This window comes from Neofelis nebulosa, chromosome 1 (assembly GCF_028018385.1).
Source record: "Neofelis nebulosa isolate mNeoNeb1 chromosome 1, mNeoNeb1.pri, whole genome shotgun sequence".
Taxonomy (NCBI): domain Eukaryota; kingdom Metazoa; phylum Chordata; class Mammalia; order Carnivora; family Felidae; genus Neofelis; species Neofelis nebulosa.
The window spans coordinates 128,254,459-128,398,637 of record NC_080782.1 but is presented as its reverse complement, the minus strand read 5'-3'; the positions used below and the strand labels follow the sequence as shown (position 1 = coordinate 128,398,637).

The following is a 144,179-nucleotide window of genomic DNA, read 5'->3' as shown; positions in this document are numbered from 1 at the left end:
CCGTCTGCCCTCAGACAGATGGGAAGAGTCAGGCGTGGGATAGGGTCTAGCTCACCTATGGCCTGACTTCAGTTCCCTCAGCTTAAGAGGCTTCCTGGGTGCAGTCTGTCAGAAGCCAAGCTTGTGACAGGTAAGGGTGAACTTGGAAGTGCCCACTGGGCCCTCTGGGGGATAGCTGTCCCCTAGCCTGGAGGGCTGTGCCTACTGCACAGTGCTGGGAACAGGACGGAGGAAGCCTTGGAAGGCAGGGCCATGTGGGAAGTCCCTGCTCACACCCCAAGAAGCCGAATAACAAGCCAGGCACTTCCTGCCATGGAGAATGGAGGAGGAGGCAAGGCAGAGGAGCCAGCTGAGGCACAAGAGGTAAGGGAGGAGGTCTGGGAGCTGGGAGCTCTTGCCTAGGGTGGAGAGCAGGAAGCTGGGTCTGGTAGGATGAGCAGGAGTTGGAGGGTAGCCCCAAGTCATGGAGAGCATTGCTCCTAGGCAGAAGATCCTAGTGGTCTTTGGGAGTTAAAATCCTGGCTCTGCTCTTTGTGGCCTTGAACAGCATGACCTCTCTGTGCCTTCTCTTATCCCTGGGGATAATGATAGTACATGTGGTGTGTGGTTGTTTTGAAGATCAGAAAAATTAACACAGATAGAAAGCTAGGTCTGTACCCAGTAAGCTGTGGGGTGACTGGGCTGTGGGCTGCTATTACTTTCCCAGCTGAAAAACACGAGTACCCACAACGTTGGGGCGAAGGTAGAGGAAGGGGGCCGGCTTCTTGGCCTGGGAGTGGGTAGGCCACCCTTGTCTTCCTGGCCTGGCTTCCTGGCCACCTTCTCTCTTACATGGGTCTTCCCAGTACGTCATGTCCATGCTGCCGGAGAACATTTCCTGGGACTGGTAGTGTTGCTCCAACCTGATTAAGAATTGAAGCTTGTAGAGAACACAGTCCCAGACAGTGGAGAGCCTTGCACACTTTTTGTTTTAAGAGAAAGAGCATGTAAGTGGGGGAGAGCAGCAGAAGGAAAGAGAGAGAGAGAGAGAGAGAGAGAGAGAGAATGAATGTCAAGCAGGCCCCATGCTCATCACAGAGCCTTAATCCCACAACCCTAGGATCATGACCTGAGCCGAAATGAAGAGTTGGACGCTCAACCAACTGAGCCACCCAGGCACCCCTGCATCATTTGTTGATTGGTCTTCATCCTCCCCATGAAAGGCCCTGGGAGGACGAACCAGCCCTTGGTTTTGACCTCAAAGAGCTCATAGTCAAGACAGCAGACATTCATTCATTCCTGAATTCACTCAGCTACCACTTCCTTAGCACCTACTTTGTGCCAGGGACCTTTCTAGACACTGAGAACCCTGTAGGAAACAGGACAGTCAGCTTCTGCCTACATGCCAGACTGGTGGCTTGCATTTCCAGAGTGGCCTCAAGATGCATGGGATCTGCAGTGGCCAACCTGATTCTTAGTCCCTACTCTGTGGCAGGCACTGGGAGTCAAATAGTAGATGATATGGCTGAGTGGTTAGCACCTGGGTCTCCGGGGTCAGAGAGCCTGGGTTTATATCTGAGCTCTGCCATTTCCTGCTCTGAGACACTACACAATGGACTTGACCTCTTTGTACCTATTCTTTGTCTGTAAAATGAGGATACTAACGAAACCTTCCTCAAAAGGTTATGAAAAATGAGATGGTGTATGAGAAGTGCTCAGCCTTCAGCACCCTAGCAGTACTTACAGAATGTCCACCTGTCAGGACCACTGTCGTTCTTGCCCTCTCCTTGCCTGTAGGTGCTCAGAGCAGACCCTGGAAGGACTCTCCTCTCCTTCTAGTTTATTACAGGATTTGACATCAAGTAGTATTCAAAAAATAAGGTGCATAATTCTGGTTCCAAGTTAACTGAGTTGGTCAGAAAAAAACACAGATAACCGAATGGAAAGATAGTTGAAGACTTGAGCAAGCAGCCCACGGAAAAGAAAACAGGTACAGCTTTGAAGCAAATGGGAAGAAGCCCAGCCTTAGCTATATTTTTTAAAATGTCTATTAACACAGCCAGATGCATTTTTCACTTTGCAGACTGGTGAAGGCTTGCACATTTTCTGGTATCTTTTGTTGCACAGGGTGTGGCCAAGAGGCATAGTCCCACATGGTGGAGAGTAGGAGCTAGCGTTAAGACCTGTGGAGGAAAGTTTGGCAATGGTTTTAAAAATGTACCATCCTCAGGGCGCCTGGGTGGCTCAGTCGGTTAAGCGTCTGACTCTTGGTTTCAGCTCAGGTCATGATCTCACAGTTCATGGCTTTAAGTCCATGCTCAGCACAGGGCCTGCTTGGAATTCTTTCTCTCCCCCCCCCCCCCCCGCTCCGCTCTGCCCCTCCGCTGCTTTCTTGTTTTCTCTCTCTCTCACTCTCTCTCTCTCAAAATAAATAAATAAGTATTTAAAGAATGCACCATTTCTCTGATTTAGCAATCCCACATGCAAGATTTTATCTTATGGGTATGTCCATAAGTAAATGCAGTGGTATGCATTTGAGGACATTTGTTACATCCCTGTTTATCCCAGAGAAAAAACAGAGCTAGAAACATCCCCCGATAAAAGACTGGTTAAGGTACATCTGTGTAATGGAATACCCACAGCTGTTTAGAGGGCCTATTCTGTATTTTGGAGATCATCATACATCGCCAAGAGGCACATTAAGTAAGTTAACAGAACAAGGAAAGTTCCTAGCAATATGCACAGAGTGCTCTCATTTGGGTAAAATAAATAAAAGGTATGTGGCAATAAGTATGTTTATGTGTATAGAAGCATACCCTAAGAAATGCCTAACAAACTTCTCACAGTGACTTGATTTTCTTTAGATATAGGTCCCTAGGAGTTTGAGAAGAGAGGGAGACTGTTCATCCTACCTTTTCTTTTATTATGTTTATTTATTTATTTTAAGAGAGAGAGAGAGAGAGAGTGCGAGCGCATGTGCAAGAGAGGGAGAGACTCTCAACCAGGCTCCATCCCCAGCAGAGAGACCTACATGGGGCTCTATCCCGTGAAACTCAACGTCATGACCTGAGCCAAAATCAAGAGCCAGACACTTAAGTCACGGAGCCACCCAGGCACCCTCACGTACCTTTTCATACTGTCAGCATTTTTAAATTATTTGCATGAGTTACTTTTATAATTTTAAAGAGAAAAAAACCATTGAAGCTTCTCATTTGTAGTTAAAAGATGAAACCTTGTTTCAAGTTGTGTGTGTGTGTGTGTGTGTGTGTGTGTGTGTGTGTGTTGGGACTGATAAAATGTTTTCCTTTGAAATCCTCCTAACTGTCCAAGAAGTTGCTTTCCAGCATAGTCACCCTTGTAAATGGTTCAAGCATAAACCAGGGTCCTGCTTTGCTTTGATTAAAGTGAACTGAAAGCTTGGAGACTAGATCAAATTTAGGTGGGCTGGGAGCCCTTTCCTGCCCAAGCGCTTTAAGAATTGGTAATCCAGTCCCGTGTCCTTGTCTCCTCTGTAGAAACAGAATACAGAAGCCCACAGGGCAAGTCCTGGGATTCTCAGGGCTCCCTTGGAGCCAACCTTACCATGTGCTGATTTGCAGATGTTCTTCAGGAGAGTACACAGGCAGGTGGTCCTGGGTGGCTATGACTCAAGTGATCCTCTATTGAGTTAGCAAGCCTGTGCATTTCCTGCGAAGGCCATCAGGGCAGCTTTTATGTGTGTGGAATTTGGGGCATAATCTCTGCTCTCTCTGTCCCTGGATCCTTGGTAGCTCCTATCATGAAGGAGTCAGACAGGTGGGGGCCTTTGGAAGAAGCGGCAGGCACAGCCCACAGGTGGTCTCTATAATAACCCTTCAGGAGTCACAACACCCCTATCTTTTTCTTCCTCTTCCTCCTCCTTTTTTTCCATTTAGAACCTTTTATTAGTTTTTGTTTTAAGTTTAATTTTATTTTAAAGAAATATTCATTTATTTTGAGAGAGAGAATGCACATGCATGAGGGTGCCAGTGGGGGAGGGGCAGAGAGAGAGTGAGAGAGAGAATCCCAAGCAGGCCCCATGCTTTCAGTGCAGAGCCCAACACAGGGCTCAGTCGCACAAACTCTGAGATCCTGACCTGACCTGAGCTGAAATCAAGTGTCAGATCTTCAAGCAGCTGAGCCACCCAGGTGTCCCTTAAATTTAATTTTAAAATAAATGTTGCATTTGCCCGTAGTTTAGGGAGTCAAGTAGTTCTAGAAAGAAGGCTTGTTGCAAGCGTATGCACACACACACCCATCCTGAACTTTTCCTTCTCCTGCCTTTTCTACTTCCCAGAGGCAACTACCTCTCATAATTTAGCTGATTCTTTTGATATTTACCTCTATATTTGTAAATAATGTGTTTATATTTATGCTCCTGGGATTTTTCAGTTTTGGGATTGTCTATTGACTTCTCATTATGGAAGATGAGGATTCTATTCTTTTTCATCACTACCCACGTCTTATCTCCTATCATTACAAAATAGCTGTAGCATAATTTTATTAGATCATTATTCAGTGATTAAAATATTTTGACCCTGAAAACAGAATTCATGGCTGAACTGTGCTGCCTCGTACTTTCTTGATGAACATTTCCTCTCTGGAGTTGATTATCTTTTTTTCTTCTCTGTCCAGTGTTTTATTATCCGTCACTAATTCAACAGCATACTGCCCTCCAGTTGAATAAAATTAGTCTCAAAGTTGTTTTCACAATGCCTGTTCTATTAATTCCTTTTCTTGAGGAAAGATCTCCCAGAACCTTCTGAGCTGGGTTGGGAGCTTTCTAGGTCTCTCTGCAGCTTTTGTTTGGGGTTTCTTCACTCTGATCTTGGTGATCCCGCTAGTGTTCTTTTCTGTTGGATCTTCTGTTTCCTGGATCCTGGATCCTCCTCTTTGCTCATTTTGGTGGAGCACATTTTTTCCCCATTTACCTACAAAGAAGTGAACAGTCATTTTGGTGTGACCTTAAACGTCTGAAAATGCCTTTATTCTCTCCTCATACTTAATTGATGGTTTGGCTAAGTATAGAATTCTAGGTTAGAAATAATTTTCTCTAAGAACTTTGATGGTCTTAATGCCACTATCTACAAATGTCCATTGTTGCTAAGAAGACCATTATATGAAATCAATCTTTCTCTCCCTCCCTTCTCCAGGCACTTTCTTTTGTTCTTCTTGTTTAGAAATTTCACTATGCAGCTCCTTGGTGTGGATATATTTTTACTCATTGTGTAGATTGCTTAGTGAATTTTCTTTGTTTTGAAATTCATATCTTTCAATTCTGGTTATTATTTGTAATCCCCCCCCCCCTTTTTATGTTCTACCTCACCAACCCCTCCTCAGAACAAGTATTGTTTCAATATTGGACCCCCTGAACTCTTTCCCCAATATTCTTATTTTTCCTCCTTTTTTCTGTCTTTTTGTCTTCTTTGTCGTTTCTTGAACTTTGTCTTTAAAGGTTTTTTTTTGCATTTTTTTTCTGCCATCATTTTTTAAAAAATTGCCAAAGGTTCTTTTTCATTGTTTTCTAAACACTCCATTTTAAGAAAACATCTTGTTCTTGATTCACAGATGTAATATCTTCTCTGAGAATATTATAGTTACTGAAAGTTTTCTCCTTGTTCCATATGTGGTTTGGCCTCTGTATTTCATATTATCATTTCTATACATTTCCTGGTGATTCTTGATTGCTTATATTTACAAGTAGAGGTAACTAAAAAGCTGATTTGAAAGTTCTAGATGCTTAAGTGGGCTATTTAAACTATGAATTTAGTGTAGCAGAAATCTACCTGTGCTGCTTTCATAAGAAATTGTCACTGTTGTCATCTTTTGGACTTTTCTCTTGCATTAATCTGATTACTTAAAGAAATTGTCCTCAGTCTCCTGCCTGGAGGATATATTTCTAGCTACCAGCATTCTGTGAGCTTAGGGGGAGAAGCAAGCTGTTTCTCGTTCACTATATGTATCACTAGTCTGCTCAGGCTATCATAAGAAAACACCACAGACTGGGTGGCTTACACAGCAGAAATTACTTTTCTTACAGTTGTGGAAGCTGAAGATCCAAGGTCAAGGTACCAGGAGGGCTGGTTTATGGTGAGTCCTCTCTCTTAGTCTTTCAGAAGACCACCTTCTTCTTCTCCTTACCCAGTCTTCCTTGTGTATATGGAGAAAGTGGACACTCCGGTGTTTCCTCTTCCTCTCTTGGGAACACCAGACCTGTTGGATTAAGGACCCACCTTATGACCTCATTTATTCTTAATTACCTGCCTATGGCCCTGTCTCTAAATACAGTCACATTAGGGGTCGGGGCTTCAACATGTAAATTTGAGGGGGACACAATTCACTTCATAACGTTTTGCAGAATCTCAATATTTCTGTTTTCATTCTGATACTGTCGCCTTCAGCTATGCTTTGTGATCTTGAGACTGTTTCACCCTTTTTGGAAGGATTCTTTTTCTTTAAATGATCTGCTGGAGTGGTGATGAGGCTGTCACCTGGCTACCTAAAATGAAGATGGGCATCTGAAAGCTTGGAAGGTTCTTAAACAGATTATAAACCAGTCCCCCTTTTTAAAATTGTACATTCATCCTCACTTCTAGAAATAATGTGATTTTTGGTTTTCATTACTGTTGACTTAGGACTATGTTTTTTGGATCTGCTGAATTGGTTAACCCCTTATCCAGATCTCAAAATATTCTCTCCTGTTTTCTTTGTCCTTGAGGATTATAACATAAAACATCTTTTTGTTGTCAATTAGTGGTGTTTCTGGAGACACTAGAGGTAAGTGTATGTTTGGTTAATTCTCTGTCTTTAACTGCACATCATATGTCTCCTTTCCTCAGGTGGATGCCCATCTGATGAGTTAGACTCATTCCATCTCTCCCTCCAATCCAGCTTTTCCATAGAAAATCTCCATTGTGTCCACATACGTTTGATTTTGATGCATTAATTGATTCTTGAGGACTGATAGTCTGACATCACTTGACTGAAACATAGGTTGTGCCTTCTGGGCTTATCACAAATACACAAATCTTTTTAATAAACTTAGAAAATGATTTGTGCTTTGAATTGAACAAAACCTCCACATTTTCCTGAGCACCATTTCCTTACATTTTAAAACTTGATATATTTTCAGGGGAATCCAATCCATATGTGGTTGGGTTTTTTGTTTTGTGTTCTTTTTCTTTTAATACATCATAATATTTCTTCATAAAGCTCTGCTTAAGTCAACATTCTTTATTAGCTTTTTTCTTAAGCCTTTTTCATTAGCTTTTATTTAGAGCCATTTTTTTTTTCAAAATTTCCCAACCACAACTGAACTCCCAAAGATCTGAGTCTCATTTGAAATGTTGACTTTTGTTGTGTTCTAATTAGGACAGACCAGTGTTTTCTAAAATCTCGTAGGCTTTGTCTGTGTTGCCCAGATGAGCAAATCTACATCCAGAACCCATTCCACAAAGCATCTTACTACACGTTACTGTAGCCCAGAAGAAAGCACCTACCTGCAGCATACCTCTTGCTGTGGTCATCTGCTCTGCCATTGCGTAGATGAGAGTAGAAAGAGATATGCCCCTGCCTTGGGGAGCTCACATCTAGTTGGAAAGACTAGGAAAGAAGGAGAGGCTGTATCATTTCTTCATACCCACTATGTGCCTGGTAATGGACTAGGCACTTTGCCATTATTGTCCTATCTAACCTAAGGATAGAGACATGTATTTCATCAAAGCCTTCATAGTAAGCCTTCAGGGTAGATATAATTGTTATCCCCATTTACAGAATAAAGGTACCAAGACTCAAAAGTTACTTAATTTGACCAAGATGGCACAACTAATAAGCAGTTGAGAACCTGGTTTACAGTGTGGGCAGGATTCCACCATAGGGACAGCAGGGAAAGGATTAGGTATGTGGCCTAGAGTGAGTATTCACTAATGATGTGGAATTGATGTAATGGAGCCAATGATACATTGGCCGATACAGAGGGACAGAGTGTAAGATGGAGAGAAGATATGTGAAGGCTGCCACCATCAGGGAAGATGTGCTAGGGGGACTGTTAACCTGTATCTGTCTCTGTGTGCACTTCTGCCATGTCCATCCAAGTCACTGATGTCTGTTTCCCGGATACCATCAGGGCCTGCCAGCTGCTCTCTGCACTTTCCTTCTTGCTCTGTTACTGTCCATTCTCCACACGGCAGCCAGAACGATCCTTTTTTAATTCAAGGTAAGATTTACCTACGGTGAAATGCACATAATTCAAGTGTGTAAACCGATGACATTTTGACAAATGTATACTCTTGCGTAACCAACACCACAGTCAAAACATAGAGTATTTTCATCACCCCAGAAAGTTCCCTTATGTCCCCTTGGGGTCATTCTGACCTCTGATAGGCAACTATTCTTATTACTATAACCATAGATTAGTGTTGCATGTTCTTGAGTTTCATATAAATGAAATCACACAGTGTATACTCATTTGTGTCTGGTTTCTTTCACTCAGCGTAATGTTTTATGATTTACCCAAGCTGCCGTGTGCATTAGTAGTTCACTTTTTAAATTGTTGAATAGCGTTTCCACTGTATAAAAATAGCATGGCTTATTTATTAATTTTCTTGTTGAAGGAGCTGTTGGGTTGTTAGAGTTTGGGGCTAGTATAAATGAAACCATTACAAACATTCTAATACAAGAGATTTTGTGGATATACATTTTTATTCTTTTGGGTGAGCAAAAAGAGTGCCACTGGTCATAGATAAATATATTTTTAACATTTTAAGAAAATGTCAAAACTTTTCAAAGTTGTTTCACCATTTTACACTGCCACCAGCAACATATGTGGGTTCTGTCTGTGTCTTTCCCACTGGACGTTAGAACAGGTGAAGACGAGGAAGGCTGACAACATCTAACATTGAAGGGGCAAGGGAGCTGGGATAATTTGATATTGATATGGGGGAATACAAAGCTTAACCCTATTATCTATTTCAAATTAATATTTGGAAATAAGGTGTGAGGTAGGAGTCAAGGTTCATTTTCCTTCCTACTGTTATCGAGTTGTTCTAGCTTTATTATTATTATTATTATTAATCATCATCATCTGGTACTATTTGAAGAAAGACTTTCCTTTTTCACTTGAACTGCCTTGACTCTTTTGTCAAAAGTCATCTATGTGAGAGTGTATTTCTGGGTTATCCATTCTGTTCCATTGGTATATTTGATGATCTTTATGCCACTGCTATGCTATCTTAATCTTTAAAAATTGTTATTGAAGTGTAATTGACATAATATTATATTAGTTTCAGGTATACAATATAGTGATCTGACATTTGTATGTATTGCAAAATGATCACAGTAAGTCCAGTTATGTTAACTCATCACTGTACTTAGTTACCATTTCCTTTTCTCATGGTGGGACCTTTCAAGATCCACTCTCCCAGTTACTTAGAAATAGGCAGTACAGGATTAGGAGCTGTAGTCACCATGCTGTCCATTACATCCCCATGACTTACTCATTTTCTAACTAGAAATTTGTACCTTCTGGCCACCTTCACCCATTTCACCCTCCCGACTCCCTTAACCTCAGGCAACCACCAGTTTGTTCTATCAGGTTTTTCTTTGTTTTGTTTTTTTGTTTGTTTGCTTTGTGTTTTTGTTTTAGATTCTACATATAAGTGAGATCATATGGTATTTGTCTTTCTTAGCCTGACTTATTTTTTATTTAAGACTTCTTTAATTTCTCTCCTATCTTGTAGTCTTCAGTGTAGAGGTCTTACTTATCTTTTATTAAATTTATTCCTAAGTATTTTGTGTTTTATGATGCAACCGTAAATGGTATTGTGTTTTATTTATTTATTTATTTATTTATTTATTTATTTATTTATTATTTATGGCACAAGTGAGGGAGGGGCAGAGAGGAGAGAGGAAGAGAGAGAGAGACAGAGAGAGAAGTAGGGCTCAAGCTCACCCAAAATGGGGCTTGAGCTCACCCGGAGTGGGACTCATGCTCATCAGGGAATGAGCTCACCCAATGGGGGGCTCGAGCTCTCCTGATGTGGCACTTGAACTCTCAAACCGTGAGATCAGGACCTGAGCAAGGTCAGATGCTTAACCGACTGAGCTGCCCAGGCACCCTGGTATTGTGTTGTAATTGTTTTGCATTTTGACTTTTATTCTGTGACTTTGCAAAATTCCCCTACTAGTTCTAGTAGTGTGGTTTTGGGGGTGAGGGGTATATATTTTTTCATAATTTGCCACATAGACAATTCTATATCAGAAGAGAGACTGTTCTATTTTTTTTCTGACTGATCTCTATGGCCTATTTGTTGGTTTAGTTATTTCTTTAGCTTCATGCCTTGAAAAGCTCTCCAGTACAGTGCTGAATGGAGCTAGTAAGAGTGTATATCCTTTGCTTGTTCTCTATCTTAGGGAAGAAAGCTTTCAATAATTCACTATTAAATGTAATATTTTTTTTTGCTGTCATTTTTTCATAGGTGCCTTTGTAGTTGACAGGCTCTAAGATGGCCTCCAAAGACTCCCACCTCCTTTTATTTATACCCTTGTGCAGTCTCCATTCCTCGAGTATGCACTGGGCTTATTGACTTGTTCTAATGAATAGACAGTGCAGAAGTGAGGAGATGTCACTTTAAAGTTTAGGTCTTAAAAAAAACTGCTTTTCTTCTTGGGGTTCATTCTCTCTTGCTAGTTTGCCCTGAGGGAAGCCACATGCCATGCTGTGAGCTGCCCAGTGGAGAGGCCCGTATGGAAAAGGACCGAGGGCTCTCTCCAGCCAGCAGTTACTGAAGAAATGAGGTCCTGTTTCCAACAGCCCGTGAGGAATTGAATCCTCTCAGCAGCCATGTGAGTGCCCTTGAAAGTCTCTTCTCTTCCAGCAGCATCTTATGGGATTTTCAGAGCAGACTGAAGCCCAACTGGCAGAGGGACAGAGGCTACTCTTCCGAGAGCTCTTGAGGTGCTCTGTTAAGCCACACCCAGATTCCTGACCCCAGAAACTGTGAAATAACAAATGTTTGTTTTTCCCTCTCATTCCTGATTTACTAAGAATTTTCATCGTGGATTGGCACTGAATACTGTCAGATTCTTTTTTGCACCTGTTGAGGTTGTTATATAGTTTTTATCCTTTTTTTCTGGTAAGGTGGTGAATTACATTGCTTTTCAAAGAAGCCCCACGTGGTTGTAATGTATTGTCCTTATTATATATTATTGGATTCAATTTGCTAATATTTTATTTAGGATTTTTGTATCTATGTGGGATATACTGGTCTGTGGTTTTGTTTTTCTTTTTGAAATAAAATTCACAATTTTAAAGTTAATGTACAATTCGGCAGGTTTTAGTAATTTCACAGGATGTGTATACATCACTACTGTCTAATTTCGTAATGTTTTTATCACCCCAGAAAGAACCCCTGAACCGATTAGCACATACTCCCCCCTTCAGCCCTTCTCCAAGCCCCTTGCAACCACGAATCAACTTTTGTCTCTGTGAGTCTGCCTATTCTGGACATTGCTTATAAATGAAATCATACCATACGTGGCCCTTTGTGTCTGACTTCTTTTATTTAGCATGGCATCATTAAGATTCATACATGTTGCAGCCTGTGAGAGTACTTCATTCCTTTTTATGGCTGAATAACATTTTCCAGTTTGGGCTGTTAGGAATAATGCCGCTTTGAACATGTGTACACGTTTTGATGTGGACATATATTTTCAGTGCTCCTGGAGATACACCTGAGAGTAGAATTTCCGGGTCATCTGGTTAAGTCTGTGTTTAAGTTTTTGAAGAACTGCCAAGCCCTTTCCCACAGTTTCCCCCATTTTAAATTCCCACCAGAAATGTATTCCAGTTTTTCCACAGCCTCACCAACACTTCTTATTCTCGTCTTGTTGATTATAGCCATCTTCGTGTGCATATCATGCCACCTCATTGTGGTTTTGATTTGCGTTTCTCCAACGGATAATGATGTTGAACAACTTTTCATGTGCTTATTGCCATTTGATGATCTTCTCTGGAGAACTGTCCACTCAGCTCCTTTGTCCATTTTTTGAAAAATGGGGTTGTCTTTTTATTATTAGGGTGTAATGGTTCTTTACAGGTTGTAGATACAAGTCCCTTATCAGATACATTAGTTGCGAAAATTTCCTCACATTCTTGTGGGTTGTCTTTCTACTTTCTTGCTGGTGTCCTTTGGAGAATAGACCTTTTGTTTTGTTTATTTTTAAGACAGAGACAGAGCATGAGTGGGGATGGGGCAGAGAGAGAGGGAGACACAGAATCTGAAGCAGGCTCCAGGCTCTGAGCTGTGAGGTGCCCTAAACTCACAAACTGTGAGATCATGACCTGAGCCGAAGTCGGATGCTTAACCAACTGAGCCACCCAGATGCCCCTAGAGAATAGACCTTCTTAATTTTGATGCCTAGTTTATTTTTTTCATGTGTTTCTGTTAAGTCATATCTGCAAAACCATTGCCTTATACAGGGTCATGAAGATTTATGTCTAAGTTTTCTTCTAAAGACTTTACAGTTTTTGCTCTTCCATTTAGGTCTTTGAACGATTTAAAGTTTGTTTGTTTATTTATTTATTTATTAAAGTTATGTTGAGAGAGAAATAGACAACAAGTGGGGGAGGGGCACGGAGAGAGGGCGACAGAATCCCAAGCAGCACTCTGTACTGTCAGTGCAGAGCCCCATGTGGGGCTCGATCCCACCAACCCTGTGAGATCATGACCTGAGCCAAAGTCAGGAGTCAGACTCTTAACTGACTGAGCCACCCAGGTGCCCCTCTTTGATCCATTTCAAGTTAATTTTTATATATAATCTAAAATAAGGATCGACAGTCATTCTTTTGCCTGTAGATCTCCTATTTTCCCAGCATCATTTGTTGAAAAGACTGCTCTTTCTTCCATTGACTTGTCTTACCACCTCTTGTCAAAAATCAGTTGGCCATAGATGTTTGGGTTTTGTTTTTATGGAATCTCGGTTCCATTTCATTGGTATGTATGTTTATCCCCCAGGCCGCACCACAGTTTCTTGATTACTGTAGCTTTGTAGTAAGTTTTAAAAATGGGAAGTGGGAGTCTTCCAACTTTGTTATTCTTGTTCCAGTTTGTTTTGGCTGTTTTTAGTTTCTTGAGTTTTTTTTTTTTTTTTTTTTTTTTTTTTTTTTAATTTTTTTTCAACGTTTTTTATTTATTTTTGGGACAGAGAGAGACAGAGCATGAACGGGGGAGGGGCAGAGAGAGAGGGAGACACAGAATCGGAAACAGGCTCCAGGCTCCGAGCCATCAGCCCAGAGCCTGACGCGGGGCTCGAACTCACGGACCGCGAGATCGTGACCTGGCTGAAGTCGGACGCTTAACCGACTGCGCCACCCAGGCGCCCCAGTTTCTTGAGTTTTTATATGAATTTTAAGATTAACTTATCAATTTCCACAAAAAGGCATCTGGAAGTTTTATAGGGATATGTTCAATCTGTAGATTAATTTAGGGAGTGTTGCCATTTTAACAGTCTTAAGTCTTCTGACTCATAAATAAAGACGACTTTCCATTTATTTAGCTCTTCTTTAATTTCTTTCAACAATGTTTTGTAGTTTGTAATTTTCCTGTATTGGCCTGTTTTTTGTATGAGGGTAATGCTGACTTCAGAGTGTTAGTTGGAAACCATTCCCTCCTTTTCTGATTTCTGAAAGACTAGTGTAGCGTTTCCTTATGTGTTTCTTTTAACTCACCTTTAGAGCCATCCAGTCCCGAAATCTTGAGAATATTTTAAATTACGAATTCATTGTTTTTAAAGGATAAAAGGAACTATGTACCAAAATAGTCAATTTTACTGTGTACTGTTAGAAAAGAAAAGAGAGCTTTTCAGATTTTTTATTTCTTTTTGAGGCAGTCCTGGAAATTAGCATCTTTCAAGAAACTTCTCCATTTCTTTTTAATTGACAAATGTATTTGCCCGTTTATTATAAAGTTCTCATTATCGTTTTAGTGTCTGTAGAATCTGTAGTGAGACTCTCTGCCCTTTAAATGTACTGTTTAGAATTAAATTTTTATTTTGTAATTAAATGTAATCATAGATACGATTGGATTTGGTTTAAGTGTACTGTCATGCAATATTTATTTTTCTGTTTGTTTCTGCTGTTTTAATACATTTTAAAAAAACATTTTCCCCTGTTTTTCTAGAGTAACTGAGTTTCTTGATGATTGCATTTTAACTCCACTAATGGCTTATTAGGTTCACCTTCATTTTACTGTGTTTTTTTACTTTTATTTTTAGTGGTTGCTTTACGTTTTAACATCTTTAACTTGTCACAGTCTATCTTTAAGTAATTTTATGCCACTTGATTTACAATGTGAGAACTTTACAATAGCATAGTTGTATTTACCCCGTCATATCCCTTGTGCTATTTTATTTATTTATAAAATTTTTTTAAATGTTTATTTATTTTTGAGAGAGAGCAAGAGAAAGAGAGAGAGAGCGCGCGCAGGCGAGTAAGAGTGCACAAGCAGGGGAGGGAGGCAGAAAGAGGGAGACAGAGGATCCAAAGAAGGCTCCACACTGACAGCACAGAGCCTGAGGTGGGTCTCAAACCCACGAACACAGAATCATGACCTGAGCTGAAGTCAGTCACTCATCCGACTGAGCCACCAGGCACCCCACCTTGTGCTGTTTTAAAATTAAATCTTGGATCCTGAGAAACTCAACAGAAACCCATGGAGGAGGGGAAGGAAAAAAAAAAAAAAAGAGGTTAGAGTGGGAGAGAGCCAAAGCATAAGAGACTCTTAAAAACTGAGAACAAACTGAGGGTTGATGGGGGTGGGAGGGAGGGGAGGGTGGGTGATGGGTATTGAGGAGGGCACCTTTTGGGATGAGCACTGGGTGTTGTATGGAAACCAATTTGACAATAAATTTCATATATTGAAAAAAAAATAAAATTAAATTAAATCTTACTTCTACATAAGCCATAATGCCATGTATGTATGTATATTCATTTGCATAACAAAATATCTCTTAAAGGAAATTTTGAAACTTTTTATTTTGTAATAACTTGAGACTTAAATAAAAGTTAAGAAATTCACAGAGTTCATATATACCCTTCACCTGGCTTACCCTAATGTTAACTAGCATCTTGTATAGCCCTGGTACAGTTACTAAAAGTAAGGAATTAGTACTGATACAAACTGTTAACTAGACTTCATTCAGATTTCACCAGTATTTCTACAAATGTCATTTTTCTGTTCCAGGAGCCAATCCAAATTCCTTCATTGTACCTAATTATCACCCTCTCCTTAATCTCTACCAATCTGTGGCAGTTTCTTATCTTTATTTATCTTTGATATTCTTGATACTTTTGAAGTTATTTCATGGAATGTCCCTCAATCTGGACCTCATGTTTTTTCATGATTAGGTTGAGGTTGTGCATTTTTGGCAATGATGTTATCAGGGGGCATATGATGTCGATACATCTGATTACTGGTAGGGTTAACATTGATTGCCTAGTTCAGGCAGTGTCTGCCAGGACTCGCTACTGACAGGTACTTTTTTTCTTAACAAATATCTTAGAAGAAATACTCTGAGACGAGGGGCGCCTGGGTGGCTCAGTCGGTTAAGAATCTGACTTCAGCTCAGGACATGATCTCACAGTTTGTGGGTTCAGGCCCCACCTCGGGCTCTGTGCTGGCAGCTCAGAGCCTGGAGCCTGCTTCAGATTCTGTCTCCCCCTCTCTCGCTCTGTCCCTCGCCACTCACACTCTGTCTCTCTCTCAAAAATAAATAAACATCAGAAAAATTTTTAAATATTAAAAAAAATACTCTGAGACTCTACTAATATCCCATCTCTTCTCAAACTTTCTCTCACTAATTTTAGCACCCATGAGTGGATCTTGTCTGTAGCACAATTACTGTGATGTTCTAATGGTGATTTTCTATTTCCCTTATTCCTTCTGTCTGTATTAATTGGAATCCTTCTGTAAGGAAGAGCTATTCCTTCCACCTCCCTCTCCCTCTCCCGACCCTCATTATTTCTCTTTCTCTTTTTCTTTCTCTCAGTGTTGACCCACATATATTAATTTTATGCTATAGGTTACTCTCTCACATGGCGTCTTGGGACTCAAATTGCCCCAGCGTCGCCATTGGGAACTCTTAGAGGTTGATTCATGAACCCTTTTCACATGTCCTCATCCTTTTTTGAGCTCTTCACTTTCTGGCACCCACGGGGCTCCACGCCTCCTCTTGCGTTTCCTCTGCCCCAGCTTTGGCTTTAACCTGCGTACCCAAGGAGGCCTGGTGGTGGCGGTGGGGGTGGTTTTGTTTCGTTTTTGTTTTCTAATGGGAGAATAGGATTTAGAAGCTGAGATCTGGGCAGTAAATATAGTTGTTGCTACTGGGATGTCATTGTTTCTATTAGTTTAGTACCCCAGCTTAGATGTGTGTATACTAATATTAATAATACTAATCCATGGATATACTCATTCACATTTACTTTTATCCCTGTCTCAATATATTTTAAAAACCGTTACTTCAGGGGCGTCTGGGTGTCTCAGAAGGTTAAACATTGGACTCTTGATGTCGGCTCGGGTCATGATCCCATGGTTTGTGAGTTCAAGCCCCACCTCAGGCTCTGTGCTGACAGCCTGGAGCCTGCTTGGGATTCTGTCTCTCCCTTTGTCTGTCCTTCCCCCACTCCCTCTCACAAAATAAATAAATAAACCTAAAAAAAAACCCCACTATTAGTTCATATTGATATTTCTGGTATTGATCCTCGTATCTGCCCCAGAACCACTGTTCCTTCTGACCCTCCTCATTTACTTATTTGTAACTACCTTTTCAGATTGTTAGAAACCTGGTTTTTATTATTTGCAATATATCTATTTATTTATTCAACTCTAGCATACATGTAAAGTTGCTTGAAAATTCCTAACCCATATCTCTGTGAGAAGCAAGTTTACTAACTACACCATCATATTTGACTGCATTTTTTTTTCTCTTTAACTGTAGAGTCTCTCTCAAAATAGAGTTTTTGACAGTTACTTAGGTTAGTTCTTTTCTTCCCTACCCTGAAGGGTGTGCTTATACTGTTCTTTGTAATACACTTAGGATACATTTGTGTTCCATCTGGGGTTCTTAACACATCCCTGTTGATTTTATTTTATATAAATTTACATGCAGTGAATTTGCTCTTGGTCATGTATAGTTCTAAGAATTCTGACAGATGCATAGTCATGACTGCATCACCAGAGTCCTGAAGCAAAATGGCTCTGTAACCCCCCAAATTCTCTTGTGCTTCCCTTTTCATCAGCCTTTCCCCACCCTCTGTTCTTGGCAACCACTGATTTATTGTTTCTTTGTCTTTCTCAAAATGTCGTAAAAATGGAATCAGAAAGGGGCGCCTGGGTGGCTCAGTTGGTCAAGCGTCCAACTTCGGCTCAGGTCATGATCTCACAGTCCGTGGGTTCGAGCCCCACGTCGGGCTCTGTGCTGACAGCCCAACGCCTGCTTCAGATTCTGTGTCTCCCTCTCTCTGGTCATCCTCTTCCCACTTTCTCATAAGTAAATAAAACGTTTAAAAAAAATGGAATCAGACAATATGTAGCTTTTTAGGTCTGACTTCTTTCATTTAGCCAAATGTAGTTAAGATTCAACCAAGTCGTATGAATCATTAGTTCCTTTTTATTACTGAAGAGTATTCCCTGGTATAGTTGTCCCACTGCAGTGGCATTTATCCATTCACTGGTTAAAAAGCATCTGGGTTGTTTCCAGATTTAGGTGATTAGGAGTAAAGATGTTATATAAATGTACAGGGTTTTTGTGTGAACGTAAGTTCTTATTTCTCCTGGGTAATTAAGTAGGACTGAGAATTTTTGGTCATACAGTAGTTCTGTGTTGAAATCTATAAAAACCTGACAGATTGTTTTCAGCGGGAGCTATATCACTTTGCATTTCCACCAGGAAGGTATATGAGTTCCAGTTGTTTTACACCCTTGTCAGCAGTTGGTATTGTAATTTTAAAACATGTTGCACACTGGAGTAAGTATGTAATGATCTCATTGTGGTTTTAACTTGTATTTGCCTAATGACTAATAACATGGAACATCTTTTCGTATGCTTATTTGCCCTCTGTATATTTTTGATGAAGTGTCTGTTTAGATTTTTTGCCCATTTTTAATTAGATTGCTTGTTTTTTATTTCTTGTTGAGTTTTGAGGGTACTTTACATATTATGGAAACAAGCCCCTTATTAAATACATCTTTTCTTCTGTTGCATAGCTCATCTATTGCTTCTTGTATCAGTGTATTTCATGGAGCAAACATTTTTCACTTTGAAATTGAATTCATCGCTTTTCCTTTTATGGATTATACTTTTGGTGCAGCTAGACCATTTTGGGGAGAGTTAACATTTGAATAGTATTGAGTCTTCCAATCCATAAACACAGTGTATTTTTCCATTTACTTAGCTTTGATTTCTTTCATCAGGGTTTATAGTTTCATCTACAGATCCTGTATATACTATGCTATATTTACACTTAATTATTTCAGTTTTTGGTGATACTTGAAATAATACAACTTTATTAATGTTGAATTCCAATTGTTCATTGCTAACATAGAGCAGTACAATTGATTTTTGTATATTGACCATGTACCTTATGACCTTGTTAAACTAGTCGTAGGAGCGATTTTAAAGGTGTTTTTTAAAACTTGTCTATGTGGACAGCAATGCCATCTGCTAATAGAAACAGTTTCATTTCTTACTTTTCAATATGCATGCCCTTTATCTCTTTTTCTTGATGTACTGCACCTGCTAGGACTTTGAGTACGATGTTGAATAGAAGGGGTGAGACAAGACATCCTAGGCTTATTCCCAGTGTTAAAGAGGAAAATGTTCCATCTTTCACTGTGAAGTGGTTTATTAGTGGTTTGTTCTGTAGATGGCTTTAATTAGGTTAAGGAAATTTGCTGCTGTTACTCGTTAGATGAGTTTTTATTATGAGTGGATTTTGCACTTTGCCACGTCTTGGTTTTTGTTCTTTCATCAGCTCACACAGTGTATTACATTGCTTGACTTTCAGATGTGGATCCAGCCTCGCATTCCAGGGATAACCCCACTGGGTTGTGATGTATTATTCTTTTTATGCATTGCTGGATTTGACTTGATGGTATTCTGTTGAGGATTTTTGCATTTGTGGTCATCAGGGATATTGTTCTGTAGTTTCTTTCCTTATGATACGTTTCTCTGGTTTGGGTATTAGGGTTATGCTAGCCTCATAAAATAAGCTAATATTTTATCCTTTTCTCTTGTCTGTCAGACAATATCTTAGTTCAATTAACTGAATTTAATTTTAGTTTAACTTTGTTTTGGTCAGAAAACAAATTTTGTTTGATTTTGGTTTTCAAAAACAAATGAAGGCTTATTCTGTGGCTCATTAATATGCTCCATCTTGGTGAAATATTATGTGTACTTGGAAAGAATTTTTATTGTAATGTTTTTGAGAGGCATGTTCTCTGCATGCCAGTCTGGAGCTCTGTCATTAGGTGCAAAGACAGTTGGGATCACTATGTTTTCCTGATGAGCTGAGGCTTTTATCATTACATAGTCTTCCTCTTTATCCTTCGTACGTTTCCTTGTTCTAGAGTCTGCTTTGTGTGATATTAATATATCATTCCAGTTTTATTTGATTAGTGTTTATATATGTCTTTTTCATCCTTTTACTTTTAGCCTATGCATGTCTTTGCATTTAAGGTAGATTTCTTGAACGCAGCATACGGTGGGACTATTTTTTAAAGGTACAGTGTCACAATCTGTCTTTTTAAAAACATTTTTTAATGTTTATTTATTTTTGAGACAGAGAGAGACAGACAGACTGAGTACGAGCAGGGGAGGGGCAGAGAGAAAGGAAGACCCAGAATCTGAAGCCGGCTCCAGGCTCTGAGCTGTCAGCACAGAGTTCATCAAGGTGGTTGAACCCATGAACTGTGAGATCATGACCTGAGTCAAAGTCAGACGCTTAACTGACTGAGCCACCCAGGCACCCCTACAATCTGTCTTTTAATTGATGTTTTTGGACCATTTCATTCAATATAATTATTAATATTTACATTCAGGTAAACCATTTTATTGTTTTTCTATTTGTCTCCTCTCTCTTGGTTTTTGTTACCTTGTTTCATGCCTTTTTTGGATTAACTGATTATTTTTTTAGTATCCCATTTTCATTTATCTGTTGGCTTTTTGATGATATCTTTTTAGATATGTTTTTTTGTGGTTGCTCTAGAGGTTATACACCACAAACCCAACTTTTCAGTCTACTTAGAGTTAATGTTTTACTATTTCAAGTAAAATGTGGAAGATGACTTACAGCCATGCAGATTCTCCACAGCCCTTCTCTTTATGCTACAGTTGTTACGGGCATACATTCATTGGGCCTTTCTTTCAGGGTTCCGTTGATGGCCACATTTTCTTTCAACAACCATGTGTGTTTTTAAAAACCTAAAAGGAAAAAAATAGCCTATTTTACTTACCCATCCTGTTTCTCTTCTTTCACTCTTGAAGATCCAAGGGTCCTAACAGGATCATTGTCATTTAGGGTGGAACACTTTCTTGAGCATTTATTTTAGCACCATTCTGCTGGTGACGAATTCTCTTGGGTTCCTTCGTATGAGAATATCACTATTGTGCTTTCATTTCTGAAGGATATTTTCACTAGATAGAGAACTCTAGGTTGGTATTTCTTTTGTTTCAGCGTTTGTGTGGTGGTGTTTCACTCTCTTCTGACCCCCATGGTTGTGATACAATTTCAGTGATATTTCAACTAGTTGTTCCCTTATATATAATGTGTTGTGTTCTCTAGCCGCTTTCAAGAGTTTTGCTTTATCTTTGGTGGTTTTGCAGTTTGATTTTATAGTGCCAAGTGTGTTCCTTGCTTTTCCTATGCTTAGGCCTCCTGGCACACCTTGTTTTATTGTGTTTTGCTGCACTGCATGTCGCAGATACTGCATTTTTCACAAATGGGAGGTTTGTGGCAAACCTGCACTGAGCAAGTCTATGGGGGCCATTTTTGCAACAGCATTTGCTCACGCTGGGTCTCTGTGTCACATTTTGGTAATTCTCACAGTGTTTTAGACTTTTTCAGTATGAAATTTTTAGGGTTATTTGTGATCACTGATCTTTGATATCACTATTTTAATTGTTTCGGGGCTTCCTGAACTGAGTTCATAATAGACAATGAGCTTAACTGGTAAGTGTGTGTGTTCTGACTGCTCCAGCAACTGGCCATTACTCTGTCTCTCTGTTCTTGGGAGCACAGGCTGTGTATGGGAGTGTTCGTCATACTAGCTGGTTGACACCTGGGTAGTGTTATGCTGGGCATGTTGACTTGGCTGATTCATTGGTGTCATTCAGAAGCATGACATACTCACTTGGCTGTTCTGACACGGGGACGCTTTGACATGGTCTAAAGAAAAACATTTTAAAATGTATTAAAATTAGAGCTTATATTGTTTGTTTTATTGTCTAATGATGTGAGAAGTAGATATCCCTGACTTAACCCCCATCCCCAAAATACAACGGTCTAGAATGGAGGAGGCTCTGGGTTGTGGTTGGGGTGAGGAAGATGTGATAAATTTTTTTTAAACTTTTAATTTCTTCTCGATAGGCAGACATTAAGACTAGGATGATTTCTTTTTGGATGATGCATGAAAATACTCTACATCTTTCTGAGAGGCCATTCTTCACTGGGCATCCAAGGGGCAGGCCTGGGAGTCCAAGCCCCAGTGGGAACCAAGGCCAGGGTGGTCCCTGACCCATCAGAATGGAGGCTCCGCACTCTCAGAGCACTTGCTGTATCCCCGTTGCCCCAAAACACTTTGATTCCCATCTCCCTTGTGCCACCATGTCTGCAGCCTTTCCCCTTGTGGGCTTATCCAGAAGATCGCTTGGGTGTGGTGTATGAACACAGACTCTGTGCTTTTTCTTAAAACTGTTTTTTTGATATCACACGGTTTTGATTGCTCACTTTTGGCTTTCCTTGGAGCATATGCTGCCTTAGTAGAAACAGGAGCTCAAATCAGAAGGCTGTCTCAAATCCAAGCTTTACTAGTGGGAGAGGTTGTCTATGGAAAACATGAGCTTTCAGGTCACGTGGACAGGGGTTCAGCCTGGCTCTTACCACCTAATTGAGCAGGTCAACTTCTCTGAATCTCGGTGCTATGGACTAAATTGTGTCCCCTCAAACTCATATGTTTGAGCCCTAACCTCCATTGTGATTATATTTGAAGATGGGGCCTTAGAGAAGTAACTCGGTTTGGATGAGATGAGGGTGGGGCCCTCATGGTGGGATCAATGCTCTTGTATGAAAAGACACCAGAGAGCTTGCTCACGTGCTTGGTCACCACCCCCTCCCCTCAGCCCTGCCGTGTGAGGACACGGTGGTAAGGTAGTTTGCAAACCAGAGACAGGGTGCCACCACCCTGATCTTGGACTTTTCACAGCCTCTAGAACTGTGAGAAATTCAGCTGGTTGCTTAATACCATCAGGCTTTGGCATTTTGCTCTGGCATCCTGAGTGGACTAAAATGCTTGGTTTCCTGTCCTGTAAAACAGAGGTTATGATACTTTCTTTATAGACTTTAAAGAATTTGAACTAATTGTATATCCCTGAGTAGTAGCCTTCATATACCAGGCATCTCTTTCATTAATAGTACCACGGATATCAATATGCTAATTAGAAATAACAATAGTTTTCATTTTAGGGAATGGGATGTTCCTCTGGAATGAATGATGAGGATCAATACAAGTTTGCTTTCTTAGGCAACAAATTCTAAAACAAAATATGTTTCTGAACCAAATAACATCTATCACATACTTTCCTGCCTTCTTAAATGGTATCCTAAAGATAATACCTCATTGGTAAGGATCTGGTTTTCTCAAATCTGTTGCATGTATTTGTGTTTGGAATATTGGGCATTTTTCATGTGCTTATTTTCCATCTCTATAGCTTCTGTGATGAGCTTTCCAGATCTTTTACACATTTTAAAAATTGGGTGGTTTTCTTATTGTTGAGGTTTTTTAAAAAAATTTTTTTTAAGTTTACTTATTTATTTTGAGAGAGAAGCATCATGAGATGGGGGTGGGGGGGGGAGAGATAGAATCCCAAGCAGGCTCTTGCACTGTCAGCTCAGAGCCTGATGTGGGGTGTGAACACATGAAACTGTGAGATCATGACCCGAGCCAAAATTGAGAGTCGGATGCTTAAACGACTGAGCCATGCAGGTGCCCCTTTTATTGTTGAGTTTTAAGAGTTAACCCATTATGTGGGCTTTCTTTTTATTCTCTTAACTGTGTTTTTGGCAGAGCATAAGTTTTAAAGTTTATTAAATTTCACCCTATCACATTATCTTTACATGGACATGCTTTTGGTGTTGCATCTAAAGACTCATTGCCAAATCCGAACAGCTCTATACCTATAAAAGTAATTGAGTTTGCTTTTTAAAAACCTATACACAAGGAAAACTCCAGGCCCAGGTGGTTCCACTGGTGAATTCTATCAAACATTTAGGGAATACCTCATAGGAATTTTATACTGACTCCTTCAGAAAATACAGGAAGAAGAAATACTGCCCAGTTTGTTGATGAGGACAGCATGACCCTCATAACAGAACCTGACAAAAGAGTAAGTAAACTCTCGATCAATATCTTTCTCGAACGTGAGAACACATGAGACACATTAAGGAGACAAAAATCCTTCATATAACTGTATCAAAACAAATCCAGCAATATGACAAAGGATAATACATCATGACCAAGCTGTGTTTATTCTAGGAATGCAAAGTTGATTTAATATTTGAAAATCAATCAATATAAGCCACATAAACAGAGTAAAGGAGGAAAGCAGTGATTATCTTAAAGGCATAGAAAGCGCATTTGAGAAAATTTATCAGCCATCATTATAATAAAAATGCAGCCAATTAGAAAGAGAAGGGAATTCTTCAACCCATTAAAAGGCGTTTATAGAAAATCTACAATTTACTTCACGTCTGTTGCTGAAATAGGAAGCACTTTTCTCCCAAGATTAAAAATAAGATAGTGTCGTCCACTTTGGTCACTTCTATTCAGCGTTGACCTGGAGATCCTAGCTAATGCCAAACGTCAAGTAAAAGAAGTGAGGTATATGGATAGGGATGGAGGAATTAAAATTGTCCTCATTTGGGGGTAATATGATCAGATATGTAGAAAAATCCTAAGGAATCTATGAAAAAGTGACTAGAACTGAAAAGTGAATTTAGCAAATTCAGAGGCTACATGATCACTTTTGTAAAGGGATTGTAATCTGTTTTGTCTATATACTCGGAGCAAACAATTAGAAAATAAACTTCAAGAGAGAATTCCACTTGTAGTAGTTATTAAAAAAAAACCCATAAAATATGTAAGGGGAAATGTAATGGAATGTGTATAGAGCTCTACGCTGAAAACCACAAAACATTACTAAGGATATTTGAGGAGACTTAAATAAATTGAGAGAGGTGCCATATTCATGGATTGGAACATTCAGTATAGTTAAGATGTCCATCCTCCCCAACTAATGCAATTCATATCTGTCACGGTGAATTTTTTTGTAGAAATTAATAACTTGATTCTAAAATACATATGGAAATGCAAAGGTCCTACAACATCCAAAGTAATCTTGAACAAGAAAAACAATTCGGAGGGGCACCGGGTGGCTCATTCAGTTAAGCGTCAGCAGAAATTCAGATTTCTGCTTAGGTCATGATCTCATGGTTCATGCGTTCGAGCCTGTGTTGGGCTTCTCTCTCTCTCTCTCTCTCTCTCTCTCTCTGCCTCTCCGCAGCTGTCTCTGTCTCTTTCAAAATAAATAAACAAACAAACATTAAAAAATGGAAAAAAAAATTTGGAGAATTTAAACTGCCTGATTTTATTTAATTATTATTAATTTTTTTAATGTTTATTTATTTTTGAGTGAGAGACAGTGTGAACTGGAGAGGGGTAGAGAGAGAGGGAGTCACAGAATCCAAAGCAGGCTCCAGCCTCTGAGCTGTCAGCACAGAGCCCGACTTGGGATTTGAACTCATGAACTTCAAGTTCATGACCTAAGCTGAAGTTGGGTGCTTAACCGACTGAACCACCCAAGTGCCCCTAAACTAACTGATTTTAAAGCCTGCTCTAAAATTACAGCAATCTCTAGTATGAAGATCAGAAGACAAAAGTAGCAAAATCAATGATATCTATAAAAATTAAGTGGTACACAAAATTAAAAATGTGAAATATGATATTTTCATAAAACGCAGAGGTGGAGTCAAAATGTAGTGCTTTCAGATGTATTTGAATGTAAGGAACCATTAACTTAATGTAGACTGCTATTTACATAGGATGTTTTGTATGAACCTCATGGTAACTACAAACCTATAACAGACACACAAAAAATAGAAAGGAACCCACACATAACACTACAGAAATTCATCAAATCATGAGGGAAGAGACCAAGAGAAGAAGAAAGGAACAGGGAACAGGGAAGAACTACAGAAACAACAAGAAAACAGTGAACAAAATGGCAATGAGTAAATACTTATCAATAGTTACTTTAAATGTAAATGGACTAAATGCTCCAATCATAAGACAGGGTGACCTAAGGAATGAAAACAGAACAGAACCATTTTTTTTTTTTTTTTGCTATCTGTGAAAGACTCATTTCAGACCTAAAGACACAGACTGAGAATGAAGGGATGGAAAAAGATAATCCAAGCAAATGGAAGCAAAAGAAAAGCTGGGTTAGCAGTCCTTGTGTCAGACAGACAGACTTTAAAACAAAGACTAACAAGAGACAAGGAGGGCATTACATAATGATAAAAGAAGGGATCAATCCAACAAGAGAATACAACAGTTGTAAATATCTGTGCACCCAACATAGAAGCACCTGAATACATAAAGCAAATATTAACAGATGTAAAGGGAGAAGTTGACAGTAATACAATAATGGGCACTTTAACACCCCACTTATATCAGTGGATAGACCATCCAGGCAGAAAACCAAGAAGGAAACAGTGTCTTTGATTGACACATTAAATCAGATGGACTTAACAAACATATACAAAACATTCCATCCAAATATAGCCAAATACACATTTTTTCCAAGCACACATGCAGCATGTCCAGATCACATGATAGGGCACAGAACAAGTCTCAGTAAATTTAAGAAGATTGAAATCATGAAGCATCTTTTCCAATCACAGCAGTATGAAACTAGAAATGAATTACAAGGAGAAAATGGGGAAAAACACAAACACATAGAGGCTAAAAAACATGCCACTAAACAACCAGGGGGTTATCAAAGAAATCAAAGAGGAAATAAAAAAATAGCTGGAGACCAATGAAAACAGAAACATAATGGTTTAAAATCTTTGGTATACAGCAAAAACAATCCTAAGAGGGAAGTTTGTAACAACACAGGCCTACCTCAAGAAACAAGAAAAATCTCAAACAATCTAACCTTATACCCTTTAGATGTAGAAAAAAAGAACAAAGGTGAGAGCTAGTAGAAGGAAGGAAATAAATTAGAGACTTAAAAAATAATGGAAAAGATCAATGAAATTAGAGCTGATCCTACACTTACCATGGTGAGCACTGAGTAATGTAGAGAATTGTCAGATCACTATGTTGTACACCTGAAACCAATAAAACATTACATGTTAATTATGATTCAATTTAAAAAAGAAGAAGATGCTATAATTAAGAATTCTTCAAATATCACTTTCTTGTCCCTGAGGAATGCAGTGACATGTTCTTGTGTTCAAGTCAATGTGCAATATCTAGAAAAGATTATCATAGATTTTGCAGTCATTCTCAGACTAAAATATCCCAAGCATTGCATTAATATTTTGAGGAGACACAAGATGAACCATAACTGATTGACCATAAAACAAAGAAAAGAGCTCGTTCTTCATAAATAGAAACAAAATTGAAAAACCTTTTGCCACCCTCATCAAGAAAAAGAGCATACATACATACATACATACATAAATAAAATCAGAAATGAAAGAGGATATGTTACAACCAATACTACAGAAATACAAAAGATTGTAAGTGACTATTCCGAAAAAGTAGACACCAAGAAATTGGACAACTTAGAAGAAACGGATAAATTCCTGGAAACATGCAATCTTTCAAAACTGAATCAGGAAGAAATAGAAGGTCTCAACAGACCAGTTCCTAGTGATGAAATTGAATCACTGATCAAAAATCTCCCAGCAAACAAAAGTCCAGGACAGGATGGCTTCAGGTGAATTCTACCAAATAGAAAATCTAATCCTCGTCTTTCTCACACTGTTGCAAATGATGGAAGAGTAAGGAATCCAGATCAGTGACGGCTGAGTATTAAGGTTCAGGGCAGGGGATCCCACTGTACTGGGGCTCAGTGAGGGATAGAAATTTTGGGATAGACATGTTCTGTGTCTTTTTTTTTTTTTTAATTTTTTTTTTCAACGTTTTTTATTTATTTTTGGGACAGAGAGAGACAGAGCATGAACGGGGGAGGGGCAGAGAGAGAGGGAGACACAGAATCGGAAACAGGCTCCAGGCTCCGAGCCATCAGCCCAGAGCCTGACGCGGGGCTCGAACTCACGGACCGCGAGATCGTGACCTGGCTGAAGTCGGACGCTTAACCGACTGCGCCACCCAGGTGCCCCTGTGTCTTTATTTATTTATTTATTTATTTATTTATTTATTTATTTTTAATTTACATCCAAGTTAGTTAGCATATAGTGCAACAATGATTTCAGGGGTAGGTTCCTTAATGCCCCTTACCCATTTAGCCCATCCCCCCTCCCACAACCCCTCCAGTAACCCTCTGTTTGTTCTCCATATTTAAGAGTTCCTTCTGTTTTGTGCCCCCCCCCCCACCTTGTTTTTATATTATTTTTGCTTCCCTTCCCTTGTGTTCATTTGTTCTGTTTGACTTCTGGAATTTTTTTTAACTTTTTTTTTTTTTTTTTTTTTTTTAGAATTTATATTCAGGTTAGTTAGCATATAGTGCAACAATGATTTCAGGAGTAGATTCCTTAATGTCCCTTACCCCTTTAGCCCATCCCCTGTCCCACAACCCCTCTAGTAACCCTCTGTTTGTTCTCCATATTTAAGAGTCTCTTATGTTTTTGTCCCCTCCCTGTTTTTATATTATGTTTGCTTCCCTTCCCTTACGTTCATCTGTTTTGTATCTTAAAGTCCTCATATGAGTGAAGTCATATGATATTTGTCTTTCTCTGACTAATTTCACTTAGCGTAATACCCTCTAGTTCCATCCACGTAGTTGCAAATAGCAAGATGTCATTCTTTTTGATTGCTGAGTAATACTCCATTGTGTGTGTGTGTGTATCTATATCTATATATCTATATCTGTATCTTGATTGTGGTTGTGATTACATGACTATATATAATTACCAGAGTGAATCAAACTGTATCCTTAACATAGGTGAGTGTTACTGACTGTAAATTATACCTCGGTAAATCTGTAGATTAGGAAAATATTTTAAATATAAAAAAGCTGACACTTCCAAGTGCTAGTGAGGATATGGAGTAACTGTAATTGTCATATCCTGTTGAAGTGTTTAGCATTGTACAGTCTCTCTGGGAAATGGCTTGGCAGTTTCTTTTATTTAAAATTTTTTTTAATGTTTATTTTTGAGACAGAGGGAGACAGAGCGTGAGTGGGGGAGGGGCAGAGAGAGAGAGGGAGGCACAGAATCTGAAGCAGGCTCCAGGCTCTGAGCTGTCAGCACAGAGCCTGACTGGGGCTCGAACCCACCAACTGTGGGATCATGACCTGAGCCGAAGTCGGACGCTTAACTGACTGAGCCACCCAGGTGCCCCAATGTTTATTTTTGAGAGCACGAGCAGGGGAGGGGCAAAGAGAGAGGGAGACACAGAATCCAAAGCAGACTCCACGCTCTGAGCTGTCAGCACAGAGCCGTATGTGGGGCTCGAATCCACAAACCGTGAGATCATGACCTGAGCCGAAGTCAGATGCTCAGCTGACTGAGCCACCCAGGCACCCTCGCAGTTTCTTTTAAATTCACATTCCCACTTAACTGTCTTCCATTTCTAGGTATTTATGCAAGAGAAATGGGAAGATATGTCCACCTCAAGACTAGTAGTAGCAGTTTCATTCATAAGACAAGGAAGGCCTTACATAATGATAAAGGAAGGGATCAATCCAACAAGAGAATACAACAGTTATAAATATCTGTGCACCCAACACAGGAGCACGTAACTACATAAAGCACATATTACTAGCCATAAAGGGAGAAACTGAAAGAAACTAGAAAGAACCCAAATACTCATCAGTAAGTGAATGGATAAACAAATTATGGTACATTCGTACAATGATACAGTGAAATACTGCTTCAAAAGAAGAAACAACAAGTTGCTTACATACACGATATCGGAGTCTCAAACCCATTCTGCTAGAGTGACACAGAAGTACATCATATGTGATTCCATTTGCGTGAAGTTTTAGAACAAGCAAAATGATAGTGATTGAAGTCCCATTCATCATTGGCTGGGGTGAGGGTAACAGAGTGCCGAAGGGTACGGGGGGGTTTGTACCGTGCTGGTTACGTGTGTATGTGTGTGTCTATGTGTCAATGAGCAGCCACATACACAAAAGGGATGCATTTATTTCATGTAAATTATGTTTTAACAAAGTTAGAAAAAAAGATATCTACCAAGACCCTCAGTTGACCAGAAGTTTTACCAGGTTCCTAAAATCATTGCCTAATTTGGATATTCTCATTAAGATCCTGCAGCCTGACTGGAGGCATTCTTAGTTAAAAAAAGAAAAAAGGAGAAGAAGAAGAAGAAGAAGAAGAAGAAGAAGAAGAAGAAGAAGGAGGAGGAGGAGGAGGAGGAGGAGGAGGAGGAGGAGGAGGAGGAGGAGGAGAAGAAGGAGAAGAAAAGGAAGGAAAGAAAGAAAGAGAAAGAAATGTAAAAGCTCCTTCTTTAAAAAAGTCTAGTTGGAAGGTAAGGTCACACTCGTGAGGATTTTTCCTTACCACCATTTGACATGAATTTTGTACCTCTCCAGAGATGCTCTTTAACTTGTTTCTCAGCCCGGAGCAATTCTTGTAGGACAGGGAATTGCATTTTTAGTTCTAAGGACTCAGCATGCTTTCTGCAAAGACAAAGCTGTCCTTCTGATTTCTGGAAATATGACCAGGGGCTGGCTTTTCCAAGAGGGCCACTAAGTCCCTTGTTTATCTGTTCATATCTATTGCACACATAAGGAACTTGAGGCTATTTAGATAATTTCCATGGGAAAAAAACCCTTGTTATTTCAATTACCTAGTGATGGTCATTTAAAAACTGTATTTTATCTAGGTGATTGATCCACTGGCCCCCTCCGGGGGTGACATAGATCTGCTGTATTGGGAAGTGGACTCTGTTATTGGGGGCAGGGATACACTGGGCACAGGGTCAGTGCTTCACACACATCACCTTGTTTAATTTCACCCTCACGACGGGCGCCTCAGGGACCTGCCATCATCTCCACCCTTCACCTGTGGCTCAGGGTCACCTTGGGTGAGCGGTGCTGCTTGTCAATTGGGGAACAGGATTCAAGCCTGGGACCTTACCCCCAAGACCCCGATCCTTCTGCAACACCTCACTACAGAAAATAATTTATGATCCAAAGATGGTCAGGGAAACAGTCCCACTTTTATTTTCTCTGAAATGCCTTTTTGCTTCACGCTGCCCGCTATGAGTCCCTGGCATGTTCTGCATGTCAGTGGCTGAGGACCATGGCAAGGGACAGTCCACTGCCACATCACCATCCCGCAGCCGCCAGCACGGACCTGTCTCTGAAGTCCCTGGGAGCCTGACCCAAGCTGGTTCCCCCCTATTTCTGCAGAATGTGTGCCTCCCCACCTCTCAGCCCACCTGGAAGATCCCACAATTTTCTTGTGAAAAGACCAACTAAAAGTTCTCAGGGTTTCGAGAGCTTGTGTTACCCTCTCCTCTACCAAGCGCATTTTACACTGGATTGAATTTCTCCTCTTTATGCAGGAATTCAGCCCTGTGCACACGAATATCACCAGAGTCATAAATATTAAGAACGGATTTTTTCTTTCATTTTTCTCCTTCTGCCCCAGCGGCGGACAGGCGGCAGAACCAGGCAGGTCTGTAATTCTGCATGGGCCGTATGGGTTCTGTGGGCTCCCTGGGGGCAGGGTGCACCGGGCCGGGTGGTGCTGGCGTTACCAAGACAGGAGCAATGCTTTTGTGCGTGTTTGGAGGCTGGGGGAAGGTTCATGGCCAGGTCACTGCGCCAGCATTCTTTCCTCGGCCACGGTGGGCCCCAACGGGAGAAGCCCAGGCAGGGGGGCACAGGTCTCGGGAAGCCGAGCTACAGCTGCTGTGTTTGGTTTCCCTTTGGTCCCAGGGATTTAGATAAAAGGCCTGCTTTTATTGATTGGGGAGAATGGGGGAGGGAGGAGGCTGTAGAAGCCAGCCTTTGGCTTTTTGTTTTTCTAAGCAAACATTTATTGAGCATTTACTGTGTGCCAGGCATCATGCTAAATGCTTTTCATGCGTTATCGGTTTGAATCCATGTGACACCCTGCCGCTGGAGTCTCCTTTTGACTGAGGCGGAGACTGTAGCTCAGAAAGGTTAAGTAATCTGCCCAAGGTCACACAGCTTATAAATGGGGCAGAATGTGGGCCCAGGAGCCTTCTGTCAACGCACTATTACTGTGGTCCCCTCGCTGCTCTCCCCACCCCCACCATTGCCACCAGAGCGGTCTTTCTGGGACTCAGCCCTGGTCTGCAGTCATACTGGCTTCCCTTTTCCCCTGTGCAAATTCACACTGTGATTTGAGCTCCCCTTCTTCCCCCCCGGAGTCCCACTGAGCCGGGGCCTCTCCACCCTGTGCTTCTGTCCCTTACACCTTGCAGTCCTTCACAATACCTGAGCCCAGGCCTCCTGCCAGGCTCTCAGAAGCCCCTCCTGTAGGGATCCACTCCCTCCCTGCCAATCACATCTCCTGTCTCAGTGCCTTTGGGCCCCTGGCGTGCATGGTCTTGGTAAGATGGGGTTCTAGAGGTTAGGAGGTATATGTTTCTTTCTGCCCGACTGCCTGCATGGGGACCGGCACATGGTGGGTATTCTGCTAATGCTTGTGATACTAACTTGCATGGGAAAACTTAATTTTTGCCTCTCTCTCCTTAGCACCCAAGGTGTTTGATGGTCTTAGGACTCTTTCAGGCTCCTGCCCCAAGTGGCATGGCCCCCATCCCTAAGGCCTCAGTGGCCATTCCCTGCATAGGAATAAAGGTACAGGAAGAAATTGACCAGTTTTGGAGATGAAGGCACTGCCTCTGGGTGCACAGGTGGGTTGAGGCGGGTAGAGAAAGATGACGACCCAAGGGCCCAACATCTGGAAGGCAGATTGGGGACCAGTCCACGGCTGAGGGTCTGGCTGGCTCTGGACAGACATGGGAGATGCTGGGGTTAGACATGGGGCTGGCCAGGGGTAGACCTGAGACACACACAGGGGCTCAGTGAGAGGACAGGTGAGGGGACTCTGAAAGCGCAGGTGTTACCTGGCTAACAGGAAACCAGAGGGGCAGGGATTATCCAATTTAAGATCACAGAGACAGATGCCATTTGCTGAAATGAGTTAGGATCCTGGCTGGGTATTTGTGTTGAAAAAAAAAACAAAAAACAAAAAACCCTCACCAAGGTATTACTGGGGGATCAGTGTTACCCACTCTAGTTAATGAGCTGATAATGCTTCCATGGGAACCTTTTCACAGAGCCCTCAGGGGAAGTCTCCTGGACCTCAGTTTCCTCCTCGGTGGTATGAAGGCCTGGCACAGCAGCCCTCCTGCCATGCAGGTGGTGGTGCCCAGGAGAGACTGTCCCAGCCTGTGCTGCAGACAGTGATAAAGGGACTGCTCTAGTAGGTAGCACTCCTGAGCACTCGCTCTGCAGGACGGGATAGAACATGACTATGCTGCTTCCGGCCTTTCTCGTGTAACAGTTCATTAAGGTTCCATCGATTCTGAGTCGTCATGAGAGTTTCTAGGTTGGGGGGCAAGTCTCTTGCCATGCCTAGCCTAACATGTAGGGTATCGACAGGTTCGTTTTGATCCTGACACCCCTTAAAGCTGGGCGGGGGTGGGGGGTTGAAATTCTCATTTGTGAAATGGAGCTGATAAGGCTCCGACAGGGCAGGTCACTGTCCCAAGGTCACACAGGTGAGTGGCGGAGGTAGGGGTGAGTCAGGTTTGGCTTACTTGAGGACTCTTACCCGGGGTGAGTCTGCGGCCTTGATCTGGCCAACTCAGCCGACCGTCCTCTCTCCCGGGGTCTCCCAAAGCACACGGATCACAGGGTGTTCCAACCACATTTCTCTGCATCCTCCCCTTGGTGAGGCCCGGTAGATTGTGGCTGGCACAGCCCTTCTCTTCCTGAGCTGGTGGGCCATGTGTGCCCGGTGGCCTTGCCCTCTGTTCGACACTCACTCTGGAAGGCTCTTGGTGGAGGCAGCTTGGGGCAGCATTGCTTTGTTTATAGTTAGTTCCCAAGCTTGGTGGTTCAGATGAAAACAAAAGAGAATGACAGTTTGGGTGACCACACTGGCTTGCAGGTGTCTGTTGCTGCTCACAGAGCACTTCCGCACCCATGGTTATGTTGGAGAGGCCCAGAGGCTGACTTCGTCGCCGAAGGACATTGGAAGGTCGTCCGGAACAATGACCAGGGCCTGTGGCTTGCTGACTGCTGCTATGTGAGTGCCGAGGGGCAGGGCCAGACTGTGGGTGAGGGCTTGTGGCCTCTGATTCTGCTGCTTTTCTGGTGTGTGAGCCGGAGGGTGTCGCTTAGTCTCCATGCCCCCACTCGTGAAACAGGGATGATCAGGAGGAGGAAGAGGAGATTGGTGATGACAATAGGTGCTCCCCATGTGGGGTGCGTGAGTCCTAGCAGGGACCTGATCGTGGAAGGCAGCCCCTAATCGGTAGAACTGGTGTGGGTTGCTGTGATGGCCCTGGGAGAGGTGAGTCCTCCCAGCCCCCTCCTCCTGCAGGCTGCAAGGAGGCCGACTGGCCTGTTGACCCCGCAGGACAGGTTCCTCTGCACTGTGGGCCCTGCGCCTGCCCAGAGCCCCTTCTGCACAGGAGACACATGGAGATCCTGTTAAAGCCCTGGCGTCCATCGTTCAATCAATCAGGCTAATCTGCCTGGCCCTCGATAAGGGCGGGGATCAGGTTTCAGGGAGATTTTCCCGGGATTACTTCTAGTAGCCGCTCAGTCTAGACGGGCCTCTCAGTTACAGGCGCACAGACAAAGGCGAGGACCGGGAGTGCCCGGCCGCGAGGCTGCCGGGAGCCCTGCCTTGAGCTTTTCCCTCCCTCCCAGCCCCTGCTATCTTCCTGGCGGGGCGCCGGGGCTGGGGAGAAACGGGCTCACACCCCAGGGCCCTGGTTGGTGGAAGTGAGGGTCCTGAGCCCCTGCAGTGTGCCCAGCAGGGCCCCACGGCGCCATTGCGATATGAGGATATGAGCGGCTGCTGTCTCTGATGTACTCCCTCTGTGCCCGGTGCCGTGAAGGACACAGCTCGCCTTGATCCCCTTCAGTGACCTTATGGTATTGTCACTCTTGTGCCCATTTTAAAGATGAGGCCAGTTGTGCACGAGAAGGTGTGGTCTCCACTAGACAGTGGTGGAACTAGGATATGAATGGAGGCCTGTCACCGAGGTTACTCTGGGAACTCGGGGCAGGGATTAGTTATTGGGAGAAGGCTGTCCAGTGCTGCAGGGAGAGGCAGTGAGGTCTACCTGCATGCCCCCCTTCTGGGTTCTCAACCTGATTTTGCTGTGTGCTCTGGGACCTGGGCAAGTTACTTTTGGATACCCATTTGCTCATCTGTAAAATGGGCCTGATCTCTACTGTGCCAGACAAGGACATTGTGTGGGTCGGCCAAGAGAACGTGTATGAAATGGTTTTGGAAATTGTGGAGTGCTGCATTACTGCCAGTCACCGGCTCCTAGTTTGCTGTCTGGCCATGAATGGATGGATGGATGGATGAATGATTCTGAATAACCTGCCTTGTAAGGTAGAATCAGTGAATCTTGTCTCCTCCCTGTCTCTACTTCCACCACTCCCACTGATCCCTGGAAATGTAGGGAGCAGCCCTGGAGGCCAGGTGCTCCTAGTGGAAACGTGGGGAGAAGCTCAAGGCCACAGGGGACAGGGAGCTGCAGGTAGGACCTCTCTCTCCAGTTTTCCTGGAAGATGAGCGGGAGGCATGTTCGGCCTTCACCCTTCTGGGGTCACACCTGTGTCTCCCTCTCAGATACTGCTGTGTCCAGGCGGAATGTGCCTGATCTTCTTGGGCTTTTGGAATAGCCCAGAGGGGGAACTTAAGGAAATGTCCTTTGGGGGCTAGACTGTCAACTTTGGTCATGTATGTGTATGATCAAGGTGGAAGGAGACAGACAGACAGGAGGCGTATATGGCTCTTCATCTGAGGACTCCTCTCCCTTGAGTTTGCAAGGTTCTATATTACTTTCTGGTTCACATCTTGCCCCCATGCCCTCCAACAAAGTTAAACACTTAACTCAAGAGAACAAAGCATCACTGGTGTAATGGATTAGCTTTTCCCAGAGCAGCAAAAACAAAAGCCAAAACAATAAGAAACAATTATAGCAAAGTTTACAAGTTCGATGAGACCCTCAGGCATTGTTCTTCTATGTAAATAACTTCTAACTCCAGCGTTTTTTGTTTTAAAGGCATCACATCAGAAACTGACCTTGTATGTGAATGTTGGAGGGCAGAGGTTACACAGAGATAGCCTTGGATGAGCTGACATGCACACCCCTTCCCCAGGATTGTATAGCTATCCAACCTATACACTGTGTTCTTCAGATCGGAGTATATAATGATCAAGGGAGCTTAGTGAGGAGGGAAGAGGAGGTCTGTGTACAAGGGATACTGGAAAGAAGCATCCCGAGCTCATGGAATTTTGAGTCTCAGTGACCTGAGTTCGAAGCCTGGATTCACCATGTTACCAGCTGTGTGACTCAGGAAAGTCACTTAACCTCTCTGAACCTCTGCTTTCTCATCTGCGAAATGAGGAGAATGATAGGACTTAGGTCAGGCTGCTGTTGTGAAGATGGGTTCAAGATGGACAGGCAGGACAGGGCTGTGTGAGGAGGAGAAGGCTTTGCCCTTGGGAGGATGAGCGTGGGGAACTGTTGGCACAGCCACGAATCAATAGACTGGGCCTTCGTTGTGGGTTCTAGGGGTGTTTAACTTGCCCTTTGTAATCGGCCTTGGGTGCCTCGACTCATTTCCATTTTCACAAATGCATCAAAAATGCCACTGGGCTCAGAACAAATGCCAATTTAACTCTGTAATGGAGTCTTAAATTTCCACCGAGCCATGCATGGCTGCTCCCAGCAAGATGAGCAGAATTACAATGAAATCAGCATGTGTTCATGGACGTTGACTGTGTTATTAGCATCTCTAGATGTGATGAACCTTGATCTTTTCCATGGTCCATGAGCAAATGATATCAGTGAAAAAGAGGTGGGAAAGGTACCCTTGGGTGCAAACCAGAGACATGCACTGCAGAAAAGGAAAAAAGGCGGCATTTCTGCCACCTTCTCTCTGTAGAGTCTTGAATGAATCACTTGGCAGCTGTGGACCTCAGTTCCCTTAATCTGTCAGATGTGATCGTTCCTGTTTGGTCTACCCAGTGGGCTTTTTGGATGACCACGTGAAAAGACGTACCAAAAAGATGTTTAAAAACAGAATTTTGTACAGATGTGTAGAGTTGTTATGGGTGGATGAGCATGGTTCATGGATAACCACTGGCAACAGACGACTTGTCGGATTTTGTAGTTATGTTTTCACTTGCTGAGATCTATGAGCAACTTGGAAACTAGGCCAACCAGGCAAGGGTTTACATTTCTAGGAACCCACATTTTGTGTGTTTTTTGTAATTACATATTCTTCCATTTCTAGAAACCCACACTTTGTGTTTTGTTTGTTTGTTTTTTGATTAATTACATATTCTTCCAATAGAGCAGCTTGGAGGCTGAGCATTGCCTATGTGCCTTACCCGTGTTATCTTATTAAGTCCTCCTCACAAACATAGGACACGTGTCCTATTATTTTTTCTGATTATTATTTATTGTGGTGGTGATACTGAGGCTCAGACAAGTGAGACAACATGCCCCAAATCATACAGTTAATAAGAATTGGTGTTGGGGCACCTGGGTGGCTCAGTCAATTGAGTGTCTGACTTTGGCTCATGTCATGATGTCACGGCTCTTGAGTTCGAGCCCCACGTCAGACTCTGTGTTGACAGCTCAGAGCCTGGAGTCTGCTTTGGATTCTGTGTCCCTCTCTCTCTCTGTCCTTCCCTCGCTCATGCTCTGTCTCTCTCTCTCTCTCTCTCTCTTTCAAGAATAAATAAAACACTTAAAAAAAATTTTTTAAAAGAAGTGGGGTAGTGTGTGAGGCCCTGAAATCCACTGTCCTCTAGTCTTGCCAATAAGCCCATTACAAATATTTGATCTTTCCTCTGTTTCCTTTTTTCCTCCTTTCTCTCTTCTTCAGTAAGGCAGTCAAAAACTCATTGGGTGTTGGTATGGTGGAGTGAGAAAAGAAACTTGGCGAATCCTCTCCACCCCAAAACAGTGATAAAACTAGACAAAGCAACCATTTAAGAGTTCTAGAAACTCACCGAAATCATACATTTCCGATAAGAATGTAAAATGATACAGCCACCTTGAAAACCTATGTGGTAGTTTCTTAAAAAGTTAAACATAAACTTATCATCCAATCCAATATCCAATTTTAGGTATCTCCCTGTACGACCTTCTTTGACTTACGGCAAGTTTGTATCCCGATAATCCCATCATAAGTTGGCGATAATGTAAGTGGCAAATGCATTTAATACACCTAACCTACTAACAACCTAGCTTAGCCAAGCAGACCATACATGTGCTCAGAACACTCACATTAGCTTACAGTTGAGCAAAATTGTGTAACACAAAGTGTTGAACATGTCATGTCATGTATTGAATATATAGTACTGAAAGTGAAAAACAGAAGGTTTGTATGGGGTCAGGGTGTCTGTAAGTTACTGGTGGCTTATCTCCAAGGTTGCGTGGCTGGCTGGGAGCTTTGGCTCCCTACCCCTGCCCAGCAGTGAGAGAGAGTATTGTAACTGCCTATCACTAGCCCAGAAAAAGAGTAAAGTACAAAATTTGAAGTGTGGTTTCTAGCGACTGTGTATGGCTTTTGTTCCATCATGAAGTCAAAAAATGATAACTTGAACCATTTTCACTCGGGGACCCTCTGTCTTGGTTTTCTCTTATTGTCGTAACAAATAACCACAAGCTGGGTCACTGAAAATGACACAAATGTATTATCTTACTGCTTTGGAGGCTAGAGGTCCAACAGGGTCTCACGGGGCTAAAATCAGGGAGTCAGCAGGGCTACCTTCCTTCCTGGAGGCTCTCAAGGACAAACTTTGCAGCTTCTACAGGCTGCAGAGGATCCCTTGGTTCATGGCCTCCTTCCTCCATCTTTAAAGCTAGCAGCAGTGGGCAGAGTCCTTCTTACAGAGCATTACTCTGACTTCCTCTTCTCCTTTGAAAGGACCCTTGTGTGTACGCTGGGCCCACCTAGGGAGTCCATGGTAATCTTGCTTTCTTAACACCAGCTGATTAGCAACCTTAATTCCCCTTTGCTGTGTAACATAACATAGTTACAGGCTCTGGGGATTAGGTCATAGACTTCATATAAAAGAATCCAGGATAATCTTAGTTTCTCAAAGTTAGTTGATTAGTAAGTTGGGCATCTTTGGGAGCCATTATTCTGCCTTCCATACTACCCACAGTAAAAGAAAGTATGTGTCCACACAAAGACCTGTACATGAGTATTCATAGCAGCCCTGTATGTAGTAACCCCAAACTGGTAACAATTCCGTTGTCTGTCAACTGGTTAATGGATGAACAAAATATGACATGTCTATAAAGTGGAATATGATGTAACAATAAAAAGGAAGTGCTGATGCATGTTACATCATGCATGATGAACTTCAAAAACCTGATGCTAAGTGAAGTAAACCAGGTGTAAAAGATACATTTTTATCTTTACAGGGAAATTCCAGAAGAAGGAAATCCGTGGAGACATAAGCAGGTCATTGGGTGCCTGGAGCTGAGGAATGGGGTCAGTCTGAAATGGACACTGGCAAGTTTGTTGGAACAATGGAAGTGTTATAGAACCAAATGGTGGTGATGGTTATAGAGTTGTGTAAGTTGACTAGAAAATCTTTGAGTTGTATACTTAAGCTGGGTTAATTTTATGGTAATTTCTAATTCACTAAAGCTACTTGAAAAAGGAAAGCATTTGTGCCGGCCCAACAGGCAACGTGACCTAGTGGAGGTTGAAGGCCACAGGAGGAAGGTGCCTGAGTGTGGTGGCAGCTTAGTGGATCTGAGAAGTTGGTCACACACACAGGGATTGAGCAGATAAGTAAATACACTGAGGGTTAAGGAGGCTGGTTTTCCAGGTGTTAGAGGAGGGAGTCGCTGAAGAGGAAAGAGGGAAGTGAGAACGAACATAGTTATGTTAGACTGGTATTGGAGGTATCTGTGTAAACTCGTGGTTTTCAGTATAGATAAATGTGGAAGGTAGCATATAGGTAAATATTGCATATACATATGTATATGTATCTGCATTTGCAAATGTTGGTGAGCTCTTTCCACTAGAAGGCCTAGCAACCGGGACAAATGGCACACCTGATTGCTCAGGTAATGGTTTCTAATAGCATTTTCCACTAAAGGAGACTAGGAATCCTTGGAGAAATGGCCGATTCCAGGGCTGGGACAGGAAAAGTACACTGTGCTGGAAATCTTTTCTGCCAGAAAGCAAGGAGACGATTAACAAATGAAGTGGGCATGTTGAGAGGACACGGAAGCCATCTTGAAGGGGCTCCCATTGGCACAATCTGGGACATTTGAGCATCAAAATATATAATGATGGTAATGGTTTAACACCCACAAAACTGCATCCCATGAGCCCACACTGGTGTAAATGAGGAAGTGTGGAATAAGAGAAAGCTCCACTTCACTGTAGAACGCCAACCGATCCCTGTGGAAGGAGTCATGGGGTTAGATAAATGTGCATTCAGGGGGGCCTGGATGGCTCAGTTGGTCAAGCATCTGATGATTCTTGATTTCAGCTCACGTCATGATCCCAGGGTTGTAGGATTGAGCCCCGTCAGGCTCTGTGCTGAGAGTGGACCCTGCTTGGGATTCTCTCTTTCCCTCACTCTCTCCCTCTGCCCCTCCCCCTTGCTCATGTGTTCTCTCTATCAAAAAAATTAATTTGGGAAAAAATAATTATTTAAACTTGTTTCACATTTTTAAAAAAGTTTTAAATTTTTAAAATTTTAATTCTTTTAATGTTTATTTTTGAGAGAGAGAGACACAGCACAAGCAGGGGGGGAGCTGAGAGAGAGGGAGACACAGAATCCTAAATAGTCTGCAGGCTCTGAGCTGTCAGCACAGAGCCCATCACGGGAGCTCGAACTCATGAATCGCGAGATCGTGACCTGAGTCAAAGTTGGACGCTTGACCAACTGAGCCACCCAGGAGCCCCTACACAATTTTTAAAATACATTTGCATGTGATAATGTGCCAGGCCTCATTCTTCTCTATAATTTGGAACTTACTCAGGTGTGAAGCACTCTTTGCTCCTGAATGGTCACAGGCTACTGTCTCTTCAAGTTTCTTTTCATCTGGACAGTTCTGCGTTCTTTCTCTCTGTGTCCTTGCTGGCGGTTTGCAGCTGTCCCTGTCTGCTGTTGCCAGTGTGCCACCTACAGGTGCGCCTGCCTGTCATATGCTGTCTGCCCTGGCTGGAATGCCACAGGAACAAGCTCATTGGGGGCCGCGTCCCTGGCTCGGAGGGACTTGCTGTGCAAGGAAGGGGCCTGAGCTTTCTTGCGTGGATGTTGTGACCACTCTTGTCTGCCCAGATTCCTTGCAGTCTATTCTTTAGCTCCGAAAATGTTCTAAAGAGGGGAGATTGCCTGAGGATTGGGTATTGGTCGTGACCACCTTTGGTTTGGGGAGATGTCTGGTTTCTTTTCTTGTAGGAGGGTTGCTTGACAGACCACCGTGAGAATGAGGGGTCACCCTGCTGCTCAGAGGTTGCCAGATGTCAATAGATTAGCCAGTGCCACCTGCACAGTACGGTAACCATCGACAGCCTCTTGTGAGGGTGACTTCTGGGGTGCCATCCAGGGAAATACCAGCTGATGATTCTGTATTATGAGCTGAGTAATGGCCTGCCACACCTCCACACTCAAATCATTTTGCCATTTCTTCCCTTGCCAGCCCGCATTTTCCGTGAGCCTCTGCATTTCTTTGTTGGCTGGACCCCTCAGCCCCAAAGCTGTGTCTGTCCTTCCTTCTTGGGGCCTGTGCGGGGAGTCGTTGTGAGGGCAGATCTCTAAGACGAACTGTCATCTTTGGAGACCATACTGCCAGTGGCACCTTTGAGCTTGGGGATCTGGGCAGGACAGATGGCCCTGGGCTCTGGGAAGCTGTCCTAGGAAGTTTGGTTTACCACACGCAAATAGACGGTCATCATCCTGGAGCTGGAAATTTGGTTTCTGGACTCATTTTTATATGCTGTTTATGTTGGCCACTGTCCTTGGAACAACCTTGGCCAGCTGAGGGTTGAGGGAAATCGTGCCTTGTCCACTTGGAGGGGGTCATTCAAAAAGGTATGGGTTGTCTGGCCAGGAACTTTTCTGATAGGGTCGGCATGCCCCTGCCTGGCACAGCTTGGTTTTGATTTGGCCTGAGTGCCCTCTTGGGAATGGTAATAGGGGGTATGCCATGCCAGGAGAGGCCCCAGCAGCCAGCTTGCATCATGTGGAAGGCACTTTTTTCCCAAGGCACAACCATCATGAGCCAAGGAGGGTCTGCCTATGTGGCCTATGCACGAGAGCCTTTAAAATGTATTTGGTTGTATTGTATTTTTAATATTTTATTAAGTTCCTTTTTTAAAAATTTTTTTTTGACGTTTATTTATTTTTGAGACAGAGACAGAGCATGAACGGGGGAGGGGCAGAGAGAGAGGGAGACACAGAATCGGAAACAGGCTCCAGGCTCTGAGCCATCAGCCCAGAGCCTGACGCGGGGCTCGAACTCACGGACCGCGAGATCGTGACCTGAGCTGAAGTCGGACACTCAACCGACTGAGCCACCCAGGTGCCCCTATTAAGTTCCTTTTAAAGTGTTTTGGAGCCCCAGCTGCTTATGCCAAAAGCCAGACCCACAATTCTTTTGAGGTCTACCCCTCCCTCCCTCTCCTTCTCTTCTTCCCCTGCCCTCTGTCTTTGTCTCTCTTTCTATCCCCTCAGTTATAGGTGTTTTGATGTAATCAGGTTTCCATGAGAGGAAAGCCTGATTTTGCCCTTCACCTCCCAGGAATGACCTTCATCCATTTGGGTTTTAGCAAAGGGTGTGTCTGGCCTCATCTGTGATTTGATCTCTCTTCTGAGCATGTCTTAAAGGCCATGGCCTTCAATGGGTTTTTGACCAAATCTGCATCTTCATGGCCACATCCTCAATTCGGTGAGGAGACCGCTCCGTGTCACAACTCTGGAAACCCAGGGACATCAGGACCCCTCACTTCTGCTTGTGAACTGGTTGGTCTTTGTCTGAGTTCACTTCTTTCTTGTAGTACCCTTTGAAGTACAGGCAGTCATATCAGTTCACACAAGGGATCATCTTTCCTGATGCTTCTCTGCCAGGAGCCACAAATAGATGAGGTGTCTATATTCAGTTTTCCACATCTCGTGGGCAGCATTTTTCTGCCATGTAACCCAGGTGCCATGTTTCTATCCCTCTTTATGTTCCCTTACCACTAGCTATCCAGTGCCAAAGCCACTGTGCCAAAGTTTGGGTTGGCATAGCACTCCACCTCTAGGTGCCAATTTCTGTTTTACTTTGTGCAGCACAAATACCTCCCAATAGGTCCAGTGGCTTATGACAAAAATATTTTTTATTACTCAGGGTTCTGTATGTCTGTTGTCAGGGTTCTGTTTTGCTCCACGCTGTGAGTCAGGTTCAGGTCGTTGTACCTTTTGGGCCCCAGGTTGAATGGTACCTGCTGTCTAAGGCACTCTCTTCTCATGGCATGTTCCAGGGGGTGAGCCCCAGCTTATAATTCTTTTTTTTTATTAAAAAAAATTTTTTTGGCTTAGTCAGTTAGGTGTCCGACTTCGGCTCAAATCATGATCTCACGGTCCGTGAGTTTGAGCCCTGCGTCGGGCTCTGTGCTGACAGCTCGGAGCCTGGAGTGTGCTTTAGATTCTGTGTCTCCCTCTTTCTCTGCCTCTCCCCACCCCCCCCCCCCCAAATAATTAAACGTTAAAAAAAATTTAATGTTTATTTTTGAGAGACCAAAAGAGACAGATCACAAATGGGGGAGGAGCAGAGAGAGAGACACACACAGAGAATCCAAAGTAGGTTCTAGGCTCTGAGCTGTCAGCACAGAGCCTGATGTGGGACTTGAACCCACAAACTGTGAGATCATGACCTGAGCTGAAGTTAGACCCTTAACCCACTAAGCCATCCAGGTACCCCTATAATTCTTAGTGTTTCTTTCATGTCCCCACCCCTGTCCCATTCTCTGCTACTTTCTGAGTTGTTTCTTTACATCTTTTCCAGTTAATTCTCGCATCAGCTATATTTATTCATTGGGCTTCTGGTGATCCTTTCTTAATCAGATACACCGGATCAATTTTAAAATGTTCTTCTCCCATTGTGTTTAAGCTTATAGGCCTTATTTCATATCTGTACCCTGGCCCTTGGGGGTCAGTTTTGCTGCCCTTCCTGCTGACTCTTACTCATAGTGGTTTCTTTCCTTGGGTGTTTGGTAATTTTTCATGGTGAGCTCACATTTAACCAGTTATAATCTGCAAGATCCTGGAGAGCCTGGGTTGAGCGTGCGTTTTTTCGGAGAGATTTTGTGAATGGTTCTTCTTGGTGTCCAGTGATGTCACCTACCTGAAGACACTTGAATTCTACCTATCTACTTGGTGTTTCCTTGACTGAGGAGATGCAAATTCACCCAGGTGAGAGCAGGCTTGGGCCACGAACTCCATGGGACACTCCCTGAGTATTTCTCCCTCCAAGCCAAGGCTGGAGATGGCCAGGTCTCCTTGTTGTCTCCTTTTCCAGTGAGTGGATTGCTAGAGGTATAACTTTGAGAGTCCTAGGTCCAGCAGAGGTCCTAGTTTAGGCCTCCTTCTTTTGTAGGTCAGAGGTTTTTTTTCTGTTTCTGGGATTGGCTGATGACCTTACGGCAGCCCTGGTTTCCGTACTTACATGGCTTGGGCATCTTAATTCAGCTAGAGCTCTTAGCATTGTAGATTTCCCACACCTGTTTGTTTGTTTCCTTCCTCCCTCCCTCCCTTCCTTCCTTCCTTCCTTCCTTCCTTCCTTCCTTCCTTCCTTCCTTCCTTCCTTCCTTCCTTCCTTCCCTCCTTCCCCTTCACACTTACATTTATGCTTACTGTGTCTTACCCAGCATTTCTGGATGATTATGGTGGGTGGGTGACCCAGCACATTGGCAGGATCTGGAGGCCTCCCTCTATAGTACACTTATCTCAGTCCTCCCTGGGCACACAGAAGGTCCTGTTTCTTAAGAGGCCTCAGGGGCTCGGCGCAGGGGCACCCAGGGGAAGGAAAAGACCCAATTTCTCTGTATGGGCTTCTTGTCCGAGAGAGGATAGGGCATACAGACACAAGGAGGTTGAAGAGGAAGGGACCCCCATGCATTTATTGAGCACCTATCGGGCATGTGCAAGATCCTGTGTCTGTACCACGCCTGTCTACTCCTATCATCTTACTCTATCCTCACAACAACTTTTGAAAGACTCAGAAATGTCAAGCAATGTACCCAGGGTCTCACATCAAGCCGGTGGGCTGAGCTGAGAAGCCACGTCTACCCCTTCTCCCAGTCCAGTGCTTCTTCAGAAGACGAGGTACAGGCAGGCCTGCCTGCCCAGAGCAGGTGCGTGGGAGGCTGCATGACCTTTCATGGACGACTCCGCTTGCCTGAGTCTCTCAGCTTGTGTGTGCAACGTGGCGGTGGGCACCAGTGAGTAGGGGCTTTGGGCAAATTTCCCCCCCTCCCCTTTTCATGATGGTTGTAGAAGTTCCAAAGGAACAGAGAAGTAAACGTCTTGAATGGGGTGCCGGGATACTGTACTGCATGTGAGGGCAGGGGGCTGTGGTATGGTTGGGGCTAGAGGGGCCACATCTGGAGCCACTGGTGAGCGGGGCATGGACGCTTTGGGAAGAGAGAAAGGTGTGTGTGTGGATGGGGGCTTGGCCAGGAGACCATGTTTCAGACTCTGTATGAGTCTAGCTGCTGTGCTATTGGGTCATTGCCAAACACTTAACGGCCGTGACTCCCCGGGCCCCGGACCCTTGGGTATTTGTTTTTTTAATGACGATTCATTCCCAAGGATGGCAACAGCTTTAGCCCACAAGTCTGAACTTAGATCTTGTCTCCCAACCCAGTGGTGTTTGCTTACGCCTTTTCCGTTGAGAAAGTCCCATTCCGTGTCTTCTCCCTGGCACTGCCCCCACCCCCGGGCAGTCATGACATGTCAGGCTCCAGCATATGGTCGTGGCAGAACAGAAAGAGACTGCTCCTCAGGGCGCACGGGTCCCCTGGGCTGCATCCCCACCGCTGTCCCAGTCAGCAGGGGCAGGAGGCTGTCACGTACAGGAGTGCTCGGGGACAGCTCAGCTGCCCCAAGCAACGCCTGGAGCTGGCCGTAGGTTCACAAAGGCTTCCTGGCCCAGCAATCTGCAAGCTGGGACCTCTGGGTGGGGTTCTGTGATGGGAAGGGAAACCCCAGGGCCGGGTGGGAAACAGAGTGGTTAAGAAAGCGGACGCTGGAGTCAGACAGAGCCGGATTTGGGTCCTGGCTCTGTCACTTGGTTTGTGACCTCGGGCAAGTTCTTTAACTTCTCAGAGCCTCAGTTTCCCTGCCTCTGAGAACAGGAGTAACAATTGTACGTGGCCCTGTGTGGCTGCTGAGGGCCTTCCACACAGGACCCGACATGTGGTAAGCAAGCAGTAAATGCCACCTGTTGTTGTCATCGCCGTCCATGTTGAAGGGACCCTGGAGCCCATGGTGCCCGATTGTGTTGGCTCTGGTCTGAGCAACAAGAGGAAAGCCCAGACGAAAAAGCCCAGTAACTTAGAACTTGGGTGTAGAAATTGAGTGGTCAGTGTTGGTGCAATTGTGGCCCTTTAGCTGTGGGAGGAGGCTATCTAAAGGCCCAGAGGGGTGACCCGGTGGTCACAGGGGATGGCCACTCCCCACAGCATTCTCCAGAAGCCTGGCAAGTAAAACTGCTGCTATCCCCTCCGATCGGCTGGCTAGAGGCCAAGGAGGCTGCAGTGATGCACCCGTGCCTCAACCTGACTTGGGCTTCCAAGGGCCTTTCTTTTTTTAGAAAAAAAAATTAATGTTTATTTATTTTTGAGAGGAAGGGTACAGGAGAGGGGCTGAGAGAGAGGGAGACACAGAATCGGAAGCAGGCTCCAGGTTCTGAGCGGTCAGCACAGAGCCCAATGCAGGGCTTGAACTCTTGAACCACAAGATCATGACCTGAGCTGAAGAGACAGTCACTCAACTGACTGAGCCACCCAGGGGCCCCTGCAAGGGCCTTTCTTAACCTGAAGCGGCCTGGGTTCCTGGGGATGGGAATCCGGAGAGAAAACAGACACGTGAGGACCCCAGAAAGAATTAGGAGAAAGCCACTAAGCCTGTTGTTTGGGAAAGGGTAGCTGGTCATTCTCTAGCCTGCAGGGTGCTTGCGACCGTGGTTGTATCGGGCCCTGTAGGCTCAGTCATCTGCAAAAGTAGGCATTCAACCTGGGTATCTGGGCTCTGGAGCCTGCTCTGGAGCTGGTTGTTCTCAGCTGTAGTGTACCTGTGTGCCTGGGGGCTGTCCAGAGCCTGCTCCCTGGGCCCTCTGTGGCCCTGCACTGCCCACTCTTCACAGTCTGCTAAGATTTTGCAGGATGGAGACGCCTGGGTGGCTCACTTGGTTAAGTGTCCAACTTTCACTCAGGTCATGATCTCCTGGTCGTGATCTCTTGCAGTTCGTGAGTTCAAGCCCTGCGTCAGGCTCTGTGCTGACAGCTCAGAGCCTGGATCCTGCTTTGGATTCTGTGTCTCCCTCTCTCTCTGCCCCTCTCCTGCGTGTGCATGTGCTCTCTCTCTCTCTCTCAAAAATACATAAACATTAAAAAAAAAAGGTATTCGCAGCATAGAAAATGGACTCAAGAATCAAGTGGCAGGAGTCTTGCATTTGAAGCTTCTCGGGTGGTACTATGAAAGGTCTGTGTGGGATGCAGTCTGGTGGGGAATAGCTGAGGGCATCATGGACCCTGGAACCCACCCAGCCATGGGAAAGGGACTTTGTGTCTCCTGGACCAGAAGGTACTCTCATAGTCACATTTGTCAGGTGACACTAGGAGCCCAAGAGCTTTGTAGGGAAAGCTGTACATCACTGAATGGATTTCCTTCCCTTGGTGACAGATTCTGTTAATCCTTTCCTGATAATGACAGCTTACCTTTCTGTTTTTGTTGATACGAGAAGCATTTATATCCTGAGGGTCTTTGAAGACCCTCTCGTCGATAGAGTCCTGCCCCCCAAAGATATCCACATCCTAATCCTCAGACCCTGTGAACGTGTGTGTTCCCTTGCATGGCACAGGTGACCTGCCAAGTGTGATTAAGTTAAGGGTTTTGGGATGGGGGGCTTACCCTGGATTCTCCTGTTGGGCCCAGTGTTTTCACAAGAGCCCTTGTCAGTGAGTGAGGGAGGTGGAGTGTCAGAGTCAGAAAAGGAGAAGAGATTATGGAAGCACAGGTCAGAGAGAGGCAGAGAGAAGTTAGAAGATGCTTCTGGAATGGCTTTATAGAGGGAGGAGAGGCACAAGCCCAAGGATGCAGGGAGCCTTGGGAAGCTGCAAAAAGGCAAGGAAAAAAATTCTCCCCTTGAGCCTCAAGAAGGAACACAGCTTGGTGACGCCTTGATTTTTTGTGTAGTGAGACATAGGTGGGACTTGTGACCCCCAGAACCATAAGATAACTTGTGTTGTTTCAAGTTACTAAGTTCACGGTAATTTTTTACAGCAGCAGTGGGAAACTAATACAGACACTAAGACCTGAGGTTCGGTGCAGGAGACGGTGAGTGCAGTGCGTGTCCTAGACCCACCCCAGAGATCTGTCTCCTGCCTCACCCTCTTGGGCTCCAGAACAGGGCTCCAGACCGCCCCTCTTCAGCAGAGCTTCATGGGTGGGTGTGTCCTTAGCCCGTGTGTCCTCATGAGCATGCGTTTCCTTTAGGGTTAAGTCTAACAGCACATTAGGAGCAAAGAGAAGGGAGGGTAATCACGCGTGACATGGAACCACCGTTCCATGCACCTTCTTTCCTATGGAGTCAGGACTGTGGACTTTTTGACAATACTTTGTTTCCCTTTGGTTGCTTTCTTCCATAATTTTTGGCTCTGGGTCTGTGCTCCAGAGTACAGAAGGTCCCAGGAAGGTGAGCGCCAGCCAAGAGATGGGTTTCAAGTGCAGTCAGGGAACCACAGGGAGCCCACTCCACGTTCATAGCTGTAGAGAAAGCCAACATGGCCATGGGATCTGTGAGCTTTTTTTCAGAAATACCTTTGGCTTTGGTGTATCCGAGAGCAAGCGCTAAACCACTCTCTTCACCATGGCGTAAAGAAGTGAGCCTACAACTGGCAGCGGGCTTTGTTGAGAGGAACTGTTGGGTTGCGGGGATGGACAAGCGGGGTTCGGGGCGGGGGAGGTGAGGATGGAGGCAAACAGCCTTGGGGTTTTGCTTTATTTAAGGCCTCAGGAATCTTCCCTGAACAGGCCAGCCTTTGCCCATGGAGGGCTTCCTCCCGGAACTGGATTGGTTTGCATATCCCTGGACCTTTTAACAACTTAGAAAAACACATCAGTTCTTTGGATAAAGAGGAATTTAGCACAGACAATTACCATGGGCTTTAGGCATTTCAAGGTTGTTATAAAGGAAGCTGGGGCAAAAACAAAAAGGCAGAAGGACCGAGACAGTGCTGCTTAATTTCCAGCACTGATAGAAGACTGGTCCCTGGATCTTGAGCAGACCCTCTGTACCTGGTTCTTAGTTTCCCTGTCTCCTACGTACACATTCCCCATGGGTCCATCCACTTCTGACTTGTACCCTTCATTGATTCCAGGCTTGAACGTTGCTGCAGGTTTGCTAGACTTCACACCGAGGAGTCCTTGATCCATTCAGAAACAAAGAGAAACTGTTTTGTGAGTTATTAAAAAAAAATTCCCTTAGAAAGTAAGAATTCCACAAAGGTAGTTAGCAGACAATCCTCAGAATTTGCAGAGAGATACCAATTGTCCCAATAATTCCAGAGCAGGATGTGGCAGAGAGCTAGGTGCCAGCCTGCCGTCCCTCCCTGCCCCACCCCTCCCTGAGGGCAACCAGAGGGGCTCCCATCAGCCTGGCCTCCGCTGGCTGGGATGCTGCAGGGACCGGCTTCTCAGGAGCCACAATTAGCAACTGCCTGTGGAGTGAGGGTTTGATCTCCGACAGCAGATAATAAATTGTTCCCATGCACTAAACCAATTCCCCTGAGCACTGGAAACATGATAATTCCACCCTCTCTCTGCCATCACTAACTCACGCCAAGAAACCACACTAAACCATGATGCTGAAATTAAAATAATGCCTTTGTAGATTTGCTGATTACAAAATTCTAGGTGGGTTTCTTGACACTAAGTTTTTCTCAGTGATTCAGGGGCTTGTTGTCCTCCCATGCCTGGGGTACTTTGCATTACAGCATTTATGGTTGTGGCCCTGGAGCCTTGAAGAGCTGGGATTGAATCCAGTTCTGTCCCCGTTTCCTATGTGACCTTAGGTAAGTTATTTAACCTTTTCTGTTCCCTTGTTCTCAGGGGAGAATGGGATCTTCCTCACAGAGCTGTTAGGGCACTAAGCTACCGTTTATTGAGTGCTTGCTGTGTGCTGGGGCACATGTACCCTGCCATTTAGCATTCGCAGTGACTTCATGGTGGGGGTGTCCAGGGGGGTAGTATTGTTCCTATTTTATAGATAAGTTGTAGACCCTGAGAAGCCAAGTGACTCACCCAAGTCCACAGCTGGTGAGCAGCACAGCTGGGACTCGAATCTGGAAGTGGACTCAAATGTCCTCCCTCTCTCTCTCTCTCTCTTTTTAAATGTTTATTTATTTATTTTTGAGAGTGAGCAGGGGAGCAGCAGAGAGAGAGAGAGAGAGGGAGACAGAGAATCTGAAGCAGGCTCCACACAGTCAGCACGGAGCCCCATATGGGGCTCAAACTCACAAGCTATGAGATCATGGCCTGAGCTGAAGTTGGACGTTTAACTGACTGAGCCACCCAGGGGCCCGCAGTCATATGTCCTCTTTCTCAACCACTGAGACAGTGCTTGCCCTTGAAAGGGCTTGCGTGCAGTAGGTACGCAGTACAAATGAACGGACAAAGAGAAGAGAGCTGAGTGCGTTGTCTGCAAACCTTATCCCAAGGAGTGTGTCAGGTCTCATGCATGTAACCTGGATTCCCAGGATCTCAGCATGATGGCAGGCAGGCAGATGGCCTCCTTGGGGATTGTTCCAGGGCACGGCCGGGCAGCAGGAAGGCCCTCTGGAGTGCCTGAGCAGTCTTCTCCCCTCCCTCCGGGGCAAGCAGGGACGTCTAGAGTTCGAGCCCAGATCCTAGATCCTGGAGGCAGGCGCAGCGTTGCTTAGATTTAAGGAGTAGGTTCAAAGCAGAAAGGAAGCTCTCTTAAAAATGAAGGGCAGTGTGGGTGTCAGGGCCAAGGGAGGATGGTTGAGAATTCCCAGTAAAACTTTACAGCTTCCGCACTTCTGCTCCTCTCAATCTTCCCATGAAAACCACGCGTCTGGGGGAGTGTCTCGGCTGAGTGAGGCCAGGAGCCACCCATTAGCCCCGCCAGGGAAGGCTTTCCGGCTTCATTAGTGCCCGCGCACGGCCCTGGTGGATGGCAGCTGGCTAATTGGGGGCCAGACGGTAGGCCCGCAGGGAGGAGAAGTGACCACCAGTGCCTGTGGGGGCCGGGATGGCCCCGATGCTGCCCGCCCACCCTGCTGGCCTGCGTCTGGGCAGAGGACACTCTGCTCTTGTCCCTTTTATGCTTATTGACTTAGTGGAGTGCAAACATGTTAAAAGTTCACTTTCTCCTTTATAGGAGTCTATAAAAAGCCTCTTAAACTGGAGTCCTAGGGCTTGAGCGAGACAAATGTAGGATCAGGCCTTAGGGATGGTGTAGTCCGTCCCCCCGCCTTCACAGAGGTGTGAGCCCATTTCGGATGTTGCTTCAGCTTGAAGCCTGGAAACCCCAGCTTGGCTCATACAACCACAGCAGACCCATGCCAGCGGGCAGAGGGGTCCGGATGTGGGGGCTGCCTGTGCATTCTATCTCTGGTGTGTCCCTGGTGAAAGCTGGCTGGCCTGCCTGGCTCTCTGGGGTGTAACAGCAGGAGAGTCGGCCTTGCCCAGGGCCAGTGGGGGGTGCCTGAGATCCTGGGGTCTCTAAGCAACTACAGGAGAGGAAGTGTCCCACATGCCCAGCATCTGGCTAAGTGAGCTTCCTGATCATCGGCCCTGGTGACTTAAAGCCTAGGATGGCCTGCTGGGGTGCTGGAGAGGGTGGGGGTGCAGGATGGACTTGCACCTCTGGGGTCCTTGTGTGGCCACAAGAACCACAGAGCGCATGGCATGTCCTGTCCATGTAAAATGCTCCCTTTAAAGAGTGACTTGGTAATCAAGTGATGAGCCCTGTAGTCAAGACTTGTGGGTTGGGGGGAGGGGGCAGTTTGCAGGCTTTGGGAAATTGCTTTTGTTCCTCAGCCCTCAGTTTCTACGTTTGTCAAGCTGGGGGCCCTCCCTGCCCTGCCTGCCTGCCTCTCAGGGTTGTTGCAAGGCTACAGTGGGAGAGAGGCATTTGGGAATGGTGGGTGGGACAAAGGTGCTTTATGGCCCAGGGGGACCTGATCTGCAGAAGGTGACCCTGGCACTCCTTTGTTCAGCAGACAGCTAATGGAGGGGTGAGCGAATGAATGTGCTGGGGCTCACTCCCAGGGCCTGGCCAGTCACTGTGTCCTCCTCGCTGTGTCTCAGTGTATTCTATTCTGTAGGTATGGCTTTGGGCAGGAACACAGGATCTGGTCCCACTCACAGGCACACACCCTGGGGCATCTCCCTGATACTGGCTGCCCCTTTTGGCTCTGCTGATCTGCCCCTCACGTTGGGCCATGCTGTCCAAAGAGGTGTGGCAGCGCAGCGGGGGCCTCCATCTGTGGTCTCCCCACATGGCGCCTGGGCCCAGTAAGCAGGTCCCTCTGGGCACCAGGGGTGGTTGATGGGGCCAGAGCAGCCCCAGTGGTCAGCAGCAGCCTTCACAGGCCTGTACAGCCCAAGGTATTCCTCCCGGCAACCAAGGGAGAGCATGAGCCTTGGCCTAGGCTCAAACAGGTATGAGCTTTCCTGAGAGCAGGAAGTATTCAAAGCTAAGAGAAAGGCAGGAAGGGGATAGAAACCTTTTGGAAAGAACACTTACCCTCCGAGTGTAAATCTGGTCAAAGCAGAGAAGAAGGTTAGCGTGGGTTCTGTACCTGATGGGCAGGCTGGCTTTCAAGTCCAAATTGGCCTTGCCTCTCTACCTTGCTTGAATTTTTTACTCTCTCTGAGTCCATTTTGTCACAAGTAAGGTGGTGATAGGTCACAAACTGTAGAGTATTTGAGGAGAGGGGGAGTTTAATGCAATGAGTGTGAGGCACCCAGCGCAGTGCCTGGAACACAGAAATGTTCACTACATGGATATTATTATTTCTACCACCATGATTTTCACTATCAGTAGCATAGAACCATTGGCGGATCGAAATGCCCTGGCCATGGTTTTTGCTCCATACGCTAAGTTAAATGGTATGAAAAGCTTGGAGTGTCACCCTGAAGAGCTCCACCAACTCAGGTTCTAGAACAGTATTGCCCAATACAATAGCCACTAGCCACATGTGCCCACCCACTGAGGACTTAAAATGTGGTAAGTAAAAATGAGAAACTGAATTTGAAATTGTACTTAATTTTAATTTAAATAGTCTCATGTGGTTCATGTGTACCATATTGGTCCTGAGGGTTCTAGAAGGTTCCCTCCAAACTGGACATGGCCTAGGTCTTCTCTGAGCTGTGTTAGCACCGGATGGAGAAGGGTTTACTAATAACTCCAGCACTTCCAGCTACAAACAATAAGGTTGGGGTTACACATGGTATTGGTAACCACCTGGCCAGATTCCTTTAAACTTGGCCCACATGAAGATGAACTGGCTACTGTCAAACACTGACCATAGCCAGAGTTTGGATTCTGGCCATGGCAGGTGCCTGGCTTCTAACCTTTATGGGAATCAGAGCAATAGTAAGAAATAGACGACATTTATGGAAGTATTTGGCCCCGACACTGTGTTGCCAACTCTATTTCACAGATGAGACCACACCCCAAGAGGTGGGGTGACTTAACTCGCTCCTCCTCCCTTCTCAGACCACAAAAATAGAGGCCCAGCCGGTCTCGTACTATCGGAATGCCAAAGTATGGCTCAAGGTCATGGGCTGCAGAGCAGTGTTTCCCCAGCCAGAGCAGGGAGTAGCTTCCTATTTTATAGCTGTGAGAGTGAAGGCTCAGAGGGTCCAGAGGACCGCCCCAGAGGTCACAGGGAGTTGGTCATTCCACGAGGAGGCAGGACGGTACTCAGGGCCCGTTGGTCCCTGAAGATCACTTCTTCTGTCACCCAAGTCCTCCCTGCCCTGCTTCGACTTCCTGTGGCCACTGTCAGGGTAGACAGGCCACACCGCAGGGCACGTCCACACGAACTGGAGCGAGGGCAGGGCCCCGAGTGGGGTGGTCCTGCCTCAGCGGGGCTGGGTGCACTGGTGGGGGACTGACAGCTGACGGCCTTAATGGGCACATTGTCCCCTTGCTGCCGAGAGCACCGCCCGGCCACTTCCTCACACGCCGCGCGCTGGATGAGCTCATGTCTGAGGCTGCGGGCGGCATGGGGCAGCCGAGCTTGGCTGCAAGGAGGCCCGGGGCCCGCGAAGCCCGAGCAGGCTGGGGCCGGCGGAGTCGTGAAGCAGAACGTTGTAATGAGCGACGCCGGCTGGATTTATGGGGCTGCGCACGTGCGCCTGGCCTTCCTGCGAGGGCCTCCGCACGGGAACAAAAACAATTCCTGGCCCGAGAACGGCGCGACTGGGTCTTAACAAGAGCCCACTAATTACTGGAAGGCCCCGGCCAGGTCCCCAGCCTGTGGAGGAGCAGAGCGTGGGGCTGGTTCCTGTGTCAGCTTAGGCTTTGCTGGAGTCTTCGGTCTCTACTCAGGAGGCCCAGAGGGAGGCACGAGACATGCCACTTGCTACCTGTGGCATTGCAGAAGCCGCTGACCTCCTCCTCACTTTTCCTCATCTGTAAAATGGGGAGATGTGCCTTCTGAGGCCAGGGGGTGACAGCATACCAGAGTGAACAAAGGTGGACCTCACAGATGGCCCGTTTCTGGTTCTGAGTCTTGGTTATATGCCTCGTTCTGCTGTGTGGCTTGCCGAGAAACTTCACCTCTCTGAGCCAGGCTCCCTCACCTAGAAAGTGGGGATAATGGTGTTCAGTTTGCAGGGTGACAAGGAGGATTTAACGAGAGAACGCACGTGGACTCCTTAGTGTACCAGGTACTCAAACTGCTGCCACCTCTGCACGCGGTCATGGCTGGCTGTGTTACTGTCATCTTCCTACACAAGCATGTGAGTGGCAGATGGGTTCTTGAAGGCCCTGTGTCAGTGTGATTCTGCAGCTGTGCTGTGGTATCTGGGCTTCAGAGGGTCAGACCTATACCCTGTCAGGGGCACGTCGGAGACTCATAGGGGCCGACACGTCCCTTGTCCTCTTTCCGCTGGTAGAATCTGGGCCTTGGACTGAGAGCGGGGCTTGTCCTGGGGCTGGGTCTGTGAGCAGGAGATCCCTGACTCGGGCTTGTGTGTTGGGCCATCAGGAAGTGGTGCTAGTCTCCCCCCAAGGACACCTGCCCTGTGGCCAGTACCCTTGCCTGGAAAGTTTGTGCACCAGGCCCCCTGGCATGCAGGCAAGAAGCTCTTGGCTGCGATAACTCAGAGGTCTCTCCTGCAAACATTTTCTACTGTTTTCCCTGTTTATGGATATCGTGGATTTAGCATCTGGCCAGAAAGTTCCCATGACCACTCCCTTTTCAAATCGAGAGCCAAAGAAAGCAGAAGCACCAGATGCCCCGAGATCTGGGTTGTGGTTAGCAGTGTGGCAAGAGGGTGCCGTGCCGGGGCCTGGGGCCAACACCACACTTCACTCTGAAGCCACCGTGTGCCCGCATGAAGCGAGAGATCCATCAGGGTGGTGCCCCTGGCTGACTTGCACAGGGATGGATTTTCGGGAACGACCATGTTCTCCCCAATCTTCTCACTGCCTTGTCTGATTCAGGCGGTCTGCCTGGTGACTAGCCTCTGAGGTCCTGGTGGAGTCTGCTCACGCAGTGATTCCCATCTGGGTCCTTGGGGTAAGACACCGAGGGTGCCCCACAGGGCAAAGGCCCCTCTCCCCAGCCTCACGGAGGGCAGGGTTTCTTTTGCTTGTCCACTGCTGCACGCCTAGGGCCTCGCATACTGATGGGTCCAGAGGGCTCAGGGGCTGTGTGTGAGTGAGTGATCCTCGCTATGTGATGGGGAGACAGCCGTGTGAACACATGACAGCCAGCCAGGAGGCACAGTGTTGTGGCTGCTGAGTGTGCCCAGTGCACTGAGACAGGGCACCTGGCCTAGACAGAGAGGGGATCGGGAAGGCTTCCTGAAGGAGGAGGAATGGAGGTCTGAGAGCAGAGACCTGAGGGTTGAGCAGGATGACGAAGAAAAGGTGGCCGTGGCGTGTTCCAGACTGAGGCACTGGCATACACGGTGGCCTGAAAGCGACGTAAGAGAGGCGTGCAACAGTCTGTACTGGTGGAAAGAGGGGCGGAGGTGGGGAGGTGAGGCGGGGGGAGGCTGGGCAGCCTTCCTCGGGACCCAGGCCCATGTCCCCTTCAGGAGGCAGCTTCTGAACTTCCATGGGTCCCTCTTCCCTTGACCGTTCTGCAAACGGAAATGCTGTGCCATCATCCCAGCCTGTTGTGAGGCCTGAGGCAGCCGTGTGCGTGCACGTGTCTTGTGTGCTGTAAAGGGCTGCGTGGCTGATGGCTCTGGGTGCTGCCCTGTAGAGGCCCTGGAGTGACTGGGGCCACTTGAGGTCCAGAGGTCCAGGAGGGTTCAGGTGAGGGCCCCCTGCCTAGCGAGGTTGTTTAGGGGAAGTTGTGAACGTCCCCTTGGTCATTTGGATTTGCCCAGAATTAAGGCCGTGAGTAAGCGAGAGTTCCTCACCGTTGGCCTATCCGTGAGGTGGCGTTTCCCTAACCGGGATGTGCCACAGGGCCAGGTGACCTCTCTCCGGGCCTTTAGGGGCTGCCTCCAGGTGGGATGCCACGGGCATGACCTCCGTGGGACGTAATGAGGAGCTACCGGGGTTCAATTAGGCGCTGAATCTGGCACGGCACCGTGTGACTGACAGCTCATTACCCCACTGCCATTTTGGGCGGTGGAATTTAATCTCCCAGATGGCAAGCAAATCAATTTGTCCATTCACTGCAGCTGAGCCTGCTCGAAGCCTACTCTAATTTATTCTCTTAAGCTTCAGAAGCCTTGCCGTTTCAACGTACAGCAATACCGGCTTCCCTAGCCAGCCTGGGCATGGGGTGTACAGGCCGGCATGTGGAGAAGGTTGAGTGGGCAGCCTGATCGGGCGGCTGGAGTGCTCAGCAGGGGCCATGCCATCAGCCAGGGTCCTAGTCCAGGAGGCTGGGCTCACAGGTGGGAAGGTTGTATGTGGGAATAGGAGTGGTAGGACATCTGAGTCCCTGAGACCAAAGTTGCCTGCCCCAGGGCTAAGGCCAGAAGGCACTTTGGCCAGCATGGCACAGGTGATCTGCTTCCATGCATTCTAGGGCTGGGTTTCCCCATGCTGTGGTCATGGGGCTGCTAGAAGATTTGGAGGCTGTAATTCTGGGACTCTGAACTGTCTGCCCTCAGTAAAGTATGGTCACAAGCCCACAGCTGTGGCAGGGACCTTCACCTTGCGATGCTGGAACAGTGTTCAGGGAAATCCGAGGCCTCTTCCTCCACGATTATAGTGCCTGTGGCATGTGCTCCAGGGCGCATGATGCCCCTGCTCGACTTTGGGTGCAGGGCCCCAGCAGATTCTGGAAGGCAGTCTGGGTGACCCCTCTAAGCATACTCAAGGGGGCTGTTAGCAAAGGTCTGCATTTATGGGGCAAAAACAGCCTCTCCGAGGGGAAATTTCAGCTGCTTTGTGTCCTGGGTGATCCTGTTCAAAGTGGGTATTTTTCTGTGTATCCCTCAGTTCTGCACTCTGCTGACATGGGGCTCTGGAGTCTCCTTAGGCGTGTGAGCATGGGGGGCGTGGGAGGGGTGAGTGTCGCTTTGGTGGTAGAGGGATTTGAGGAAGACAGTACCTTCTGTGGAGAGAGCATTTGTGAAACACTTTCTGGAGTTTGACAAAGCAGCCCGGCTGAGTTGGTTTTTAGGGGTCAGGGAAAGGCCAATCTATTTACACACCTTTGCTAAGGAGCATGGCGGGGCAGTGATGGCGGCCGGGATTAATGAGCAGTTTTATTGCCTCGCCTGTCAGGAGGGTCATGGGATATTATTTTGATATCAGGGGGCCCCCAGAAGCAAACACATCGGGTTAAGTTATAAACAGAAGAAATGCCAAAGGAAAGGTGGCCTCACCCCTGGCCATTGAGCGTTTCCTTTTCTTCTCAGCCAGGGATGGGCCCAGGACCCTCCTCCCACCCCGGTGCTTTCAGGGGGATCCCTCTGAGGCGGCACCAAAGCCAGCTCCCAAGATAACATTGGCCGGTGGCGCCGGGCCAGGAAAATTAAACATCACGGTTGCTAACGAAAGGAAACGTCCGGGCCATCCCCCAGCCTCCGCTGCCTCTGACAGAGGGAGTGCCGGCCCACTCAGGGTGAATGATGACACAGCCCAAGTGACATGTTGAGGAAACTGCCTGAGGACTGCCTGCACCCGGCCCTGACTGGCCCAGTTGGGTCTTCCACCCCTCCAGCCTCGAGATGGGGACCAGGATTGGGACTGCGTGGCTGGACGAGAGACAGAAGTGACTGCTCATCTCTTGTTTTCTTCTCTTGTCTTCTTGCCTTCTTGCCTTTTTTCTGTCAGGGCAGACTGTAGCTGTGACCAGACACAGCCGCCTGCCCCTGAACGGGCAGGAGGAATTCTGCCAGATAAACACAGGCACAGATGGACAGCTCCACATGCCGGGGCCAGAGCCAAGGAGCAGGGGCCATGGCGGATGTGGCTGGCCTGGCTGCACGTGGGGTGCAGGTCTGGGCTTCTTGGCCCCCGGCAGACCCGTAGCTCCCCTGGCTGGCACCGCCAGGCCTGTGTGCTGTGTGGCCACTTACCATGTATCACCCTGACCTATGAAGTCCTGTCTATGTCTTCTGCTGCACAACCCCCACCCCCACCCCCTGCAACACTGAGCTAGTGCGCACAGCTCCCTCCCGAGTCCCTGCCCATTTAGCACGCATGTTTCTGGGTCTCCCACTTGGCTGGACAGAGGCAGGGTCTCACCTGCCTTTGCCCGTTTGAGGCTCTTTTCATAGTAAGTACCCAGTAAATCCCGTTGGCCCCTAGATGGCTTTAACATACATTTCTATTCATCTGTCCTCTAACACGTTCTGTTCATGCTGCCAGGGCTGGGCACACACGACCTGTCTGGAATAGGCAAGAAGGCCTGCCTAACTGCAGCAGAACTTGGGAGTACATACCAAAGGAGAGGCCACCTTGGAGGTTCAGAGAACATACAATGGGGAGCACTTTGTTTAGACAACTGGGCTCACGTCCCAGCTCTAGCACTGAGAGCTGTGTGACCTTGGGGAATATGCCTCACCTCTCTGTGTTGTAGTTTTCTCGTCTGTAAAATAGGGATAGTATTACCAACATCACAGGGTTGCCATCCAGCTGAAGTGGATGTAGAGGACTGGGATATGGGTGTGCATACACACACACACACACACACACACACACACACACAGTAGTTATTACTGTCATATTAGTCCCAGTGGGAGCTATGGTGCTGTGTTAGATCTCAGACGCAGGAGGCGGAGGAAATTGTCTGGATTATTGAGGGCAGAGCCCAGCTGCCAAGGGCAAGGGCTGCTCCTCAGGAACAGGGAGTGGGGGTGGCTGTTGTCTATCTAGTGCCACCACCAGATTGCAGGGCTGCACAGCCCCTAGCTTACAGAATAATTTCATTTTTGGTAAATTTCACTAACTGCAACGGCTCTTTTGAATGGAGGCATGTGTGCATTTCAAGTTTTCCTTGCAGTTACACCAAGTTTTCTTTCAAGTAATGAGCTGTTTTCTTTTTCCCCTGTAAACATGAGGCTGACATCAGAGAACAATTTTTGATCCTGGTTTTAAAAACTAACTGGGTGGTTTAGACATGATGGGAATCCCAGGCAGTTGGCTGGCTCTCTTTTCTGTTTCACTGAAAAGCATTTCTTCAATGAGCCCACATCTCAGGGACGAGACGCACTTTGGATTAGTGAAAGTTTAGAAACATTTAGGTGATTATGGTAAATAATTCACGCAAATCCCGACAACTGCAACTTATTCTTTTGTGTGTGCTGGAGGAAGAGCTTAAGCTGGCTCCCTTTCCTGCATTTGCTTCCCAGTCCTCTTAGCGCCATCTAGTGGAGGCCCCTTGCTAAATAATAGGATTTGCTCCTGTGGTCCTTCTCCAAAGTTGAGGAAATGCAATTCACCTAGAGGCCTTTTAACCCTCGGTTCCTTTTGTGTTTCAGTCTCCAAGTTAGAAATACCACCACGGTGGGGGTACCTGGGTGCCTCAGTTGGTTAAACGTCTCTGCTGTCAGCACAGAGCCCACTTGGGAGCCTCCGTCTTCCTCCTCTCTCTCTGCCCTTCTCCAGCTTGCTCGCTTTCTCTCTCTCTCTCTCTCTCTCTCTCAAAAATAAGCATTAAAAAAAAATACCACCATGGTTAACTGGATTTCTTTTTGTTGCTGATAAGAGTGAGCCATTAGGGGCCCTGTACTGTAGTTGTCAGCATCTCTGCATCTGAGTCTGGTGGTGACTTAATAGTCGTGTGATCACTAGGAAGTTACTTAACTTCTCCCAGCCTCAATGTTCTCAGCTGCAAAATGGCTCTGAAAACAGAAAGTGCCCATCGAATTATCCCTGAGGCACAATGAAATTATGCCCCTGAGGGGCTCAAGACAGTGACTGGCACACAGCAAATGATCACCATCCCCAGCTAATAATAGCACGGTTTGTTGCTCGTTATCCTGCATGCTGAGGATTCTACCTATAGACACAATGCTTTTGGGTGAATGACTGCACCGTGTGGTTTGTCCGAGCAAACACTTTGAAGATACTACTTTTGACCTGATTACATTTTAAGATGCGTCTTGAAAAGACCACAATAAAGTTTTTCTTTCTTTCTTTCTTTCTTTCTTTTTTTTTTTTTTTTTTATCAAATTCTAATCAAGAAGTAGGAAGTGTAGACTCAGAGATCTTGGGGAAGAAAAGTAAAAGTATTAACAACACCTTACCTTTATGAGAAACTTGGAAAAAACTGTCTGTCTTTCAGGTTTGAGTTAGAAGCAGTTGCCTTTTCATTGAAAAACATGGTTGTGTGATGGCTTAGGACTTCTATTTTGATTTCATTAGGCACAGTTGGGAAAGGAAAACTGATCCTTTATGTTCATCTCTGATATGTGTGTGCTGCATATCTTCTCCTGGTTAAAGTCTGTTCTAGAAGCAGGCCTATTTCTTTTTAGAGAGAAACGGTCTTCTGTGCATTTTAGGCAAATGTACCTTCTGAAGCAAAGAGTGTCTTTGTTTTGCTGAATTTAGGTAACACAAGGTTTAGCCACTGTGGTCCAGCTGGGATCTCCGTAAATACAGCTGACCCTTGAACAAGATGTGTTTGAACTGCACAGGTCCACTTACGCGAGGATTTTTTTTGATAAATGCAGTATAACACGGTGTATGTATTTTGTCTTCCTTACGTTTTTAACAACATTTTCTTTTCTCCAGCTTTCTTTATTGTAGCAATACAGCCTATAATGCATGTAACATACAAAATAGGTTAATCGGCTATGTTATTAGCAAGGCTTCCAGTCAGCAGTAGGCTATGGGTAGGTAAGTGTTGGGGGAGTCAAAATTAGACTTGGACTTTCAACTGTGCGTGAGTTGGTGCCCCGAACCCCCACCTCATTCAAGGGTCAGCTGTAATCTGCATCACTAAACACCCACAGCTGTGAGAAAGCACGTCAAAGCTGGAGGCACATCTCGGGGACCTTGGGAGTGGCACCTTGCCCTTGGAAAGTTTTTGGCCGCAGGGACCCTGTCCTACAGGAACAAGAGGCCCGACCCAGCTCCGGCAGAAGTCTCCAGTCTTCTCCAGCTCCGTGTGGCAAGCGGCCCGGAGACACTGGGCCCGTCCATGAACCAGAGAGACTGTCAGGAGGGGGCAGACAGGAGGAGAGAGCTGGGCTCAGATTCTGAAGATCTGGGCTCAAGTACCAGTCTGCCACTTACCACCCACATGGCTTTCAGTATACCTGCTTCCTCACCTGTGAAATGGGGAGAACGCCCTTGCCCGAGTGTCACAAGGATGAAGGAGAGACTTTAAATGAGCTCCCCCTACCAGTCATTAGGGCCTGAAGATGCTCCTGTGTCCAGGCAGCGGTGGCCCTGTGGTGGCTCTGGGGGCAGCCGCTCTCGTCCCCCATCCTGTGACAGGAGAAGTCCACCTAGGGCTCAAGGGCACAGTAACTTGAAACAAGCCAGTCACCACAGCAATTTAACATTTTACTAAATCGATTCACACAAATTCCAAATCGCAAATATAATTAAGGACAACAGATTCTGTTCTGCCTTTTAAATCTTTCATTTTCAAATCCATCATTAAGACAAAAAGTAAACAAAAATGAAGTCTGCTGCAAATTCATGATCTTTCTTCTTGAGGAAAAAAAAGGAACATTATAGTAAAAAGAACGCCACTGGGTGTACAATAAAGCACCACGACACACGGTTACAAAACAGGCTTCCTGGATTCGGCCACATGTAGAAGACACTGCTCTCCCCGCTGTTCTGCGTCAAGCAGGATTTCATTAAAATAAAACTATAAAATCTCCTAGGTTACACTAAAGTCAGACACGGTCTGGAACACAGTGCTTAACAACAGTAATGCCAACTATCAGTGCTAACGTAAAAACATTTTAGAAGGTCAAAAACAATTAAACTGGAAACCAAAACCTTATCTTCCCTAGATGAGCAAAACTGGAAATGAAAGGGTTCCGCCTCCCAACAGGCGTGAAGGGGATTTTTCTTTCTTTCAGATCGGAGGCGGGGGCGCGGCGCAGGCTGCTTCTGTACTTCAGCCTAGTTGGCGTCCAGCTTGGCCATTTCCTGTACGTAGATGCCTATACTCTCGCTGTCAAAAAGCACGAAATACACCGTTTTGATGGAAGAGGACATTGTTGACACGAAGTAACTGGAGATGGCCTTCAGAATCAGCTGAGCTGCCGTCTGCTTTGGAAAGCCATTCCTACAGGAGAGAAGGGGGCTCAGCAACCAGGGGCCACCGTGGCCATGGGCCTGCCGCCCTCCCTCCCGGAGGCCCCCAGGGCTGGGTGCTGTGCTTCGCCTCGAAGGGCCTCAGTGCCTGCGAGGGCTGCTCACACACAGAGGAACAAGCAACAAGCACATACGCACGACTTGTGTCTCCTGCGTGGAGTCTCCCAAGGGTAGTGTGAGTTCCCACATTTCTGTTCCCAGTGTTACTGTGACTAGGACGGGGTTTGACGCCACCCCTCCCCCATGGGACACCTGGAGGCTGGAGCTTCTACAGGAGGGGACTGTTGTTCACACACATAGGGGCGTTAAAGCCTTCATGTGGGCCTTAGACTTGACAGGTGCTGGGGCTGCTGGCCTGGAGTGCATCCCAGGACCCACCAGCTTGCTATCACCCATAGGCCAGGGCATGGGGGGCTGGGAGTGCAGGGGACGACTCCTGGCCGAGGGGGCTCTTTATCTCAAGAAATGGCATTCAAATTTCCCCGCCAGATGGCTGTGAATTCACATATGTCCACTTAAGGTAAAAGTCAGGTGGGAATTTTGGAGGTAGGGCTCAGAACTCTGGCAGAATCTGAAATGAGGTCTAGAGAGACTGGAGTCTCTTGCTCTACATGTGCCTGGGGCTGTTCCTGGTCAACACCGCAGGTGCAGGACCCAGGGAACCCGGGACAGTGGCAGGAACATAGCCGCTTGCCTAGGCTGGCAGAAAGGATGTGGGTTTTGAGCCAGTGGTCTGGATTCAGATCCCTTACTGACCCCCTGGGTACACTTAAGGATCCTCAGGTGAGAGTCTGAGGCCAGGTTTCATGGGGAATTCTTTTTTCATTGGCAGATTTGCAGTCTTCCAGAGCCCCCTGCCTTGTGGGCCATTGTATCCAAAGTGCTGGGCCAGCCTGCCGGCTTAGGCCACACCCCTCCTTCAGATGGGGTGCCTGCTGCCAGGTGAGAGGTTTTCAAATGCATAAGGTGGAGGCTTTCTTAGAACATTCTGAGCCTTGCTTGCTAAGTGCCTCTGAGTTTTGAACTACCTTAGCTTGTTCCTCTGGAGAGCCACACTTACTCTCCAGTTGTCAGTACTAAGCACATCTCAGGGCCACAGGGCAAAACCATTCTAGTGACTTGGTTTTCATCAAACAGGGCTTCGCCCAGCTGGAGGATGGATCCCTAGTAGTTTGTAGATGCTTTGGAAGTGAAGCTCATTCTTAGCAGACAAGGGGTGTCACCCGGGGCACGTTCCCAGCCTGTGCCCAGGGGCCTCTGGGCAACAGTGGGGTGTGAGGCTGGTCCTCAGCCACACGGCGCCCACAAAGCAGCCAGCCAGCACAGGACTGCCTGGGAGGAGCGGGATTCAGAGGCCGAAGGAAGAGCTGCACAAGTGTAGCAGCTGCAGGAAGGGGGTGTCAGGCCCAGACTCCCCTGGAGCAGATCCTGGGTGCTCTACCAGCAGCGCAGGAAGGGTGCCCAGCAGGTGGGGCAGGACGGAGGGTGGTGGGGACCATGCTGAATGAAAGGTTTCGCTGGAAGGGGGGAGAATGTGGGACCCACAAAGCAAGCTATTCCCCTTCCCCCCATCCACTCTCAGATCTGCAAGCTCATTCTGGGAAGAAGCTGTTCTCATCACCCCTGACAGAGTTGCCCTGACCATTTTCACAGGATAGGTTGTCTGGGAAAAGGCACTTGTTGGCAAATATTCGAAGACATGAACTCGACTTCCCATTTTAGGGCACGTTCCTAGGGGCACGTGTATACATGAGTGTTGTGGGGGTCCACCTCACACCGGCTCTGGGTGCCTGAGCGTGTACAGGCTGCCCTTCACCCAGCCCCAGTCCTGAGGGTGAGACCAGGGCCAGCTTTGGGGGAGGGCTATGCCGTTACAGGGTCACGGGGGTCACTGGAATAAGGGACCCTTTAAAGTGTCTCACAAAAAAAAAAAAAATAAAGTGTCTCACAAAGAGCCAATACTTATTTTCCCACTGTAAACTCAGATTACGGCCTCTAACTTCATCCCTGGCGAGAAAAGCCAGTGGCCAGATCTGCAGGAGTTCCAGAAGTGCCTGGAAGCCGAGGCAGGACGGGGAGCCTGGCCCACCCTCCCGAGCAGCCTGTGTCAAGATCAGGGAGGGCTTATTCAGATGCAGGTTGCTGGGCTCTGTCCAGGGAATCCGACTGGGCAGGTCGAGGGCACACCCTCTGAGAACCACTGTTCTGCATGGAGCCAGCAAGGAGGTTTTAGTCTGAGCTCACAGGGTGGGCCCCAAGGTTAAGAACCTAGAAGTGAGGGAGAAAAGGTGGGGATTGAAGGCTCTAGGCCCGTAGTATCAGTATCTGTCAGCCCTACTGTTAATGGAGCACGAGCTGGTCTCTTTCAAGGTTGGTGGGTGCAAGTGAATTTGATTCATTTCCAGGAGAACCTCTTATTGACAAACCCATCCCTCTGTCCTAGGCAACCACAGCCTAAAGAAAAAAATGCAGCCAAGGGACTGTAGCTGTTCTGCACCACGCAGGCTGCCAGGAAGGAGTGGGGAAGGTGATTCCTTTCTTAATGTTTTCTCGTGGCCATAGTGAGCGGCGCTTGTAGCAAAATGGAGCATAGCAGCAGCTGTTCTCATGGCAGTGCTTTACACACCACACCCGGAGCCCTCAAGTCAGGGGCAGCTGTGTTGCTGCAGAGGCCCAGATGGCCTCCCGTCCTCAGGAGGGCCGAGCAGCAGGGCAGTTAGAGGTTCAGGCCGTGGAGCCACACAGGATTTGAGTCCAGGCCCTGCCTCTGTGTCTTGTCTGTCATCCGGGGAAATGGGGTAGGTAAGCAAGGCACCTGTTATCCCTGGGGGGTATGAGTATTAAACAAGACAACGTGCAGAACATCCTCAACTGGTAGTGGCGTCTATAGAACAGGCAGTCTGGCAGCATCTTTCTAGAGGCTCACGTGGTACAAAACTGTCTTCCTCCCAGGCCCCGTGATCGCTGTCACCACTGCGCTTTCCCTGGGCCGACAATGTCGGCCTCAGGCCCCCAGAAGGCCATCGGGGTCTGCAATGCCCAGTCAGCGATGACTACTGGCACGCATGGTATGGCAGGGTGACGCAGGGTCGCTGGTGCTGTGTGGGCCTGCTTCAGAAGCATCACTGGTCTGTGGGGTCTCTCTCATCTGCCAGCTTCCTGGCTGGTTGGGGTCCCTGCTGGTTGCTTCCCTGCAGCCGTCCCCAGTGGCCATCCCTGCTTGGCCAAGTCTTTGGGCCCACCTCCCCGAGCAACAGTCACTCTGTCCACCTTCTGGAGAAGACCAGATGCCCCTCCCCCAACGCACAGTAGAGTAAGGGGAATGGGGCTTCCCTTGTAGTGTTAGATTTGGGTTTGAAGCCCAGCTGCCCTGGGGCAGGGGCCTTAACCTCTCCAAGCATTAGTCTCCTTGACGTGGATACACTGGATGCTGATGCCAAGAGGCAGGTGTCCCTCCTATTCCCATTTAGGTCCCATGGGGCCTGCCAGGGGCCATGGTTAAGGCATGTGCCTTAAGTTACTCTGCAGGCAAGTGTCCTAGATTCCAGCCTTTTGGTCTTGGGCCAACTAAGGAGCTTCCCCTGAAGTCATTTCAGTTGTCTTCAGCCTCAGTTTCTCTAGACTAGTGAAAGGGGACCACATGAGCTGTCGTACCCTTTGGGTCGGCCTGCTCAGTGATGGCTGGGGCTACATATTGGTTGTCTGTTCTTGCATTCCACCTGGACCGCAGGGGTTCTGGGTTCACAAGGGCCATGTCCCATAAGAGATTGTCATGCCTCCAGCCCTGCTGGGCCCCCACCTTCCATGGGGCATCACTAAGTGTCTCTGTTATCAGTGAGCTCACCTGCAGGGCTGGCCACAGCAGGCACACAGGACTCTAAGCCAAGAGCTGTGTTGCACAGCCTGATCAGGGACCCTGGAAGCTCCTGTGGGGAGAGACTATGTCTCAGGGGTTGGAGGAGTCCAGGCAGATTCTTCTGGAGGAGACAGACTGGCAGCTTGCCTTTGAAGGCAGAGCAGGATTAAAGGTGGATTCTAGACGGACTCTGATTTTTGTATGGGACTGGTCCACCTAATTGTCTTGGTGGTTTGCAAGAGGGTAGGGCTGGATGTCACAAAAGGTTGAGTGACTTTAGGAAAGTGTGTCCCTGTGTGGTCATTTTTTCTGGTAGGATTAGGTTTCCCTTTCACGGTGCTCCTGCGCCTTTCCATTTTCCATGTTTTATGTAGCTTTGAGCAAGTGCCTTTGTCAAGTTGGGCTGCCTGAAGGCCACTCCCTCCAGAGGCAGAGACCAGGGCAGCAGCTGAGAGCAGTGGGCTCTACTTCCAAAGGGCATGGTGGGGGGGATGGGCTGGGGAGCACAGCCCCCATATGGCCTGTAGCCTTCTTTCCAGATGTTCTTGTCTTAGGCTAGTAGGTAATTCTGCCCATTCTGTTTGGTTTCTTTCTATCTCTTCTAAGGCCAATTCTCAAGGTGGAGGGAGGCTGATGGCTGGGCGCAGGGAAGTCAGGGACTTCCCCAGTGGGGTTTCTGAGCTTCCCTAAAACCTCCTCCTGTACAGCACCCTCAAGCAGTGGGGCGATCCTCTGGTGGAGAGCAACCAGAGTCTGGAAGGGGCTCCATGCCTCTCATCTTGGCCAAGGACTTGCCCTAAAATTCGGGCTCTCCCCAGTCTAAGTCGTGTCACCTCAGGGGAGCGAGTTAACCCCTCTCAGCTTCCTTTTTATTTTTACTTTTAGTGGAATTAATGACAGTGCTCACCCTGTACGGGTGTTAGGAGATAATGTAGATCAAGGGTTTAGCACAGTACGTGAGACTCAATGAATACCCATAAATGGTAACTTGAAAAAAAATGAACTGGCCTTGAAGCTCATAAATCTACAGAGAGTTTAATCAAAGTTCCAAACTACCCATTCCCTATATCCTACCCCTCCAGAGAGGGGGTCGCCCCCTAATGTCACACAGAGCTGAGAGAGTGGGGGTATCCATGAATGTTGTGACCATAGTACCCAAGGACAGTCTCCCTGAGGTCAGGGTCTGGCCTCTGGGGGGCTACAGGGAGAGGGCATAAGGGTGGGATGGCCCTCCACATGCTGGGCCTTGGCTGAGAGAAAGTGACCCCTTTGCTCCTTGCCAACATGTTTGCATTTCTATTATTTTCATTCCAACCCGACTTTTAGGCCGGAGACACTGGATGCCACAAACAAGCTTTTTATTTCCCCTCCTAAAACCCACTGTGATTTACAGGCCAGCTCTGGTGTAATCCTAATCTTTACTCATGAAAGAGAGGGCAGCTGTTTACATGGCTCTGTGGGGCAAGGTCTGCCTGACAGATGTGGGGCCGCTGGCCTTGCACATGTGCTTGCCTTTGGCATTCTGCCCTCTTAAAAGCTTTCAATGGATTGTTTTTAAAAACTTCTTACTCCATGAAAAATGTAGAGAATTACTTTTATGCTTCAATTAGAAGTTTCCCAATAGCTATATGAAAGAATATGAAATTATTACCTCCAATAAAGGCTCCTGTTGCTTCTTTCTTCGGAAGCACCTTTCATCAGAGTAGATCAAAGTGCATCCGAAGCACTAATTGAGCCTCAGGACCATCTGTGAGGGAGGGCCATCCCCAAAGCCGTGCTCACTGATAAGGGAGGCCACGGACAGAGAGGCTAACTCGTTTAGCAAAGGTCACACAGCAGCACTGTGCCAAAGAACAGACCGTCTACAGGATGTGGAAGAAGCAGGAAGCTGGCTACTTAAACTCTGATTCAGAAGCACTTTGTCAAAAAAAGGTTCGGAATCGACTCTGGGACCCATTACACATCTCCCTAGTTCTGGGGAAATTTCAAGCTATGGGCCGGGCGGGGGGTGGGGGGGGGGGGTGCTGACGACCTTAGAATGGTGGCTTTTGTCTTTGCCACCGGCTGTGACAACCAACTGACGGCAGCCTGACAACAAATGGCTTTCAATGGTCCCTCTCCTTTAGCTTTTCTTTTAAGAGACCCTTAAATGGTGTTGCAAAGTGATGTTCAACATAGGCTCTTGGCAAAAGAGAATAGGATTTAAAAGCACAGACGGGAAGTGTGGACGGCACCCAAACCAACACGTGTCATCACATACCTCTGGATGTCCCTCACTTTGGCAGTAAAGTGGCACTCAGCGTACAGGGTAGGGAGACTGTGGGCATGCATGAGGGTGGGGCGCTGGCATGAGCTATCACTGTCCCCTGAGGGCCCCTCTTCCCCCCCACATACTGTGGGAACACGGCAGCTTGGGCAGACCTCCCGGTGCCACGTGATAGGAAGCCTGCCCAGGGCTAGCTCTGTCACTTGAGGTGTGGAACCCCAGTGGCAGCAGTGTTCAGAGAGGCATCATTACAAAGCCTGCCCAAGATGGAGCTCGCAAACTCTACTCTGCTCCTCGTGGGTTTGGAGGGGAAGTGCTTTGAAAAGAAGCGCTTTCTCTAAACACGAGGAAGGGGGTTGAGGATGGTCACCCTGTGCAGCCTGCAGTGTCAAAGGAAGCCGGTATATGGCCGCCACACAGCCCTGCCTGGGCACTGGGAGGGTCCGATGGCAGAGACCCAAGTGGGCGCACAGTCTGGATCGGATGCCCCAGGTGCAGCCACGGCCAATACATAGCCCTGGGTTATGGCCCTCTTGGGCCCAGGATGCCCACAGCTGCAGCCTCTGGTGCCAAATCCAGAGTGTGAGGCATGAGGCACAGACCCGGACAGGGAGGACCCCATGATGTGATGGGAAGTGGGGTACCGCCCCTGCATCATGGCATGGAGTTCCCAAAGCACTCTCCCTTCTCAGAGCTCTAATTTCTTTTAGTGCACACCCAGAGTTACTGGGGGCTACTTCAGCGCTGGAAGCCAGAGCAGACCCAGCCCTATGTCACTGTCAGAGAAGTGTCCATTCATGTCCGCCTTGCAAGAGCCAGACAGCAGGACACATGGAGACAGAGCTGGCAGGTTGGGGTGGGGGGGAGGGGCGAGTGAAGGATGCCAGAGATACAAAGGTAAGGGGCAGAAGCATGCTGTGGCTGGGAGGGTGCTCCTGGAACGAAGGTCCTGGCTTTCACACCTCCCCTGTCCTCTCCACTTCCCTCATATCTGAGTCTTCGTGTCCTGGCAGGTTCACTCTCTAAACCGCCATCTCTGATGGTCCCACTACACCCTGAAGTCACTTTCTATGCTGACATCTGCTGTCACAAAGGAAATTTGATACGTTCCTCAGTCTTCCTGTCTCACTCCGTCTCTTCAATTGCTGTTCACCATTGCTTAATGTTTGTATTCTTTCCCCTCCTGTGCTTTGGGTCTTCTCGACTAAAGCAGATGGCTCAAAAACAGCCTTAGCTGACCGTGCACAAGTCAGAGCTCCATGATTATGGGCTAAGTATGCAGCTAAGTATAATGACCTCACAAGCCACGATGTGCCCTTACCTGCCGCTGCCAATGGACGGGAACGCGATGGACTTGAGCTTCTTATCGTCTGCCAGGGCCAGACAGTTCTTCACCGTCTTTTCCAGAAGTTCCTCACACTTGTCTGCACCCCAGACCGGACTGTTACAGTGGATCACAAACTTGGCAGGCAGGCCGTGACCTGCGCTGACAGCAGCTGGAGGAGACAAGACAGGAACAGTGAGTTCTGTCCCTCACACGCCCAACACAGCGCCCTCCAGCTGCAGCATGCCCCCAGGCTCCCCTGTGACCTGCATCCAGGGAGGGCTGCAGCTGCCTGCCATCTTGTGCTTCTGATGTCCCCCTAGAAACTGCTCACCAGCGAGTCTTCTCGGGAAACACCAGGCCAAGAGCCACCCTTGGAAAGCTGGCATTGAGATGCACCGCCACTAAGAATTTTAGCCAAGATTACAGCCAGCCCTCTCTGTACATCCTCCCAGAGGCGGACCCTGAACCACCTAACTTGACTGACTCTGTCAGAATGTTTGCTGCCTCAAATTTGCCTCTGGGGATCTCTAAGCCCCCTTCCTCCTGTGAACTCCTGTACACATAATTATGATGTGTCTATAAATCTCCCCGGCAGAGTTCAGGATAAACCTATTAGGAAAGCAACTCCATTTAATGAGCCACTAAGCAACATGACTGGCAGCTCTGGTGCCCTCTTCTCCTCCTGAACTGATCTTCGTTTTTGACAGAATTAAATTGTTCTTTCACGCTGGAACTGGTTTCTGTTCCGGGGAGAGCTGCCTTTTCCCCACTACACATCTCTACACCCCACCCAGCTCCCTCCCTCAGGCTTTGCCTTCTCATCAGAACTAAAGGCACTGGCTTCGGGCGTGCTATCCCTTAGGAAGTGTTCCAAGTCAGCGCCGGGTCTCCCAGAGCATGTTCTGGGACTCCTGTTCCCAAAGGTGCAATGCACAGGTGGTGGTTCTGGGTACTGGGTTTGCTGAGTGCCTCCTACGCCATTTCTGTACAGGAACACACGGAGGCCTCACATCGCTGCTATGGTCTGATTGTTGCCTGAGCCCACTTGGGGTGACCGTCCTCGTGGGTAGGACCGTCAGGTCTGCTGTGGCACTAGTAGGTACTGGGGAAGAGTGATCGGTGGGTAGTGCCTCATGGTGCAGAGAAACAGCTCTGAACTAAGAGGTCTCAGTTTGACTCTTGACTCTGGGCTCAAGTGCTGACCTATGGCAACATGAGATTTGGGGGGTTTACGCACTGGTCTGTCCTCGGGAGAAGTCACTGCTGAACGATGCGTGGGAAAAGACTGGAAAGAAACATCGGTAACTGTGATCATCATCCGTTAGTGGAGCCAGGGCTAAGGTTTTACACCACCTTTATATGTTCTAAAACTTTTTCTAAAAGTGATCTTAATATCAAGGACAAAATGAGTTATTAAAACAGGCAACCATATCCTCAGCCATGCCAGATGTAATGGGTTTGCATCAGCGGTGGCCCAGGTGTCACCTGCTGAGTTTGTGGTATGGAAGCACCAGGCTGACCTCTCATCACACCTCCATCTGAGGGCCACCCATGGGAAGCACCTCCAGGCTGGCACAGAGAGGTTCTGGGAAGGGATTGAAGAAAGGTCAGGAGCCCCTGGCTGGGTAGTTAATACTACATCAGTTCTCCCTTGTTCAATATGGGACTTTGGTGGAAATACCTATAAGGACTTGGAAATGTACCCTACCTGATACCACACTCATTGCGAGCAAAAGAAAATGGGCAAGGCAGAGGTCCAAGGCAGAGCGAAGGCTACCCTCTTATCCACACCAGGCTCCGTGCCTAGCCCAGGATGACTGGTCAAAGAGGGTCACTGGTGTAGAAGTCACACAGTAACTGTTGACACCTGTATTCAATTAAGAGTCATTTTTAAAGCAGCAGGAGGATTTGCAAGACAGCTTGGACGCTGGGGACCATCCAGTATGAAGAGGAACCAGAGCCCAAAGGAAGGGAATGGCTTGTCCTCACATCACTGGTGGAGTGAACTGGGCCTCACCCCACTGTTTGGACCCCTAGGTCCTCAGGAGGCCCTCTGTCCTTCACCTCCTACTGACCACCTCCAATTCCAAAATCCAGGCCAGTAGCAGGAAGAAGGCTCTACCACTAGCTCCTAGCAATCATTCTCCACACATCCGGTTCCAAGTTATTTTCTTACCCTTGGTATCAGGAAAGGTGTGACTGGCAAATGAAAAATGCCTATTTCTATTTTGCCCATTAAACACACAGATGGCTGAATGAAAATGATTAATTTGCACTTCTCGCCAGCACTTTTGCAGATGGCTCGGTATCACTGCCTACAATTCTCAGCTCTCAGCTTTGCCAAACTCGAATGCTGTAATTCCTTAAAATCAGAGTCTAGACACCAAACATTTAAAAGCTATTTTGAGCAATAAAGAAAAAAACTGGAAAGGTAGTTTTCACAACCCTTACACTCCCCCCGACAATTTGCGTGTGTCTTAAGTCCAAATTGTAAGGCTAACCGGCTCGGAGACAGGTTTGTGTGGCCACGCACTCCTGAATTCCAAGATGCCTCATAATCAGGCTTTCCTAATGCTGCACGGGCCACGCCCAAATAAGCAAGGCGCTGCCCCAGCTCACCTCCAGCTACTTCCAAGGGCCCGTTCTTTTTTCGGAGTTCCAGAACAGCTTCCACAAACTCCTTGCCGCCTTTCTTCTCCAGCGTGTTTCCTAGACAAGGACAGGGTGAGGTCAGACTGTCATTCTTGCATCTCAGGGCACACACAGACACTTAGCATGTCAGGTGATTACATACTTCAAATGATCTGACCAGCTAAATTTCCATACAGCTGCAAAACAGGAAACTAAGACTTGGTTAAGTCATGAAAGTGAAATTTAGAAAAGATTCACCACTCGGCCAATTACCACTGAGCTGGCTTTGCTATCCGACATTTGGGGGTGACTCAGGGTAATCCTGGATATGCCAGAGATATGAGGGACATGGGACACGCCTGTTCCCTGCAAGCGTGCCTGTCCTGCATTTCTCGCCATGAGAAATCAGATGGTGTTGGCTTCTGAGGCTCATGCCCCCCCCCCAGATTTTCTTCTGAGGAGAACCCCCAAATATGAAGGCTTTAGGGGAAGCATACCAAGTTCCCATCAGGGAGCCAGCTCTCCTCTTGGCAGTGTGCCCAGAAGAAAGCATTCAGATTTGGTCACCTCTGGACCACCATTATGACCATACTTCTTTCCTATTTTGCAGCTCTGGTGTCAAAGGTGAATACAAAAAAAAAAAAAAAAGGAAAGGAAAAAGATAAAAAAAAAAAAAAAAGAAAAAAATGGCCTCAGACAGTATTTCCTTCATCACACTAATGACTCAGAATCACTTTAGGTAAAGGAAGGTAACATCAGAAGCAGAGCTTAAAGGGGAGCTTGTACCACATGAAAGTTTGTAAAAGAAGATGACTGTTCACCAGATTTTGAAGGTTAAACCCAGTGGAGGTAGGCAGCACCTTTTCTGGAATTCGGGTTCTTGCTAAGTACCCAATTCCTGCCAGGAAAACCGGGTTCCCACACAAGGTTACCAACACCTGTGAGGCCTGTTGGTCAAATGCCTCGTGTGGCACAACAGGCGGCATTGAAAACGTGTGACAACATCGTCCTTTAAAGTTTGGCCAGAATGGGGTCTCTTCCTTAAGCTCTGATTCATCAGTTTTGCACATTTTAAAGTACTTTTCCTCACAAGAGGATAAAATACTCCCCTTAAGATTCACCATTTATCTTGGAAAATTCGGAGTTGCACTCGGCACACTGTAGTAGGTGTCAGTCAGGGCGCATCAGAGTGCACCAGCCCAAATTCTCTTTGGATTCACCCTGTCGGGACTAGGTCTTTCTGTCTTAGAAAAACCTGCCTCACTGGCGTGCTTGCTCTGCAGGAGTGAACTAACCCCAAGAAGTATCTGGAGGGAAGAGCACATCGTCTGGGCACTGTCACAAAAGAGACGGCACCGGGGCTGATGGCAGGCACCGGCCCGCACGCCGGCCCACTGCAGGAAGTCTGGGGTTGTGTGCATGAGCGTGACCGGCAGGCCGGCACCCCCAGGGAGCTCTAGGATGGCGAAGAGCAGGCCCTGCTTTTAAAGAGCAATTAGCACGGGATGCTTGGGGTAGGATCCAGCATCCCTTATTAGCCCAGACTGTCCTCACACCTCCGCCTGTCTTGGAAAGCAGTCACACACACTTAAAATAGCAGCGGTGTCAGGAGGGAAAACACATCCACTCCAGAGACTTCTAACTGCTGTGACAGCCGCTGTCTATTTCTGACAAAGACCAGTGTCCCAAACGGTGGCCGCATAGGCATGAGGGAGCAGGGTCAGACCTCACAGCCACCTCCACCTGGCAGGAAGGGGAGACTCTGAGGATACAACCCAGAGGAGTGAGGCCCAGTTACGGGTTCACTCAAAATATCATGCAGCCGAGAAAAACGCCTCTGAATTCTGAATCTGCTGGGTCCCAAACACTGCTGCCCGCAACACCTGGTCGGGCCTTCCCTCCTGACCCATTCTCAAGTTTGCAGGAGGGAAACAAATACGCTCTACGTGCAACTATTTTAGGTGTGCATCCTCTACCCCTATATGCTCTTTGGGGAGAACTGAGAAATTTGGGAGGCAAAATAAGATCAGCACTGGAGGAATACTACCAGCTCCTCTCTAAAGCAAAAACGATTAAGAAAATGGGCTTATTTGTAATTAAAGGTGTTTGATCTTAGGAAGAGTGTTTACTTTAAAATTTTTTTACTTATAATTAAATCTCGCTTTAATTAGAAGTGAAATTTGCAAGTTAAAATACACTCAATGCATTTCCCAAACTTAAAAATTGAACCCTAGGTTGCAGGCAATCACCCGGTCAGGACTGGACTCCTACACACACATATGTACGCACATGTTCATGTAGACACACGTGTACTTTGTAACAAGAAACAGGCCCATTTCGACTGTATTGTCAACACTAGTAATGTAAGACTCTTGTTTTTTAGGCTTCACTTCAGGGTTAATCATAAAGCAATTGGCTTCTTTGCCCCCAAGCATAAACACGTGTTACTCCCATGAGAACAAGAACATTATTTCATGCTTAGAAAGCAGGCATAAGTATTGGTGTCCAAAACAGCCTAAGCGAAAATTTAGGCTTGGGCATATGTCAGGCTAAGCCTGTGGTCTATTTCACTGTTAGAAAGAACTGTGATGGGTAAGAGTTAATCACGGGGCTAAGCATTCCTGCACTGGCATTCCTTCTTCCAGCAGTCTTGGGTCTCAGGAATTCACACCCAATGGGAGAAATAGAGTGATCGTGTCCTAGCTTCCTCTTTTCCCCTCTCACACATCAAAGTGGGAGCTGGAACCAATTGAGGCCATGCATGAATCTGGTTTTTCATTGTTTTGGCATTGTAAAAGATAGGTGGGTTCAGTACTAGTCTGGACTGGTTCACTGAGAAAAGGCACTGAGGTGGGCTTTGGAAGACCTGGGTTCTGGCACAGTCATTTAGGGTTCCTGCCGGCCAGTGAAGCCATCCGGACCTGTGGAGGTTCTTTTCCAGCCGTGACAGTGTCCGTGAGTGATGGGCCGCGTGACCTCGGGCAAGCTCATGGACCCAGGGTACTTAGAAGTCACTGAGGCTCAGCATGCCTCCCCTGTGCACCTCAGTGGGGGGAGGGCAAGCACATCACAGGGGAAAGGATTAGCACCAGTTCTGATCACGGTTTAGGAAGGACTAGGTTCTTTCCCTGCTATCACCTGGCTGGTTCCTAACTCCATCTCAAAGCCTCCAGCTCTATGTCCCAGCACAACTAATCCTGCTGAACGCACCCCTTCCACAGCCACAGCAAAGAAAGTCAGCTTTCTCTTCTCCTTGGGCCTGGGGGAGACCCCTTTGCGCCGGAAGGGTGCTAACTTCCATTTTACCCAAAGTCCTGGATGGCAGGATGAACCCAGGCCTCAGTCACTCCTGGTGGAAAGATAAGCCCTTAGCTGTTCTGTTTATTTCCCTCCCATCAAGTTTTCATTTGGTCAAGAAATAAAGAGAAAGAATATCTTTCTCTTAAGCTGTCTGACTTAGGAGCTCTTAAACTCCTCCAAAATCTTGTGAAAGTGGAGTTTATTTTAATTGCCTACAGCCTGATTTCATTTTGGCCTGGACGACTTGGCGAATCCCAACTTCCCGTCCAGTGTGTCTTTTCCATCCACGTCCGAGATCCAAAATGCCCAGGAGAGCAATCAGCCCAAATCCCAGTGGCTAGGGCAGGCTGTGAACAGCGGGCTTTGCTCATGACACTAAACAGAGCTGGACAACCTCGGATTGCTAAGCTGTTGGACTTCCACTGTCTGGGACGCTCATGAAAATCCCCATAGCCTCAGCCTTCAACATGACTTCACTTCTGCCCGTAGCAAGGGCACCATTTTAGAAAGTGGTGTTCAAATCTACAACTAGGGCACCACTCTCAGGACTAGCACATCGATGGTAAAAATCATTAGATACACGTGAGAGTAAGGCTATACGGTAAGCACCAATCAGGAGGCAGACACAAAACAAGGTGCTTTGCTTAAGTTATCCTAACTCTCACTATTATCACTCTTGCGATAGGACAGAGAAACCGAGGCACTGGGGAGTTAAGTAACTGGCCCAACTCTCATGACCTACAAATAGCAAGGTTGGGATTTGCGCTCCTTCTACCTAGCTCCAAAGCGGTGCCTTTTTGCCATCCATCCGGATGCCCCCTCATCACGTAAGCAGCACAGCATACTCTTAGAGCAGGGCACTACCTGACTTTCATGCAGCAGGCCAGCGGCCCCAGGGCTCGGCACCCAGCCTTCCCTCTCTCTTCCTCACCCCACCCTCAGATGTTGAGTGCCAGAAGCCAAATGACTATGGGTGTCAGCTGCCAGGGAACAGGAAGGAGCTTTCTGGGTCTAGCAGAGTTTCTCAAGTGGTCTAGGCACCCCACACCAGAATGAGGTAACTTTCATGCAATAAAGGTCTGAGAACCTCAGTGTGGGAGAGTGTTCTCAAAATGCCCGAGTGCACCTGAGGCCTTGAGGCCATCTTCAGGAAAGCGTGCTTCCGATGCCAAAGTGGGGGGAGCGGTGCTGACACCTGTGCCTAAGTATTGCTATGTGTCTGGTCCACAGTGGTCACATCAGTGGTCTTGGAGGCCACTCAGCCGACCTGGCTGCATCCCCTTCGCAGCCGAAATCACGGGTGAACCCAGTCTCCGACAAAGCTGTGCCTCGTGAAGCAAATGCAGAAATGATACTGCCGAACCAGTTTCCAAACCAGAAGCGCGCCCATCTGTGAGCTGCATGATGCACCCTGGCTGCCAACTAGCTGTACCTCTCGTGTCTGCAGCCCGGGGACTGGAGACCTTAGCAAGGTCGACCTTGGGGAGGCCGGGGACAGCTGGAAGTGTGAAATGAATGCAGCCCTGCATAGCTGTCAAAGGATCAAGCTGTCTGCGGCGGCCGACTGACCATGCACACACACACTCGGCAGCACCCGGCTAGGCATTACCTACTTCACCACCGGTGTAGAAGTCAGTGTTTGTCGGGTGAACGACAGCATCACTGTCGATCGAGGCAATGTCAGCCTGTACAACTTGCAACTATAACAGGTAAACAAATGTATATCAACTGTGTTGGACCGAGACCCACGCACAGGCACATTTACTAATGCCCCAATGGCGGGGCTGGCCTACCTGGTCGATTCCAACATGTGAGCCCAAGGGGCAATCAGTCCACGAAGTGTGCGCACATGTGGATGGGGGTGAGGAGGAGGAGGAGGAAGAGGAGGAGGAGGAGGAGGAGGAGGAATATCAAATGTGACATGTTTAAATTAAACATTTGAATGACATGTCCAAAAAAAGAGAAACACACACATGAGATCATTTCCAAAGATTAAAAGAAATAACAAAACAACGAATGCCCCGTTTCACTTCGCAAAAGCCTATAAAACTGGCACCCCACTGAGAAGGCTACTAAAACATGGCATCTGTTTTAAAAAAAACGTGGACTATCAGGCCAACCACAACAACGAGTTTCTCCATTTTGTTGGCAGCCGTCAACGTTCAGAGCTGGAGTTTTGGTCTTACGACATTCAACGTTTGGTCTGCCTTCAAGGGACAGCTCTTGAAAACCAAGAAAACAGTATGTGTGCATAGAGAACTGCCTTTATTTTTTCCCGCTCAATGTGTACAAATGTTTTTCCAGGTCTACCATTTACTCTAGTCACTCTTTATTTTCATGTATTTTACACATAAAACATACTTTGGATAGATCGGATCCCTGCTTTTTCTAGCCTGTGGCCTTTTTTTTTTTTTTTTTTTTTTTTAAGAAAATATCCATATGAAGAGAGTATGTGGTCGGAAACAAGGCCGGGCAGGGCATTCTTGAGTCCCAGTTCCTATGTTTCCGGCCCACTGTTACACCCAATTGGTGTGGGGTCGGGCCTGGGCTCTGGAATGAGCATCTGTGCCAGTAAACAAATCTGCCACCTTACAAAGGTAGCCAAAGGTCGGGGGTAAAGGTTTATAAAACAAACCTGGGTCGGCATCAGGCCTGAAGCTACCATGGTGGGCCTCTGCTAGTCTGCTGCCCCTGTCAAGGCTCAAGGCTGAGAGGTCAGGAGCCTTCATTGAGCCCCTGAGCTGACAGTTCTCCGGGCAAAGATCAAGCCACAGAATGGGATACTGAGGGATCCCTCTCAGCTTGCCCCCAACCAGGGAGACACCGTGGCTCTGAGGCAGAGTTGTCCTCTGTAGGAGCTCACCCAGAAAGAGATGTTGCCCTTCTGTTTAATACCATCCCCTAATCAAATAATTCATGAAGCTGGCATGCAGTCATATACTGTTTTCAGTTGTAGAAAAATTGAGGAAGTGACAGTAAGTGGTAAATTTAGGGGAAACCAATTTACTGGTGGATTAAAGACAACTTAATGATATACTGATGCAGTTTAATTTTCTCCCTTTTCAAGTGCTTTTAAGCTTTGTCATTTCTAATTAGGGCTTAAATGGAGAAACTATCATTTTGTAGTAACCTGAGATTTTTCAGTTCTAAAAAAAAACAAACACATTTTTAAAAAATCCCTCCCAAGTAACCAGCAGTCAGTATGATCATTATGGAAGAGAATTTAGATGGCAATACATTTACAATCAAGGGGAAAATAGCCAATTGCACTCAATGAAACATTATCGGATCATTTCCATTTGAAATGGCTTGGAGTGAGTAAACATTGAGGATTTCCTTCAAATGTTCAACTGGGATTTGGAAATTTGGCTTGACCATCTGAAGTTTGAGACGATGAAGAGCCTAAATTCTGGGTTCCATAACTTTTCATCTGACAGCTGGCGGTGCCAAACCCCATCCCCAATTACCTAGGTCATCTTTAAGGTCAATGTCAGCATTGGTAGGATTGATTATGGCCTCCACCTCAAAGCCGGCTAAATTACTGATTTCACTGTGAATAAGGTTCAGCTGAAAAGAAAAGCATGAGGTGGGAAATAACAGGACAGCCGGGAAGTCACAGAGAAGTGAGCCTTGGGATACAGATGAAGGGCAGTGCACACTCCAGGGGCACTGGGCGCACGGGGTGGGGGTGGGGAGGCGGGACAGGGAGTCGCTGGCTAAAATGAATCCAGTTCAAACAAGGCTCCAGGGCTGCTCAGGATGCTGAAAGGAAGCAAGCTAGGCTGAGGCTCCAGAACCTGCTGGGTGATGCTTGGGGCCAAAGGGAGGCATAAGCCATGTGGACTGATGGATCCACTTCCCTTTGAAGGAAAAAAGTACAGCAGCTATCAGGACCCAGCATCGGGGTACTCATTGCCGAGGTGGGAACGGTGTATGTGACCTCTTCTTTGAGCCCTGGGATGGTACAGAAGTCCCAGCTGGTGTGGGAAAGCCCTAGTAGCTCTGCCATTCTCCTCTAACTGGCCATGGGTCTTTAAAGTTGTCCCCATCACCCTGACTACTGGTTGGCTGGCTCCCCTGCCCTGCTCGGAGGTAGCAAGGAGCAAGATGGTCTGTTGCTTAGAAACCTCTAATCCTGAAGTTCTGGTGAAAGCCAGGAAGAGAACCAGCAGTTCTCTGGCAAGACCGTGTGTCTCTTAAAATGTTTCACCTTGTGGAGGCCCACTGGGTCGAGGATTTTCCTCGAGTTTCATGAGCATGGAAACCAACTGGCTCTCTTTGAAGAGCCACTGAATGTCCTCCCTTCCCACAGGTATTCCATTGCTACAGCAAGCATCAGGATGAGAGAAGCCCTGAGTTCTAGATATGCCTGTCAGAAGGACAAGTGGAATTAGCTGGCCCAGGACTACTGTCCTGGGTCCTACCCTTTTCCCTCCTGTTCTTAGGTCCAAGTGCCTGCAGCAAAGTGCTAGCTCACTAAGACGCTTATCCTTCAGTGACATGAATTCCTAACAGCTGCAGCCAAGAGCAATGCCTAAGCAGCCCTCAGAGGAGCTGGTGCCTGGGACCCACTGTGATCCACGCTGGAAGAGCTGCCCGCAGCGGCAGGGCCCAGCAGGACAGGAGCCTTTGTCCAGGCACGCACTTGGAGGACAGGGCCGTGTGCAGCCACTTGGCAGGGAGGCTCTTGGCAACTAAGCTCCAATGCACTGAATTTCTGAGGCCAAGTGTTTTGTTGAAAACAAAACCAAACAAAAAACCTGACACCCTATAAGCACCAGAAATATAAACCCGCATTTCTGATTCCCAGAAGTAGACAGGAGATTCTCAAAAAAGACCTGCTGAAACTAAGTCATTCTTTGTGAGAAAGCACTTCTGGAAAGAAATCTGGTCATACGACTGGGGAAAGGCTCAGCAGGGTCCCACTTCTAGTTAGGGCTGGAAGGTGGAAGAGGAACAAGTTTTCTGCACCAGGACTTCCTGGGATATGGTTTCCAGCACTGCAGGTGGTTCAGGGGCCACCAACATCCCCGAACCTGGAAGAAGCCCACAGGGGGGTGGGGGGTGGGGGGGTGACCTCACACAGCAGAGCGCTCAGCACTGCAGAACAGAGGCATACAAGAGACCAGTACCGGGGCGAGGGTGCTAAATGCTGTGCTGAGGGAGAAGGGGTGTGCATGGGCAAGACTGGGGGGCTCAAGGAAGGCAAGTGAGGAGTCAGGATTCAGGACAAGGTGAAGGGTTTGATTATCATATAAGTATTGCATCTCACTTCAAGCAAACAGTGTTTATAGCAACTCAAATTAAGTGAATCTTCCCTGCTCTTCCTCCTAAAACAAACACCCCAAGACCCTATACTGTAAAGTAGTAGCAGGTTATTGAGGGAAGAAGGGAAAGGAGAAAACCGGGAAAGCAACACTACTTGGTGTGGTATAGATAAGTACACTTTTAGGATACCTAGGAGTTTCCTTTCTTGTTGTTTTAAAAAAAGACATGTTCAGATCCCTAAAATTCACGCTATTTTTTTTCCAATGGGGTAGATGCTTCTGAACTTATACTTGGAGATGCCTCATTGGAAAATCAGATGTTTTCCATGGGCTTTGATTTGGCTAGCAGAGAAGACCCCAGAACATGGTCTCTGACTCTGCCTGGGGAGAAGCCCCCTTTTGCCTGTGGGATGGGCTCTCTGGACAAACTGTGTGTGGGGGGTGGGTTCCGGGGGCTTCATGGCAGTGCTGAAGCGAGGGAATGGTCGCAGACAGCGCAAATTCCTTGGAGAACTCCCTATTCACTCTATGCACCTTCCTTTCTGACAGAGGCAGCCTGCTTTCTGAAGCACCGCACCGAGCCGTGGCCCCTGCAACAGAGAATTCCCAGCCAACCAAGTACTCTCACTCTCCCTTACATCTGAGTCTTGCTTTTCCGACTATATTCCGCCGTGTACCAGGCTTAGTACAAGTCTTCAGGGTGAGGGGCTGAGCTGCAGAACCATTCTGCTATTAAATATATAGAGGTACTTTAAAAACCACCTCTGGACTATATAGCATGTGTTTGGGGTGGGGGGAGCCTTGTGTGTGTCTGGGAGAGACATGCGTGCGAGGGGAGAGGCCACATGGCTAGAGGCACTTTGGAAAGACACCTGGGTAACCAGATTGGCTTGGGCGGGCAGGCCAGTAGACAGAAGCCAACAGTGAAATGATCAAGAACAAAGGCCAAAGCTCCCCTGAACAGGAGGAGAAAGCCCATGAGCATGGGATACAAACAGGCCACGTGTGCAAATGTCTTGCAAGGATCCTGTTGTCCAGTGGGTACATACAAATAGGCCTGATGGGGCCGGGAAAGATGGCCAGTCCTGCCAAGTCCCAACCCCCTTCTCCCAGGAGCCACATGGCTCTATGAAGTACAGGGCAGAGCACGGGGACCTGTGGGCTGGGAAATAAGATTTCTGGGTAACTGTGAAAATTCTCGTATTTAGTTTGATTCTCTGGGAGGCGGGACTAAGGATTTCGAAATTTGAATAAGGTCTCTACTTCTTTGTCTTATCATTGGGAATGATGAGAAAATAAGTTTTGGGGGCACCTGGGTGGCTCAGTCAGAGCCTCAGACTTTGGCTCAGGTCATGATCTTGCAGTTCATGAGTTTGAGCCCCATGTTGAGCTCTGTGCTGACACCACAGAGTCTATAGCCTGCTTCAGATTCTGTGTCTCCTTCTTTCTCTGCCCCTTCCCTGCTCATGCTGTCTCTCTCTCTCTCAAAAATAAACATTAAAAAAATACATAAATAAAAGTCTTAAAAAAACAAAAAAAAAGGAAAAATAAGTTCTGAATGACAGCACGGGGAGTTTAAAACATCTGAAGATTGCTGGCCACCGTAGAGAGTGACGAAAGGGCACTGCCAGTTAGAGAGCAGAAGGGGGTCCTACTTGGCTGTGGAGGTGGAAGAAGGGGACCTAGCTAAGTGTCCCGTGAGACCCTTCCATCTCTGGGCCCTGACTACCCTAATCTTAGCTGGGTTTACCACATCCGGTCTCTCGGTCTGTAGTACCCCCATATTCCCTCCAGTGGTTATGTCCACATTAGTCCTTGTTCTCTACTCACAAGTGAACTCATTAGGAGAAGCTCCCAGAAGGCAGAGACTGGGTTGTCTCTTAACCCTGAGTGCCACAAGAGGCCCAAGACAGTGCTCAGGCTGCTACAGGCACACAAACAGAGCTGTAATTGAATGTCAAACATCCCGACAACTCTGAGGTGAAATGCATATCTCTCTTCTCTTAAAGCAGGGCTAATGGAAATGCCAGAGCTCAGAAACCGGGCCCTTGGTCTGCAATGGACCTCAAGTGGCTCAGGGCCAACCTGGCCTTTCTGGAAGGCAGGCTGTGGCCCCCACCACTTAGGGCAGGTCAGAAGGAGGCCTGCCAATGATAGGGAAGGAGCCAGTGGCTTGGAACTACTAGACAGATATGTGGACTGTGCCTTGACATGACCTATTTGGCTAGAGGAATCCTATTTTTTTTTTTTTTTTTTTTTTTTACTTATCAAAAATTCCATTTTAGGAAACAAAAGTAATTGATACAGTATCTGAAGGACATGTTTAATCTAGCCTGGAATTATTAAATTTTGACATCTCTTTGACAATGCCTTCACAATGGACAAGGAAGGGAAAAGACTGACCAGTCTTATTTCCTTGTGCTGGCCATATACAATGCAACTCTCTTCCTGTCACCAAAGTCCACTTCAACCAAGGCCAAGGGAGAGGGCACTGTTTCTAAGCCCCTCATGGAGAACTGTGTCTTCTCTGTGGCCCCATCCTGCCCTGCCTCTGGGATCAAGGGGTTTTCTTTAACGGTGCTCTGATGCCCTGCCTGCACACATCCCCAGATCTCCAGCTTTAATTCTCCTGAAGATCTCAGGTCTGGTGGTATCATCTGGCAGGTTTCAGGCTAGACCTGCCACACAAAGGACACATGTGAGCACCACTGGAGGCCTAGAAGCCCAGAGCCAGCACCCTTCATGGCCTGTGAGAGGCCCATTGTCAGCTGTAGGGGTAGAAAGACGGCATCAGCCCTTTTCTCCTCACTGCCATCTCAACTGCCCCCTCTCCTTATAGTATTCCAGCCTCTGGGAACCGGGTATCTCTGAGAGGCAGAAAACCCAAAGTACCCTGCCCCATGCCTTTAGCGGCCTACGGGGCTGCGGCTCCGATCCTGACAGTTGGGAGGCTTGGAGACTCACTCACACTCTCCTTACGCTGCCTTCCCTACTGCTGACCAAGGAAGCCCCAATCAGTTACTACCACTGACACAGATTTATAGAAATACACATTGGAAGAATTTTTTGGAAATAAAAAAAAAACCCATCAGGTTTTTCAATCTCTGGAAGGAAGCTGTGAATCTCTGTTGAAGCACAAAGCAAAAACATTCGGTAGATTCAGATTCACAGCACTGTCTTCTTTTTGAAAACAATTCAACAGTGAATGCTGGATAAAAGCAGAGTAATGAGGACGATCACTCCTGAGACTTGAGAACCTGAAATACACCATCGTCAATGATAATTAGACCCCAGGCTCCTGAGCCCTGGGCCAGCTTCTGTGAGTAGCTTAGCAACCAGGCCTTGCAGGGCTGTGCAGGGCGCAGTATCACCTTTCTCTACCTTCTCCTGCTTGCAGCGTTCAAGCATGGCTTTCATGGTCAAAGATGGGAAAACAGGACTTGTGGGACAAAGGGTATGATACGGTCTTCATCTTCAGGTACCCTTCTAAGGACACTGCCTAAAATCCAACTCACAACTAACGTCCGTAGACTCTTGAATACAGAGAACTGAGGGCTGTTGGAAGGGAAGGGGTGGGTCGGGGAATGGGCTAAATGGGTGATGGGCATGAAGGAGGGGACATTTCAGGATGAGCACCGGGTGTCATATGGAAGAGATGAATCACTGGGTTCTACTCCAGGAGCCAGGACTATACTCTGTGTTAACTAGCTTGAATAAAAAAACAAAAACGAACTAAGGTCGGTAGTAACATTTTAAAATGCGCTTTGTGTGAAAATTCTCATCAGTTTTAGGACTCTTGCCCCTCTTGCATTATTAAGCCATGACTTTCACCCCACAGTAATAGCCAATAAAGGACCAGAAAGTACTGCTTGCAAAATAACGCTCCCGACCATAAATACGTGCTCTACCTCACACCTCAGGGCCCAGCGTTCCAGAAAGGGTTGCTGGCACACTAGTTTCCGATGCTGGCACCCAGGCTGACTTGAGGTGTTCCCTTATTCTGTGATGCCACAGTTGGGGAGATAGAGTACCCTGCTAAAGGGCATGTGTGGTGCTGGATTTGGGGGTACCTCGCCCTGGATGTGTGAGTTTTGGGTCATTAACCTGGAAGCACATTTGACGCGGAGGGCAGCCTCGCGGTAGCTCGGTGTTTGTTCTCCCCACTGACACTTAACTGTGGGATGTGGGGAAGAAGGTGGGTGGTCTGTCTGGGTCTGCATGCAGCTGCCTCTCTGACAGCTGACCGCTTTACACGGGGTGCAGCTCAACCAAACAGAAGTCAAGACCTCAGACAGGCATATTAGTTTCTTTGCCAAGTCTACTTCTCCCATTTTCCTCTGTTTCTTAAACAACATTAGATGACACATCTGTAGGTTATTATGGAGTGTCAGTACTTCCCTATAGCTTTTTGGTCTCCCCTCTTCCCAATCCTGAATGGGGTAAAGTGTTTGCCGATTTGTACTCTCTTGTACTGTTAGACCTGTGGCACCTGGTCCTGAGACCCCACATGGTGGGGAAGAAGGCACTGCGTGGCTGCAGAGGAACTAGCAAGGTGTCTGCGGCCTTTGCCAGCTCCCTTCCTGGGCTCACATGCAGCAGAACCCAGACAAGACCCTGACGTCGAGATCGAGAAGGGCATCCATTTGTACATGGACACCTGTGTGGCTGAGTGCGGCTATTCTGAGGGTACTGGAGTTCGTCCAGTAAGGGGGTGTGAGGCTGGCTGTGGGGTAGTCAGCAGGAGACAGCAAGACCACCACAGGGAAGGGAGAGGCCAGGGGCAGGGCACCCAAGGGTGGGATGGGAGAAAGCGTGAGAGACGGTGGGGGACAGCAGGAGGGCCTGAACTGTTCTACCTGCGGAATCGGCTTCCAGGCCTGGCTGACGGTCTGCAACAGGGACCTAAAGACACTGGAGCTACCCCTCAAGAGCAGGGTGTTCACACTCGAGTTCAAACCAAAGCAAGTGGGAAGGCGCTTCGCGTTAACGTTCCATGTATTACCCAGAGGACATGTTAAAGGGTGTGAAAGTAGACCCAGGTGGTTGCCTTCACTGCTGAGTTGAAACTTTTAAGCAAATAAAAACAAAAATCTTTTAAACGAAAACTCTGAAAGCCCCAGACCTTAAGATGACAAGCGCTGCTTATTTTTCCCTTTGAAAAATGCGTACAAAATACAGATAATGGTTATAAAATGTCAGCTGCAATGGTTATTTGCTGGAACGCAAGGTCCACCACAGGAATTGCATCATGAGAGCCTGAGTGCAATTAGTGACAGGAAGGGGGGAAGAGGGGAAGGAGCGCTTGCAATGCAGGAGCAGGAGGGCTGTGTCACTGAGATGCAAAAGAAAATTGACAGTGAGGTTGTAAAAATGATGCAGCTTCAGAACCAAGTTGTTAGCCACAACGCAGTTTACATGAAGGTCAAATTCTTTCATGCCTTTAATTGTTTCTCACGTAGGACTGAAACATTAAGAGAAGCGTAATTCCCTCTCTCTCCACCCCCCATTTGTTTTTTTTTTTTGTTTTTTGTTTTGTTTTGTTTGTTTTTGGTGTTAATAGAGCATTATTAATTAACTCTCACTCTCAGGTCTTAAAAGCCTTTGCATCATTTTTATTTTCAACAAAAGTGAATCATCTTTTACAAAACCATGGCGTCCTGGCAAAGCTGCATCACTGGGATGGCTGAAAATACATTGCCCACGATTAAAACAAACAAAAGATTGGCTTGAGGAGTCCAGAGGTGGCTCAGTGCACCCATTACCTAAGGACGTCTAAAAACGATCCCGCCCCCGGAGCAGAGGCTCTGACTTCAGTGCCCACCCGAGCCTGTGCGCTGCCTACTAGACCTTTCCTTTTCCAAGACCCAGCTTTGACTTGGGGCAGTTTTGCTGGCCGGGGGCTACATGATGACCAGTGTATCCCACATTAGTAGCTTCTTCTGCAGACTATCCCCAGGGTTGTCCCGAGCCCCCCACCACCACGGGAGCGGCTTTCCCGCTTCTTTACCACTACCTCTTCTTCCCACCTGCCACTCTCCCCCACTGCTCCTGCCGCAACCCCCCGTGAGGCTACCCACTCCTCCTTCCACACCCACACGGCCAGGAGTGGCCTCTGGGAATCCCCAGGCCTTCCTGCAACAGAGGTGGCCTCCACCCGTCTGTCCCAGGGCCGCGAGCAGACCGAGGCCGCACATCTGCCTACCTTCTGGCCGAGGAAGAGGCTCTTGGTGGAGAGTACTGTGAAGCCATCGGCCGGCGTTCCCTCGGTGGTGCTGTCGGCGCTGGCTGCCTTGCTGACTTCGCCCTGCTTCTTCTTGCACAAATACAAGAGTCACTATGAGGCCCATACAGGCAGAGACCAAAGGAATCTGGGCTTTTCTAATGGGTAGGAAGCTCACAGGCCCTCCCCTTAATACTGCAGAAAACAGGAAACTAAAACACAACCAGTTTGGGGCCTGTCTCAGCTTGGGAGCTGCAGGCTCACTGTGAAGTCTGGGAGTTCTATGAGGACAGTTAGCTGTATTTGCATCACTTTGTCATGTAAACACACAGCTACTTAAAGGCAAAACTCTACTGTAGAATGATAATCGAGAACAACTATTTTTATAAGTTTAGGCCAATTAAGTATCTCTTACTTAAGGGTCTTTGCTTTCTCGATGTCTGCACACTATTCAAGTTGGAGGGGAAAAAGCGATCTGTTCCTGGTCACTAGTTCTCAAAGAGCAAAAATCAGACCAAGAACCCTAATCCTGCAACCTCTTCCAGCCCGGTAGGTAAGACACTCCCAACTGTCCTTCATGAAAACCAGCCTTGGAGAAGGATCCCTATGGTGGCTGTTGCTGAGTCCCGCTGCCCCTGGGGACTCCCCATCCTCATAGTGGGCATGGATATCAGCATCTCATGGGCCTCCTTCCAGCCCCAACCCGACTCAGATACGTATACCCTGGGGTTCCTAAGGGCCTTGCAAGGTCTGTTGTCCAGAGAGGTTTAATTCATTTCCAGATCCTCAACTTTCTCATGTACTTTTTCCTGAAAGTGATCTACCCTAAGTGATCTGCACAAGTGATAGAGGTCTCATGTCAGAACTCCCTGCACCACCACCCTTGTCCTGCTTCCCACAGTGACTAGTAGCCTGGCACACCCCCAGGGAGGGAAAAGGGATACAGGACTTTACCAGTCTTTCATGCATTTCTGTTAAGCATGAGGATTATAAGAGAAATGGGTATTCTGGCTCATTTGGGGATGTTCTGCATTCACATGTATCATACACTGAGGATAGCGGGAACAATGTCAATTTGTGTTTAGATACTTCACCTTTTCCCTTCCCAAGTACGATCAAAAAGGACATCACTCTTGAGAGATGCTCCAGTGTGAGGAAACCAAGAAAACAGGGGATGAAAGGTATCCCAGATGACCATGCATTTATGAAGGAAGGCTCTGGACCACAGACCCTGTCCACATGCCAACTTAGGGATTCAAATTCATTAACATATTAACATTTTTGCTTGCAATGAAAAAATAAGGGCTAGTTTTAGTCAACACTTTAACAAGAAGGAATGCTTTGACATTTAAGTTCTATGGCCAACCTCGAACATTTTCCATAAACGAAATGACCTAAATCCGAAGCTCCAAGGTTTTGATATAAATAAGAGAAGAATTATTTTATCAAGAAACAGGGTATTAGCAAAGATATGATAAAATGATCACTATTATGGCTTTCCTAATTCTTCCAGTACGCCAGACTGGACAAATGATAGACCAACAGTGAAAAAGGTATAACCCACAGTTACGTGGTAAGTCTTAGTAAGCCTATTTTTAATACACTTTCCAGGAAACAAGAAAGGGAAAGGCTGGGTGACAAATCCTTTCACTACTCAGATGTTTCTAATTCTGTGCTTTCAACAAAACGGGAGAAATACCAAAATGACTTAACAGATGAGAGATCATTAACAGACTGATGGAGTTAACAGTGCCAGTTTCTTAGTTGGGACAAATGTACCGGGGTTATGGAAGATGTCACAATGGGGAAACTGGTGAGGGGCATTCAGGAACACTCTGGACTTTCTCTGTAACTTTTCTGTCCATCTAAAACAATTGTGAAGTAAAACATACTAAAAGAAATTGATGACAGATTACTATGTGACTGCTGCCACATAATTCAAGAGTTCGGAGGATCGAGTGATATTGCTGTGCCCCGAAATGCTTTCCATTCCCATTCAACTACTTTCTGTGCGTAAGACATTCCAAGTACTTACACCTATAAATATCCAAATATAGGATGCTGAACCCTGTTTCATTTTATAAGTAACTGTCCTAGGAACCTGAGTGAATTATAAAAACGATCTCCATCTATCCCATTATAAGACACGGTTACGGGAAAAAAAAAAGATACAGTTGAGGGAATATTTTCCTTAATATTTATTAAATTTGCACAGTATTGGTGTGATCAACTGTGTGTTAATAAATGTGACAATGATCCAATCCTGTAGAATCCACAGCATTTAGTGGATTTGTGATCACAAGAAATTTTTTCCAAGTAAATTTAAATGTATACATATTATTTTTGTTCTGAACATCAAGAAAATACCAGCAGCATAAAATGTTTGACATTAGGATAAAATATTGTGGGACAAGTGAAAGGGAAATACAGGTTCAAGGAGAAAATTAATGTAAATGTGCTGCCTGTTAAAAAAGAGCTTGTCTGTATGTTTTTAAATGATGGTACTCCAAATCAACGTTGTATTTCAATTTCTTTGGATACATGTAAATGAGTGATGAAACAGTGTTTTGCATACCAAAAATTATACACTTCACAGATATTTAAATTTATTATGAAAAGTTTAGCTGTCAAAATTTAAATGTGTGAGATACAAAGATCTTCAAAATTGTTTTAGGATGTAGACAAGCAAAAACCTTTGAGAACCACTGCTCTACCCAGAGAGCGCAGTGCACGCAGGGGGTCCTCAGTAAACACTTGGGAATGGGGTACAGTTGATAAGTAGATAAGGATTTAGTGCTTATGCCCCCAAATACTTGGACTTTTAGAGGTGAGAAAGCCTTAACTTTCAGAATTTCAGGTATCCAAGAAAGGGAGCTGGTTTTACTAGAAGGGGCTGTGACGGCTTCTCTGGGACCCGGGTATAAGTCAGCAGCTGCCTATGAAGCCAAATTGTGAGGCTTAGCCTGTGATAATTAATCCTGGTGGCTTTCAGCAATGATTCATTTGCTCAGGGCCTCCACCATGAAGGCTGTTGCCCATGCTGTACACTGGGACAACCACTAGGGGAAAACGATAGGAAGCTTCCTCAAAAAATTACAAGTAGAACTACCATATGATCCAGCAATTCCACTTCTGGGAATAAAACCAAAGGAAACAAAAATCCTGTGTCAAAGAGAGAACCATACCCCCTGATCACAGCAGCATCATTTATAACGGGCAACACACAGACACAATCTAAGTGTCCACAGAGAGACGAATGGGTAAAGAACTGTGGTATATATATACTGAAATATTCAGCCATAAAAAAAGAAGAAAATCCTGACAGGAAGCCCACAGAGCTCCAAAAACTATGAACCCAAAGAGACCCACACCAAGACACATTATAATTAAAATGTCACAAGTTAAAGATTTTTGACAAGGAGAGAATCTTCTAAGTGGCAAGAGAAAAACAACTTGTTGTTTTCATACAAGGGAACCCCCATCCGACTATCAGATTTTCAGCAGAAATTTGTAGGCCAGAAGGGAGAAGCACAATATATTCCAAGTACTGAAAATTAAAACAACTTCCAACCAAGAATACTCTACCTGGCCAAGGTGTCCTTTGAAATAGAGAAATAAGTCTCCAGACAAGCAAAAGCTAAAGGAGTTCATCACCACTAAACTAGCCTTATAAGAAATGTTTTTAAAAGGACTTCTTTAAGCTGAAAAGAAAGGAGTGCTATTAGTAATAGGAAAATAAATGAGAGCAGAACTCTCACTAGTAAAGGTAAATCTATACTAAAGGTAGAGAATTAACTGCTTAGAAAGCTAATATGAATGTTAAGACACAAGAGTAGTAAAAATAACTGCGATAATTAGTTAAGGGATGCACAAGATTAAAACACATAAAGTGTGACATCAATAACATAAAATGTTGAGAGGGTAAAAATGTAGAGTTTGAGAATGTGTTCAAACTTATGTTATTAGCTTAAAATAAACTGTTATAGGTTGTTCTATAAACCTGTGTGTCCATGATAAACACAAAGCAAAACCCTACAGTAAATGCACAAAAGATAAATCTATACCACTAAAAACAATAATCAAATCACAAAGGCAGAGAGCAAGAGAGGTAGAAAGGAACAGAAGAACTACAAAATAGCCAGAAAACAACATAATGGCAACAAGTACATACCTGTCAATAATTTCTTTTGAACTAAACTTTCCAACCAAAAGACAGGGAGGCTAAATGGATAAACACAAGACTGATCAGGGCACCTGGGTTGCTCAGTCTGTTGAGCGTCCTACTTAAGCATAGGTCATGATCTCGCGGTTTGTGGGTTCCAGCCCCGCATCGGGCTCTGTGCTGACAGCTCAGAGCCTGGAGCCTGCTTCAGATTCTGTGTGTCTCCCTCTGTCTGCCCCTTCCCTGCTCACACACTCTCTCTCTCCCTCAAAAATAAACAAACATAAAAAAAAAAAAAACCCACAAGACTCATCTATATGGTGCCTCCAAGAGGCTTACTTCACAAGGACAAGACAGACTGAAAGTGAAATGATGGAAAAATATTTTTCATGTAACTAGAAACCAAAAGGAGGCTGGGGTACCTGTACATGTATCAGGTAAAATATTCTTTAAAAAAAAGACTACAATAACAGATAATGAAGGCTATTACATGATAAATGTGTCAATCCCACCAGAAGATATTTGTATATATTTCATAAATTCCGTGAACATTTATGCACCCAATCCAAGAGCACATAAATATATCAAGCAAACACTAAGAAACCTAAAGTCAGAAGTAGAAAGCAATACAATAATAATAGGGGACATTATACCTCCATTTTCATCAATAGATAGATCAACCAGACAGAAAAATCAATGACACATTAGACCAGGTGGACTTAATAGATATATTCAGAACATTCCACCCAAAAGTAATAGAATACACATTCCTCTCAAATGCACATAGAACATTCTGTGGTAAAGATCATATTTTAGGACACAAAACACATCTTAATAGATTTGAGAAGACTGAAATTGTATCAATCATCTTTTCTGATCACAGTGCCAAGAAACTAGAAGTCAATTACAAATAAAAAAAAATGAAAGATTCAAATATGTGGAGATTAAACTACATACTACTCAACAACCAGCGGGTCAAGAAGAAATCAAAAGAGAAATAAAAAGATACCTTGAGACAAAGGGAAACGGAAATACAACATGCCAAAACTTACGAGATGCAACAAAAGCAGTTCTAAGAGGAAAAGTGTATATCAACACAGGCTGCTTCAAACAAACAAGAGAGGGGCGCCCAGGTGGCTCAGTCGGTAAAGCGTCTGACTTTGGCTCAGGTCATGATCTCGCGGTTTGTGAGTTCGAGCCCTGCGTCGGGCTCTGTGCTGACAGCTTGGACCCCAGAGCCTGCTTCACATTATGTGTCTCCCTCTCTCTCTGCCCCTTCCCTGCTCATGCTCTGTCTCTCTCTGTCTCAAAAATAAATAAACAATAAAGTTAAAAAAAAAAAACAAAAACAAGAGAAAGCTCAAACAATATAATCTTACACCAAAGGAAACCAGAAAAAAGAAAAAGGAACAAATGAAGCCCCAAATTAGTAGAAAGAAGGAAATAATACAGATCAGCACAGCAACACATAGACAAAAATAGAAAAGATAAATTAACCTAAGAGCTAGTCCTCTGAAAAGATAAACAAAACTGACAAATCTTTGGCTAGACTAAGAAAAAACCCAGAGGAGTCAAATAAATAAATCAGAAATAAAAGAGATGTTACAACTGATACCACATAAATACAAAGGATTTTAAGAGATGACTATGAACAATTATATGCCAAAAAAATTGGACAACCTAGAAGAAATGGACCAATTCCTAGAAACACACAGACTACCAACACTGAATCATGAAGAAATAAAAATCTCAACAGTCCGATTACTAGTAAAGGTATACAGCATCAGTCATCGAAAACCTCACAACCAACCAACAGAAGTCCAGGACCAGGTTTCAATGGTTAATTCTAATAAACATTTAAAGAAGAATGAATACCAATCCTTCTAAAACTTCCAAAATATAAGAGGACATTTCCAAACTCATTTTATAAGGCCAGCACTACCCCGATACCAAAACCAGACAAAGATGCCATAAGAAAAGTAAATTACAAGCCAATATCCCTGATGAACACAGATGCAAGCCACTCAACAAAATACTAACAAATGAATTTGACAATGCGTTAAAAGGATCATATACCATGATCAAGTGGGATTTATTGTGGGGGATGTAAGGGTGGTTCAATATCCCACAAATCCATCAAAGTGATACACCACATTAACAAATGAAGGGTAAAAAAACCCCCCACAAACCTATGATCACCTAAACAAATGCAGAACAAGCCTTTGACAAAATTCAACATCCGTTTATGATAAAAAATCTCAACAAACTGGGTATAGAAGGAACATACCTCAACATATCAAAAGCCATAAATGTCAAGCCCACAGCTAACTTCATATTCATTAGTGAAAAGCTGAAAGCTTTTCCTCTAAGATCAGAAACAAGATAACAATACCCATTGTTGCCACTTTTATTCTAATATATATTAGAATATATATACATATATACATATACACACACACATACTATATATGTGTATATGTATATATGTATATATATGCTATACATATAGTGTATATGTGTATATATATACACAGTATGTATGTGTGTGTATATATATATATATTACATATATATTACATATATATATTACATATATATTATATATATATTATATATATATTATATATATATATATAATATATATATATGTATTTTATTCTAATACTATATTAGAAGTCCTAGCCAGAGCAATTAGGCAAGGAAAAGAAAAGGCATCCAATTCAGAAAGAAGTAAAACTGTCTCAGTCTGCAAATAGCATGATATTATATATAGAAAACCCAAAAGACTCCATCAAAAACCTGTTAGAATAGAGGCACCTGGGTGGCTCAGTCAGTTAAGCATCTGACTTCGGCTGAGGTCATGATCTCACGGGTCGTGAGTTCGAGCCCCACATCAGGTTCTGTGCTGACAGCTCAGAGCACAGAGCCTGCTTGAGATTCTGTGTGTGTGTCTCTCTCTCTTTGCCTCTCCCCTGCTCACATTCTATCTCTCTCAAAAATAAGTATACATTTAAAAACTTAGAATAAATGGATTCAATAAAGTTTCATGACACCAGATTAATATACAGAAATCTGTTGCATCTGTATATGCTAATAACAATTATCATAAACAGAAATTAAGAAAATAATCCCATTTACAGTTGCATCAAAAAATAAAATATTTACAAATAAATTTAACCAAAAAGGCAAAAAACTATATCCTCAAAACTCTAGTACATTAATTAAAGAAATTGAACCAGACACAAATAAATGGAAAGATATTCTGTGCTCATGGACTGAAAGGATTAATATTGTTAAAATGTTAATACTACCCAAAGCAATCTACAGATTCAATGCAATCTGTATCAAAATTCCAATGGCATTTCTTATGGAAACAGAACAAACAATATTAAGATTTACATGAAATCACAAAAGACTCCAAAAGCCAAAGCCATCTTGACAAAGGAGAACAAAACAGAAGTCATCATGCTCCCTGACTTCAAATTATATTACAAAGCTATGAGATACAAGTGTAATCAAAACAGTATGGTATCAACACGAAAACAGACACACAGACCAGTGAAACAGAATGGAGAGCCCAGAAATAAACCCACATATACATTATGAATTCATGACATAAGAGCCAAGACTATACAACGGGGAAAGGGCAGTCACTGCAATTAAACAATGTTGGGAAAATAGGATAGCCACGTGCAAAAGGATGAAGCTGTACCGCCATTTTACATAATACACAAAAATTAACTCAAAATGGATTAAAGACTAGAATGCAAGTCCAGAAACCAAGAAACTCCTAGAAAACAGATGGTAAGCTCGTTGTTAATGCTCTTGGCAATGATGTTTAGTATATGATATCATAAGCAAAGGCAATGAAAGCAAAATAAAAAATGGGACTACACCAAACTAAAAAGATTCTGCAGAGCAAAGGAACCATCAACAAAATGAAAAGGCCACCTTCAGAGAAATTATTTGCAAATCATATACAGACAGGCCCTGATTTTGAATTTTTCTGCTTTCCAATGGTGCAAAAGCTATATGCATTCAGTAGAAAGTACACTTTTAATTTTAAATTTTGATATTTTTCCCCAGGATAGCAATGTGCAGTACTATACTCTCTCGTGATGTTGGACATCAACATGTAGCCACAGCACCCAGTCAGTCACACAGTCATGATGGTAAATGATTGACAGACTTACGCAAACATTCTGTACCCATAGAACCATTCTGTTTTTCACTTTCAGTACAGTATTCAATAAGTTACATGAAATATTCAACACTTTATTATAAAATAGGCTTTGGGTTAAATGATTTTGTCCAACTGTCGGCTAATAAGTGTTCTGAGCACGTTTACAGTAGGCCGGGCTAAAGCTATGAAGTATGGTAATTATGTGTATTAAATGCACTTTCAACCTAATGATATTTTCAACTTACAATGGTTTTATCATGACACAACCCCATCATAAGTCAAGGAAAATCTGTATCTGATAAGGGGTTAATATCCAAAATATATAAAGAACTCATACAACTTAATAGCAAAAGAAAAAGAATTTTTTTTATTAAAAAGTGGTCAGAGACCTAACTGTGAGACCTGAAACCATAAAGAGCCTCGAAGAGAACAGAGGCAGTAACTTCTTTGACATCAGCTGCAGCAACTTCTTTCCAGCTATGTCGCCTGAGGCAAGGGAAAGAAAAGCAAAAATAAACTGCTGGGACTGCATCAAAACAAAAAGCTTCTGTGCTGGGAAGGGAACAATCAACAAAACTAAAAGACAATCTACAGAATGGGATATTTGCAAACGTCCTATCTCAAAAAGGATTAGTATCCAAAATATATAAAGAACTTAAAAAACTCAACACCCCAAAATGAAAAATCCAATTAAAAACTAGGCAGAAGACATGAATAGACATTTTTCCAAAGAAAATATCCAGATGGCCAAAAGACACATGAAAAGCTGCTCATGATCACTCATCATCAGAGAAACACAAATCAAAACTACAATGACATATAACCTTGCACCTGTCAGAATAGCTAAAATCAACAACGCAAGAAACAACAGGTGTTGGCGAGGGTGTGGAGAAAGGGAACCCTCTTGCTATGTTGACTGGAATGCAAACTGGTGCAGCCACTGTGGAAAACAGTTTGGGGGTTCCTCAAAAAGTTAAAAATGGAACTACCCTATTATCCAAAAAACACAAAAATACTAATTTAAAGGGACACATGCACTCCGATATTTATAGCAGCATTATCTACAATAACCAAATTATGGAAACAGCCCAAGTATCCAGTGACGAACGGATGAAGAAGATGTGGTATATGTTCACAGTGGAATGTTACTCAACCATCAAAAACAATGAAATCTTGCCATTTGCAATGATGTGGAGGGAGCTAGAGAATGTTATGCTAAGCAAAATAAGTCAGAGAAAGACAGATACCGTATGATTTCACTCATCTGTGGAATTTAAGAAACTAAACAAATGAGCAAAGGGAAAAAAACAGACAGGCAAACCAAGAGATAGTCTCTTAACTGTAGAGAACAAATTGATGGTTACCAGAGGGGGAATGGGGGGGGGGGGGATGGGCTAAATGGGTGATGGGGAACAAGGAGTGCTCATGTCATGATGAGCACTGGGTATTGTATGGAAGTGTTAAATTACTAATTGTTCCCCTGAAACTGATATTATTACACTGTATGTTAAATAACTGGAATTTAAGTAAAAACTTAAAAAAAAAAAAAGTGGTCAGAGAATCTGAATACACACTCTTCCAAAGAAGACATACAGACAGCCAACAAGTATGTGAAACGGTGCTCAATATAACTCATCACCAGATACATGCAAATCCAATCCACAGTGAGGTATCTATCGCCTCACACGTGTTAGGCTATTATCAAAAAGATAAGAAATAGTTAAGTGCTGGTAAGGACATGGAGAAAGGGGGAGTTCCTTGTGCACTGTGGTTTGAAATGTAAATTGGTGCAGCCACCATGGGAAACATTATGGAGGTTCCTCAGAAAATTAAATAGAACTACCATATGATCCAACAATTTTTACTTCTAAAGAAAAAACACCAACTCAAGAATATATGTGCACCTGCAGGGTTACTGCAGCATTATGTATAATAGCCAAGTAATGAAAATAACCTGAGTATCCATCAATGAAAACATGGCTAAAGACAATGTGAAAATTTGATAAAGATACTTATATATTATATATACTAACATATTTTATATCCTGATATATATGTCCTTACATATAGTACGTCCTATTAGATATGTTATGTATCCTATTATACATTATCTCCTCATGTATTTTATATATACATATACACACACATATACAAAATAGAGTGTTATCACTGAAAAAGAAGGATGTGACCTGGAGGGCATTATACTAAGCGAAATAAATCAAGACAGAGAAAGACAAGTAACTCTATGTTCTCACTTATGTGTGGAATCGCAAAAAAGAAAAAAAATCCGAGTTTACAAATACAGAGAACAGACCGATGGTTGACAGAGGTGGGGGGGGGGGGTGAAATGGGTGAAGCTTGTCAAGAGGTACAGACTTCCAGTGATAAAAAAACCAAAGTCACGGGGATGTAATACACCGCACGGTGGCTATAGTTTTTAATACCGTACTGCATATTTGGAAGTTGCTAACAAAGCCGACTTGAGAAGCTCTCCTAAGAAAAAAAACTTGGTAATTACATATGGTGACAGATGTTAACTGGACTTACTGTAGTGATCATTTGCAATATATACAAATATCAAATCATCATGTTGTACACCTGATATTAATATGATATTAAATGCCAATTATATCTCAATAAAAAAAGAATTCATATCCATAATAAATATGTACTGTAAGGCATTTAAAAGAGATAGATAATCCACATTTTTCAAACTGCCTAAAACACTAGCACAAAAGGAACTATCCAAAGGGCCAAAATTTGTTTCAGCATATGCGAAAGCTAAATGGTCATGAAGACAATGCACAGTCATCAGACTGGCTAAAATTTAACTCTCAAAACAGCCTGCCTTGGCAAGAATGTAGAACTGGAATCCCCATTTGCTGCAATGGGAATGCTCACTTTCACCACCACTCGGGAAAACTATTTGGCACTCTCTACTAAAGCTGAACATATGAATACCCTATGATACCACAATTCCACTTAAAAGTATACTCCCAAGACAATACAACATGTGTGCACCAAAAGGCATGTACTTTCATAGCAGGAATATTGGTAGGAGCCTCAAATTGCAAACAACTTAAATCTCTCAAGAGCAGAATGGATAACCACGTGGTGGTAAATTCCAACCATGCAACGCACAGACTCAGTGCTATATGCTACATACAATAACCTAAATGAATCAAACGCAATGTTAAGACAAAAATAAAGAGGGCGCCTGGGTGGCGCAGTCGGTTAAGCGTCCGACTTCAGCCAGGTCACGATCTCACAGTTTGTGAGTTCGAGCCCCATATCGGGCTCTGTGCTGACGGCTCAGAGCCTGGAGCCTGTTTCAGATTCTGTGTCTCCCTCTCTCTGCCCCTCCCCCACTCACGCTCTGTCTTTCCCTCTGAAATTAAAACATTAAAAAAAAAAAAAAAAAAGGCTGAGAACATGAATAGACATTTTTCCAAAGAGGACATACAGATGGCTAACAGATACATAAAAAGATGCTCAACATCATTAATCGTCAGGGAAAACGCAAAGCAAAACCACAATGAGGTATCACTTCACACCTATGAAAATAGCTAAAATCAAAAGGACAAGAAATAACAACTGTGGGTGAAGATATGGAGAAAAAAGAAGCCCTGGTGGGATTACAGAATGGTGCAGCCACTATGCAAAACAAGAAAATACAGTTGCCATGTGATCCAACAATTCCACTACTGGCTATTGACCCAAAGAAAACGAAAACACTAATTTGACAAGAGACACGCGCCCCTATGTTTACTGCAGTATTATTCGCAATAATGAGTAGAGAGAAGCAGCCCAAGTGAGTATCAATAGATGAATGGATAAAGAAGTGGCACATACACATTTAATACACATTCACATACAAAAGAATATTACTCAGTCATATCAAAGAATGAGATCTTGCCATTCGCAACAATACAGACGGACCTAGAGAGCATTATGCTAAGTGAGATAAGTCAGAGAAAGATAAATACCAAGATTTCGCTTACTTGTGCAATCTAAAAAGCAAAAGAGATAAGTAAACAAAAAGCAGAAACAGAATCATAAATACAGAGAACTCATGGTTGCCAGAGGGGAGGGGGTTGGATGGGAAGGACAAATGGGTGAAGGGCAGTAGTAGGTGCAGGCTTCCAGTTATGGAGGGAAGAAGTCACACGGGTAAAAGGTCCAGCACGGAGGATAAAATCAACGCTACCGTAACGATGCTGCACAGATGACAGCTACATGTGCGGTGAAAGCAGTAAAAACAGACAGAGAAGACCCATCACTGTGTTGAGGGCCCAAAACTAATTTCACATTGTAGGGCACCTACACTGCTTTTTTAAAATACTCCCCCAAAAGGTACAGACTTCCAGTGAGGAGATAAGTACAGGGGATGTAAGGTGCGGCCGGACAACTAGTTAACACTGCTGTATGGCATATGTGAAAGTTGTTGACAGTCAGTCCTAAGGGTTCTCATCATAAAGAAAAACACTTTTTTTTGTATCTCTATGAGATAAGGGAGGTCATCTAAACTTAGTGTGATAATCACTTCATGATGTATTTAAGTGAGGTCCTTATGCTGTATACCTTGAATGCGTGTAGTGCTGCACACCAAGCACAGCTCAATAAAACTGGAAAACAGTGCAATAGAGAACGAGAGGGGGAAATTGTAAGCAGGGTATATATTGCAAAGGCACAAATATATTCACGATGAGCCCAGAATGTGGTATTAAAAAAACTTTTTAAGCTGTTGCCCCACTCACCTACAACAGAAGGCGTTCAGCCCTCCACCAACAGAACAGAGGGGCTTCTGCCAAGGAAAAGTAAGTGGTCCACGGTCAAAGGTCATACAAATGACACTATGTTTGGGCTCTGAAATTCTGCATTTCATTTCTGGTTCTACTAGTGATGTAACCTTGAGAAAACTGCTGGACTTCCCTCTGCCTTCAATTCCTTGTGAGGAAAAGGAGTCTAAGGTGAGAGAACTCCTGATAACCCACTGGCCTTGAGAGAAGGCCACCAAACCCTGTCTGTACAGGACGGGCCTTTCCTCCCCAGTTCTCTCCAGCCTCTATACCTGGCAAATGGCTGTCTCTTCCGTGCAAGGTTCCCAGCCCAAGACAGGGTAGTCGCACTCAGGTGCCCCTCGTGAGATATCACTACATTCAAATCATTAGTAAATGTTTCATGAACTTTTACATAAAGCCTGTAGTCAGGGACTATTTCCCTTCCCAGCCTCTCGGATTAAAATGCCATTTTCTTTTAAGAAATGGAGATAGTGGTAGATTCTTTTCAGATCCTGGCCCGAAGTGGAAACGCTAGCAAGCAATACTCTTTGTCAATCTCTGAAATGTTGATTTTGGAGAATTTTGTATTGTTCTACAAATCTCAAAGCCCCCATGTATTGTACCTGCACCCTGTTTTGTTCTGAACGGCACAAATCCTCATCAGTCAGAGTCAGTCGCCTTTTTAAGAACACATAGGACTGAGGTCCAAAATGCCTTATGTGAAATCCTCAATCCAGGGTTCCCTGTGCACACTCTCTTTCACCCTGATGTCTGACCTGCTAGAAAGCTCATTAAAAGGCCAGCAAAATTGGCCTCTTAATTGCAAGGATGGCAGCTTCTCGAAAGAACCAATCTCTTTCTTTGGCATCCCTAACCCGAACATTCACCACTCAATTTTCAGTTTCAATATTTATTTCTCAAAAAAGAAACAGGTGCTCTCCCAAAATCACCTTGGGCTTTCTGCCAGGCAGCGAGGAGCAAGCCTATCTTCATGATCCAGAGGGTGATTTCCACACGGGGGTGGAGTTCAGTTAGGGTGGTAGTGCGGATTTAGGTTTAAATAATCCTACGTGAGACTGAATCACTGTATTGTGCAGCTGAAACTAATATGACGCTGTAGGTTAACTAACTGGAATTTGAATAAAAACTTAAGGAAAAAATAAGAAAAATCCTAGATGAGAGCATTTTTTTATACAGATTTTTGGCAACAACTATCTATCTTCTTGGAGATCTCGTAAAGACTATCCTATGGCTCTCGGTAAACATTCTGACAAGGGGTGTTAACCTGGAAGATTTAAGCATAAACGGTTTCCTTTGAATCTTCAGCAATTTATGCCCTTGAAAACCTTATCTTGGGAAGGATTCCTAGGCTTCTCCAACTGCCAAAGGTGTGCATGTTATGGAAATGTTGGAACCTCACATGCCAAGTCCTGTTGAGTTCTCCCTGGGAGGGGGACAGGCACACTTACTTGCTGGTCGTCTGCCAGTCACCTCTCCTACCAGTCACCTGAGGGCCCAGACACCTTACCCTCTCAGGTCTCTGTTCAAGGGTCACCTTACCAAAGAAGCCTCACCTGTGTGAAGTAACACCGCTCGTGCTGTCACTCTGCTGTATCTTTGTCACCGCACCCGCCTGTACCCACAGCCCTTCTGGAATGACTCTGCCTCTCCTTGCTAGACCAGAGCAGAGCTCACCAAGCACCAGGGGAGGGCAAGGGCCTTTGTTCACTGCTGTGCCCTCACTCCCAAGAGTAATAATGGGCACGTGCAGGCTGGGTGAATACTGATCGAATGAACGCATCTTCTTTCGACAACTTTGGCACTGAATGTTAAAAGAACAAGGCAGATTTTGGAATTTCTTAATGGGACAAAATGTTCTCGGTGTGACCAAGAGCCATTGGAAAACAGTCTGCTTCAGCAAGTTCACACTGGGGACTTTATCCTACGGGTGCGTGGGCACACACACCCATCAACCATCATGGTCACTGTAGCCCTGTCTGTCGGAACGCTCGGGACAGCTGTAAGCTCATCCACAGAGACGTGGTTAACACGGTACTGCACACTGTAGAGGCCACTTGCACCACATCATGAAATAGAAAGAACCAGCCGTATAGTCAGAGCTGTAGAACAAGTCAGTAACAGCAGCACCCAACCCGTGTGCTGCACACCCCTCCCGTCCTTCTCCACAAAGCCAGTGAGCAGGCGCCCTTAAGCACTGCCCCACCCTGCGAAAGCACTGGGTAACAGGACTTATTTATATCCAAAGGCAGGTATGATGAGGAGGACTGTATGGGCCTATACACTTTTCCATGCGTAGACTTTCTGAAAGGCCCATAAAAATTCACTGCAGAGACTGCTCTGGGGAGGAGTGAGGGGCTGTGGCGAGAGGGGGACTTCTTACAGCACTCTCTTTCATGCCATCCCAACTCTGACACCTATTACCTCGTCAGAAACATGATGCAAATAGGCACAGTCATTGAAGCATAAGGCTGGATTGCACCCCTTCATTTCATGGGAGGGGGTAAACTGAGGCACAGACTTGGCTGAGGCCACCCAAGTAGGAAGGAGGAGCCCTAAGGCACCACCAGGGCCCCGGACTCCTGGCTGCGGTGGGTTTTGGCACCTTTCTCCAACCGCTTCCACAATAGCTGACTCAGCTGTCACAACTGGAGACTCTCAAAACCTTCCAATTACATAGAACTGGGGGGAAAATTATGATTTGGAATTCACGTGTTGACACTTGAAAAATACCAACTCCCTTTTACTCCAAGTGCTTTAGCATGTTAGGAAGGCTTTCTCTGCATGTCTCTGGAAAGGTTATTTTCAGAACATTCCACTTAAACCTGGAGATGCAGGTTTTCTGCTGTTTCTGGGAGCTGACACCACAATTTACATTAAACAAATGTTTTGAAAATTAGCTGTTCACGGTTCCAATTTCAGCTTCCCCCAGGGTTTAATGTTAGCCAAATACTGGTACAGTAAGCAGACAATGTGTTTTATTGTGTGGAAGAAAAACAGACCACCATAACAGACTTCCTGCTTTTGTAATCAAGGGAAAAGCTGAATGTTCGAGTGATTATTGGCATATGGTTATTAGAAACACTGAGTTCCAAATATAGCTACTAGGAGCTGAACACACACACACACACACACACACACACACACACACCCTTCATTTGAAGTCCAAAAAGATAGACACAGCATTCTTAGTGTTCGCTTAAGTGGGAAGGCAGAAAGTCATCAGGCAGGAACTAACAGGGGAAGTAGTGGGGTGACGGGAGTGGGGTTCAGCCCAGGGTTGCCCGAGACACAGAATCAGAGAGGCTGCTCAGACGCCAACCAGCAGTGGGCCTGCATTAACAAGGGGCATGGCTAGGGCCACAGCCAGAAGAAGGCTCAGCCAAGCATTAAGGGCACCAGCTCCCTGAGGCCCATGTTCAAGAGATGATGGACCTGGCATCTTGATCCTCAAACATTTAGAAAGGCTTGCCCATGCACCTTTCCCCTGCCTTCCCTGCCCCACTATTCCCAGCAAATGCAAATGCTAGAACGGTTCAATATGCTAATTTTACAGTTGGTGAGCATGAGTAAGAGAGCATTCTGCAACATCCTCGCCTGGTCCTGAGCCTCCCCTGGGACTAGGTGGAGCACAAGAGCCTGGCAAGAACCTACAGGACACTCCTCACGAACAGGTTTCTCTCTCACAGAGCTGGGAGTGATTCTCAGTCAGGTGGGGTGGGGTAGGGCAGGGTGGTGGCCTGGTGGCAAGAGGAATTCAGATTTTGTTTTCAGGGAATCATGTGTCTGCGCCCAGAAGGGTGTACAAGAACTTCAACCACCAAAGGCCAGCGAACAGCATAGACACAAACTTGGGAGCCTGGGGCCTGCTCTGTGGACTGGCTCAGGAGTGCCGGGAGTGTGGCCCCGAGCCTAGCCCCGGGTCAGTGCTGCTGCAGCCTGTCCTGGGAAGGTGTCCTCACCACCTCATCAGGTAAGAGGCTTGGGTTTTGCTCGGAAGAACGTGCTGACACTGCATCTGACCCACAAGGCATTTCCACCAGCTACTACTGAGGGTCTCACAAAACAGCCAGGTCGCCTTCTGCCAGGGGTGAATTCCTCCTCGTCTGGCTGGAGACCAGAAGGATCACACCTGAGGGGGGGGGCCCAGGGCAGGGCAGCTTACATTCCATTTTACTGATGATGAGCTTTCACTGCACTGTCCCTCGTTTGTTGGCCCCGGAGGTTCTGACAACAGCTCAAAGGTAGGGACGGGTGAGGGAGGAACATGGAGCACGTGTTCCAGTTGCTTCCAGTTGCGCCCGCCCTTGATCCTGCTGATACTCAGACAGGTAAGAGCAACCACCTGCAGGCCCAGACCTCCCGAGGGTGGGCTGCTGTGCTCCGTGCAGTGAGGAGCAAACATGGGGATCAGCTGGCCTGCCCCACCCAAGAAAACATTAGGTCACACTAATGAGAGGGCTTCACTCACCACAAAAAGACCAGCACCTAGGACCTGCTCGGTGTAGGCTGGGTCTGGTAGGGGCACCTGAATAACACATCTCTTTTTCTCCTTAACAAGGCAACCATCCTACAGAGCCAACTGTCTGAACCATCCTACTGGAAGATGCACAGTGGAGGACACGCAGGCACAGTAACACAGTGACAGTTCCGAGAGGCAGCCAGTACCTGTGGGTAGGACCCCATGGCAGCCACCCCTAGCACAGGAAAGCTCCTGCACATGCAGGTCCCTTCCCAGAGGTGGAAGCATCTCCCTGGCAGGCCAGGAATGGGCTCTTCCAGCCTGGGACTATCTGCCTCAGACCCTCCTCACACCCCCTTGCCTACCGGGATCCGGTTCCCCAATTCTGCCCACCTGAGCTGGACTAGCCTCTCCGCAAGCAGCTCCCATATGTTCCTCCTTAGTCCTCAGATAAGTCTCAGCACAAAGGAGCCACTCATGACCTCACCTGCTTGCACCTGCCCCAACCTGCCCACTCCTGCCAAATCACATACCTTGGATTTCCGAGCCCCTTTCTTGCCTCCTGCTTTCTTAGACACGGGCTTCTTCTGGGATGGAGACTTGGCCTTTTTGGCTGGGGGTGGTGTGATGATGGCTTCCAACTTCCCTTTGGATCCTCGTTTCTTTGCTAGCAACTCCGGATGGATGTTTGGTAACACTCCCCCACTGGCTATGGTGACTCCTTTTAGCAGCTTGCAGGAAAATCAAAGTAGCAGATGGTGAGCCAGCCCACCCTGTCTCTGACCTTCAAGAAGCCGGCCCTGCCCATTCACATTCTTGCTTTGGGTTGGGATGAAGAGCTCCTTCATCCACAGGATCTACAAGGATGCTGATGAGACCCAGGCTCACTATACAGGGAATAAGTCCTCAGGGTCCCTCACTCTGGTGAAATTTCACTATCTTTCCTCCAGGGAGAGCCAAATACCTTGTTTCATTCCCTCCTGCTCCCAAATAAAGCCTGGAGGAAGAACTGCCATGGGGGCGGAGAAGCTGCTAACGGTCCAAAATGCAGACCAAACCTCTGAGAGCCAGCCAAACACCAACCTCCCTCCGTCTCTCGGCCACTGTGACTGCCTGCACAAGCATCTGGTGTGCGGGACGTGGAGGAGAGCCCCATACCTGATTTAGCTCTTCGTCATTGGCCACGGCCAGCAGGATGTGCCGGGGGGTAACCCGCCCCTTCTTGTTGTCTCTTGCTGCGTTGCCAGCCAGCTCCAGAATCTCAGCTGTGGGGAGCAGAGGGGTAGAGCAGCTGGTCATGTTAGAGCATCAGGGGGTCCCGGGCATCCTCCTGATCCCCCCCACTGTTCATGGTGCTGTGAATGGGCACAGGCAGCAGCCTCATCAAACAGCTGCCCTGAGGTATGAAGCTGCAGGGGTCCTGCCTGGCCACACTTTGAGCGAAGCCACAGAGGTACCGAACGGAGCCAGGAGGCCCCCGGTCCATCTCCTTTGTTTTGGAGATGCGAACACGGAGGCTTAGAGAGAAGGGAGGAGCTGAGGGTCTCTTGGTGATAAGTGGTGGAGCTGACATGTGAACCTGTTTCCCAGAATGGGTTGCCCGCAGTCGGCACTCCACACGTCACCAGGACCGACCCTGCAGAGCCAGAGTGTGGCCCTGAGAGGCAACCGAGCACCATAAGCAACGGCTCATGCATGTGTCCACGGGATGGTGGGGGGAGGTGGCTGAGCAAATCTGTTGACCGAAGCAATGTCCAACACTGCACACTCACACTCAAAGCCAAGAAAAAAAAAAGTTGTAATAGTCATTCTAGAGAAAAAATGAGATCTGAATGTCAACTGGATATTAGATACTAAAGGATTATTAATTTTCTGGGGTGTGGCCATAGCATCAGTACCCTGTAGAGAACACTGTTCGTAGGAGATACCTGCCCAAGTACTTGGGAGTGAACTATCTTGATGTCTGCAATTTAGTCTCTCAAACAATTCTGACAGATGCCATGGAGTAAAACTAACGTGGGGATATGCTACGTGCTGTTAAATCTAGGTGTGTGACACAAGCGTCCCTCCTTCAGCATTCTGTACACTTGACACTGAAAAAAAAAAATGTTACCAGCTAGAAAGCTAGAAGTTCGGTCCCTGGTTGGTGGTTAGTCAAAGTCCCCTGACCAGTCCTTCGGGGCAGGCTCTCACTGGACAGGGTGACAGCTCTGCCACAGCACCCAACCCGGGGGACAGCCAGTGCCCTTTGGCAAGAGGGTTTTTCTCCCTGGCAGCACAATGCTCTGGCTGTCAACATCATCACTGTGTCCTCATTTCCTTAACCCAGACTGTCTCAAAATGTATCTTACTTCCCTCCCCACGTCTGCAATTCTGCCCATGCCGTGGTCCTCTGGGCCCGGCTCAAGCCTGACCTCTTCCTGGTACTAAAGATTTCCTAGTATTCCAGGTCACGGTGTCAACACTGGATGTCTCCAGCAAAGGCAAAACTGAGACTCATTACAAAGTAAGTAGGGCAAACCTTCTAGCTACATGAAAGTCCTGTCTTTAAAGTTTACAATATTCCATGGTACGTATCCACAAGTGCCAAGTGCTGAATCGAATGCAGTAACTATGGTGTGTGTAGAATGCTGAAAAATTGCTTGGCTACTCACACAAACTCTCATATTGGTAGAATTGAAAAACCAGTCACACCTGGGACAGGTTTCCACTCTGAACCCAAGGCAGGACTTCATTTACTCCATAATCCCGTCAGTGAGCACACACGAACACGGGAGGCACCACAAGGCCCCTGGCCACCTGATGCTCCCAGGCCAGTGTCCCTCATGTTGAATTTCACAGTTGAGAGTCACCAGAGTGAGGCCCAGGGAGGGCCCAGGACAGGAGGAGAACCAGCCCACTTCCCACCCTGACTCGTTAGTCTCAGCAGGACTGTTTCACAGCGCCCTGAGTGCAGGTGCAGGGGGAGACAGCCCCTCCAGCCATTTCACTGAAGCCTCCCTGTAAGTGATCATGGTGGAGTGTCCCTATGCCTAGCACAGATGGGCCTATCTTGGCCAATGCAGAAGAGAAGAGGGTGCTTGGGATGCCTCAGTGGCCTCAGGCCCCAGAGGCCATGAATGCAGAAATGAGCCCACCTCAGGCTTCTTCCTGCTGTGTTCACCGAGGAGGCAGCACACCTGTAACACTACTGTCCTGCCCATGGCTGGTGAGGAGCTGAAGTGGGAGCCTCACCTGGTGTGAGCACAGGCTCTAGGAGTGAGGGCAGAGGGAAGACAGTGAACTGTGGCCATCTCTGGCCGGAGACCAAGTGGCAAGAAGGCCAGAGAGGAGCAGGTGGCACCACAGAACTGAAGGCCATCTGGCATTCTTCCTGGCCTCAGCCATCCCCTCAGCTCCTTGCCACCCCTCCCCCCCCCCCCCCACTTTCTGACACCACAGGGAAACACGGGGCCATCCATATCTGCAGAGCCAGAATGCACACAAGGAGGCTGTTGGATTACAACCTTTTCCCAATAAGGTGCTAAGAATGCTTTACCTGGCCTCCAGTAGAGACCCACAACAGAGCCGGAAGTCCTCCGGCATAATGGATTGAAAGGATGGCTTCTCAGGCACGTGGACGTGGCCAGTTTCCTCTTCCCACCCCCACAGTGTCAGTGGAAGGCTCTCTCTCCCATGAGAAGGCACCATGGCCACTGTGGGCAAGGGCTGTGGTCTTAGGTTAGGCAGCGCTGCTTTAACATTTCCTGTGTGCAGTGAAGATGGTGATGACAGATGCAAAGACTCAGAAGATGGGTTTGGGCCGCTAATTTGGGTAGGAGACAGGCAGCATGTACAAGCATTTAAAGTACAGGAAGGACTGTGAGTAGCACCCGTGGCACAGCAATCTGGAGATGAATTCTCTAGGAATTTCCCCCTCGCTTCCAGCAGCGTTTGTGCCCCCGCCCGCTGCGCTCTTGCTTTGTGGCTAAAGGTTCTAATGGCCTGAGCTTCCACACTTAGGCCATCCATCGCAAGGCCTGCACTCACTTACTGCTAAGTCAGCACGGATCCACGTGGAAGCGACACTGAGGGATAGGTGTGTTGAGTGGGATGAGGAGCAGTGTAGCTCCTTGGAAAGAGCCAGGCTGTCACTCCTCTGCCTCCTTCACCAAGGAGCAGGAAAATCCCCAACTCTTTTCTGGCTGCAAACCCCATCCAGCATTCAATCTGCGAGTGCCAAGAGGACTGGCCCTCCTGCCCTCTAGCCCTCTACTGCCAAAGGGCAGGCCCTCAGCTCAGCCTGTGGGGAGGGAGAGGAGGTGTGGCAGGTGGGGAGAACAAAGAGGGGCACATATTCACACTCCAGCTAGTTGAGCAAGAGCCCTACTTGCAGTTGACTCCTGCATGTTTTCCAGAGGGTAGTTACCATAGCAACTCCTTTGTCAAGGGACACACAAGACAGAGCACCTCTGAGACACACCTTTTATGAGAAGCCTGTTCCACGCCCGACCGTGCCGTGCACCGCAGCAGGCAGAGAGCCGGGGCAGTTCACAGCAGCCAAGAAAGACGGAGGCCGAATCTGACAGCTAACAAAGGCAGGAGCCCAGAGCACGAACTCAGCCCTGGCCAAGTCTCCATAAATGCCCCCCCTGTAGTCCTCAGGCCAGTTTCAGAAATAGCAATCACAAGGGGCTTTCCTGGCCGGGAGACGGCTGCCCGCCGCAGGCGGAGAGGAGAGGGCTGCAATGCCAGCTGCTTGGCCCTATACAACAGTCCCCATCTGCTCTGCAGAGGGAGTGGGTGCTGGCTGCTGGGGAACTGGGGCAGGGCACATGCCACCAAAGGAGACTTCCTCATTCAGTTTCCTTCCTAGTAATTGATCCCGTCTTTGCAAATGACAGCAAGGGCAGGGTCACGGAAGCCTTAGGCTCAGAGCTGTTATGTAGGTTCCTGCCACGACCCCACCACATACACAGTGGGAAGGGCTCATGCCCCCACAAACAAGGGGGAGGGGTAGTCCCGGGCCAGCTTCAGCTCTGTCTTAACTTGAATGGAAACCATGCCTTCCTGCAAGAGATGGTTTCCTACACTTGATTCATCTTGTATTTTGGAAGGTTTTGTCCATCTCTAAAAAATTTTTTTCCCCTGCCTACGTTAAGAGAAAAGGATTCTGGGAAAGACAATCCAGAAAGCACCAGATCTACAGACACAAGTCCTTTTCTCTATGATGTCCAGAGCTTCATGGTTGGATCCTCCTTTGGAGGCTGCTTTTAGGAGCTACAACCCTGTGGGCGGTACAAATGGAATCTGCAAGAAACCACAGGAGGAAACTGGGCAAGAGCAGTTAGGAAGAGAAAAAACAGACCCCTTACCAGGTTCTCCACCCCCTCAAGCCATGTCTTCCTGGCCAGTGATGGGAAAAATTTTGTTACCAATGACCAACAATGAACTGGTTTGGGCCCAAAGGGTCAACTGGTTTGGGGTCAGCCTTGGAAAGGACTCTAAGTGTGGTAAGGTTCCCAGTGATAAATGCTGTAAAGGGTAAAGGGGACATGTTGAATGACAAGTAACACTGGCCGGCTTCTAAGCTATTTTTTTTGTTTTGAGATCTTTTTGTTTGTTTTAAGATCTAACTCACAAAACACCCAAGCATCTCTGGCTCCCACTCCTGGCCAGGGCCAGTCTCTGGCAAGTAGTGAGGCACTGGATCCATCATTTGTAGTGGCCCAGACCAGTAATGAGACCTTATTCTCTACTCAGAGCAGCAAGCACTGCAGACACCCCTGGGCCCCCCAGCCCCCAGCCTCATGGAACGTGATCTCTTTAAGGCCACTTGACAAAATTCCCACAGCCGTGAATAATGGCATTATTTGGCAGCCTTTTCAGCTATAGACCAGCTGTCTGAACGTGAATACCTCTGACAGGTCTACTTTCCAAGTTCACCCAGAGACCAAAGGCTTAGTCTTTCCCCACCCTGCCCCCCACCCCCCCCCCCCCCCACACACACATCTTGAACTGAACCCTATCTGTTGTATTGAAGCATTCCGTCTATCTTCCTTTAGGGAGATGAAGTCATGGCTTGCAGAATTAGACTCCTAACAGCTAACAGGTGACGTGTGGAGGCTGAGCCAAACTCTAAACACAAACCTTGCGAAGACTCAGGGGCTTCTCCAGAGCTGTTTGAAGCATCTCCGTTAACAAAAGAAATATTGAAAATAACAACCAGAAATCAAAGGAAAGCAAATGCTCACGTAATCCCAAGGAGAAAACAGATATTTGCTACAAGGCCAACAACATGACGAGCAATCTGTTTATTGTATTTCTTTCAATTCATCGGGCCTCCCTCAGCAGTTCATGGAGTTCAGAACTGTTTTACACCATTCTGGAAAGCTTTAACCCAATCAACTCCAATTGGAGAGGAAATGCTAAGAGTTTCCTGCATCCCGACTGCACCACGAGTTCCTCCAATTCGCCTGGGGGCCCAGAATCCACCGGCCTGCACCTCACCTTTTCAGGAGATGAGCGGCAGTCTGAAGCCTGCTAAGCTGTCAACCCAGAGCTCCAGGGCCTCACTTACAGGCCACAGCAAAGCTCTCCAGTCTGCCTGTCCCGGGGCCTCAAAGGAACTGGGGATTCCACAGAGAAAATAAAACCGACAGCAGTAACAGAAGGTAGCATTTTCTGTGCAAGATGCAAGGTATTTTGTAACAATGAGCCATTCTGCTGCTTTTCTGCAGATGTTCCAAGTCTGACACATACTGTCCCTTGCTGTTAAGCCCACGTTACAGACCCCTCCTAAAAACCCATGAGCATTTGGTCTAGTCTCCCAGTAAGACAGAAATACAGCTTAATTTGGGAGTTTCTAAAGTAAGCTGGTTCTTAGACTTCCAAGTGAAAAGTAGGTCATCATTCTACATGATACAGATTAAGAAAAAGGAGATCTCAATCTTGACAAACACGACCTTCCTCTAACCCTGCAACCCAGCCCAGTGCCTGAGTACCTTCCCTTTCTGGAACATCTTCCTGTATCTTCCCCCAAGTCTCCAGCATTTCTGTATAAGCTTACCTCCTCAGTCTGTCTTGAACGGAGTGCAAGAGCCACAAAGGGCAGCGTGCTAGAGCTAGGGTCTGCTGTCAGACAGCCTGGGTATGAATCCCAGCTCCCACACCTTGCTGTGAATGGCCAACGCACACCCAAGGCAGGCTTTCCCTCTCTATAGAAAGGGGATGAAAATTAGGTCACTCCAGGGCTGGTGAGGATTAACGAGTTACCAAGTTCCATGGTTAGAGCGGTGGATAAATGTAAACTACAGTTATTGGGGCTACAACCACACACTTCATCTTTTAAAAAGTGTAGCAGGCTGGATTTCCAGTAGAAAACTAAACTTCCTATTCCTCAGTTTCCTCCTATCACACTAACGGCCTAGCTAAACGGATAGATGCACGTGCATGAGAGTTGGAAGGAGGAGGAGGAGAAAAGCAATATAGAAAACCTGGTGTTTCCTTGCCCGATAGTTTACTCTTTGCTGTTACACTTAACAGTTTACATATGTTTGAAAAACGCACTTGAACCTGATTAACCTTGGGGCTGCCAGACTTACCTTGATAGAATGCAGCACCCAGGGCGGCCCCACAGGCAGTCTCTGCCTAGGGATGGGGTCTGGGGCTGTTGTCTGACCCCCACAGAGTGCGCCACAGCAGGGGCAGAACCAAAACCGTTTGCTGAGACAGCACAAGTCAAGGCCCAGGAAGGTAGGTGGAAGGATGAGGTGCCGGGGGCGGGCCCAGGAAAGCCTGCTCTAACTCTCCCCACCCCTGGCTGACAGCTGAGCCTGGCCCTCTGACCTCCCACTCACTCCCTTTCAAGGACGCCAAGTTAATCTTCAAGGAAGCGGTTAATATGTGTGTTTGTTTTGATATGGAAAATCACAGCCATTTGTTCTTAATTCATCTCGGGAAGGGGCGAACAATCAGATGTCTGCTGAAATGAAAAGATATGAAGGGGGTAACGTAAAGAGGAAACTCACTGCAACAGCCCTGACGTGGTGACACTTCCCTGACAGAGGGACGTTTAAGGAGGAGAACAAGAAGTGCGCGTGGGGCGGGCTGCCCTCGTGCGGGGGACGGAGGCGATGCCTGTCCTCCGCCCTTAGGCGCGCATGCGCGTTCACGGACCTGTGGCGCAGACATGCCTACTCTCAGTGGAACTCCGTCGGGGGAGAGCATTTTGCTCTACCCTCTTTGGTGGTGTTTCCCTTATGCACAGTTTATCTTTTCAAAATGTCAGAAATGAAATGAAAACGCAGCGTAAATGAACAGAGGTAACTATGGTATGTGCACCCCCCCCCCTCCCCACCGCACCCCCAGCTTTCGCAACTCTGCGTCACAGGCGCCCCCCCAGGCCCTGACAGCTGTCCCAGCCTGCTCAATCCTGCTTCTCACAAGAGTTATGAGCATTTGGACTTTTTAGGTTCTTTGCATCACCGACTCTCTTTAGAGCAGTATGAGGGCACTGACTTCCTCTCTCCTAGGGCTCTTTCGCTCCTCTTTCCCCCAGCACCCCACTTGTCCTGCAGCTGCTACAGCCAGCACCTCCGACAGTGACCTGACCGCCCCTTCTCTATAGCCCAGCACAGGTCATGCCAACGGCCACGGCCCTTCTTGTGTTCAAACCCATCTCCTTCCTGTCGATGACTCCTCGCCCCTCCAGGCCCCCCACCCTGCAGGACCCCTGTCCCCTCTGCCCACTCCAGGCCACAGGACCCTGCAACTGCTCAGGGCCTGCCCCTCTTGGGAGGCCTTGTCTGCCTCCTTCACCAGGCTGTGGCTCCACCCAGGACCAGGCCAGCCTTGGAGGACTGGGTGCATACCATCCTCCTGTGACGTCCACTGGAGACAGCGGAGATGCACAGTATACTGAGGGACCCTGAGACCCCCATGCTGTCCTGGTAACTGCTAAGGTCTGAGCTCCTGAAGACAACCTACAGGAGACGCTCTTCTAGAGACGGGTCACTATGCTGAGTGGCCTCGCAGAGGTTACTTACACTCTAAGCCCCAATTTCCTTCTAAGCAGAATAGGCAGTGTGAGGATTCTGTGAACTACCAAATGTGAAGCACTTAGCCAGTGCCTGGCACAGAGCAAGTGCTCACTATAAGGCAGATGTTTCATTCCTTAATCGCTCTGCCTTTGCCTAGCACTGAAAGCACCAGCCTCCATGCCCCCAAAACTAACATTACTACAAGCCACTCTCAATCTGGAATGGGGACCTGCCAGGGCCTGGGGAGGAGGCCGGAGGGCAAGGAAACCAATGCTCCTCCAGGTAAAAGCCCTCATTTTCTGATACTGACTTTCGGCAGCCAATAGCCAGATTTACAGAAGCAGCAGATAAATGTTAACCAAAGACTACCTTGGTTACCAGTTACCACAAGGAGCATCCATCAGGACAGACATGGCAAGGGAAGCCTACGATTAGCCTTTTACAGAGGCCCTGGATTCCCACATGGCTCCCACAGTCCTGCAGGCAAGAAATGTGGGCTCTGGCAGAGCAAGAGCCTCCTTGTAATGAGGACGACATTTATAAATGTCTTCTGTAAAGGCCACTCTACAAATGTCTCCCTGTGTACGCGGGCATGACAGTAATCCCGTGAGAGGACACCTCAGCATCAGGCGCCGTCACAGGCCTCTGAGGTACCAGGGAACACGCTCTTCTGGCTACCACACAGAAGGCACTTGCCTAAAAAGGAAGGTGGGACATAAAATGAAGGAGGGAAGACATAAAGGAAAGGAAGGTGGGAGCCCGGGTCAGAGCTGCAGGCAGGCTGAGCAGCCTGGCAAATGCAAGGAGAGTCCCTGTTATCCTCTTGGCAGCTGGAACTGGAGGCGGCTGGGGGGTGGGGTAGGGGGGACGGGAGAGACAGGGAGATGGAGGGAGGTGCACTGTCCTGAATACCCTTTGGGTCTGTCTTCTTGCTACAACGTATTTATAGCTCTGAGGAGTGGCTTTTCACTTTCACCATATTTTATTCTAGGTTGAGTAGACATAGAGGCCCTCAGGCAGGGAAAGAAAGCAAGAGGACTATAAATATGTTTTATTAGTTGCTGATATTTTAACGGGAAGATATCAAGAGAGAAGATATTTGTAGAATTCTTATCACTTCCTTCTCCTCTTAGTAAGTAGTTCTTTAAAGCCATTCTTGGTGGTCATCCACAGAGAGACGCTGGGGTGCTCCTAGCATGGCACCTGGGATGCTGCTATTTAAGTCAGTGGAGTGGCTCCTCACTTCCTCTGCTTTTCAAGGTACAGACATCCTCAGTGGTATTTGTGTCAGAAGTGAGAGATCAGCTCTTGATAAACTTCCCAGGCCTTCCCATTTGCCACCAACAGCTGCCTGACACTTGCTGTTGCTCAGCTCGGTCTGGCCCCCATGCCCTGGTGTCATTAGCATAACCCTAATTATGCCACATTTAAAAATCCAGGGGTCTAGTTCAGCTCCCATCTCATCAATTTCCTGGCAGCCTGTGACCTTACCGACATTCCCTCCTCCTGAAATTCATCCCTGTAGCTGGTCTTCTTACCTTCAGTAAAAAACTATTTACTAAGCGGCTGCAGAATGTAAGCCCTCATGCTGGTAGCTGAGCACACAGTGATGGGGGAGGGGTGGGGAAGGCACAGTTCCAGCCCCGGGGTCACAAATACGACCTCCGATATGTCTGACCCATCACAGACACTCAGTACAAATCTTCTGAAATGAACACGGATTCTTTTAACTTTCAGCACCCAGCCTGGCACCTTGCACCTGGTTAGAGCTTGGTAACTCCTTCACCAATAGGTCATTAAGGATGGGTCACTAAACAAGTACACTAAGCACTTGCACCACTGAGACCGTGATTAAGGATGGAAGTACAGGGACATTCTCCAAGGCACTGACCTGGTTTCATGTATTAGAGCCAACACTCAGGATCCATGGCAGGCAGTATGAACTGAACTATAAAGCAGTCATCCAAGAGGAAAGTCATCCCAGCCCCCTGATGGTCCAAGATCCAGGCAGGCCTCACCTCACAGTCTCAAGTGAGGTCTCAGGGTTGGCTCAGGGGCCTGGGGGGTACTGGGGAGATCAACAATCCTCAGATTCTCCCAGCCAAGATTCTGGCTCAAATATCAGTGTCAGTCTGTGCATATCACATGTACCCATTATCCTGATTGATTATTTCTTGGCATTTCATATTTTAGATTTTGAAATGAAAACGGAGAAGAAAAATATCTTTAGAAAGATAGATAACATACATATAACTAATAATACTGTCTCCTGGGAGGAGAACTGGGTAGGAAAAAGAGCAGGAAGGGAAATGAATGTCTCACCGTATGTCCAGGGGAACATGGAAATTTTACCATTGGTAAACATCACTTAGTAAAGAAAACAATCAAAGACAATAAAAGACCTACCAGATATGAGAAACATAAAGTATGTAACTAGACAAACCAATGAAACAGAAAATAAAGCCCAGAAATAACCCTAAATATATCTAGAAATTTCACATATGGTAAAGGTAGCATCTCAGATTACCAGGGAAAAGATGAGATACTCAATTAATTGTGTTGAGAAAACTGGGTAACCACCTGAAATAAAATTAAGATCCTTATCTCACACTATGTATCAGGATAAATGGATCAAAGTAAAAATGTAAAAAATTAAAACATAAAAATACCAAGCAAAAGCACAGGGGGAATTCCTTTGTAACCTTGAAGAGAGGTAGACTTTATGAACAACAAAATCTGGCAGAAATAGATTTATGAAGACTTCCATTATTAGGATTATTCAGATAAACTTGACAATCATTCCACAATATGTATGGATATCAAATCATCACATTATATGCTTTAGATATATACAGTCATATTTGTCATTTTCCTTGATGAAATTGAAAAAATGAGCTATTCAAATAAATACACAATAACTTTAGTTAGAGAAATGATTTTTAGAAAAAACTTTGAAAATGAAGAGAAAATAAGAAATTATAAAGAACAACCAAGCTGATTCAAAAGAAAACCAGACAGGACTTCTAGAAATAAAAGTTTCAAAGCTGATATTGAAAATTCAGTGACTGAATTAAATAGCAGATAAGAGACAGCTGAAGAGAGAATTATTAAACTGGGAGACAGTTCCAGAAGATAGATCAGAAATAATTATCCACAAATAAGACCTGCAAGACAGAAATGAAAAATAAGAATGAGATGAACAGATATGGAAGAATGAAACACTAACATATATTTGATTTGTGTTTTATAAGGAGAAAGATCCCAGAATAGAAACACTAAAGAAGTAACAGCTAACGACTTTATGGATGTGACAGAAGCGTGTTCAAAAACAGCCTGAGAAAGCTTATCACTAAAAGACCTCATGAAATGAAATCCTAAAGGATGTACCTCAGTCACAATTAAGTGATCCCAGATGGCAGGTCTGAGAGGAAAGAGGCACACTTAGTGTTGGGCACACCTTTTTCCTTGCCTGAATCCAAAAACAGGTTTTGTCTTGCTGTGTGCTTTTCCACTGGCCCCAGCAAAAACCCAGCCCTTGATAGGGAACTTGTCGATGCATTTGCAGACCCCAATGGCAGAAATGAAAGTGGCATGTCACTGTTCCCAGGGAAATCATGAGGCAACAGTGAGATTCCTTGACCACCAAGCATTCCCAGGCAATGCAGCTTATCTTGGAGAAAACAGAGAGGTTGTCAACAAATGGCGCTAGTGCTGTAAATCTACGTCCCAAGAAGTGAATCTAGACACAGACCTTATACCCCTTGCAAAAATTAACTCAAAATGGATCACAGCCCTAAACATAAAACACTATAAAACCCCTGGAAGATAACATAGGAGAAAATCTGCATGACCTTGGGTTGGCGAGGACTTTTTAGAGACAACACCAGAGGCATAATACATGAAAAAAGAATTAAGATGCCAGACTTCATTAAAATCACACACTTCAGCTCTGTGAAAGACACTGCTAAGAGAGTAAGAAGACCAGCCACACCCTGGGAGAAAAGAAAGCAATGAGGCCGTTCCTTTCTGATCCCAGTGACACAGTCCAGCCCCCAGCCCCGAGAAGGGAGGGGTAGCAGGGCCACTGTTTCATGAAGTGGGCCCCAGTCACACTTACACTCTCATGGACCACCTTATGGACCCTTTGGAAGGACTGGGTGGTGGACTGGATAGAAACTCAGTGTTTGAGTTCCATGGCAGATTCACGTGCTTGTGGGAGAAGGGTGCTGTCAAGCCGGGCTTCTACCTCCACATCTTGCCTGGGGTAGCGAAGCTCCAGGCATTGCACCCTGTGGCGGTTTCCAGGCTCTCTCCTCAAGCCCTGAGGCCTGCCCACCCTGGATCTGCTAACAGGCGGGCAGGCCGACAGCACACGACGAAGAAAATGTCAAAGGCACCTTGTGATAAACTGCTTTCCCAAGCACTCCTCGGATGTCTACCCACCATGGAATCATCTACTCCCCTGGGAGGGTGAGGGAGAACTAACAGTGCAGCATAGGTGGGAGCACCTCCTAAATTAACTCATGATTGGCTCTGCAAGATTATGTATAATGATGATTTTCTGTGATGGGCTATCAGTGGAGATCGTTAATTGCAGATATTAATACAAACAAATATTAAAGCTAAAATCTAACTTCCTTTCATGCGTGTGTGCATACACACAAGAGGCATTCAGGCCCAGCAGCTATCTCTGGGCAATGGCATTATGGATGAGCTTTAGCTTCTTACATTTAAAAAATATGTATTTTGTAATGTTTATTTATTTTTGAGAAAGAGAGCGACAGAATGCAATTGTGGGAGGGGCAGAGAGAAAGGGAGACACAGAATCCAAAGTAGGCTCCAGGCTCCGAGCTGTCGGCACAGAGCCCGACGTGGGGCTTGAACCCAGGAACCGCGAGATCATGACCTCAATGGAAGTCGGATGCTTAACTGACTGGGTCACCCAGGTGCCCCTATATTCTTACATTTTTAAACACAAACTGCTCATATCACCCAAAATGGGAATATGAATTTAACTATGGTCTGCACACAATGGGTGTCCAGTGCACTAGTCTCAACTCCAGTGTTTCCAGCTTCATTCTAGTTGCAGCCCTCTGGCTCATTAAATCTCTTCCCTTTCGTGTGTGTGTGTGTGTGTGTGTGTGTGTGTGTGTGTGTGTGTTCAGGAGAATAAAACTGGCAAAGGGCTTTGCAGAAGAATGAGCACTGTGGGGTGGTGAGAGCCTGAGGGCAGCATGAATGCCCAAGAAGGTGCCAGCAGGAGTTAGCTGGGTCCTGACCTGAAGTGTTAGTCTAAGGTAGGAGTGGTCAGGCAGATAAGCAAGAGACTCAGGAGAAATTTGGGGGGGGGCCTCAGAGTATGAAGGAGCCAGCTTGACTGTCCTCTTGTTCCTGCCCTATTTTTAGCTGCAGGAGTAACAGGACACACTCGGGTGTCCTGGATAGGAAAGTGGTAAAGAGGCCAGGTAAGTGATGGAGCCAAGGGCAGCCTCTGCCTACCTCAATCTGCCAAGCTTGTCAGATCCTTTCTTTCCTAGGCCAGAAGCACCAAGTCCGATAGGTGTTTGCTGAACCGAGTATCCGTGTAACAGGACGGACTGCTGAAAGGGAGGGTTCCCCCTCCTGCACTGAAAGGAGACAGGGCGGGGATGGAGTGCAACCCAGCCCCTAACACAGGAGAGATACGCAGCATCTGACCCAGTTACAGATCAGAAATGAAGCAAGCTGAAACTTGGGATAAGGATGATCATTTCGTCAGCCAAACCAGACAGCAAGGTATATTCGCAAGAATCACCCCTTTCCCTTAGGGTTTTATTGTAGGATGTGGTCAGGCACAAGGGCTGAGACTCATCTAGTCTGCAAAGTGGCCATAAGGTCACCCAGGGGACCCTGCTTGTTCCCCAGGTCAGGAGCTGGCCCTGTAAACTTCACCACGGCAGCTTCTGACTGGAGCATCTATGGGGAGAAGATTCCAGGTACTGATTAGAAGACAGGGAGGCTCTGGTCCACAACAAGAGATAGGAGAGGGAAGACCAAGGCTGAAACATGAGCACTGAGAGGGGCAGGGCTTGGGAAAATGGCAGGAGTGGGGTTTAGAAATATAAAACTCCAGAAGTCATCATTTTGTAGTTTAGATCCCAAGAAGACAGGAAAAAAAAATTCTAGCTATAGCTTTACCTTGTGAGAGGTGGAAATGCAGTCCTATGGTGCTGGGTTTTTATTTATTTTTTTATTTTATTAAAAAAAATTTTTTTTAGTGTTTATTTATTTTTGAGACAGAGAGAGACAGAGCATGAGTGGGGGAGGGTCAGAGAGAGAGAGGGAGACACAGAATCTGAAGAAGGCTCCAGGCTCTGAGCTGTCAGCACAGAGCCCGACGCGGGGCTCAACCTCCCAGACCGTGAGATCATGACCTGAGCCGAAGTCAGACGCTTAACCCAACTGAGCCACCCAGGCGCCCCTGGTGCTGGGTTTTTAAATGGACCACAATTTAGGGACCCATACCAGCAGGCTGCTCCCATAGCCACCTTGGGAGAGTCTATACCTATCACAAGGTGTCAGCATTCAGTCTTGAGAGCTGGCTGCCAGGGCTTGACATCTTTCTCAGAGAAACCCTCTGGGAGTGCACTGAATTTCTGCAAACAAGCTTAAGTACTAGGAGGGAAGTTGGTAGAGTAAGGTTTGTGCTCAGGCCATGTGACAGGGTTTCTGCCCCCCACCCCCCAAAAAAGGAAAAGATGTCATCGCACATCTTTTTGGATTTGATGAACAGGAACCGGGCCTGTTCTTTGCTCAAGGGTTGGATAAAATGGCCCCAAAGGCACTTCCCTTCCAGGAAGTAAGTTCCTTGGGCAGAGACTTTTGTATTGGACCTCAGTGTCTGGCACAGAGCCTGGGGTATGATAGGCCATCTCCAAGTCAATATCTGAGCAACTCAGCTTAGCAAAGTAAGTGCTAAGGGCTTCCCAAGATACCACCTCACCTGGCAAATGTTCAGGCACCTTCTATGGGTTGGGCCCTGTATGGAAGAGGAAGACCCAAGGTCTCCTTATCTATCAGCCAAGCTTCCTGCCTCAATGCCACAACAAACCAAAGCTGGTTCTTCATGACAGCTTTCGATTTTGTTTCCTCACTGAGCCTTCCTCATAGTGCCATCTCTCATGGGCTAAAGCCACACCAGTGTTCCCTACACTGTACTGTGCAAGGTGTTTAAAGGTGTTCCTTAAAGACTTTTGTGATAAAAGTTTGGGAACCACTACATAGCACAGCTCCTTCCCATGGGGATTCACAGTGACACCAACATGTTAAAGGCTCTAAAGAGTCTTGCCATAAAGAAAGCTATTTCTTGCTGGTTCCCAAACTAAAACAAATTCCTTTACTGAGAAAATTGTCGAGGTTATTCATAAATCCACCTCAAAAGAGAGGATGTGAATCTAGCCATCTTCTGACCTCAGTCATACGGCTGTGTTTTTTTGGTGGAATACCTCTCGAATTTCACCAGATACGTAGGTTCTGCTGAGCGCTGTTTGAGCAATGCTGACCCACAGGACCTTGACCCATGACTCAAGACCATCAAATCATAAGGGTGCTTGCTCTTTGCTCTACCACACACTGTTCATTTCCCACCACCCTCCACCCCCAACTGTGGGACTCAAGTACCTTTAACTTATCCCCCTCACCCCGTTTGCCCTATTCCCTTATTGGTCTCTGGGCTTGGGGATCCCCATCATCAATGGAAAGGTCACTGGGACAAAAGGCACGCCATATATTTCTCATTTCACATCTCCTATGCCTTCCAGTAGTGCTATGCTGGGCACAGAGGATAGATTCCAGAAGCTTCTGAACTGATTAAAGTCAGGTTCCCTTTTCCCTTACATGTCATTTAAGGGAGAAGTACCACAGTACCATGGGGGCAAAGACAATGACTGGACTGGGGCTGCCCTGACTGCCTCAGTTTCCATGCAGTAACACTTACTTCCATCTACTATGTATTGAGTGGTTACTAAGAAAGCTGGCTAAACACTTTAGATGCAGTGTCAATCCTCACAGAGCCCCAAGAGCAATATAGGCTGCTATACTCCCCTGGTGGAGAATGGAGGGAGGCCCAGATAGTCCTCCACACTGAGAAGACAAGTGGACAGTGTCACACTGCTTGGGGAGAACTCCAGAAAGAGTCCAGCAGGGAAGCTGGATTTGGGGAAGGACCTATCTGGTTGCCACGACCAAGCTGGTTCCAAGTGTTGCCTTTTTCCTTTTAAGTGCAGCAGATGATTGGGCTCTGGACCCAAGAGGACAAAGAGAGGCCTGCTTCACTTTTCAGAGCAAGATACAAAGCTACAACCTCCTCCCACATCTACCCCGGCCGGGAGCAGACTGTACGAAGGAGAACCTATGTGGTCCCTCACCACTGAAAACACGCTCTGCATGGTGGGGGTGGGAGGGTGGTGGTGGGGTGTCACTGGGCTCTGATGGTCCCCTGTCTGAAGGGCTGCTGGTGGTTCAGACACTTTTTTTTTAAACATGTATTCATTTTTGGGAGAGAGAGAGAGAGAGAGAGAGAGAGAGAGAGAGAATAAGCAGAGGAGGGGCAGAGACAGAGGGAGACAGAGAACCTGAAGCAGGCTCCAGGCCCTGAGCTGTCAGCACAGAGCATAACGCAGGGTTCAAACTCACGGGCTGCAAGATCATGACTTGGCTCAACCCAAGGCACCCTGGTTCAGGCTCTCTTAACGGTGGTCTGGCCTCAGCTCTGGCATGCTCAGCTCCTGGCTAACTAAGAAATCTTCCAAGAAGATTTCCATGCATGTGCCAGATGCTCAGTCAGAAGTGGCCTCCAACATCAGACAGAAGAGTTCGGTAACAGGACATGTTGGTGGTGAGGCCAGTACAGGCTTCAGGAGGAGGAGTCAAGTGCCACTTGAAACAGAGCAGGGAGAGTAGGGCCTGAAGCTGCCAGGGCATTCTGCGGGCATCTGGTGAGGCCCGGTGGCTTCTGGCGAGTTGAAGGATAACATGCATGAGCGGGCGGCGACAGCCCCCATCACCAGCCCTAAGGAAAGTCACCTCAGCAGCCAGAGCAGGAGTACCAGGGACTTCCTCCTCTCTCAAATGCTAACGTGAGATTTGGGCACTTACACCGTGAGGGCGTGGGAAGAGCACTTCCCCTGCATCCTCTCACTGCAGCTTCTAGAACTCTGGGAGACACTCCCCACAACCCCGTTGTACAGATAACCAAACCACAGCTCAGAAATGTGAGCGACTTGTCTGAGGCCACAGAAATGAAAGGGCGGCTCTGGCACCTGGGTCCACATCTTATCCATCCAGCTCCACTGCCTCTTCCTGATGTCTACTGAACACTGTGGCGTCCCACATGGTCCCCAGGGCCGGCCACCAAGGAGACGTCAGCTCCCTGCTCCACAGCCACCTAGTCCCACCAGGGCCCTGTAGCTCAGCAGTCCTCTTAGCAAGCCCTCTCAGACCCCTCATCTCTCCACTGAGGCCTGCTGAAGGCAGGAGGCCTAGCCCAGCCATGTCCAAGGGTACCATGGGGCACTCCGCCATCACCGTGCCTGCAACTGTGTGCACCACCTATAAGAGTCTGGGTCTAGCAGAGAACATAATCCTTCCACAAGGCTCTTCAGGTGACGACTGGACAGGCAGGGAAGCTTTGGTTACCGGGTTAACAAGCATCCTCTGGCCTGACACCTACCAGCAGCACGTACAGTTCTGCAGCATCACCGCCTTTTTCTTGCCTGGGCCGGACTCGGACAGACAGCTCTGAGGGGTGAGGAAAGGTCTTGCTCTGGATTCGATCCCTGGGCCAGATGCATGTTTGGTGAGGACCTGCTGAGTGAGTGGTGCTCGCTTCACATGCCTGGTGTTAGAGCATGATGTCTGCGCTGCAGCCTTGTCTAGGCCCTGAGCTGTTCGACGGCTGCTGCTCGGGCTTCCCGCTCTTTCCCTCTCTTCCCCAAGCTCTGGGATGAGCCTGGCACCCGGCAGGCACACAGAGTACAGGTGAGTGAGTGGCACTGCACCTCTCCCAGCTCTCACAGGGCCGGCTGGCCGCACAGCTTTCTCCAAGTCTCAGCTGAGATCTCCTCAGAGAAGCCTTCCCAAGCCAGTTCATCTCCAGGCCCCCAGTTACCCCGGCCCCACTTTGGCCTATTTACGCTCTCTGTGGAATCTATCACAGGCAGTAACCATCTGGTGTGGTTGGTTCTTTCTCCCAGACTAGACCATGAGCCCCACAGAACAGGCCCCAGTCATTCCTGTGTTCTCAAACAGGGCCTAGCATGGTGACTGGTACACAGCAGGTGCTCAGTAAGTGTGTGGAACAAACCAGAAAGTGTCTTCGGGGAAATAAAATCAAAGAGTGGGACAGAAAGCGGGCTTGTCCCACCTTCCCTTCTCACTCATGGATCAAAACCAAAGCTGTGAGTGGGCAGACGCTCAGAACTTCCAAATACCCGCATGCTCCCACATCCCAGCCCAGGGAGCTTAGGGCTGGTCAGTCAGTGTGGGCATGCAGCACTGTTCTGAGGGGCAGAACGGAGCAGCGTTTTCACTGGATAGGACCCCAGAGCTCAGCTACTCTCCCATCAGGGAACAGGACTCAAGTAACCACAAAAGTGACTGATGGCTCAGGATGTCTCCCGAGGTGTCTGTCACATAAGCCAGGCACCGTGCTGGGGGCAGGCATAAGGCAACGGTCAAGCCAATGACTCAGCAGTATGTGAGGGCAGCAAAAAGTGGCTCAGATTCAGCTAACTGTAGCTCTCCTGGGAGGACTTGGTAAAACTTAAAAATATGTATGATGTTTAATACACAGGGGTTAACAAGGCTGCTGCCTGAGTAAAGATTTGCCTTGAGCTACTTTCTAGCCCTAGTGATGGGCTGCCCTGACCATTCCCACACCCCTCTGTGACCACTCCCACACACCCACGAGAGCGGGGACGGGAAAGGTATAATGCTGTGGGTGCAAACAGAGTCAGGGTCTCTGGCCCCATGAGAATGGACACACTGGCCTCAAACTCATGAGCACTGTGCTCAGTTCCAGAGCCAGCCAGGCAACCAAAGACAACTAGATTTTCTGCGTGGCACACATAGTAACTGCCTCAGATATGCCGGAGCAATGGTCTCCCCCCCAGCAAACTAAATGGTAGAAGCTTGACAGAAGACACGAAACTGATGTTGTACTTGACCTACCGGTAGTGTCTGTGGATATCCCCGTGACAGGGACATCATGGCATTCGGGCACCAGGAACCGTGGCCTAGCTGGGTATGCCCAGCACATGAGCTTTCCCGTTGTCCTCAAACAAAGACCTGCGGCTGTCACAGCAGCCTGGAGCTGGTGGGACATGGGCTGTTATCAACATTTTGAGTTGTAAGGGAACTGGGGTCCACACAGGTTAAGTGAATCACTCTAGGTCACAAAGCATATACAACCGCCAAGCCAGAATTAGAAATGTCCTCTGCTTCCTGTCTAGTAACTTCGCCCCTGACTGCCAACGTCATACATGGTTTTCCTGCCTGCGTCACGAGCTCCGGTCCTCTGTTTCCTCATCTACAGAAGAGAAGAATCACGACTAGCGCATGCTGCCAGGCATGCCACCTAAAAGAGTTTCTGAGGAGCCAAGGGTTAAATGTCCCAGAAGTACAGATGCCTCCCAACTGTAATACACCCATGTCTTTTCCTGCCTAGATGCTCTCAAAAGAACAAAGACACTATATCCCTCAGGACCATGTTCTTTATGGAAGAACCCTCACTCTTGCCTTAATGAGAGACCAGGGAGAGCAAGAGGTAACCCAGCTCTTCTGCTTCCTCTTACCACTTCGGAAGAGGAAACCTTGTCTTGCTGAGTCTCCTCGTCTGGCTGGAGGAGGGCTGGCTGCAAGAATCAAGGGTGCCCCTCCTGCCAGCTACCCTGACTGTGTATGGAACAGTAAGTGGTAAAAGCATTACAACAGGCCAGCAGGATCTGCGTCCCGTCCCAACTCCTCACTGGCTATATGCGACCCTATGCAAGTTCTCTTATGCTTTGAGGCTGGTTTTGTCATCACTAAAAATGGGGGTGATATCCCTGCCCAGCCGGCTTCCCACAATTGCCATGGAGCCACCAGTAAGACCAGTAAGATTATTTCTGGGAAAAGGACCACCCCTTCCCTTCTATCCCTCCCCCCCGGCCTCCCCCCCGCCGCCAGAGAGAGAGCTGATTCCAAGACTGGTGCTGGGAAAATTCAGGGTGAGTCTAGAACATCGCATTGTGTGAAAAGGCAAGATGTGTAAGAATGGAAGAGGCCACTGCAAAGCACAGCAGAACCAGCTTGAAGGTCAAATGTGGGACAAGGTGAGCACCATACAGAGCAATGAAAGGATAGTGTATTACCCACTAAACCAACGAAGTCCATGAAGCAACACTGAGAGTACAAGAAATAGAGAGGAAGGGCAGAAGGAAAGTAAGTTCTTTACTGAAGAGTGCCAACTGATAAATGTAACAGAAATGACAGAAATAGAAAAATCACTCTTTTATAACCACTACAGTTATAACGGATTCAGGGAAGATCATCAAGTGATGCCAAAGCCATCGGGTGAAGACTGTGACTCAGGAGGTACAGAAGTCCATTAGACACCACCTTAACCAAATGACCAAACGGAATCACCAATGGCAGGATGAATCCACATCAGGCGCCTCCCGGCGTGATACCAGGCAAGGCCTCAATGCCACTTAGGCAATCCCCCTACCAAAATGTTTAACTCAAATCCAAGCCTGAGACCAGCCCAGGCTGAAGGACATTCTGCAACACAGCTGGCCTGCACTCTTCAAAAATGTCCATGTCACAAAAACTGGGGAATGGTTTCAGCTTCAATAGGACGAAAGAAACCCAACAACCAAAGGAAATGTGTGATCTTGAAATGGATCCTGGGTCAGGAAAGACAACCAGACAAAATTATAGAGGACATTTTGGGGACAATTAAGGAAATTTCCACATGGACTGTGTAACAGCCAAAAATCAAGGTACAAACGTGTGCACACATGCATGTTCACATACACACACAAGGTGGGGGGGAGAAAAGGCAAAGGGGCCAAAATGTTAACAACCGGGACACCTAGGTGAAAATGTTCATTGTACTACCCTTACGAGTCTTCCATGGGTTTGAAAAGTTCCAAAATAAAAGGAAGCAGACAGGTCCCATCAGTCCTGGGCAAGTGTTAGAACAGCCACTCTGTGAGCACAGCGGAGCCCTTCCTCGGTGGACCCGGGCACACTCACCTGTCAGATACTCCAGGACGGCAGCCATGTACACGGGTGCCCCCACTCCAATCCTGTACTTGGGGTGGCCTTTCTTGATGTACCGCAGCATCCGCCCCACGGGGAAGATGACTCCCGCCTTGGCAGACCGGGAGGTCTTGGTGGATTTCTTCTTCCCACCCCGGCTCGACATGGCAGCGGCCCTGGAGGTGAGTCAGTAAACACACTGTGGAGGCAAGAGGCACAGCCGTCAGGATCATGGGGGCAGTTCACCCCTCTTCCCCACACTCTCCGACCCCTACAAGAAAGGCCACTCCTCGCGGCCACTGAGTCCTCCGGGCCCAGTTCGTGCACTTGGTTGGCGCACTCTGGCCCCTAAGAAGAGATTGGCTACGCTTTTCACATTTTATACCACGACATCAATTTTATCGGCCACTTACATTTAAACGTTACTCTGACAGTGAGTGCTCTTAAGTGCCCTGCCTTTATGCCACGTGGTATAAAAGAAAATGGGATTTCTTGGCTACGTCCAATATGCTTGTTTAATAATTGCATTTTCATACACTTGAGACCGGGGCTGATCAATTTGCTGAAGTCTTCATGGAAAAAAAGCAAACGATGTCACCTTCCCCTGGAATAAAGACGTAAAGCCTGACACCTAGGTCGCCTGATGGAAGCAGGATCTCTACCTCGTGACCCTTTCCCCGTGAGGGGCAATGGCAGCTCACAGGAGTTCAGCAGATAGTCAGGCTGCAATCACAGGCCCTCAGAACACGCCCAGTCTGCTAGCTGGGCCTGTCCTTAGAGAAGAGGGAGAAGGGCTTTTCTTACCCTGATCCTCCTCCTAATCCATATCCAAAATGCCACGCAGTCCAGAGGATGCCCCCTTTTCAACACCTCATGGAGGGTCCTCTCCTCTCCACCCCAACTGTGATTGGATCCAGGTCATCTCTAACCAAATGATTGCAAATATGTCCTGAAGAGATCTCCCCACTACTCGCCCTACTCTCCAATCCACTGGCCCTCTGAGGGTGGTGCATACGAATCTGAGTATTCGACGGCCCCGGTGTTAAAGCTTTCTCTGGCTGCCACAGTTCCTAAGGTCAAATCAAGATCCTGGGCCTGTCATGAGATGCCCTAGAAATCTAGGCCTGGCACATCCATCCAGCTTCACCCCATACCTCCTGGGGTCCAAACTCGGACACGGGGCAGGGTTGGGGGTCACACATAGTTCAAGTGCCCTCCCCTGCAGTGGCTGTGCCCTTTCGCCAAGACCTCCTCTATTCCTCACAGTTGCTTCCTGCTCTCTGCCATCCCTACCCTGAGTGCTCGGGTACAGCCCCTCCATCCACTGGGCTCCCTTGCACTTCACACCACGGCGGTGATGTGCATACAGCCCCGGCTTTCAGAGAGCTGCCCCTGGCTGGGCCCCTAGCACAGTACCACTGAGGCCTGCATGTTTGCTAAGAGCACTCAAGGTCTCAGATGTTTGCTAAAAGCATTCGGGTCATTCATGCATCCACTTTAGGAATGATGCTGGAAAATGGAGACGGTAGTACACAAGGCAGATGAGGTCGCTGTCCTCCCAGAGTTGGTGGGGAAGAGGGGAAGAGAAAGAGGAAACAACCCTACAGTCATTTAAATGATCATCATGAAAGGCAGTGAGGGTGCTGGGAGAGGAGCTGTGAACAGGCCTCTCAGCCTGTTCTCCGGCACGAGGCAAGCATGTCTTAGAGGACATTTATGCTCAATCATTCAACCAAATGGGCAGGTCTCCCATCTACTGGTAAACTGAGATCAGGCTGCATGCTGTGTGGGTGCCTCCAGCTCCAACAGGCCAGGCCTCTATGCCAGTGGAGGCGACAGAGTCAGGAATCCTTGTTACTCTGATGCCCAACCCTGTATTCGGAACATGCTTGTGGTTCATACCTAACATTAGTGTGACCCCTAAGATATCTCAAGTCATGTGCCTGACAGCCATGGCCAAAACAACAGAGAGCAGAATTTGGGGGCACTCTGACAGAATGAAGATGGCTCAAGCCCCAGCTCTGAATAGATGTTTGGAGGGTTGTGGCAGGGGGTGGGGCACTAAAGACGACTATGATAATCCCTTGTATTTCTCATCAAGGGGTACCAAGTGTTAATGGATCACTGAGTGTTAAAAATAGAGTCCCAGAAGGGTCTGCGCTTCTCTGAAACAATGAGATGGCTCCATTTCTTGCTGTGATGAGCTCCATCTTGAGACATTCCCTGCAAACAGGTGCACATGCTCACTCTGAGCAGGAAATGGTATATGTACACGTGTGCATGTGTGTGTTCGCAGGGAAAACTGCCGCTGGGTTTCCTAGCAGTCGTTTGCTTTACCACAAATGTGTTTCACAGACCAACCCAATGCCTCTGGACCCAGAGTTTTCAGATCTGAACATTTCCCCTCTTTCAGCAGGAGAGGCCTGCAGTCAGTGATGATGAATGCAGCTCAGTCCCATTCTTACTGGAGCACAGGCTTCAGCCCTATCTCCAGGCAGACCTGTCTGGGTAGGTTTGGGGCTGCCTCTGTGGGAATCAGTAACATCCTGCCCCAGGGAAGAGCCATTAGCATTCAGAGACCTGATGGGCCCTAGACATGCTCATTCTTTAAAAGTGATGTTCCTGGTGCCTTCCTTCCACTCCAGCCAAGAGTCTTGACGTGGACATGGACATGGACAGGACGGTGACTCCCAGGTCTCTAGTCCAGTGCACACCTGGCTACAGAGCCCCAGAGCTCTGTTCTGACTGCCTGTGGCTAGGACCCACTTGACAATCCCATGGGCACCTTGAATCCCTTCCTGTTCCAAATCCTGTGGAATTTTCAGCTCCAGCAGTGACAACCTAGTGCATGAAGCCCCTAAGCGGGAGTCAACATGGGCCCATTCTCTCTGCCCACTTTCCCAGCACCCAGCCATTAGCCAAGCTCTGTTGAACCCACCTCGTAACTGCCGAAGCCTCTTCCCTCCTCTTCAGCCTCCCTGCCTCGGTTCAGCTCTCTCTACTCCTCATCTACCCTCCCCAGCACTAGTCTCTCTCCATGGATGCCAGGGGATCTCTGCTCCCTTGCTGGTTCCTCACCACCCTGAGCCAGCCACAAACAGCATCCTTCAACTACTTCCGCAGCATCACTTCCTGCCACCCCTCCCCTTGGGGGTGATGCTCCAGGCCACCACTGGTTTCCTGCCCTCGGATGCAGTGTCCAGAATGTCTTTACACAGGCTGTCTCTCCTGCCTGTGACACCCTCTGTCCTTGTGCCAATCTGCTGCACTGGCACTCGTGAGATCCCTGTCCTAGGACCCAGCCGTGGACTGGAATCGCTCACTGCTTCACGTTCCCAGAGAACATATCCTGGCATGTATCTGTGTGCCTGCCTGCCCAGCTCAGCCGAACCGCAAGCTACTTGATGCCAGGCACTGTGGTCAGCTCATCCCTAAGTCCCGGGGTCCCAGGCAGGGCCTTAAACGTCATGGATCCTCAAGGGGTATCATGCTGAGAGGAAACCATCTTCACATCTAGTTTTCAGTCAGGCTCCTGATAAAGCTGCCCCGTCTTCACCCCTCCCCTGGGGGCGGTCCTGCAGCTCCTGCTCCTCACCCTTCCCTGCGTTCTTCCTGCACTTTTTTTATTTTAGAGAGAGTGCGTGCACATGCAAGTGAGCGGGGAAGAGGGGCAGAGGGAGAGAGAGAATCTTACGCAGGCTCCATGCTCAGCACGAAGCCCACGTGGGGCTCAGTCCCACGACCCTGGGATCGTGACCCAAGCTGAAATCGAGTCGGATGCTCAACCGACTGAGCCACCCAGGCACCCCTTTTTTATTCCCTGCACTTCTAACTAGGTCCCCAATGTGCAGCCACAGCTTGGAAAGACGTCTGAGTCAGCCATGCAGCTTCATGACATCCAGTCATGTGTACGGACTTTAAAAACATCTTGGAGAAAATCATCTTGTGTCTGGGCAGTCTCCAGATGAACCTGTGAATGTGCCAGCTCCATACTACTCTTCAGGGGTCTATGGAGGTGTGGGCACCCACGTTGGGGACAGAGCGGCCGTGATAGAAGTGGCTGTTGAGCACTAGGCCGCGTAACTCAAATTCCAAAGTCAGACTGACCTCATTCAAGTTGGCTCTGCCACTTACCACCCATGCATCCTTGGGCACGTGATATGATGTTACCCTCTGGGCTTATTTTATCATCAGTCAAGTGGGGATGAGGGTAGAATCGACTTCAAACATTTGGTGGGAAAACTGAACAAAACATGCATATACGGGGCCTGCCAAGAACTCACTGAATGGGTGCTCAGGTAAGTCAATAAAAACAACAACAATGAACAAAGGCCGCCTCCTCAAAAACCAATGTTGGGTATTTGAACTGGCAAGGACAGTACCAGTTGCTGTAACAAACAAGCCCCCATAGCTTATTTCTCTCTCATGGAAAGTCCAAAGTAGGTTTCCATGATTGGTTGGTGCTTCTCCACATGATTCAGGGACCCAGACCCCGCCCCCCATCCTTCAATGCACAATTCCCAATGTCACCACAGAAGGAAAGAGGTCGTGGATGCTAACACATGGAGGCCTTCGGGGGCCACACCCAGAGGTGGAGCATACCACTACTGACCATGATTCATCGACTAGAACTTGGTCACGTGGCCACACATGATTGCAAGAGAGGTTGAGAAACGCCCTTTTGCTATTTGCTCAGAAAACAGCCAGTCTCTGTCCTATAACAAACCAACTTGAAAGCTGACCCTGAAGCCAGGGTGGGAGCAACCAGCCAAAGCCTGTTGGGCCCTGTTTGACCCATGCCCTGCATCCAGCCTCTTCTGAGAGATGGACAGTCCTACCTCACAGAAAAAAGTGGCCTCTTGCACACTCGGCTTCTCTTCAAGGCATGGACATTGCTCAGGAAAGAAACAGCTGTACTATCTTGTCAGACTGACAAAGCAATGTCCTTCCTTCCTGGGCTAATCATCCAGGAGAGCCCCCCCTTCAATAAACCAGAAGTCCTCACCCCTAGGGAGGACCCCAAGTGCTTTGAAGACAGTGACACGGCCTCAGGCAACCTCACTACACATGAGCGTAGCTGCTTTTTTGACTGTTATCGGGCCAGGAAATGAAGACTCTGTGGTTGATCCCAAAGGGATCTCTGTGGTCTTTACCTCTGCAACTCCTCCAACTATAAATCAATCACAGTAGACATGAACCTTGCTTGCAGAAACCCAAGGCTTACCCAGAGACCAGCTAGGCTTGAGTGATGGGCAGGTCTCTGACCACCGGCTCCTCAACAACTGAGCTGTGACCGGGGCACCTGATCTGTCCTCTTGGCACAGGACTAGCGAGAGGCCTGGCTGTGAGGATCCCACGAGTAAGATGGACATAAGAATGACAAGCCCTCTACTACCACAAGGGCCACAGAGGAAAGAGGGTCAAAGGGCTGTCCTACCTACTACCACACTGTTGCATCCTTCCCCAACAGGGCACCGTAACAGGCTCCACACTGCCCTGTAAACCACTTTCGTCACTTCGGCACATAACACCCTCTCAGTCTATAGCACTCTCTCCAGCCCTGTGTCTGTTCCTGCTGTGGCGGTGCCTTGTGCCCGCCAGTCAGTCTAGTTTGGGCCAGCCCTATGCCCAGACTCCAGCCTTGCGCACAAGGCCCCACTGACCTCCCGCCCATCTCTCCCTATTTCCAGCAATGAGGGCTCCACCAGGCCGAACGGCTCCCGGAGTCCTTAGTGGACATTCCTGCGTGTGGCCCGAGCCCAGCTACAAATCCCTCGTGACGTTCCTCACCCTGACACCATTCTTTAATATGTTCAATTGCTTTTCTCAATCTTATATAAAGTGCTCTGCAAATGCAGTTCCCAGCCCTTTCTTCCAACTGGATTGCTACTCAACATCCAATTTATATAAATATCCTGAAGCCAACCTCCCCAACCTTAGCAGCTGCTATACTGTATCATCACGGCCAATTTCCTTGTCTGTCTTGGTGGGACGTACCAGTCTGCTCCCCAGTGTACCTCCAGGAACCCACTGCCCTGCCTGGTACCTGGTAGGCCCTCAAATGCTGGCTGGATGGTGACTAATTAGTTGGATGCAATTATAGTTCTCTGGACAAAGATGAGGGCAGCATTTCCAAAGGCCACAGGACTCAGAAATGTGGCAAGTGGGACAGCAGTCAGGGACCTTCATTGAAACCGTTCACGGACACATACCTGGCCAATCCCTGTGGGAGCTGAGACCCTTGAAGTTCAGGGAGCTTGTGGGGCCATCTTAGAGATTCCCAGGGAGGAAACACCACAACGGCCCTGACGGCTGAGGTGGGAGCCCCACAGAGGCCTTCCCACTCCCTAATAATTCTGTGGCTCCAGCCACCTCTCCTCTTGCCAGGCAACTAGCCAGTAAGAGACTGGAGGGAAATACTTCCCTTTCTCACACCTGTAAGTGACTGACCTCCACTAAGGCTACAGCACAGAAAACTCTTAATCAGGGCACTTAGAAAACCACCTGAGCTGGAGATTGTGAAGTCCTCTGTTACCTAAGCAATGAATTTGTGCATATTGATACCGAATGAAATGTCGACCAGAATTGCTGCGGAGCTGGCAGTCACACGGCCCCCATCCCAAGCACCCGAGGACAGGGAACCTGAGCGATCAGCGCTTACAGTTGCTGTCGCCGAGGGAGGACTGCACCATCCACTCCCTGCAGCTGGATGAATGCCCACATGTCCACATGCATTTGTCAGCTTCCCATCAAGTCCAATCATGACAGCAAACCTGAGACACTTAATTCTGAAGCACAGGACACTAATCCTGTTTACAGCATTCTCTTCCATTTACTCCTATCATACCAGATGATTAACGGTGTCACTGCTGTCAGGTCTCCAGAGGCAGGAGGATCTACTATACAAGTATCGCTCACAGAGCTGGGGTTCAGAAACAGCGTTCTGATTGGCCGAGAACAGAGACTTGTACTGGTGCTCGAGCCAATCAGGGAAAACCTCTGTCTCCATTCATAAAACACTAGATCATAAAGGGAGCCAGAGGATTAAAGAACTTACAGTCTGCCCTCAGTGAACCAAGGAATTACAAACAAGGAGAAAAGGACAAATTGAGATAATAAATAAATCCTAAATGGCACTTTTTGTTCCAGCACACGTGTCTTCCTCGTGTGTTAGGTTTTTAGTGGTGGGGAACAAACAGAAACCCGAACCAAGTGTTATTCAGCAAAGAGTTTACAAGAAGCTAGGGGAGTCAGCACGACATTTCAATAGCAAAGCACTGTCTTCCTGCCTCACAAGGAAACTTTAATTCACACTCCTCTCTCTTTTAAAAGTTGTGTCGGGGCGCCTGGGTGGCGCAGTCGGTTAAGCGTCCGACTTCAGCTCAGGTCACGATCTCACGGTCCGTGAGTTCGAGCCCCGCGTCGGGCTCTGGGCTGATGGCTCAGAGCCTGAAGCCTGCTTCCGATTCTGTGTCTCCCTCTCTCTCTGACCCTCCCCCATTCATGCTCTGTCTCTCTCTGTCTCAAAAATAAATAAACATTAAAAAAAAAAAAATTAAAAGTTGTGTCAAACATTAAGATAATAATTTCAGTGGAAGGTTATCAAAGGAAAACTTTAAATGTGAGCTTCAATAGGGCAGGACCCTGGCTGGCTGGGCTTGCCATCCAGAAGCCATTCAGTATTTGTGGAATACATGAAGCAATCACAATAACAATAAAAAACATCTGGCCATGATTCTTTCCTGCTCAGAACCTTCAACGGCTTCTTCTAGCTTCACCTGAGTTCCCTCCACGATCCAGCCATCTTGAGCCTCTGGCAGTTCCCCCATATGACCTCTATCCTCACTGTTCTAAGACTCGACACATGGGGTTCCCCAGGCCTCAAACACTTGTCTCCATCTGCCCTCCGTTGCCCAGCCAACTCCTACTTGGTCTTTCTGTACAGTAAGGGCTTGCTTCTGCTTATGTCACCTTTCTGGGGGTTACTATGGGAGCTCCTGTGGCCTTCTGCACCAAACTCGCAATAGCCCCTTGCCTGTCTTCTCCTTGTGTCAGTTTCCCAAAGACAAGGACTGAGCACTTCTTGATCATGCTTTTGTCCCCAGTGCCTGACTCAGAGTTGATTCTCAGGAAATATTTATTGGAAGACTTTAAGACACCAGTCCAGAAAACAAGCTATACAACTCTTTGGAACCCATCTGGGCTCCCTGGTAAGAGCTGGGGTGGGACCTAATGTACTTCTAAAACTGTAGAACGTGGGGAGGACTCACAGGATAGGTGCGGGGTCCCTCTCGTCCCTGCTCCTTCCCAGCATATGTGCCAAGAACGGGGCTCTGAAAAACCCAATACAAATCCAAAGGCACAATCAAACCAAAAACTAGAAGCTGCTGCAATTCTGATCAATACCACATATAGGCTCTTATTGGACTTCATCAGCTTGGACTTTGCACTTTTGTTTATTTAAATAAATCTCCTTTAAATGACTGGGGGCAGCATTAGCTCTGAAGGTATTGGAGGCAGATCCCAGAAAACATGTACTCCAAGCCTTCCTGTGGGGAAGGGATGAGGACTCTTGGAATTTTGTTGTCACCAGGACCAGAAGAAATGGCAGAATGAGATGTACCACTCCCTGTGTCTGGGCCCTTTGGTATAGACCACGTTAGTGACTTAGGACAATGTATTAGACTGTCACATGTGATGTTCCAGACTACTCTTCATTCTAAAGGACCTACCTACCTCAAATAATTTTCACTTAAACCCTTCCCACCTCCCCAATGCCTTTAGGGATCAGCATTAACAATGGTGACAGGTTAAAACGAAATACGAGAATGAAGAGATTTCCCACCCTCCACCTAAAACTATAGGGGGCAAGAATTTAAAGACTGAGGGTTTTTGGTTTGTTTTGTTAAGAAAAAAAAAAAAGGTTTATAGGACACCTGGGTGGCTCAGTCAGTTGAGCATCCTACTTTGGCTCAGGTAATGATCTCACGGTTCATGAGTTCAAGCCCCACATCAGGCTCTGTGCTGGCAGCTTAGAGACTGGAGCCTGCTTCGGATTCTGTGTCTCCCTCTCTCTCAAAAATAAATAAACATTTAAAAAAACTTTTAAAAAAGGAAAAAATATAAGGTTTAAAAGCATATTTATCTTCACTGGAGAGCCTCTTGTGCAAGACAGAGATGCGGCTACCCAACTTCAGCTAGTTGTTGTACGATGTCCAGTTGCAGGCAGGGAGTGGCCATTTCAGAGCCGGTAACCCGCCCTGAAGGCACTAAAGGCGCCCCTGCAATAGGCGGATTCCACCAAACTTACAACTAGAGTCTCCCATTCAAACCTAAAGCTGCTTGAAATTCCCCTAGTCTGTGGGGCAGGAAGCCTTGGAACAAAGCACCTTGCCCCCTCTTTAACGGTAAAACCTCAAACCACAAAGGTGGAAGAAAAAGAGAAGCTAGCAGGAGTGCCCCTCTTAATTGTCTATTTTTATATGCTGTTTATTGGGTCGTTAAAATCTTACAAGGATTTCACGGTAATTGTAATTGTTGAATTCCAGGTTTGTCTTAGCTGATTGTACGGACATTTCTCACTTTCAAACTCAGCAATATTTTTCCTAATATCTTGTCTAAAAGAACCTTCCAGTCTCCCGACCAGATCCTTGAGTGATCCGTGGTCCCTGCAGAAGTGGAGGCGGGGCGCGCCACCCCGCACACCTGTTGTCAGGTGACACCGCCTGCAGCATCCAGCGCACTCACCTCTCCACTCCACCCCACCCCCAGCGAGTCCCTTCCCTCCCGGCCTTCTCCACCGGGAAGCCTACAGCCTTCTGGAGTTACCTTAAAAAGGAAAGAAAGAAAAAAAGAAAGGAAGAAAACACAAAAACCTCCCAACCACAAAGCAAACAAAAGGCCGATCAGAAGATGAGCGAGGGCAGCGGGGGTTCCCGCGTCCCCTCTCCAGCCAGTCCCTGGACAACCCCCTCCCCGGCCCTGCCTGGCTCCAATCCCACAAGTATCCCCCAGCCGCCAACCCTCCCCTCCCCGCAGACAGCGAGCCAGACGCCTGCACCACGGCCACCTGGCTCTCGGGCCCGACTTATTGTGCTGGGGCCGGCAACTCGCGGGCCCGCGGGGCCCTCACCAAGTACAACTCCGAGCACCGCAGCTCCCGGTCGCCCAGGCCCACGCTGGCCGGCCAGCGCCGCGGGGCCTCCCCGGGCCTCTAGCTTAGCCCGCCCGCCGGCCCCGGGAAGGGTCGCCGGGGGAGGGGCCAGCACTGTCGCCTTCCCACAAAAGCGCCCAGGCGCGGGCAGGAGGACGCGGTTTGGAGAGAAGTTGGCTTCCGGGTTCGCTGTTTGAACAAAACCAAAGAGAATCCCGCGCGGCCGGGCGGGGAGGGCCTGGGAGGGCGCAGTGCGCGCGCGAGGCCCCGCGTGGGCCACGCCGAGCGCGGCGACCCGAGCCCGGCCGAGCGCCGCCCGTGCGCGCCAGGCCCGGCCGCTCCCAGGCCCCCGCGGCCGGAAGCGCGCGGTGGCCGGACCCGGCGGCGGGGACCGGGCGCGGGGCGAGGGGGCCCGCGCGGCACTTACGGGGCGGCTCGGCGGCGGCGGCGGCGGCGGCAGCAGCTAGGTGTCCGGCCCGTGCCCTCTCGGCCGCTCGCGCCTTTTCTCTCCGCGCTCGTCGCTGGCCCGCCCGCCCGCCTCCTCGCTTCCCGCCCGCGCGCCGCGCGCTCGCCCCCTCCGCCCGGCTCCGCTGCCGAGTGAACTGGAACCAGTCGCCGCGGCCCCGGGATTCCCACAATGCACAGCGCGCCGCTCGTCACATCCCATGCCGTCCCCGCGCGTCCGGCCACCCCTCCCGCGCCACCCGGGCGCCCCGGCCTTGACCCCAGCCCCGCGGCTGCGCGCGCCGCGGCCTCCGCGCTCCGCCGCCGGGACGTCTGTCCGTCTGTCCGCGGGCCGCCCCGAGGCCCTGCCCGCGGGCACCCTGCCCCGAGGCTGGGCGCCCGACGCAGGGCGGGCCCCGCGAGCCGGGGGCGCGCCCTGAGCTAAGTCCTCAGAAGGGGTCTGGTCCCTCGCAAAGGCGCTTCTGTGGCGCGCGTCGCAGCCTGTGGGTCTCAAGCGACACTTATTGAGTGCCTACTGGTGTGCCTGGCATGGAGCACGGGACTGTAGCTGACTCAGCCCTAAAAGTCTTCTCGTTAAGCCAGGGAGGGGGAGGCACAATTACTGTTACCAGCAAGCACTTTTCCCTCCACCACCAATGCAAACCTCCCGCGCACCTGGGAACGTTCGCCGTGTTTCCGTTCGAGCCCCCATCAAACTCTTTCCTGCCCCATGACCAGCCACTGCACATCATGCTCACCTGGGGTTCTTTATAGTGACCCCCGGAAGTCTGGACCTGCTTTGTGCATGGAAGCGGTTAGCTACTTTGATTCAGCCAACGTTCACTATTGGACTCAAACTGGGATTTACAACATCAGAAGTGATTATCACACACACTTTTTTTCAAACTGCAGACAAGCAGAAAGAGAAGGAACCACTGCAAAGCCCATCTGTATATTCCTAAATTGGTTCCTTGCTCTAGAGCGTTAGTGCCCCATCCAGGTTGCCTAAATAGGGACCTTCTCTCTGCGTCCTTCCCTCTCCTGGCCAAACTGTGAAGGGGGAAGCCACCTCAGCACCCAGGTGTGGACCAAATTTAAAGAACAATACACGCCCAGCAGAAGTTTCCTGTGCTCTTGCTGGAGGTGATGGGAAGAGATTATGGAATTAACCCAAAACCGCTCCTCCCAACTCTCAGGCCGCCCCTATAGCGGTGGTGGTGACCTCCTCCCCTCACTATGCTGCTTTCACACTTCAAAAGTTTGCAAAGCAGTGTCCAATACAGGCCATTCATGCATTCATTAATCCGGTTAACTACTGCGGTCATACTTTGTGCCATGCTCCAATTTGGGTGATGGAGATGAAGCAGTGAACGAACAGGCAAAAATCCCAGCGTTGGAGTTTGAACCCCATAGGGAAATAGGCAATAGGAAAAAGGAGAACCAGTCTCCTTAACAGGAGAGAACCTCTGGGCTGAAGGGAAGACCAAACCTGTGGGGGGAGACTCATAAAGCCTGTTGGTGCCCTGGCAGCAGACAGATGTGAAGCTTCTTCTTCAACAGGTCCTCAGTGATGGCCAAGGCCAGACACAGAGGATGACCGTCTGATAGATCCCAATCTGCAACCTTAGGAGGCCAAGAAGTAACTCATTCACTGCCACCCCAGTATTGGCTCTGACTCAGTGAAGGTCACATATACCCTATAATTTCACCCTCATGACAGGCAGGCTAGTTCTGTACGTTTCTATTTCCATTTTACAGCTGAGGACGCTATAGTTCCAGGAAGCCAAGAAATCTGCCTGAGATCACACCGAGTTTCAAACCCAGGTTTGTCCAAGACCTGAGTTTTCATGATTCAGGCCTGAAGGGAGCCCTTCTGGAGGTTCGGTTTTCTCTATGTGCACAGTGCAGTCTTCCATGTCCCCCAATGCAGAGTGGGTCTTTTTGTTCCCACCCAGTCCCACACCACCATCTGTGGGTTAGAGTCTGTACCCTTCCAGAGGTGATCTTAGTGCCACCCCACCCCCAACACCCCTCTCCAGCACACTGTTCTCATAGAACTCACTAGGAGTATCGTCCCCCAGAGCTGTTCAGGCAGAGGCCCTGTGTCCATTTCTCTTTAGAAGGCTCTGCCTTTTCCCTCCTTTGTCTCTCCTCCTTATTTTGTATGCCTTTGGTGACCTGTCCCCTCACCTACTCTGGCTCAGGGAGGTTCACAAGCTGTTTCCCCTCCACTTGCAAAATAAAATGCATGTTCACCGTGTGGAACTTGAAAAATAAAATTGCACAAAATATAAAGATCACTCTTAGTACACCACTAGGAGAGAACCACTATTCCTCTTTCAGCTTTTGTATCCATATCTACTTAATATTAAATATATTTGGGTTTCTACTGCATTTAGTACTTGTCACCTGCTTTTTTAAAAATATGTTTCAACATTTATTTATTTTTGAGAGAGAGTGTGAGCGGGGGAGGGGCACAGAGAGAGGGAGACACAGAATCTGAAACAGGTTCCAGGCTCTGAGCTGTCAGCCCAGAGCCCGACGCGGGGCTTGAACCCACAAACCATGAGATCATGACCTGAGCTGAAGTCAGACGCCCAACTGACTGAGCCACCCAGGCGCCCCTGTCACCTGCCTTTTAAGCTTAATGGACCTTTATGAACATTTTACCAGGCCATTATTCTAACACAGCAGTTCTCAAACTATTTGGATTCAAAAACCTTTGTCCTCTTAAAAATTAACGAACACTCCAAAGCACTTTTGGTTATGCAGGTTATATCTATCAAGATTTGCTCTATTATAAATTAAAACAAAAATTTTCAATATTTATTAATATATTCACTTTAAAATGTATAATATATATAAATAATGTATTTGTATGAAAAGCAGTCTCTAAGCAAAAAAATGTAAACAGAAAAGTGGCATTGTTTTTGCCATTGTGCACATTTCTTTAACGTCTGACTTAATCGACGATAGCTAGATCCTGATGTTGTTTTATTTGAAGTATACAAAGAAAATCCCATCACACACAGAAAATTATTTCTATGTATATAAATCCTCTATTAAAATGGAGAATTTTTTTTAAGTTTATTTATTTTTGAGACAGAGAGAGACAGAGCATGAACGGGAGAGGGTCAGAGAGAAGGAGACACAGAATCTGAAACAGGCTCCAGGCTCCAAGCTGTCAGCACAGAGCACGACGCGGGGCTCGAACTCATGGACCGCGAGATCGTGACCTGAGCCGAAGTCGGCCACTCAACCAACTGAGCCACCCAGGCGCCCCTAAAATGGAGAATTTTAATAGCCTGCTTAGATTATTTTGCCTGTTCTTCTTTAATATTATACCAAAATTCAAGAAGTAGTAGTTTCATAAAGGTTCATTGCGATGTAGAATCTGAAACTGATTAATAAATTTTGTGAACCAACACAAAAGTTCATGAATCTGTCTTGTATCGTCAATGGATCTTTTAGCCATGCATGATTTGGTAAAATCATACATTGGTCATTTGGAAAATGGTTTTTTTTCAAATGAGTCATATAGATCTTCCAGTCTTCCAAATATGAACACCTTTCATTGTACAGTATCAGAAAATCACATTTTTTAGTATCAGCATTGATATCATCAAAAGATTTTTAAGTATTGGTAAGTTGTAAAGCTTATGGCAGCAAAATACAAGTGTCCCAAAACTGTATTTAAAAAAAAATTTTTTTTAGTGTTTATTTTTGAGACAGAGAGAGACAGAGCACGAGTGGGGGAGGAGAAGAGAGAGAGAGGGAGACACAGAATCTGAAGCAGGTGCCAGGCTCTGAGCTGTCAGCACAGAGCCTGACGCAGGGCTCCAACTCACAAGCTGCGAGATCATGACCTGAGCGAAGTCAGACGCTTAACCGACTGAGCCACCCAGGCTCCCCCAAAACTGTAATTTTTGCTTGAAAGTTCAAATTTATAATTGGCAACATAATTTTGGTCATTTTCCTTGAAGTGACAGGTTCGTTTCCTGCATTTTCAAGAAACTGTTTATCACATACACAGGACTGCGTTATGACTTCTGCAGGCCTTAGGCATTTTCCCTTCATGGGTCCCTTCCTCCATTAAAACAAAAACAAAACCCAAAAAAACCTGCATTGTTATAAAGACAAATACATTAACATTAGATATTAAAATTGTGCCTTACAGAGAATTCAGCCCTGCACATTCCAGGTCTAAACAACCATAGTTTGTCAGTCACTCGGCCAACTTCTCCATTGCTGAGGCTCACAAGACTTTATAGGCCCACAGAAACATTTTCTTTTAAAATCAGAAAAAGAAGGGGCGCCTGGGTGGCTCAGTCGGTTAAGCGTCCAACTTCGGCTCAGGTCAGCATCTTGCAGTTTGTGGGTTCAAGCCCCGCATCGGGCTCTGTGTTAATAGCTTGAACCCTGGAGCCTGCTTCGGATTCTGTGTCTCTCTCTCTCTCTGCCCCTCCCCTGCTTGTGCTCCGTCTCTCTGTCTCTCAAAAATAAATACACGTTGAAAAGAAATGAAAAAAATCAGAAAGAGAAAATGAAAGTTAATTCTTTTAGATAAAAGAAAATATCTTAATAAAAAATATTAAAATATTTGTCTTTCTACCATTGCACTCATAAAATATAATTTTTGTATCTTTTTATGGAGAAAAGGGTCCACAGAGGCAAAAATGCTCAGGGCCCGTGACAGTACTAATGAAGTCCTGCAGTTATTGTTTCAAGAACAAATGGTGTTCATTGTAAAAAACAGCTAGGTTAGCGCACAACTCAATCACACAAAAGTTTTTCCTCAAGGCGACCGTCTTTGTGATATGGTGAAGTGCTTTCTCCATGATTCTCATGTGGTCACATAGAATGTTTAGAAATGCATCCTAAAGGATCAAGATTCAATAAAATTAATACTTTTTATTGCTTAGTCACGGACATTCCTAAATGAAACTTTTTTTTTTCCTGCAAGTGTTTGGCAAAGAAGAAAATGAATATCAGTGCAGTGTGGTGTCCTTGCTGATCTGTACTAAGTCACCAGCGGTATTGCTCACTTCTGTGTTTGCATCCTTGGTGCAAAGATGAAGACAGTGAAATGTCTCAATAATGTCTTAGTCTTGTCATAAGAAGTTCTGACTCGTGGACTCCTGGAAAGGGTCTCAGGGACCTTCAGGGCTCTGCAGACCCCATTTTGTGAACCACTGTCCCAAACATCCTGGGGCTGTACCATCATACTTTGTTTCCTTCATGCTATTCTTTTTTCTTTTAGACTGTTTCCAACTCTATTACAAAGACACAATGAATACCCTAAGAGATACATCTTTGTGCACATCCGATTGCTGATCAAAGAGCCACTGCATGAAGCTTTAACACAGGGAGCCAAATGGCCCTACAGAGAAGGCAGGACAGCGTGCCTTGGTGGGCAGCCTGAACATTCCTGCATTCCCCAGCACCTCTCTGCCCCACACTGAGTGTTCTCCAAGACCTGTGATGATCTGAGAGTCTGTTTAGTCGGGTGTCACCTCTTTCCCAACGACCCTTTACCTTGATCTTGATTGTGGAAGGGCAGCGAGGGGGGGGGGGGGTTCCAGTTAATTCCTAAGCTTTTGATCAATACAAACCACACCAAGAAGAATGTGTGTGCACTTGAGGGAGTGGGGGGAATCCCAGGAAACAAAGCCTCTGGTACACATCTCCCCCACCACCCTCTGCCCCCACAAGCAGACAGATGTGTTCTTTTCCACGGAACAGGTGCATTTGTCATCTCTACTGGCTGGGGACTTTCTTCCTTACTTGATTACTTCAGAGATTAGTTTTTCTTTGATCTGCAATTGGCGGCAACATCTGACACTTTCCCTTGTTTTCAACAACCCATACCCCATCTCGTCTTTGTTAA

The 144,179-nt window shown here is 47.0% G+C and overlaps 1 protein-coding gene and 1 long non-coding RNA gene across 6 annotated transcripts; one reads left to right on the top strand and one right to left on the bottom strand.

Moving 5' to 3' along the window:
• Positions 1 to 62,140: 62,140 nt before the first annotated feature.
• Positions 62,141 to 138,464, bottom strand: LOC131515334 (core histone macro-H2A.1). Of its 4 annotated transcripts, none has more exons than XM_058736120.1 (9): positions 138,276 to 138,464; positions 127,690 to 127,894; positions 106,553 to 106,659; positions 105,928 to 106,125; positions 87,771 to 87,881; positions 77,911 to 78,001; positions 72,990 to 73,079; positions 70,365 to 70,539; positions 62,141 to 62,892 (listed from the first exon to the last, which is right to left on the bottom strand). In XM_058736120.1, the coding sequence occupies exons 2-9, from the start codon at positions 127,859 to 127,861 to the stop codon at positions 62,727 to 62,729; spliced, it is 1,110 nt and encodes a 369-aa protein (XP_058592103.1). In that variant the 5' UTR covers positions 127,862 to 127,894; positions 138,276 to 138,464; the 3' UTR covers positions 62,141 to 62,726. The 4 variants fall into 4 exon arrangements, with proteins under 4 accessions (XP_058592103.1, XP_058592092.1, XP_058592105.1 ...); XM_058736109.1 differs by lacking the exon at positions 77,911 to 78,001 and adding an exon at positions 79,769 to 79,868 and having other exon boundaries at positions 138,276 to 138,461; XM_058736122.1 differs by having other exon boundaries at positions 87,771 to 87,878; positions 138,276 to 138,461.
• LOC131515360 (uncharacterized) lies at positions 63,319 to 71,103 on the top strand. 2 transcript variants are annotated; one of them, XR_009263594.1, is made up of 4 exons: positions 63,319 to 63,863; positions 65,365 to 65,448; positions 68,904 to 69,085; positions 70,257 to 71,103. It is a non-coding gene; the product is annotated as an uncharacterized LOC131515360 (long non-coding RNA). The 2 variants fall into 2 exon arrangements; XR_009263595.1 differs by lacking the exon at positions 68,904 to 69,085.
• Positions 138,465 to 144,179: the final 5,715 nt, after the last annotated feature.

Bases quoted from the DNA above. Each gene is read 5' to 3' on its own strand.
- LOC131515334 (XM_058736109.1), bottom strand. From the start codon at position 127,861: ATGTCGAGCCGGGGTGGGAAGAAGAAATCCACCAAGACCTCCCGGTCT. The intron at 87,882-105,927 runs GTATGTGATTTG...TATTTGTGCAAG, and splicing joins AAGGGGCTCGGAAATCCAAG to AAGAAGCAGGGCGAAGTCAG. The intron at 73,080-79,768 runs GTAATTGGGGAT...GTCCTTGTCTAG, and splicing joins TGACCTTAAAGATGACCTAG to GAAACACGCTGGAGAAGAAA.